The 143,306-nt window shown below is 46.8% G+C and overlaps 1 protein-coding gene and 1 pseudogene across 7 annotated transcripts; one reads left to right on the plus strand and one right to left on the minus strand.

Annotated features, from left to right (window-relative positions):
• The first annotated feature begins 17,777 nt into the window (after positions 1-17,777).
• TET3 (tet methylcytosine dioxygenase 3) lies at positions 17,778-120,408 on the plus strand. 7 transcript variants are annotated; one of them, XM_047853428.1, is made up of 12 exons: positions 17,778-17,889; positions 19,952-20,684; positions 34,759-34,815; positions 71,510-73,643; positions 92,711-92,801; positions 99,040-99,133; positions 105,482-105,690; positions 107,468-107,618; positions 110,305-110,394; positions 110,906-111,043; positions 115,700-116,036; positions 116,620-120,408. In XM_047853428.1, exons 2-12 carry the CDS (start codon positions 20,382-20,384, stop codon positions 118,395-118,397), a joined length of 5,382 nt encoding a protein of 1,793 aa, XP_047709384.1. In that variant the 5' UTR covers positions 17,778-17,889; positions 19,952-20,381; the 3' UTR covers positions 118,398-120,408. The 7 variants fall into 7 exon arrangements, with proteins under 7 accessions (XP_047709384.1, XP_047709383.1, XP_047709382.1 ...); XM_047853427.1 differs by lacking the exon at positions 17,778-17,889 and adding an exon at positions 18,176-18,333; XM_047853426.1 differs by lacking the exon at positions 17,778-17,889 and adding an exon at positions 18,944-19,109.
• LOC125163131 (uncharacterized) lies at positions 60,115-60,213 on the minus strand (annotated as a pseudogene).
• Positions 120,409-143,306: the final 22,898 nt, after the last annotated feature.

A 143,306-nucleotide genomic window follows, 5' to 3' on the forward strand; every position in this document is an offset into this window, starting at 1 on the left:
TGTGTTCAGAAGCCCCTTATCTGAAGCTCCAAACCTGAATTGCAAATCAAGACCGTTTCTCTGTGTCAAAGTGACTTAGATCCTCCCAGCAACAGGAGGGTGTTTCATTTTTACTGATAAAATTTCAAACGGCAAACTTTCTGACGGTCCATCATTTCAGAGAACAAGGTGAGCTCAGTGACTCAGAAAGCAGTAGCCACGCAAAGAAGGGGGTGGTAATGACACTTTAGCAGCAGCGTGCCCTTGGGAGGAGTAGTGTTTCATGGCAGCTTTGTAGCTGGCCTTACCTGTGCCGTCTTCCCCGCCTGAGATGGTAGCACGGCTTTTGTTTTCTTAGTCTGAGCTAATTTTTACTTTCTCACCCACTTCAGTTATTTATTCAGGGCCAGTTTTGTGTCACCTGTAGCCAACCCACCACTCAAGATTGTTTTGAAGCAAACCCCTGACTCAAGGGTGACGTTTAAAGCTAGATCCGTGTGGACTTCTGGGTGTCATTACCTGGATCTCCCTTCTGCTCAGTGTGTGCAAAACAGAGTTCTCACCCCACCCTGCCCCTTCCCCCTCCCCCGGGACAACAAAGCCTGTTTCTTCACGAGGTTGACCACATTAGAAGCCTTGGAGTCATCCTTGCCCTCCAACTCTCTTCCAACCCCTTTCTCACCAAATTCTGAAATCTCTCAATCTCTGAAATCTCTCAAGTCTTCCTGCACCTCATTGTCTGCTCTCTAGTTGAAGGTGTAGTGGGCATTGCAGTTGACTCCCCCAAATGCATTCACCCCGCCTCCTTTTTCCTAGCGGTCACATGGCTCCCTTCCTCGCATGGCCATGCCAGGAGTGGCTACGATGCTCACTCCTTACCCTGCCCGCCCATTGCTACTACCAGCGACCATCTGTTCCCCAGGCCACCTCACCTTATTCCCGGCCCTTATCTGCAGTTTCACTTCCCGCAGCTTGGTTACCAGCAGTCAGCCATTGTTCTGGAAGCAGATGATCCTCCTGACGTCTTGAGGGAAAGTCCGTAGTAGCCTATTGCTGTGTCATAATGCCTGTCATTCACCTCACTTCGTCTCATCACGTGGGCATTCTATCATCTCACAGCATCACAAGAAGAAGCGTAGAGTACGGCACAATAAGATATTTTGAGAGAGAAGGGGCATTCACAAAACTCCTATTACAGTATGTTGTTCTAATTGTTCTAATTTGTTAATTATTATTGTCGATGTCTTACTGTGCTACTTTATAAATCGAGCTTTATCACAGGTATGTATATGTGTAGGAATAAATAGAGTATGTTTAGAGTTTAGTACTATCTGTGGTTTCAGGCTTCCCCTGGGCATCTCGGAACGTGTCCCTCTCAGATAAGGGGGAGACTACCGTACAGAAAACCTGTAGCTGCTGTGTAAAAGCATAGCTTCAAGTCAGGTCTTCTGCCAGCCCCTGCCACCAGACAGCCCCCCCCCCCGCCCCAGCCCTTCCTGTGTGGAAGTATTAGAGCTGCCATGTTTTTGTAACTTTACCTCCCACCACTCATACCGTAAACCCCACAGGACTACCCGTGGGTCCAGACGACATCTCGTGTTTCCCACATAACGCAATGCTTCTCTCTCATCTTCTGCTCTTTTTTACCAAAAGGGATACTGATTCTGCCAGTCCCAAGTCTACTCCTGTCTCTGTGAGGCTCTTCCCTCGCACCACCCAGAAGGAACCGGTGGTATTTGTGCTCTTGGACACACTGCTGATTCAACTATGTCCAACCGTGTGCCAGACCTGAATGAAAGTTGTCTGGAGACCAATGGGCTTTGCCATTTTTGACACAGACCATGTCTTGGTCACTTAGCACAGTGCCTGGCATTTCTCTATTTACTGCTATTTGGTGATACAGACTTGCCTGATACAGACTCACTAAATAAGTGAATGATGTAAGTGGAGACATGTTGTGCCCTTTCTGGGGCCATTGGATTTGTGAGCTCCATAGTATGGTCACCAAATTATGAAGTGCCTTCTGTGTGCTAAGCACTACAAGGATATGCAAAAAAAATTCTGAGCCCAGATCCCATCCTCAAGTTGTCAAGGGAGCTGATGATTGCTGAATGCCTACTGTGTGCCAGATGCCCTAGTGAACCCTTCTTAAATGTTGTATCATCCTCTCATTAATCTTATGAGGGAGGCTTAAGATCCCAGTTTTTACCAGTAAGGAAACTGAAGCTCAGGGAAGTTCAGGAACTCACCCAGAGTCCCGCTGTAAGTGGTGAAGCCAGGACTCAAACCCAGGTCCTTCCTGACTCCGGAGTCTGTTCTGTTTTCACAACAGACTGCTGGTTAAGGGAGACAAGACGAGACTTGCATGCATTTCCTTGGCTGCCTTTTCAGATGTACCAGTCCACTTTTGTTGCCCAGGCAGGAAGAACTGCTAGCTTGCTAACACTGCTGGGTGGAGGCCCCCAGGTGCATCCTAAATATGCCTTTGGCCCCGTGGGTCCTGAGCAGGCAGACGTGCTTCCAGTGGCCCAGATCTCCTCTTCCTGGCAACTGCACCTTCAAGGTGGTGAGCCCCTTCAGGCACCAGGCACTGAGATGCATTTGGAAATTTGGTGAAGGTTCTGGAATGCCTTTACAAATGCCTTTCTACCCTACATCCTGTTCCAACCTGGATGTTCCATCAGACGATTCTCCTAAAACAGCTTTAATCATATTTAATATTCTCCTGTAAAAAGATTGGCGTCTAAATGCAAAGCGTATCCTGGATTGGATCCTGGGATAGAAGAAGGACATTAGCGGAAAAAGCCATGGAATCCAAATCAAGCCTGGAGTTTAGTAAATAATAATATACCAGTATCAGCTTCTTAGTTTTGACAAATGTAGCATACAATGCAAGATGTTATTAGCATCAGGGGAGATAGGAAACTTTCTGTACTATCTTTGCAAGTTTCCTGTAAATCTAAAATTATTCCTGGGCCCCTGGCTGGCTCAATCAGTAGAGCCTGTGGCTCTCGATCTTGGGGTGGTGAGTTCCAGCCCCACACTGGGCGTGAAGCTTACTTAAAAAAAATAAATAAAAATAAATATATATATATATATATATATATATATATATAAAATTACTCTAAAGTTGGGGCACATGACTGGCTCAGTCAGTACAGCATGACTCTTGATCTCTGGGTTATGAGTTCAAGCGCCACATTGGGCGTTTAGCTTACTTAATAATTATTCCAAGGGGCGCCTGTGGCTCAGTCGGTTAAGCATCCGACTTTGGTCACTTTTGAGGTCATGATCTCATGATTCGTGGGTTCAAGCCCTGCATCAGGCTCTGCACTGGATCCTTGTGGAGCCTGCTTGGATTCTCCGTCTGTCTCTCTCTCTGCCCTTCCCCTGCTCGTACTCTCCCTCTCTCTCTCAAAAGTAAATAAACATTTAAAAATAAATAAATAATAAATAATTGTTCCAAAATAAAAGTTCATTTAAAAAATGTTGGTGTCTCTTACAAGGTGATGACCAGGCTACTTGATTGGGTTTTGGGGGTTCTCCAACCTTATCTTCCCCTTCTTTCACCCTGTGAAAGAATCCTCTGTTTGGCTGAATGGTTTTACTCACTGTCCTCCAGACAAAGTCTGTGCTCCCCTCTCCCCTGCGTTTGCCCTAACCATGTACCCTGCTGGACTGATCACCTGCCAAGGAATTGTCGCGGTCCTTAACTGCAAACAGAAGCAAGCTAGTGTGAACCTACTGAAGCTCAAGCTTCAGGCCTGTCATTTGCAAGGTCCCAGAGTGTGCACCATGGCTGTTAGGAGAAAGTGATCCCCCTGTAACCGCCTCTGCCACACAAAGATCCTCACAGCCCTGAGGCTCTGGGAGGTATATCTTAGTTGTAGTCTCGGCCATGTGTCCTTGACATGCCAGGTAGCTGCAAGGGAGTCAGATAGTATCTGACTTTTCATCTTCACTGTGTGAGGCCATCTCTACCTCCAACCACAGTGGGAAAGTCCCCAAACACAGGAAGGGGATCCATTCACTGGTTCTCCACAAAGTGGCAGATGTTCACTACAGGTGGTTTTTTAGAGCCAAAGCTTCCATGAGGCACAGCAGGCTCAGGTGACACTTGGGAAATCAGCTTGGTTTGGTCTGGAGGCTGCCTGGTACAGACTGTGCTCCTGCATCTGACTCACTAGACCAGGGTCGAGGGGACTTCATCTCCCGAGGGCACTTGACCTAAAACCTTTACAATAAAAAGGGCCCATGTACATGTCTTTAGCAATGGAAAAGGGTCGTACAGGGGAGCTGACAGCCACCTGAAGCTGGGGGTGTTCCCCAAGGCAAGAGAGCACTGTCATGGGAGAAGGTCTGTGTGCTCTGTACCCACGGTGGCACCATCACTCCTCCGGCCACTGCAGCTAGAAAACTGGGAGCGTCTGACTCCTCCCTCTGACTCATCCCCAACATCCAGGCAATCATCTGGGGCTAGCTACTGCCCCCTAATATTTCCCAGGTCTGTCTCATCAGCAAGCACCTTCTTCAGGAAGCCCTTGCTGACCTCCTACCTGGCTGGGAGGGGGAAGGTCAGGGGTCCGGCCTTTGTGCTCCTGTTGAGCACAAAGCTCATTAACTTTGCGTGTATCTTATGGTTGCCTTGCCACATAGCATTAAAATGGTCTATTTCCTCATCTCTTTGTTCAAGCACAGAATGCGCCTATCCCTCTTTGTACCTCCAGTGCCTGGCACACAGGAATGCACAGCTCGATAAACATTAGACAGATGGAAAGAAGGAAGAAGGGGAGAAGACAAGAAGTAGGCTGAGCTTGAGAAGGGCCCCTTGGACTAAGCAATGAAATGTCCCCCACACTCTTACCCCTTAATGCTGCCTGCAGCATGCTTGCCCCAGCCAGACTCAGAACTGCCTCTCCGGTGTGAAGGGTACAAGTAGAAGACAGGCAGTGAGCCCTCTGAGCTTGCTTTCAGACTCCCCTGTGCCAGGTGATCCTGGGGACACTGGGGACCATGCAGGGCCTCATTAGGAGGGACCTGTGGAAGACAAAAGAGGCCTCAGGCCCTGGGTGGGTTAATCAGCAGCATTAGCCCCATACTGCCCTCCTCAGACATCTACATGAGAAAGGTATAAACCTAAGTCACTGCTGTTTGGGGTTTTATCATTGTATACAGCTGAACTAATAATCCCGTGGCTCTAAGCTTGCTGGAACATTCTCTCTTGCCTCTTTCGGGGCCCTGCTTGCAAGACAGGTGTGTGTCAGGAGGCTTGCAATTGGAAGCCCCAGAGAATGTTACCTGGCACTGGTGGCCCCCTGCAGTGGATAGATGGTTCCTGGGTCCCCAGTGCCAGCACATGCAAGGAATTAGGAAATGGGGTGGGCAAGTCGTCCGGCCTCTCTACTCCTTGGGTTCCTTGCTCTGAAAACAAGAAAGGTGATCTTCAAGGTTCGTATAGCCTCAAGTTCAAAATATTTGTCTTATGAATGAAAAAGTAGCACGGAAGAGATGGGGGGTTTAGGTGTAGGCATTATACCTGGGCTCCAATCCTGGCTCGGCCACTAAACAGCCGTGTATCTTGGGCAAGTTCCTGCACCTCTCTAAGCCTCTGTTTTCCTGAAGTCTGAAAGTGTAACTATCTTTGCGCCTGCTTTGCAGGGGTGTTTCAGGATTGGAAATACTGTAGACAAACGTCTGGGCACAGAGCGGCCACTCAGTAAGTGGGGCTGCTAGGTCTTTGTGCGTGGAAAGTCCTTCAGAGAGTCCAGCTGAGCTGAGCCCTGGGTGGTGAGGTGAGGAACATGATGGCAGGCAGGTAAGCAGCATGGGCAAAGGAAGGGATAGGCATAATGTGATGATGAAGAGTGGGTACAGTGTGGTCCCAAACGGGGAGAGACGACGCTTCCTTTCAAGTGTGACGCAAGACAGTCTACAACAGGTGCCACTTCCAGCAAAGGGAACTGCATGGGTCACATGGCTTATGAGCTGGGCACTACACGAAAGCAGGATTTGTAGAGCAGAAGCTGGAAGACAGTGGAGTTAACACCATGGACCAAGGCAGAGAGCTGCGAGCGTGTCCTGTGTGTCCTGGGGGCGGGGAGGGCAACAGTGGATGAGGAATGCTCAAATGCTTTAAACGGAGCACTTGGGCCCCTCTTCTCTGCAGGACAATGACAAGACAGGCCAGCGAGCCTCCACTGCTCACGCTGTCTCCTACCTGCTTCCTCTCAGCACCTCTGCGTAGGCTGTGTCTGTGAGGCCGGAGCCAGAAGGCCTGGGTCTGGAAGGAGCCTCTGCGGTCCCCTGGGAGACCTGCAAAGGGGCTGGTACAGCACTTGTGTTCAGAAGGTGAAAGACTTGGAGAGCAGGCAAGCAGGCATTCACTGCAGCTTCCTTCCCGCCTGGCGGCTGGCTGCGTGCCCTGAACTTGACCTCAGATGACCTGTGTGTTCCCTTCCTGGAAACGGTTCCATTGCCAGAAGCAGTTGAGCTTTGGCTTTGGCTTTCTTTCTCCTTCAGAGCAGGGACTCTGGCTTAGCTGAGATTGGCTCGGCTACTGTAAAAGTCTCCCCATTAGCTGAGCAGGACCTTGCTTTCTTGTCCATCACCTACCACGGGGGTGGCTGCTGCTCTCCACCTGTCCTCTTACCCCTTGTCAGCCTTCAGGGTTCTCAGTTTAGCTTTGGCGACTTTTAAGAGTGGAGACAACTGCATAGATAAGGTGACTTTAAGAGTGCAAGATCACTGCAAAGATAAGGACATAAAGACCAAGTGGGGGAAGTGTGAAATGTTCTCCCCAGGCTGCTCAGCTAGTTAGCTGCGGAGCTGGGACAGCCCAGGAGTTCAAACTCTCAGACGATGCTCTCTTTCTGGGCTATGAGTTGCCTAACTCCACACTCCTCAAATTCATTAAGGCCGGAGGTGTGGACCTTCGCTAATGTGCAAGTCTGGATTAATGTCAGTGTCTTGAAATCCTCGTGTGAAAACGTGAATTTTGTTTCAGGCATTGTCCTTGCTAACTAGCCAATACCATGCTTGGTTGTTTTGTGGATTGGGCTGGCATGAAAAATAATTCCAAAAATGCTTGAATTTGCCCAGTGTCGCTGATTAGTGTTGCTTTAGGAAAGGAAATCCAGTATTAGCTCCAGTAAGGGGAAGAAACTGCAACACTTTCTCTCTAGTCAAATGCATAAGGTATATACGTAGCATACTTACCAAAGAAAGGGACTAATTTCCAATCAGCATACAAGCTAGAATGTTATTAATCCCATATAGGTTGCTTTGGTCCAAAGCCTTCACACTTACCTTTGGAGCCAGTTTATGGGTGTCCGTAGAGAGCCAGGCTCTGTTTACCGTTCAACAGCAATATGTTGAACATCTGGGTCCCAGGCACTGGGCAGGGTGCTGGGAATACACTGGGTAGCAAATAGGCACACGTGTACTTTAAGAGTGACCTCTTCACTTAAAGAAATGTCTTCTCTAGGTTTGAATGCCATCTTAATCATCAGGTTTGGTTCTGAAAGATATTTTTGACTGCTTTCTAAAATTAAGCTCCTCTCCAAAGGATAGAGAATGAATTCACTGATTGAAACTACCCAGAAAAAAAATGTAGCTTAGACAAAGGCAATCTCAAAAGAGGAATTCCCAAGACATTTTAAGCAATGGCCACGCAACCTCCCAAGGAGACAGTTAAATAAGAAACATGTATTGGGAAGCGGCATTTATTTAAAATGCAAAGGCACATTTTCATGAGAACAAGGTTTTGACTTCTGGAAGCCAGCCACCTCTCAAAGCAAGATGACCAAACGGTCTGAACCAACTCAGATCTATTGGTTGCTGTCTACTGGCCATGAGCCCTTAGGCTAAGACTGTCCCCAGCATCCACATCTGACAGCACCTGCCTGCGGAATCTCCAAATCAAGGCAAATTACGAGACTGACAGAGCTTAGAAACAAACCCGCTTATTTACACGGGTTCCCCTGTTGCCAAGGATATTTCATTGATCAAAGATAAGTGTTATCATTTGAGTTTCCAGGTTCTCACAAAGAGCTCATTCTATATGTTTTCTATTTTATACAGACCTTTCTCATTTACCCTCTCCCTCGAGGCCATACCCCGACTCTTGTGGTAGGCATTAAAAATTCCCATTGTATGGGCAGACAAACTAAGGTTGGGTTAAATGGCTTGCCAAAAGCATACAGCTACAGCGGGCCACTGATGGGGCTTGAGACCAGGTCTTGCAGTTCCTCCTCCATCAGACACAGAGGCCTAAACTCCTGCAGAAACGTGTGATGGCTTGTGCAAGCAGTGGGTCCCAGCCTGGCCAAACATTAGACCTCACCCGGGTGTGGCTAGATGTTGCCAAGGACATGAGGCTTGGAGTCCCCACCCAGGTCCATTCAAGGAGAATCTCTGGGTGTGGGGCCTGGGCACCAGTATTCCTGGAGTTCTCCAGGTGGCTGCAATGGGCAAAACTGAAATCATTCTGTTAGTAATCCGGATCTGCTTCCTTCTTTCTCAAGGACCTGCTTTCCAGTTGTCTTTTTTTCAATAATAATGTTCTATTTCTCAAGTATAGGAATAATACTTATTTGTAGAAATTTTAGAAGAAAGGTAGGACGAAGAAAAAAATCGCCAAGAGATCCATTGTTAATATTTTGATGTATTCTCCTCTAATCTTTGTACATATCTACTTACAAATTTTGGTAATATATACTAATATTTTCTTTTGATTTCATATGGTAAATAGTTTCCAATGTTGCCAAATAGTTTTCAAAAACACTATTTTAATGTGAAAGCAGACAAGATTTTTAAATATACTGTCCCCAACATTAATAGTGATTAACATTGGACTAAATAAATAAACACTTAAGAAAATAAAATAAAATTAGTAAAATCATTATAATGGCTGCATAATAATTTAATGGGCTCACCTCCTATAAATCAATCAATCTTTAATATAGGACACTTAGATTGTTTCCAGTTTTCTGTCGTTATAAGTAAGTCTTCTATGAAGATCCTTGTACCTACGTTTCTGTGCACCACTTTCTTAGAAGTGAAATTAATGAGCTGGAGGGTATAAACCTTATGAAGTTTGTTGATAAACATTGCTGAATTGCTTCCCAAAAGGGTACATGAATTGCTGGTCCCCTCGGTGTAAAGAGAATTGGGAAAGAGAATTGTTACAGTCTTTGCAAAATTATTTTCATTCTGTGATCCGTCAGTTTGCTATGATTATTAATGAGGCTGGACTTTTTATATCTTTATTGGTCATTTGTATTTCTTCTTTTGTGAATGTTCGTGTCCTTTGCCTTCCCCTGCCTTTTGGGTGTTTATCTTTTTTCTTACATATGAAGCATACTAAGTATATAACACTTTTCCATTCATTTGTTTTGTAAATGTTTTCCCTAAATTTATCATTTAACTTGGGTTGTTGACATACACAAGAGCTTATTGATTTTATGCTCAGAAATACCTTTAGACTGTTTGATCAGGTAAATAGTTACCAACAGTTTCTTCTACAAGTCTCAATGAATAAAAGCCTGCTTACATAGGAGCAGTTTTTCTGGTTAAGCAGGATTTTATTGGTCTGGACTAAGAAAACCAGTCCATCTCCTACAGGAACCTGACTTGAAATTATCAAAACTATAATACTTTTTAGTTTACATTCTTTGAACTACCCCACTGGATACATGATAATGTAAAAAACATGTTGGTTGTTCCCATCTTTGTAGGGCAAAACATTTAAATTTTTTTAATGTTTATTTATTTGAGAGAGAGAGAGCCAGAGACAGAGCACAAGCAGGGGAGGGGTAGAGAGAAAGGGAGACACAGAATCTGAAGCAGGCTCCAGGCTCTGAGCTGTTGGCACAGAGCCGGACGTGGGGGTCGAACCCGCAAACTGCGAGATCATGACCTGTAGTTGGAAGTTTAACCTACTGAGCCACCCAGGTGCCTCAGTAGGTCAAAATATTTAAAAGCAAACAGTATGCATAGCCTCTCGCAAAAGACTGCCCCACCCACAAATTAACAAAGTCCGCTTTCTCTCTGATTTCAGAAATAGGGTAGGTTTTAGGAGGGTACCCCTGGGCCCTAGGTGGAGACTTTCTTTCAACCCAAGCCTCTCCTAGTCTCACGCCTTGGGGACAGACAGACTCTAAACCTGAGCAGGGTTGCTCTGGAATGTAATATCTGGTAGATACTTACACTAAAAAATTTTATGTTGCTTCTCTGACCTTCAAATTTAACTTGGATGCCCTGTATTTTTGTTTGCTAAATCTGACATCCCTGATCCTGAGGTTTCCTTTCAGTGGTGATGTTGGGGTCTGCGTCCCAGGCGTGCCTACAGGAAGCGGTACACAGACGTCGCACAACTGGTAGATCACATAAAGGTGTTTACCTGCCTCCCTCCAAAGAGGCTCTCATGGCCAAGGGGCAGCCTCTTCCCTGGGCCCCAGGGATACTTTCTAAGAAACCCACTGCGTTGACTTTTCTATACCAATCAGCATGTACTTAGAAACCTAAGCTCTTCACCCAGGCCTGGTGGGCTGCTCCCAGGCTTGCTGCACGTCATGGTTCCTCTTCCTCCTTTTTCTAGCAGCTGTGAGGTTCTTCTTGGGCTGGTGGATCCAGGCAGGCTCAGGTAAGTGCCCATCATTGCCTCACTCAGGTGTCCTTAGCCCACTACACGTTTTTGTTTGAGTGGCCAATCTGTTCCCTGTGGCCTCTTTCTGCCTTGACACCTATTTTCTGTCTTACGGACTCTTACTTCACTATAAATAATTAGATTGCTTTCCAAAAGTTGGATGCTCAAATTCATGTTTTATTGTGGTTTGAAGTGGCCAAATGACAGGTGGATGTGGGTCATGGCCTAGTCATGCCTCCATTAGGACAACCCTAAAGAATGGCAAGAAGAGGGAGGCATCGGCTCATACCCCCTCCCTGGCTTAGCAGATAAATAGTACAGTGTTGGCAATCCAGACTACTTCCCCAGGAACAGTGCCAGAGTGACCTCGAGTGACTCAGTCCGTTAGTGCAGGTGTTCCCAAGATCGCCTCTCCCGCTCCATGGGGCACGGCTGCGTCCTTTTTACCTCTGGCCCATTTATCTCCAAAGGCTTCTAACGCAGAGCTCCTCAATTTTGAGGGTGCCTAGGAATCACCTGGAAGTCTTGTTAGAATGCAGACACTGAATGAGCAACTCTGGGGCCTACTGAGAGTCTGCCCTCTTGACAAACTCATCGCACCGCTGCTGTAGGTCCACGGATCACACTTTGAGTGGCAAGCGTCTGAAGCTTTTCCTGATTGGCTGCAGGATGGCCCAGGTGCCTGGTCTTTTCAATTCCAGGGCTTTGGCGAAACCTCCAGGCCCAGGAGGTCGGAATCCAAGGCAATGTGATCCACGTCTGTGAGAAAGGCAACCGCAGGGAGAGGGCAAGGAGGTAAGCGGGAGTGAGAGCCGGGGAGCCGCGGGAAGCCTGAGAGAGGGGACAAGTTCTGGACAGTTTAGAGTGGAGGTGGCAGGCCCTAGGGCTGCTTGAATATGTAGGGAAGGAGGTGTTTGGAGAGCTGTCCTCTCCAGCTGGGGAGGCTGAGGAAGGTCTCCTGCTCCGTGCCAAGCCGGGTGCCTGGGCACCTACACATCATTGCCTCCATTCTCTTAGGTAATACATAATATCCTTACTGATTATTGTATAAATTTTAACTTTGGTTGCCATGGCTATTTATAGTTAAAATATTGTAAGACCCTTTCCCTGTGAAGGGGGCACAGAAATCAGGGGATGGGATGGCTTAGAAGGAGGAGACCATCTGAGCGTCTGCTACATACAAGGTCCGAGATAGGACATTGCCACAGTGTGGCTCATTTGATGCTCTGCAAAGGAACCTGCAAAGGAGCTAGCGTAAGTCCCATTTTTACAGATGAGAAGGAGGCTGGGTGAGGGAAATCACCTTGCCCACAGTCACAAAACCAGAACCTAGAGGAGTGGAAATGGAGCCCAGGCACCCGGAGGGAGCATCTCAGTGTTTGGGGAAAGGGAAGGTATTGTGTGTGTGTGTGTGGGGGGGTGCACAATGGCCAAGTGGAATGATGGGGGCTCTGAGGATTGGTCCCCTTGCACTGCACAGTTCCCGCAAACGGGGCTTGACCCTCACCCACAAAGGATATGGGGAAGGGGGAGCCTCGAGAATGAAAGGGATGATCTCCAGTTCAGGTCTCAGATAGGACAGCGAGCAGGCTCCTGTCCAGCAGAGATGGAATGGGAACAACATATGGAAACAAGATAATGGGACAAACAGGGTGATGATGAAGAAGCCTTTTAGGGATGCTCAGCTCTTTTTAGGAAGCCTTTGCATCACTCTGGCTGGATTCTTAAGATTTGTAGCTCAGGAATTTCATGATTTTTATACTGCACATATTTTCTGTGGTCTCATCTCCCCAACTCTACATGGTTTTGTTTGTTTGTTTTTGTTTTTTAGTAAGTCCTTTTAAAAAGGCTGACCTTGTTGGAGGATTTGATGTTTAAGTTTAACCAGGAGGTAGATAGTAAGATCTTGGTCCAGCCAATTTCCCCCACCCCTGAACCTCAAGTCCCCATATATGCTGCTTCTTGGGTCTCTGGGCATGTCCCACATGTGCCTCAAATGGACATGTCCTTGCTGACTTCATTCAGCCACCTGCTCTTCCTCTGGGCCCCTTGGTGCTACCATCCACCCTGTTGCTCTTCCAGAAACCTCCTCTGTGTGCCCTCATATAATTGATCCCCATCCTGTTGACGTGAGTCACTAAATCTGTCTCCAGTATATCTCTGCATCCCCAGCCCACAACCCTAATGGAGACCACCATGATTTTTTTTCTCACCTGGGTTTCTGCAACAGCCTTCCAGCTGGTTTCTCTGCCTCCATGCTGGGACTCTAATACATCCCCCATACCGCAGCCAGCACTGAGCAAGATGTGGTCCCTGTCCACAGCACAGTAGATGGGACAAATCTACTAAATCTACTAATGATGTGATTGGCAGGTTCAGTCTCGAGAGACCATCAAAGGCTTCCTGGGGTGTCACCCGAGTTTAGCCAGGAAGGATGAGTGGGAGTGAAATGGCAAGAAGGCAGGAAATGCTTCTGCCGAAGCTGTGCTGTTTCAGAACTTTCCTTTAGCTGTCAGGCCCCTGGTGACACATATACCCCAAGTCCTTTCCTCTGCTGGATTCTGTCTCAATTTACAAATTAATGTCTACTGAGTTTGCCCCACTGCCACTCATCCCTTCCACCAGGCTTCCCTCGGGTCAGATTTCTTCCACCCTGATCTAAATTTCTGAATCTAGTTCTCTAGTGGGAGGAATGACAACCAATCGACTGGGAATTTCAAGTATATGTCCCCAGGAGGCAGAAGCCTCCATGCCTGCCCTCATGAAATGGGCAGAACTGATCGCATTTACACCTACCTTAGAGACCCCACATCCCCGTCACATGCACACACTATTCCCTGTGTGTTAGTTATGAGTGCTGCTAACCAAATACTTTTGCTTCTGCTTCCAGGCACATGGCAGCATTGTACCTACTGCACTTCCCCAACCCCTCATGACTTGCTTTGGCCCGTGAAATGAGAGCAGAAGTGACTTGTATTACTTCCGGGTGAAGACTTGGAGAATTAGTGCTTGATTTGCCCCGTCCTCGCTTCCTGCCTTCAGGGTCGAGGAGGCAGCATGTCCAGTTCCAGCTGCCTGCGTCCCTGGGTGGCTGTGGGAAACAGAGCTCCTCTTGACCCACAGTGGACACATTTCATGATCGAGGAATAAACTTTTATGTCAAACCACTGTGACCTGGGGATTATTTGTTATTACATCAAAGCCAAACTGACCCTGACTGATACATCCCATCAAATCAAGGTCTGGGTCGGGGAGCACCGAGGTCTTTATCCCTGTTGGGTATTCAACAACCTGAGTCTCAGAGCCAAAGTTCCCACCCTTCTGCCCAGCCCCCTTAAGTTGGAAGATTTCCAGGTTATTTCATCTCTTTCCCATCATGATGAGGATCCATGCATTCTCCTTGTGAGTTATTTAGTCTATTTGATTCCACCTAAATTCAAAATGAAGTCACAGAAATAAAATGTGAAAGCATTTGCTGAGCTACTCAAAAACCTAGTCTAGATATCCTACACATGTCACACTGACCCATGCATGTCCAAAGCAATCCAGTAATGCATCTCCCTTTCCCCAAGAGCAAAATGCCAGCGTCTGCCCCATATCAGCCCTGGCACCGGTAGGCTAATTTCAGAGGCCCTCGATCGTAGGCCCAGTTCTGCCACTTAGTAGTGAATGACCTTGGACAAATTACCTCTCTGAGTCCCAGTTCCCTTATCTGTAAAATGGTGATAATAATAATAAAAGCTGTGTCACAGAAAGAAAAGGAAAGTAACATTTGCATTTGGCGTGTTAGCCACTCTGCAGACAGAACCATAATGTACGTGAAAGTGCTTTGAAAAGGGAAAGCTCTATGCAAACATTAGCTGATAATATTTTCAACCAATACATGACCAAAAAAGAAACACATCCCAAAGCAAATAAACTTCCTTTAATCTTCAAAACCGAGCCCAGGCGTGGATGGACGTGGCTGTGTATTTACAGTTCTGCAAAAGGTTCCGCAGTACGAAGCTGCTTCTTCAAGTAGGGCAAATTGCTTATTAGCTAAAGAGAAGGAGCAGGATCAAACATCTCAGAGGAGGTTAGTCACATGCGATCATTTACAGGTTCGGCAAACGACCAACAAGCAGCGTTGATTCCACCAAGTGACTTCCAGAAGAACTACGCGGGCACTTCCAACTCAACTTCCTGTGCTCGTTGCCCGCCCGCTCGTGCTGAATCGACCGCAGTTCCTCAGTGGAGCTGGAAGTCCTTATTTCCCAGCCCCACCTCCATCCCCAAAGGGAAACGCCCCCTGCCAACCTCGCAGTGCTGGCCGTCCACTGGGCTTGTTTCCTTCGCGACGGGATTTCCCTTTCTAACCCTTGGGGCAGCTGCAGCAGCCAGGTCCTGACCTCACCGGAGCAGTGGCCTAAAAAGGCTCAGTCTTCGGTCGCTGGGGGTGGGGCCCGCCACGCTGCTTAATAAAAAGAAGCCTCTCTCGCTTTACCTCCTCTAAGCGCCCCGGGCCTGATCCTGGCCGCCGCCTGGGCGCTGAACTTGCTTCTCAACCGCTTCTACTAGTCCAGTGCTTCCCAAACTTGAGCGTGCATCACCCCAAGGGCTTGTTACAACAGAGCGCCGGCCCCACCTCCAGAGTTTCTGCTAGAGTAGGTTTGGGGTGGGGCCCCAGAGCTTGCATTTCTAACAAGTTCCCAGGTGTTGGTGATACTGCATCTGGGGACCACAGTTAGCCAACCACTGCCTCTAGCTCAATGCTTCTGCCAGAGAGAGAGAGGCCCGCTGGGCACCTCCGCCACCGTCCCAGCTGCTCTCCCGCCCTGCGTGCTGTGTGAGGAAGGAACAACCCGGGCAGCACAGGGGGCTGCAGACCCAACACGGCAGTCTGGAAAAAACCAAACAAAACAAAAACCCTGGAAGCCTGTGGGTCTTCGGTGTCACCGGGATGTCATTGATCAGGTTCTACTGACCTCATTTCTTCATTCAGCACATATTGATTGAATGCTAAGTCTAGGGTTACGAAGGTGAAAAGACAAGGTCCCAGCCCTCCAGGAGCTCATAGTAACAGGGAGGGAAATGTGCAAACAATTACAATGCTGATAAGATAACTGTTGTAAGGGGGGGGGGCATCAAACTTCTGTGGGGAGTAGGTGGAGCTCTGGAATCTGAGGAGCTGGGAAAAGTTTCATGGAAGAAATGGCATTTATGCCCAGACCTGCAGGATGGGTGGGAATTTGGCAGGTAGAAGGAGTAGCTGGAACCCCAGGGGTGGGGGTGGGGGGAGTGGGAAGGGGTTTCCCCAGGCACAGGGAATGAGCAAACAGAGACTGTCCAAGTGCAGGGTTCCAGAGGGAGAAGCAGTCCGGAAAATGACTGGCAGGTGTTGGGCTGGGCCTGGTTTCCCTCCCACCTCTCTGGCTGCTCCTTCTCAGTCTCTTTTGCTGATCCCCTGTCAACTGCTCTTCCTCATGAGCTGGTGTTCCCTGGGGCTCTGTCCTGGCTGCCTTTTCCTCCCACTTTCCCTGTCCACTACCGATGAGCTCCTCCACACCTGAGGCCTCACTTACAATCTACTCAGCAATGGGGTTCACGTGTGTGTGTGTTTCCAGCCCAGGCCTCACCCCCTCAGCTCCACATGGATGGCTCCAGGTATCTTTCCTCCCATACTCTGTATTGGTGAATGGCGCCAGCATTCATCCAGTTAACTAAGCCAGAGGACTTTGTGAAACAGCCCTCTCAGGTAGCTGGTGAAGAGTTATTTGGCACAGTAAATTGCTCAGAATACAGAAAGATGCCAGGCTCAAATTCTGAGTCTGCCATTTTTTTTAAAGTTTATTTATTTATTTTAAGAGAAAGAGAGAGAGGGAGAGAGGGAGGGGCAGAGAGAGAGGGGAGAGAGAATCCCAAGCAGGCTCCGTGCTGTCAGCGCAGGTCCCAACTCGGGGCTCGATCTGGGGAGCCGTGAGACAAAATCAAGAGTCGGATGCCCAACCAACTGAGCCACCCAGACACCCCCGGAATCTACCATTTACTAGCTGAGTGACCTTGGGCAAGTTACTTAATCTCTGTTTCTTTATCTGTAAAATGAGTTTAATGATAATACCTAGTTCACAAGGTTGTTCTATGGATGAAACAATAACAGTTGTCATTTATTATTCCCTACGAAGAAACAAAAAAACTAACTGATCACAAGTAGTGCTGTCCAGAAAGCCCTAGGCCAAGTACTTTATTTACTTGGATTGTCTCAGAAATGGTGAGTACCTTGTCCAAGGTCACTCTGCTAGCAAATGGCACAGCCAGGTCTGGAACCCAGAATTCTCTGTCCCTAAGCCACCTTCTTCAACCCAATTGTCACACGGTCTGTCTGGAGATTGTATAACAAATGGGGAAATGCTCATGTTATAACGTTAGTGAAAAGAGGGCAGAAAATTGTGTAATCAGTGTGCATACAACTGTTATAAAATTTAAAAAAGGAAACTGATCTACAAATAGAAAAGGCTAGAAAGAATTATAGAGAATGGTTAAATGTGGTTGTATTTTGGTGATGTCTGTCTTCTAATTCTCTGTATTTTCTACATTTTCTTTAATATATATAATTTTATTAAAACAAAATTACTTAAAACATTAAACATTCATTACAGTGACAATTGCAAGTCCACAACCTGTTCTCATGTTTGATTGAAAATTACACTAAGTATCTCTTCTCAGTTCTAGACTTACTTCCCTGAACAGAAACTCTTTAGTCCTCTGTAACACGGGAGTAGGAAGTAGGTATTGCAGCCATATTCCCCACCCACCCACAACTGACAACCTGGCCACTGGAGCAGACTGTCAAAATAAGGCCTGGGAGGAGGAGGGAAGTTCCAGGCAGAACCCCGGCTTCTCCTACCGCCTAGGGCTTTCTGGACAGCGCTACTTGAGATCAGTTACTTTTTTTGTTTCTTCTAAATAGCCGGCCGAATGCTCTTTTTCCAGTTCTGGCTGAGTTGTTAGCTTCAGCCGGGCAGGGATGCCTGCCAGGTACCTGGCTCTGTGAGCACCGCCCAAACTGGTCAGGCCAGTCCGCCCCATGGCTGTTTCTGCCAGAACTTGCCCGCGCGCGCGAGTGTGTGTGTGTGTGTGTGTGTGTGTGTGTGTATGTTAGAGACCCACCCTTCTCTCCAGCAACCCAGGTAGGTGGAAGGCAGCTGCGGGCACCAGCCTGGCAGTCAGGCCAGATGGGTGGAGCTGAATTAATCTAACCTGGAATTTCAACTTGGCCTGCACAACAGGTGAGGGGAAAAAAAAAAAAAAAAAAAAGCAGCAGAGTGAACGGGCAGTTTGGCAACTTGGAAATATTCTTGTGCCTTGTCCCTTGTCCCCTGCCTGGAAAATAGCCCGGGGTGACTTCTCAAAGTGTCAGCACCGGGTAATGGGGCTTGGTTGCACCACGGCCCCCTTCATAGGTTCTCCGAGCCCCTCCTGAACGCTGTCCTCCTCCGTTACCCTCCGCGACGCGCCCGTTCCCCCTCCTCTGGGAGGCAGGGCGGGGGTATCGGATTAGTCTTTGTTTTCGACGCGAAAGAGCCGAGCGCGGCGCGGGGGAGGCTCGCGATGGCAGGGCCCTGGGGTCCGCCTGAGTACGGCGCTCGGCCGTGACCCCTGCGAGGGTGTCCCGTAGCCGGCCCGCAGCCTCTGCCCCCAGGTACCCTTTCCTTGCCGGCCAGGCTGACTCGGTACGCAAACGCGCGACGTCCCCCATTGTCCTGCCTCGGAATGAGCGAGCGGCAGCAGGGAGAGGGGGGTCAGTCAGGCCCGGAGCTCAGGGCCCCCGGGGGCTCCGGGGCCGTCCCAGACCTCTCGGGCCCGCAGGGAGCGGCAGGAAGTGGGGACACCGGGGCCGGCTCGGCCGAGGGCCTAGGCTAGGAGGTCCGCGTGCCCCACCCCGCGCGGCCCGCCTGGGCTGCAGAAGCGCGGGAGGGCGGGGGCCACTAGCCTGAAGGGGGCGGAAGGGTCCTGGGAGGGCCGACGCGGGGGTGGGGAGGTACTGCAGGTGCAAAGGCGCGGCGGCCGAGCCGGGCCCGGCCGCCACCCGCTTGCAGGCTGCTCGCTCCGTCCCCTCCCCCTTCGCGGGAACTCCCCCCTCGCGCAGCCCCCGGCCCGGTGGAGGGGGCGGCGGGGCCGGCGGGGCTCGGCGGGGCCGCACGTGCGCGCCCTCCCGGGCGGGGGAGTCCCCGGGCGAGCACGTGCCGCGGCGCGCGGGGGGCGGGGAGTCCCGCGGACGCCTTCATTGCTGCTGCTGCCGCCGCGGCCGCCGCTGCCTCTTCCTTCCTCCTGAGCCGTCCCCTCCTCGGCCCGGGCGGGGGGCTCCGCGCGCCCAGCTCGGCCCGGCCAGGCGCTCCGTGAGGCGGGCGCCCCAGGCGGCGGCGGCGGCCGCGACGGTGGTGGCGGCGGCAGCGCGGGCCGGGAAACTTTGCCCCTTTGTGCGCTCCGCCCCGGAGGCGGCGGGCAGGTCGGTGCAGTCGGTGCCTTTCCGGCTCCGGGGTGGGGGAGGGGAGGCGTGGGGGGCCCTGCCCGGAGGGGGGGGTGTGGGGGAATGGGGGAGGGGACGGCCCGGGGGCCGGCCGGGGGGGCCGCTACTTTGTTGCGGGGGACGGGGCGGGGGTGCTACGGGTCACAGTGTAGCGGAGCCGGGCGGGGGTGGCGGGGCGGGGCGGGGGCTGCGGAGCCGCCAGAGCCGAGCGGCCGAGGCCCCAGAACAAAGGAGCCCGAGCGGCGGCGCGCGCGCGGCCCGGCCCGAGCTGGAGCGCGCCCCCCTCCCCTCGCCCCCTCGTCGGAGCGGGCCGCCCTCCCCAGTCTGGCCGACGGGCGGGGGGCGCGGCGGGGCGGCCGGCGCGGGCTACCCCGGGCGCGCCCCTGTCCAGGCCGCTTCCGTGCCGGGGGCGCTCGGGCAGCCCCGCCGACTGAAGCTCTCAGCAAACTTTATTTTGAAAGCTCTGCTCCCTTGGGGAGGCCCTAGCGACCTCCAGTGAGGGGTGTGTGTGGGAATTTTGGTGAAACTCTCCCAAGCCCGTGGGGGTGGGGCAGAGGACAACTTTATTAGACATCTCACCTTGACCACCCCTTTAAATTCGTTGAGCAGGTTCCCTCAGCACCCCATAAGGCGCTAGGCCTCCTCCCCCAGGCAGGGAGCGGGTGCTGGTGCGCCCTGCCAGAGGTTCTGGGGAGGACTTCATTTGAGCAAGCCCTTTCTCTTCCCCCATTTTCTCTCCTTCCAGAAGCAGGAAGAGGTAACATGTGAAAGTTGTCCCTGAGCCTCAAGTGATGCGCTTCCTCTTTCTGTCTCTCTTTTAGGCAGCACTGCCTTCTCCATCATCCTGACCCCAGAGGACAATTACCAGGAGGAGAAACTCCTCACCCTGCCCAGCCCCCACCACACACTCACCTGCTCACCTCATGCCTGGGTCCAGGGTGGGTGAGGGTGAAGAACCCACCCAGTCAAGATGATCCCTTCTCTGGGGACCGCTGCTGGTGTCCTGCCCCAGATCCTGGGCCCCAGCAGTTGGGAGAGTGGCCCCCAGCTGAGCCCTATCAGACTGCTGCAGAGGAGGTGAAGAGGGGTTGAGAAGAGGCGCCCATCCTGGAGTCTGGAGCTGCTTGCCTTCACCCGCGTACACTCTTGACTGTTTTAGGAAAGAAGGACCTGGTGGTGGCCTTTGCAGGCAGGCAAGAAGCTGGACCGTGGCTTTATTCTGGCACCTATGCCCCTACCTCTGGCAGCGTCATGAGCCAGTTTCAGGTGCCCCTGGCAGTCCAACCGGACCTGCCAGGTCTTTATGACTTCCCTCAGGGCCAGGTGATGGTAGGGGGTTTCCAGGGACCTGGGCTCCCCATGGCCGGGAGTGAACCCCAACTCCGAGGGGGTGGAGATGGGCGAAAGAAACGAAAACGGTGTGGTACTTGTGAGCCGTGCCGGCGGCTGGAAAACTGCGGGGCTTGCACCAGCTGCACCAACCGCCGCACGCACCAGATCTGCAAACTGCGCAAGTGTGAGGTGCTGAAGAAAAAAGTGGGGCTTCTCAAGGAGGTAAGCTGGCCCTTGTTTGGCTACCCTGCCCTTGCCGTGAGGGTGCTGTCCTCACAGGGTCTTGCTGAAGACGGTTAAGCCCAGTCTACCATTCTGATCCTTTTGGTCTAACTTTCACTGGGGCCATGTGTGGGAGCTGTCTTACTGACAGTTTGTAAGAGAGTAACCACGGAGTGGGGGGTCTCCAGCTAGCACGCTCCTCTCTGATGTTTGCATTTGATGGAGGACATACCCAGCCTTATTTCTAGAAGGTGTGTGTGTGTGTGTGTGTGTGTGTGTGTGTGTGTCCTACTTGAAGCCTCAGATGTATTTCAAGGTCACACCAATGCTTGGGTGGCATGGGAGTGATGGTGTCAGGTAAGGGGTGGATTTGGAAAGAAAGATTTGGAGTGACAGGGTGCTTTTGTGCTGCCCTGATGAATGGGATGTTTTGTTTTTCCTAAACCTTTTCTCGAGTACCACCGTTTTTCTCAGAAAGCAGGAGAGCCTATTGGAACTGGAGATTTAATGACAACCCATGATTTGGGTTTCTCTACTGGACTGAGGACTTCTTGGGGTCCAAGACTTTTCTTTATCTCTGTGTTCTCAGGACCTGGCTCAGTTCCTTGATGTGTAGTCGGCACTCAGATACTAATTGAATGAATGAATGATGTGCTTTTGAGACACTGTCCAGCCCAGGGAAGAGTACCGCCTTCATTTGGAATAGGGGGATGGAGGGAGGAAAGGAGGAGTGGGGACGAAATGAAAGGGGGAAGCGGAGAGGTAGTGACCCTGCACTGGCCATCGTTCCCTTCTATTCTGGTGGCTGGCTGCCAGCACGAGGTTGGTGGCAGCCTCCATAGCTCAGAGTTGGCAGAAGTAGGGCCGAGCGAAGTTGAGCAGCTCGGGAGAGCGGTGTAGCGGCTTGAGGTCGCTCCAGGCAGCGGAACTGGCGCTGGACAGAGCCGGAGGCCTGCGCTGTCTGTGGGGCTCCTGTGCTCCGCCACTGATTTGTCCAAGGGCTCAGACAACTCAGGCCCCCTCTCCGGGGTTGTCTTCTCCCCTGGGAAATGGAGGGGTTGTGCTTGATGGCCTTTGAAGCCCTTTCCAGCTGGGCTGGGAGCCGCCGCGCTTCTGAGGGCTAGGGCACCTGTGGCTTCGATGGGCTGGCGGCTGGCGCTCGGGATTTCCCTGTCCGCTGAGCGCCCAGCTGTGCCTTGAGCTTGGTGGGGCTGTGGTCCCGTGGCTGGGAAGAGAGCTCCAAGTGTTGGGGGCAGGGAAGTGGGTGTTGCTGGGATGTCTTCTGCCCCTTTTCACTTTCTCTTGTCCACTCCTGTGGAAGCTGCATATAGCGGCCCAGGACCACAGACTTTGTGCTCTGTTTCCCTGGTCTCTGATGAAAGCAGACATCTGGATCACATGTGCAGCTCCCCCTCACCCACCCCCCCAGCTGGGAAGCAGTGTCCGGTCCCTGTATGTTGCTGGTGTTGTGAGGAGTTGGCATCCTGCTGGCCCAGGGCCCTGTGGGTCACTTCTGAAAGGGAGCAGGGGAAGAGCAGGGGTAGACTTCACTCCTGGGCATGAGATCTAGTGTTTTGGAGTAAGGAAGAGTTGTTCGGTCTACTTTTAAAGCTTGGTTCCTCTGCTTGCTTCCTTGAGGCATCCATCCCATCTTGCCACCCTCTTTGTTTCACTCCACTCTTCCTGTGATCAAACCCGAGGAGTAGGGGGGCTGAGCTTTCTGAACTGGGTGTTCCTGGAAGTAGAGGACATGGTGAACTGTGTTTAAGCTTTTCTTATGGCACTGATGCGCACATCTGAGTGAAAGGGGCAAGGAGTGAGGCCAGTGTCCTGACATCCTCCTGCATAAGCTGCTGACCTGGGCTGCTTGGTGATCATGGTTAAGATACAGGGATCTGGGTTGGCTGAGGCTTAGACACAGCCCTGCTGAGAGATCTGTATCCATGTAGAGCTCATCGGTGATGGCTGCCCATCTCAGCCACCAGGGTCTGTGGCTGGTGGCCTGTGGTGTCCCAAGACAGAAGGACTACACACTGGTGTATAGACCAGCGCTGGCCCGCAACAAAGTTCTTTGGTTTCTGGAGAAACCGTGGAAAGGGGACAATGAAGTGACCTTTTTTCTTAAAACTATTTTTGACTTGTTTTAAGGATAGGGCCTTTGTAATTGATGCTCAAAATGCAGTATCTTTTACAATTCGAAGGTGTTGGTAGAAAGTAAATCTATTTTTTTTTTTTAATCTTTACTTGGTAAAATATAAAATGGTAACTAGTGTCTACATCCACAACTTTTTTTATTGGTCCGTGAAAGCCGAAAGCAGGGGAACCACTGTCCAGGCTACACTGCATTTAATGAATGTATCTCTGGCGTAGTCAGGGAGCCAAGAAACGCCCCGAGAGGCTCTGCCTGAGTGAGTCCAAGAGAACCAGCCCCGGGGGGACTTCTGGGACCTTAACCATTAGATCGGAGCAGCCATGTCGCCATGTCACAGGAGAGTCCCAGGATTGGGGAGGTTGGGAAAGGGGGAGACATGTTACTGGCATCAGAGTGGTTTTTTTTTTTTTTCCCGGCTCAGGTATAGGACTTTAGAATTTGGCCCTGATTCTTCAGGTGGGACAAGACACAGCATCCAGGAGTCTCCTGGGAACCAGTCCATCTCCTTGCATCCCTGCTCCCTGGCATTTCCTCTTCTACGCACCTTTTCCTTCCAGCCTGTCTCCACCTCCCCCTGCTTCTTTGAGCTGTCTGACAACTGCTTTGTGTCATTCTGTAAGGGGGAACGTTATCTTGGGTTTCTCTGCTCCTCACTCTTTTTTGCAGTGTGTGTGTGTGAAGGGGGAGGTGCTGTGGAGCCCCTTCACTCAGAAAAGAAGTTCAGCATTTTAAGACTAGAAACAGTTCCCAGGGAAGGGCCCTCCCACCAGAACCAGGTGACTGCTTCTCTGGGACCAAAAGTGAGGTAAACACCTTCAAGTGGTTTATTCCTGTACCGTGATTTTCCTTTCTAGTGGCAGGAAGAATTTAGATCCTAGGCTGATGTCCGAGACTGTTAGACTTCACATTCTTTTCACCTGAGTTGTGGCTTGTAGCACAAAGAAGATGTCTAACTAGAAGATAGGACGTGGTGGGTATGGAGACAAAGTAGGCCTCAGACCCCAAAGTAAGCCCTGTGCTGCTTACTGTCTTGAGCGTTGGTTTCTCATTTGTCAGATGGGGTAACTTTTCTCTGCAGGGTTGTTGTGAGGATTAATGGAGATTAAAATATGCATAGTGTCTGGCACATAGTAGGTAATCAAAAGGCAGTGACAACACATTCCTAGAACATCTAGGGAAGATGGCTGGGAATTAGCCTCAACTCTGCGGGGGTGGAGATGGGTGAAGAAACGGAAACAGTGTGGTACCTTCACGCATAAATGATTGTGCATTCATCTCTAAGTCGTAATTGTAAAGATATAATACAAATTAGGTGTTTATCTCAAGACATCTACTAGCTTGCTTATAAAAGAACCATGGAGCCAGGCAGAAGGAGGGAAGAATTTGCCAGCCTCTCTGCTGAGGAAGGAGGTTAGACACCCAGGAGCAAGGAGCTGCTGTGGTCTTGGGCCTTCTTGGGCCTTCTTGGGCCTGACTGAGAAATTGCTCGTGGGTGAGCACCTGATAGGAAGGGTAGGAGAATAACTATGGAAAAAGCAAACAAACCCTGTTTGGAAAAACATGTGTGGAAGGTTGGAAGCATGATTGAGAACATTGTGGGTGAAAAATGAAGAGAGATGGGAATATATATAGTGTGAAAACACCATCTAGCTCTCAGCCAAGTGGATTTAGTGGCTGAAACAGCTCTCTATTGCCGTTTTGAGACAAGATACCTCAAAATAGGGGATCTCTCAACAATACGAGAGTATCTACCGATTCTTGCCTTTCCTGTCGGTAGTCCAATGTTCCTGAAGACAGAGGCTGTGGGGAGGGATGCTTTCAGGCTGGCACCAGTTCCCACCAGCAAAAGGGAGAAGTAGTTGGTAAGACAGAAGTGATGAAATTCTTTAGAGAAAGGAACCCCGTCTTCCCCCTTTGTGAAGCCAGAGTGAAGACTGGGCAAGGAGCGGCATTTACCACAGACTTCAGAAATCATCTTTCAAATGCAAAGAGTTTTTAACCCCAGGCCCACAGACTAAAAGGGAAGTTAGCTGGAAGGATGGGATTGCTCTTTAAAAAGGAAATGCTGACAGAACAGTCCTGAATGGTGCCCCAAGGAGGAAGGTGATGGGACTCTGGGAGAACTGAGCCATCTGTGTGGCTACATGGGCTGCTGTCGTGTGAGCGCAGATGGTGGAAGACCATGCTCCTTATGTGGAAAGGGGGTGTGTGTCACGGAAGGCAGATTGAGGAGTGGCCTGACCCCTTAAGAGGAGTGTCAGGAAGTACAGTGGCCAGAATGTGCTGAGGCTGGTGGAAAACACTCAAGACAATAAACGTCTTTTATATATTCCCGGCGAGAATGAGAAGGAAGTGTAGGCTTACAACTTCGGGTACATAGCTGGTGACAGAGAGCAGCCACTGGGCCCCTGTCGTGTTGGGAGGAGTGAGCTGGGGAAAGACCGCAGCGTGTGTGGTTAGGAAAGGAGGGCCAGCCAGCTGCCTTAACCTGAGTCTGAGCCATTCACTCCCTGCCGAACACCTTCACATATGCTCACAGAATGCCAATTTTTATGCAATTATGATGGTTGAAAGAGGACTAAAAGATCAGAGACAGGCAAAAAGTCCAATTCTTCAAAGAGATTTTGGAAACGATAAACGCATAAGCTTGACGTTGATTTTGGACAGCTCTAGAGCAGATTGTTAGAAAGATGGTTTGGGAGACTAGAAAGGCAAGTGATGAGCCTTGGGAGGTGGGGGTGTCCCTTTGGCTTTCTATAAAGCAGTTCAGCCAAATTAATAAATCTGGATTTCTGCAAATAAATGATGGTATCTCCTGCAGCTTCTTGGACAGATCAGAGGGTCGGTTTTTGATTTAAAGTCATCCTGAAGAGAGGGCACTGGCGTAACTGCCCTTTCAATCTTTTTATCAACCACGTGGATCAGGGATTCCACATTGTGATCCCCTGGGTCCCACTCCCAGGGATTCTGATTTAACTGGTCTGTGGTGAACCCAGTTGGGCTGGGGCACCCCAGGTGTATCTGGTGTTTAGTTAGAGTGGAAATTCTCTGATGCAGTTGTGAGACTGAGGTTATGGGCACCGACCTGGGCTCTTCTGCAGAGTGCTTGCCTGAGTCTTAGAGTATGTGAAGGACCATACATCCTCCTTTGCTGATCAGTGGACCAGCAGCATGGACATTGCCTGGGAGCTTGTTAGAAATGCAGAGTCTTGGGCCCTATCTAGGACCTCCTGAATCAGAATCTGTACTTTTACCAGATTCCCACGTGATTTTTATGTCCATGAGAGTTTGAGGAGCTGATCTGCAGCGCCTCTGTGACTGGGAGAAGGGGATGGAGTTGGAGAAGGGGGCAGAAGTCAATCTTGATGAACAGGTAGAGAACTCCAGTTGCCAAGAAGAATAAGGAAGATGACTAATCCATTTCTTTACCTGCAGGCCAGGGAGACAAGATCCTCTTGAGATTTACTTCAGGTTTATTCTTGTTCTTCTGGTGCCCATTATTTTGTAGTCTAGTGAGTTATCAATAAAACCCTTTAAGTTTGTGTGTGTGTGTGTGTGTGTGTGTGTGTGTGTGTGTGTGTGTGTTTAGAATAGTCAGGAAAGGGCTCTCAGAAGAGGTCTGCTGCTAAGCAGCCTGACTCAGAATCTTGGAGTCCATGAGAGAGTAGTAGTTTGTGGTGGTTGTGAAGAGGAGATGTGCGTTTATAGAACCTTGGGTCTTATGGGAGGGTCTGGAGACTTATGGAGGAGAAAGCATGTGTACCGTCTTCAGAAGATGTAGGTAGGGAGTAGTAGGTGTGTCAGATAGATAGGTGGGTGGGGTGGCGTGCTGATGGTGGCAGTGCAGGTATTAAGTTGAATGGTAGAACGAGGGGTTAAGGAGATTGGGGCAGTCTAGAGCAATGGGCTCCAACCAAACTTGACGGAATGTAATCAGGGTAAATCTAGGGTATTGTGCTTGTTTAAAAAGAGAAAATGCACAAGCAAGGAACCCTGGTTTCCTAGCAAGGAAGAAGAGCTGAAACTCTAAAAGAGATGTTGACAGCCTATCTCGATTTGTCAGAGTGGCCACATGCAGGATGACTGAAGGAAATGGCTCTGCCGCTTGGAAATGAGGAATGCTAAGGTAAGTCTTATGTGAAAGAGGGAGTCAATTTCTATGTGTAGAGGGGTGTGCAGAACTTTTGGAAGTGCGTGGAAGTTATAAGCAGGGAGATTGAACCTATGTTAGAAAAAAAATCGTCTAGGGGCGCCTTGCTGGCTCAGTCGTTGGAACATATGACTCTTGATCACGGGGTCATGAGTTCAAGCCCTACTTTGGGCATAGAACTTACTTGAAAAAAAAAAAAAGAGAGATAAAAGACAAAACAATCATGTGACATTTACAGCTATTCCAGAAGTGGAGAGCCAGGCCTGAGAGAGGAGTGCATTTCCTGTACCTGTACCTGTACAAGTCTGGGTAGAGGCTGGGTATTGACTAGCAGGGGTTTTATGAGGACTTTCTGTATCAGGTGGGACTTCTATGTTTGGTGTCTCTTGCTAAGACCGTAGAGTATAACATCAGGTCTGTTTTTGTATTCCTCAGACAAGTACATTGCAGAAGAAACACCTCTCTTAGGCCGTAAAAGTTTTTGGTCAAGATCTAGACAATCGCAGACCTAATCGCAGACCTAGGTTGGAATAGAGTGTGAACTTTCTGAAACTTTCTGCCAATTGGTATGTGACTGTAGAGGGGTGTGTTTCTTCAGGGGAGAGGGTCAGTGATTTTGTGCAGATTCTCAGTAGTATTCATGGCCTCCCCAAATTTAAGAAATATGCCCTACCTGAGCTGTCCAGTATAGTATTCATTAGCCATGTGTGGCTGTTTAAATTTTAATTAAAATGAAATAACATTAAATTCAGTAACTCAGTTGCACTAGCTACTTTTCAGTGGCTAGTGTCTTGGGTATGGGACAGCACAAGATATATTTCCATTATTATGAGAAGTTCTATTGAACATGGAGTTTCCCTGTGATCTCTGAGCCCTCACTGAAATCTGTCTCTGGGTTGGGGAAATCGTGGTTTCTGTTATCTGCTCTCAGAAGGATATTTTGGATTGGGATCCCTGTCCCCACCCTAAGGTAGGTGGTGGAGGATGTGGAAATGAATAATGCTTTTCCTGGGTTCTAACACATGCTGAAGCTCATTGCTTCTCCTTGAGGGCATGGGCCATGTTTTATTTACCTGCCATGGGGAAAGAATAACAATAGAAATGTGGTGGGGCTCCCCCATCAAAGGCTGTCTCTGAAGCTCCCTAGGGAGAAGTGGTCTCTAACGCCCACAGTCTTGACCAGCGGCCTTGGTGGACCTTGTCCATGTTTACATCTAGCCCTAAGCCTGTTGTCTCCTCTCAGCGTTGAGCCTCTCATTCTGGAGAAGGCAGTGTGGGGAGCAGGCGAGTTGGAAGGCCACATCAGGGGCCTCAGGAGTTGTCACTACTTCCACGCCCTCCTTCCCATCACTTCCTTGCAGCTCCCTTGTGGGTTGAGGGCAGATGCTCAGGAAGAGAGGTGTTAGAAAGGAAAGGCACCCCTTCATCTTCCTTGAGCTGTGCTGCAGCTCAGCTGGCTGTTCCAGGGAGAGGCATTCAGGGCTGCTGCGTGGGCCTCTACCTGAGTGTGGCCGTGCAGGGCGGAGGCTGCTGGCACACCTGGAGTGGACACACCCCTCTGTGGCCTTGTCTCCTGTCATTTGCATAAGAAATCTGATAACCTAAGTTTTTATTGGTCTTTGAGGGAGGGAGAAAAGAAAGCGGGCAGGCAGCTCATTGTAGGGTGACTGGCTGGCCTTCCGGTGACCCCAGGTCTGGGGGTTGCCTGCTTGCTTCAGGTTGCACAAGATCTTCCTGCACTGCTGGCTCTGACCTGTACAAGAGCCAAGTGCAGTATGCCCTACCTCCCCACATCTGTCAGGGAGTCCGTGGACAGAGTAGTGTACCTATCACTGCTGGTCGGGCAGCAATTCTGGATTTTCTACATGGAAGGGAAATTCTAGTGGGCAGAGTCATTTGGGGGTATGTGCCAGACTGCACTGTGCCCCATAGGCCCCCACCCCTCCTCATTACTGCCAGAGGAAGCCTCAGGAAGGGTGTGGAGGTGCCGGGTCAAAAACGAATACTGAGGCACTGGACTAGATTCTGTTCCACTTCTGAGCCATTCGTGCGGGAAGGACCCTGAGCGGCTTGCTCTTGACTTTTCTCTTTTTATTGATTGCTCTGCTCTTCAAGGGTAAGGATTCATGCCCCAGTAAGGAGTGGGGTGTTGGGAAGAGCTAAGTGCTAGGACAAGGAGGAGAGGCACCTTCCCAGAATGTTTCCTTGGTCCCGGGCCTCACAGCGTCCCCAGTGCGGGGGGGGGGGGGGGGGGGGGGGGGCAATTCCTCTCTCTGGCATCGGCCACAGTTTTCAGTGGTGGGGGGATGGGCAGGACGTCCTCTGCTTTGACTTGTAGACCTGCGAGTTGCCTTCCCAGCCTGATTCAGAGAATTGCCTGGGACGGGCTGTGCGCAAGGCACGCGCGCGCTTGGAGCCTCAGCTGCGGGTAAAGAGAAGGCAGCGCTTACTCCGTCCTTAATGAGCTCACAGTCTGGGGAGGGAGACAAGCATGGAAACAAATAATTACAGTACGGTGTGTCAGGGCTATAGGAGAGGGACGCCTCCAAGGCAGAGATGAGCCTTACTTACCTTTGGGCTCAGTGGGGAGGGGAAGGGACAGATTCTGAGTTTCAGTGTAGCGATATGTGAAGGACAAGGGGGCTTCCAGGAGGAAGGGAGCATTGTCCCTGAGCTTGAGGTGTGTAGAGATGCTTCTTGAATGCTCATGGCTGGTGGCAGGGTGTGGAAGGCTGCGGACAGACAGCAACGGGCCACCTGAGGGTGTTCCCAGGTCCTCAGGGTGAAAGGTAAGACGCGCTTTGTGTTAATTCCTCTTGGAAGTCTCCACGGGCGCTGTCCACAGGTTTCTAAGCCACTCAGCATTCCTGTCCCACCTCTCAACCACCTCTTAAGGTCCGTGCTGTTTGCCTGGATCCTGGAACATTTGGTGGCCCAAGGCTGTTGTATTTGGGGTGGGGAAACCGAGATGCGGCTCGTAGACTGCAAGACTTTCTCACAAGCATCTAGGAGGGCGGGCAGGGTGTGGGCAGAGCTATAGCTGCTACCTGTTAGCTGGGGTGGGGGAGGGGGCAGGTGCATTCTGTTTGTTAGTATGGAAACTTGTGGTGGGGTTGTTGGCTGGTTCTGATAGTATTCCCTCGGACATTGCTGGGTGCATGGGTTCAGTTTGTTTCCGCTGCATCTCCAGAAGCACCTTTTCTCCTCCTCTCCTTCTCCTCCGCACACTGCACACTCCATCTCCTCCTCCTCTTCCTTGTGATTGCTGTTGACACAGACTTCCGCTGCCAAAGCTAATTGTGAGGCCTGATCAGTGAATGAAGGCAAAGGCAGTTCCCATGACAACCGCAAAGAGTTTCAAATATAGGGGATGATGTGTGTGATGGGCTGCAATTACTTGGGTGGAAATTGATGCGTGGACACCGGGGACTTCAAACATAGGCTCTGAAGGTGGAGGGGGTATTGGGTTTCTTTGGCAGGATCCTTTGTGTGATGGAGAGGGAAGGAAACGAGGGTGTGACTCCCCCACAGTTGACTCCAGGTGCCTTCAGTGTGCGCAAAACCCCTCAGGGGCTTGGGGAAGTCACGACTCCAACCATTCTGGTTGAGGAGGCAGGACACCCAGAGGGACAAATATCGGTAGCAAGTGTCAAATGAGAAACATTAGAAGTGCTGTCAGCTGGCAGAGGACTGGGGTAACCCTAGAAGGCTTCCTGGAGGAAGTGGGTCTTGAACTGAGCTTTAAAGGAAAGCTTTGTGGGGAATGACCTCATTCAGGACACAGCTATGCCAGAGAAGTCTGTCTACCTCCTGCCAACTCTAGAAGAGGTAAGTTGATATGAAAATCATAGAACTACACACAGCAGCCCCAACTGTATCACTGCAAGTTAAGGGGTGGCAAGAGCCCTGCTCAGTCATTCTCTCACTGTGTGACCTTAGGCAAGGTGCTTGGCCATCCTGTAAACTGATTTTTCTTATCTTTAGAATGGGCATGAATAACTCCTGTTTCCCTGGTTTGTTTTGAGGATTAAGTAAGAGATGATACATCATGTTCCAAGTATGGGGCCCTACAATGAGGTTGATGTTTGTTTGACGTTCCTGTACAGGCTCCTGAATCTATGTCTGGATGTGTCCCCATTCCCTAGTCTTTGTATATCAGTGTGGTTTCCGGCCTGTGGGTATCCGTGTTCCTGAGGTTCTCAGTATTGGGTAATTTGTGTGTTCTGAGAGTGAGTGAATCCATCTGCCTCTCCCCAGTGGGGAGGGCTGTAGCCCCATTCCTCTTGCTGGGAGTATAGTGGGACTGGGGTCATGATAGAAAGTGGGGAGGAACCCTCAGTCCCCAGGGGTCCCAAGTACCTCTGGGTTAGTCCCTGAGAAGACCAAAATGTAGAAAGGCCAATAGAGATGGGAGATAGTTGATTGTATTGTGGGGGTATGGCGCATGTCTCTGCTGGGAGCATGCACCTTTGTGACTCCTTAGAGCCCTGGCATTCCAGTGTGGGACAGAGATGGGATGGGAGCAGGTGGACTGCCTCTGGGACCCTGGGCTATTCTAGAGTATCTGCAGGCTGCTGGGGGGTGGGCCAGGACCTATGGGTGGGGTAGGACTGAGTTAGCAGTGGGGTGGGAGTGGGGGTCAAGCAGCCCAAATGGCTCTTGCAGGCTGGTGAGGAAGATATGTGCTGGCTGAGACTCAGCTGTAGTTTAGTTCTAGCAGGTCCTACCCTCCCATGAGAGCAGGTGTCCCTCTGATCCTTGGGGACCTCAAAGGGAAGGTCAACCAGGAGAGTGGCGTCTCCATTTCAGTGCCCAACCCCCTGTCTCTCCTCCCTCCTTGCCTAGAAAGTCAGCTCAGCACATTCCAGCTCTGTGCAGAGCCTAGTAAAGTGGGGAAGACAGGGCCCCCGCCCACGTGGGGAAGACCGCCGTGTAAATAAATAACTGCACTTGGTTGTGACTGGTGCTGGAGGAAAGGCTGTGCACTGCGCTGTGAGGCCCCTGGAGGAATGGGGCATACTCACAAAAGCTAGATGAACTGGGAAAGCCTCAGAGGGAGGTGACAGTTGGATGAAGCCTTGCACCAGGCCAGGGGGTGGGGGGGGGTGGGGGGGTGTGGAGAAGGGGAGGGGAACTGAGTCAAGGAGCAGCTTCAAGAAGTCTCTGAGGCATGAAAAACATTACTATTCTCGGATCCATAGTTTGAAGGGAAGTGGTTAGGTTCAAATGACCCTATCCCTTTTTGCGTTTCCCCAGGATTGGCAGAGAGAGGGATTAAAGAACTGGAATGAGAAAAGCATAGATTGGAATTCTAGCTCATTGCCCACCAGCTGTGTGTTGATGGGCAAGTAACTTAACATCTCTAAGTCTGCTTCTCCGTTAAAGACGAGGTTGTGTGTGGAATAAGTCCAACGAGATGCTCCTACAGCGTAATTGGCACAGGGCCTGGGACGTAGCAGGGGCTTGATAAACTGTGGCAGCCGCAGCAGCAACAGTATTAATTGTTACTGTCCAAGCAGTGTTAGTCACTCTTATCCAGCAGCAGACTGTGTGTGGTGTGGGTGGGTGGGCCAGGGGTTCTGGGGACCAGAATAAAGGAAGAACTTCACTTGGCTTGGCCAAGGTAAGAGCTAGGGGGTGCAGAAGCCGTTTTCCATCTTGAGCCATGGCTCAGGACACTGCTCCTTGCCTTTACCTTGTTACCTGCCCTGGGGAGGAGCCCATGAGGGCTGCCCTTTATCCCCAGGGGTGAGGCCCCAGTGCAGTGCCTCTTGGAGTCTCCTCACCAGAGGCCAGCTTTGCTGTCTCTCCCAAGGCAGCTCATCCCATTCTGAGTATCTCCTTGGGGCCCCGTGGAGGGCGCAGCAGTTGGGCATCTATGGTGGAGCGGATAGCAGAACACATCACTGAAACAGGGGCTTTCACAGATCCTAACTAGTCCTACCAGTCACTTCTCCTCTGTGACCTCAGCTTCTTCATCTGTAAGATTCTCAAGAAGTAGCAGCTGCATTTCTTCATAGAATCCTCCTGGCTGCGCATGAGTTAGCTACTGTTTGTAGTTCCATTTTACAGAAGAGCAAAGTGAGGCTAAGACAGGTAAAGTAACACCACCAAGGTGCTGCAGCTAGGTCGTGATGGAGCTGGGAACCGAACCAGATGTGTGAGCACCAGAGTCTGTGGCAGTCCCCTTCCCAGGAGGTGGAAACTTTGGGGTGTTCAGCTACAGGGAGGAGATAGGGTGAAGCAGGGTGTGCTCAGGGATACCCAGGAAATTAAATCCAGGAGTGGTTTGTAAGACTTTGCTCTCCCCATTCTGTTCTCCTGCTGCCCTTTTAGTCTCCAGGGTGTTGTAGGCTTCAAAGGCTCAGAGTCCAGGAACTGGAGGCCAGAGTTTTTTGGGTCTGGGTCACCTCCCCTTCTCAGCCTTTTCTGGGGATAGAAAGTCCTGAGGTCTGGGGAGGCTCTGGGGCCTGGAGGGCCACCTTCATCCATGACCTTTCTGAGGGAGGAGGAAACATCCTACTGGTGGTAGTGGTGGAGGAGGCTGTCTGGATGGGGTGGGGTATGTTCAGGCATGAGGGATGAGTGATCTAGGGTGAGCTGTGGGTGTTGGTGTGTATGGGGAGGGCAAGGCTGACTCCATGAGTCTGAGCCACAGGCAGTGTGGGTGGGCTTCAAGAAGTCTATTTTCTGAGGTGGGCGCTAGAGGGAGGGAGGAGCAGGACTGTTTTTAAGGGTTAAGAATCTGGTCTTTAGAGCCAGATGAACCTGGCTTGGAGTCCCAACCCTGCTGTGTTCTAGCTATTGTCACCTTGGGTAAGTTCCTTTACTTGCCTTGCCTTGTTTCCTCATCTGCAAAAATGGGGTAAAGGTTCATAGTGCCAAGGCTTTCTTCTTCTTCTTGGAAGATTGCAGAGGCTGTCACTCCTCCGGCTCTCTTCTCCTAGCACCTGGCACCGGCCTGGCTGCCGCCCGGATGAGGCAGTGTGCTAGTGTTCCTGGGCTTAGAGAGTGGCTGGAGGGGGAATCCCACCAGTCCGCCCCAGCTCGACCTCAGGCGCAGTCTGTTATCTCTGACCCCGGAGATGCAGGAGACGCCCTGGGTATTACCTTCAGGGTCCCCTACTCGGGAGGAAGTGGGGTGCCCCGGGATCCCCGGCAGGCCTGGGAGCGGCGGCGGCAGGCCTGGGCAGCAGCCAGCGCAGCTCCGCGGCACCCTTGGCGGCGCCCCCGCCTCCCGGCTGGGCAGGTCCAGCCCCCGGCGGCCCTGCCCCCGCCCGGCGGGCCACGGGGATTGGCTGGCGAGCGCGCCGCCCCCTCCACACAAGCCTCGCCGGCGGCGGGGAGGGGAGCCAAGCCGGCAGCTGGCCGCCGCCTCCTCTGCAGTGCCTCCCTCCGTGTGCTCCGGCGGGGATAATGGGAGGCCCGCCGGCCGATGCACCAGAGGAGGCCGGCCGAGGTAGAGCGGGCAGGGCGGGGAGGGACGAGGCCAGACAGGACGCAGGAGGAGGGGCAGTGCCCTCCTGGATCTCTGGAGGGTGGAAAGAGGAGAAATGAAAACAAAAACACAGGAAGGCGAATGAGCAGATCCACCGAGAGTCTGGGCGGCAGCTGGAGGCAGGAAGATGGTCCCTGCTATCCTTTCTTTCCGAGGCCCCCTCCCTCCCATTCTCCTCCTTCCCCTGCAGTGGTGCTGGGGGTGTGCAGCAGAAGGACTTTGCTTCTTTGCTGGTGTCAGCCGGGCTCATCAGTCTCTCTGGCTTCTTTTGCAGGTGGAAATAAAGGCTGGTGAAGGAGCCGGGCCGTGGGGACAAGGGGCTGCTGTCAAGGTACCTTGTGTGTGTGCGTGCGCGCGTGCGCGCGCACGCGTGCGTGTGTGTGTGTGTGTGTGTGTGTGTGTGTGTGTGTGTGGTGGGGGTGAAGTGTTTGACTGGATTGGATAAAAATAAAGGGTCTCCTCTGGTGATCCCTTAATCTCCCACTGTGTGTGTAGCAGCAGCTGAGGGGGAGGGGTGGCGGGGGTGTGGGCGACCAATGAATTCTCAGGCCTGTGTGGGTTTTGTTTGGATTCTTTTTGCTTTCTCAGCTGGATGGTTTGGGTGCAGTTGGGATTGGGTTTGTTGAACTGTTTTTTTTTTTTTTTTTAAGACATGCAACCCACTCCCCACCCTGGCCTCTGGAAATCTCTGGAGAATGTCCCTGGCGCTGCTGGGTTGGTTAGCATCCAACCTGCAGAAATCCCGGGGGGGGGGGGGGGGGAGTTCAGGGGGAGGGGGGATTGTGCTTCTGTGTCTGAAGCTGATAGGGTGTCATTAGTCATGCTGCTGTCACCATGGAGATGGCTGGAGATGAGAGGAGGTGGTGGGGGTGAGGATATTTTGGGTAGGGTGGGGGCTGATGCAATATCATGACTGGGAATCCGGCGGGCGGCTGTTACTCTGTGCAGATTGGTGTCTGGGGGACTGGGAAGGGAATGTTACCAGGTGCGTGGGAAGCAGAGAAGGGGGCATTGAGCTTCTCCATGTGATCGCCTGAGGGCCAGGACTCGGGTATTTGGGGCAGGGCAGAATCTGGTGGGGGTATCAGCCATTACTAGGGAATACAGATGTTCCTCTCAGATTGGCAAGGACCAGGATCAGTAGGTTTCCCTGGGCTTTGCCCCTCTTTTCAGGGCCAGGGACCCGCTGAGTGTTTGGGATTACTCAGCAGTATCCTCTGCTGGCCCAGGGTGGAGAAAACTGAGCAGGAGGCAGTTTCATGTGGCTGCGTCTCAAGTCCAAGCAGAGAGGCTGGGGAAGGAGTGCTGGGCAGGGGCAGTACGGAGGGGACTTCTCCTGGGAGGGAGGGAGCCTGTCCCTGCCCCTGGCTCAGCTCTTCTTTCCCCTTTGGCCCATGGAGCCTATGGGGAGCTGGGGGAATCAGGTTGCTTGGGTAGCAGGTAGGCGAGCTGCTGTAGTCCCTGGACGCTTTTAGACTTTGGTCCCTGGAAATCCTCCTCCCACTTCCTGGGAAAGCTGTGGGAAGCTCTGTGGAGGTGCTGGAAGTGGCACCCTGCCGCCTCACTGCCTGGGTGGGGACGCTGGCAGGGAGGGGCTCTGCTTCCCCACGTGGGATGGGGGCTCCTGGGTGAGGCTGCCGGGTGGATCAGGAGCCAGGGTGGTTCCCTGGACTCCTCCCAAGGAACTTGAGGCAAGGAAGTGCTTAGGGGAGGGCATAAATTTTGCTTCTGAAACCTGTTCTGGGGGAAGAAGAAGAGCCAGGTGGCATTAGCTCCCCTGGGGAGCTGGGCACGTCTTGGTGAGGCTGGGAGTAGTGGGCGGCCCCTGAGGCAAGCAGAGGGTGGTTGATACTGGCGGTGCTGTGGGTGGGGAGGAGAGAGCTGTGAGCTCACTCGCTCTCTTCTCCGGAGCAGAACCCCCGGTTCCACCTCCGCTTCCTTCCCTGGCCTCCCACTGCTGACTGGGGGAGCTGTAATCACCGTGTGTCCTATTGAGGGCTGTGGGCACAGAGATCATGGAGTGCACCTGTTCTTCCCCCCACCCTGGGGAAAACAGGACAAGGGGATGAGGACAGATGGGCTCAGGGCAGGGGGCAGCTCCCTCCTTCCTCTGTGTCTCCGGCCTTGTCAGCCAGAGCTTCCCTCTCTGCTGGGAGGAAGGACTGCTGGCAGGTTTGTTTACTCCCCAAAGCACCCCCCTCCTGCCTAGCGATGGCTTCTCTTCAGCTCTTTCCAAGTGTGTTCTCCGTTTCTCCCTGCCTGCATTCTGCTGGCCCTGCAGTGCTGCTGGAAGCTCCCAGCCTAATACCTCAACCTTTGGTGTTGTGGGCATGCGGCAGAGGCTACTTGCAAAAGTAGAGGAAGCCTTTCAAACACGTCTTCCTCCTTCCCTCTTCTCAGAGCAGGGCCTGAGCTGGCTTGGTTTTTAAAGTTCTGAGATTGTGTCTGTGCTTGTTTTTATTGTTGAGTCGTCTGTCTGAGAATCCTAGCCTCCTCTTGGCTCGGCTTGGGCATTGCCAGAAAGCACTCAGATCTGACCACCCCCCTGCCAGCCCCTTTCCTGGTGCTGCCTTTCCCCCACATGGAGTTTTCTTAGGTGGCGAGTTGGGTGAGGTCCCACATACCCAGATGAGGCAGTCTTATCAGATCCTCTTCCCTCAGCAGGTCGTGGTGTAGGAAGATGTGTCTGGTGTGTGAGCTCATTCTGAGTTCAGGCCAAGACTCTGGGACATGGAACGAGGGGGTGTCACATGTCAGAGTCTGTGCTCCCATAGTATGGGTGTGAGATAGGTAAACTTCATGGGTGAATGGTATGCAGCAGGAGGTGGGAATGTGGTCGTCTGCTGTGTGTTCAGTCCCGCCAGAGTTTCAGGAATATCCATGATGTAGGGTGTGCGTAAGTGATGCCTCGCACAGGCATAGAGTTGAGCTTGATAAACGCAGTTTGTCATTTAACTGGCTAGTGTGTTATGTGTGTGCCCATGATATCCCGAGGAACATGCCACAGCACACACTGTTGCCACCACCTCCTTCTTGGCAGCCTGGACAGGAGTGAGTGCCCAGTGCCGAGAGCTCCAGGCCACCCTGCTTTTGGGCTCCCACGCTGCTCCCACGCTCTGCCCCATGGGAATCCTCAACTGGCTGAGGATGTCTGGAAACTATTTTGGGACTATGCCCGGGATCTCTGCCTTCTGTCTCTCCTTTGGACCACTGCAGAAATCCCCCTTTGTTGAGGATTTGTGATCCACACACCGTGGGTGATTCGTACTAGATCTTTCTTGCCTGCTCTTCCTATTCTCCAGCCACTTGTGAGCGTCTAGTGGAAACTCCCCCCCCCCCCCCACCGCCCCCCCCCCCCGTAAGTTTACAAGCAGCAGTGAACTTGGGGAGATACAGAAGTAGGCGAGTGCAGGAAGCGAATGGAGCACAGAGGACTTCAGAGTGGAGTTTGAGAATGGAGAGAGTGAGGGCTTCCCCCGCCCCACGTGATAAGGACTGCAGTTAGAGTCTCAGAGCCCCACCTCCTTAGTGACCCCAACCACTTTTGAATGTCCTGGGAAGGGAGAGGACATTGCAGGATAGATGTGTGAGTGAGCCAGAGGGAGAGCCTTCCTGCCTGCCAGGGCACAGGGATCACAGTGAGGGCTCTGGTGGCCCTCTTGCTGGGCTTGCTGAGGAGGGGCCTGGGCTCTGGGTTCCCTCCAGCTGCTAGAAATGGTCTTTGTGGTCCTGCCAAATCCCCTCCCACCCCTCCCAATCCCCTCCCTAGCAAGGGGTTTGGCTGGCTGGAGGTGGGGGGCAGGGAGCATGGGGAGGGGCTTTGGTTTGGCTGAGCTTCCGGGTCTCCCAGTTCTCTTTTTCCCACCCTGACCTCTTGGGCTTTTGGCCTCATTTCCTCTCACACTCTCGCATCTGGCAGTCAGCTGAGGACTCCCCCTTGTTCCCAGCATGTGTGCAGCTTCTGAGAAGGAGGTGACTTCCTTGGGGGTTAGTTTAAGAAGCCTTTGGGCAAATAGGGGACAGGAATGGCTCAGAGGGTGAGAATCTATTGATTATCATGCTATCCAGGAAGGACTGTGACCCCACTCACTCTATCTCCCTTTTTTCTTCCCTTTGTCTTTCAGTGTTTATGAGCATTTACCATGTTCTAGGTGCAATACTAGATCCTGAAAAAAAAAAAAGAGAGAAATCATTATTTGATCTTCACCATATCATTGGAAGCAAGAGACATTGACTAAATCACCAACACTCATAACTCTGAGGGGGAAAACCAGCATTGGCAAGTTTTGTTTTTTATGTAGTAAAGGCTTTTGATCTTTGTGTTTGGGGCTGTGAACTTGCACGTGGCTGACCAACCCCTTCACCCCGAGCTGTGCCTAGCTCCTAGCTCTGTATGTTTGCTTTCATACTGGTTCGGTGGACCTCAAGGGACTGTGCAGGAAGAATCCACACACCAGCCTTGTTTTCAGTAAGTTAGTGTTTCTGGGATCTGGTGCTTACAGATTATCAGGGTAGTGGGGTCAGGAATTGAACAGCTGGGAAGAAAGCTTAGTTTTGAAAGGAAAGCGTTGGGTATGGATGTGTTGGGTTTGAGATTCAGGTAAAGCAGAATCGAAATACTGTGTCTGCACATTCTGCCTTGAACCCTGAATTGCCCCCTACTCAGTGGGAGTATGTGGGTCCTGCAGCCCTTCCTGCATTGGGGTTCCCATGGAGACCACTGGCTGCGAAGAGGAAGCTGAGAAGTGCAGTTGTCTGGTTTCTTCTCCTCTCTGTTCCCAACGCTGCTCTGGTGTCTGGGTGCTGTAATTTAGCTTGGGGGTACTTAGTGTCCTTGGACTTCCATTTTCTTTGTGAAATGAAGGGGTTACCCAAAGTTAGTTTTTCTCAAACTCAGTGTGGCACAAAGTGCCAGTTTTCTTTTTTTCTTAACACCCAAAATGTTGCAAATGGAAACATGGTCCTACTTTGTACAAGGAGTTTGCAGCTTGTGCCAGGCATGGCTCACCTTGGGAGTTCACCATTCAGATTGGTCTGTGAGCCACTGGATGGGGTGTGTCCAGTGGACATGCTCTTGCATGTTGCGGCAGGTTCATATCGCTATGATGGCTGTAGGAGTTGTGGACTAGTGATAAACAGTTTATGGGCCATGCCCTGAACTGCATTACTTCTCAACTTTGCTTCTGAGAGAGCAGAGGGTCTCTGTTTTGACCCTCTCCCCCCACTCCTTTCTGGACATGACTTCCCCTCTTTTCAGTACTGTTCATCTGGAGGATTCTTGGAAAAATAAAGATCTTGCTATCCCAGAGATTCTTCCTGAGTACCTTGAAAGATTTACTTGCCTCTCCAGCTTCTGTAGATAAGGATGCTTCCTGTTTGCCCTTTCTTCTCTGCACGTCTCAGATTCTGATGGAGAAGTGTCAGAACCTGTGGAGCCCCCTGAAGGGGCAAGAGTGTGCGCGTGCATGTGTGCCTGTACTCCATGCCTTGAAGGAAGAGAATGGTTAAGGGGAGGCCAGGTTTCCTGTAGATGCCAGAGCTGACTCGTGCCCTGCGAGACACTAAAGGTCCATCGCTTCAGGCAAGGCACCTTGCCTTTTGAGCTTTTTCCATGTGGTGGCTCCCAGTCATCCAGAAGTGGAGCCCTTTTCATCTGAGGGCTGATCACAAATTCTGCCCTGATTTCCTGTAAGGACAGACATCCCAGCATTTTTGATTGCATGAGTTTGGGTCTCTCCCTCCTAGTTTATCCCATCTCCCCCCTGCATGCTCTGCAAAGTTTGTTTTACTTCTCTGCTGAGGATGTTTGGCCTCTCCATTTAGGATGCTGAAGGCTAGACAAAAAAATTTTTTTAATTGATTTCCTACTACCCTGGCTGCCTCATCCTAGAGGAGAGCAGGGGCAGGGGCTAAGGTATAGGGAACACTGTCTTGCCACAGAAATATTCCTTAAGAGGCAAACATCCTAAGGACAGTAAGATTAGGGTCTGAGCAAATCCTGGTTACCTCTGTGGCCTGGAACTCTTATGCCCTTGGTGCTTAAGTAATTGGATTTCTCAACCCCGCCTCCAAGCATTTTTCACATGTAATCCTAACCTCATGGGCTTTGCCAGGGGAACAAAGACATTGAAAGGGTTTGCAACTTGTCCCTGACAGTGAGCTCCTAAACTCTCTGCCGTGTTGACTGAGTTTTCCTGCTTTGCATCTTCTTCAGCATGCACCCATGTCTCCTTCCCAACATTCTTCTCTGCTCTTTTAGCCTGTGGGCCTTGGTTCCCAGCCCTGCTAGACAGAAGGAGCTGTTTCTGCCCATCCACTGTCCTATACCTTAGGAAGTTTCCATCCCTGATTCCTGCTGGCTTCTCTGCCTAAGGTGGAAGAACTAGGGCGGGGGGTGGGGTGGGGTGGGGGGAAGGTTAGTAACTCTGCCAGAGGCAGAGACCCTGGAATGGTGCTGGGCTGAGAGTCTTCTCTGCATCCCCAGACAGACTCTCTGCTCTACCTTCGTCCTTGAATGTGGGACAAGGCCCAGGTCTCCTGAGCCAAATCATTTCTCTGCTGACTTGAACAAGTTCAGGCTGGGTACAGGGAGCTCCCTCTGACCACCAGGCTCTGCTGGATCCAGAGAGGAGAGACTCCCTTCCCAAGTGGAATCTTTGTTGCCCTACACCCTGAGGTCTCATGGGCACACAGAGATGGATTTTCAGTGGAGTGGGGGAGGCTGTGCCCTAGAGATGCCCATTCTGTTCTTCTTGGTGCAACACATCCCTTTCTCTTCCCCTGCTGTGTTCTCCATCCTAGAACACTGTTCATGGCTTCAGCCCACCCCCAGTCTCACTCTTTGTGGTTTGAGCTCATCCCTAAGTTCTAGACTGAGAAGAGAGGTCCTTTGAGGGGGCTGCTTAGTGTGGTATGGGCCAGGGACTCCTTACATCCTGGTTTTATCTAGGAACTTATAAAATGCTGTGGGTCTGCTGGGCTAAGATAGCTGTCTGCTAGGGTCAGACATGTGTGTTCCTCTCACACATTTAGGTAGGGTGCTTGCAACATGAGGGTGATATGGGGGCCCCAGAGGTTAGTGTTGGAAACTCTGGGCAGGTTGGCCCTGGGGCATCCCCTCCTCATTGGCCCTGCCACTTGTCCCAGAGCCAGGTCCTATGTGATGGTTGAGCTATATGCTGACCTCTGCCCTGTGGCCTTTCTTCTAATTGTTATTTTTCCTCGGTTTCCTGTTTTCCAGCTGTGGGTTCCCAGTGGTGTCATTTGGACCCTGGGTAGTAGTTAGGGCTTAGCTCTGGGGTTGTGTGGTTGCAGTGGTACATGTCTTGGGGCTGTACTGGCAAGTGGTCTAGGGCCCTCTGAACACTCGGCTGGGGGCCAGAACCCAGGGTTCTGTGTCCAACCGTCCAACCCTTGGGAAGCTCCTCCCCCACTCTTCAGCGGCTGCCTCCTTCACATGGGGGCATTGTTCCCCACTGGTCTCTGTCTGAGGTCTGGGGGAACTGGGATGTGGAGGAGGACCTGGGAGGGTGCCAGGGCACTTCAGCCCCTAAACACTTGCTCCCACTCCCCTCATAGCCTCCACCAGGACAAACAGGGACCACGCTTAAACTTGCTGAGAGAGTGTCCAGTCCCTCTGCTTCAGCTAGTTTAGTGTTTCTCAGCACTACTGAGTATTAGAATCATCAGGGGAACTTTAAAAAAAAGGAAATATCAATGCCTGGACCCCAGCCCCTGAGAGTCTGATGTGATTAGTGTGGAGTAGAGCCCAGGCACCAGCATCTTTCAGGACTCCTCAGGTGATTCAAATGTGTGTCCAGGGTGAAAGTCACTGCCCTCATCCTGTTTGGCTTTTCTTGTGTCTCCCATACTGCCCCAGAATTTTTTTCTTGCTCATTGCTAATTTTAGTAGTAATCAATAGAGTCTGGAAAGATTAAGACGAGACATGTCAGACAAAATACTGGATTAAATGTTCTGTTCCATGAAACTGATCCATGAGTTCATATTTATTAAAACCAGAATTTAAGAGGGAGACTCTATGGCAGATGATAGAAACAGAGTATTCTCCTCTCAGTTTTTAATGAAAAAATTTATTGAAGTATAGCACACACATGAAAGGGTACACGCTGTATGCAGTTTGGTGAATTTTCACAAGGTAAACACACCTGTAAAACCAGCATCTGGCTTAAGAAATGAGTACTTTCACTCCATTCCCACCACCCAGAATTTCTGTGTTGTTGCGCAAAGTCAGGTCAGGATATGCATGGTACAGCACGGTGTGCTGGCCTTGGGCCTGGAGGGCTTCAGCTTGTCCTCTGCCAGGAGCATCGTTCCATGCCTGTGTGGGTGCTCCTGAAACCGAGCGGGTTTCCTGATGATAGGACCCAGGGCAGAGGAAGCCTGCCAGCCCCTCCCCTGTGTTACTCCCTTATCACCTTTAGTTCCTTTTCCACCTTAGCCTTTAGGCTTGCCAGTCCTTAATCTTGGCTAAATCCAAAAATCTGTTATCGTTGTTTGGCTTTTTGTTCTCTCTTTTTTGTTTTACAGATAATACATGTTCTTTGGAGAAATTAGAAAATAGAAATAGGCATGGGGCACCTGGGTGGTTCAATTGATTAAGCGATCCTTGATTTTGGCCCAGGTCATAATCTCATGGGACATGGGATCAAGCCCTGCCTCAGGCTCTGCACTGAACGTGGAGCCTGCTTGGAATTCTCTCCCTCTCTTTCTCTGCTTCTCCCCAACTCATGGGCATGTGTGCGCACGTGTGCTCTCTTTCAAAATAAATAAGTAAACATCAAAAATTAAAAAAAAAAAGAAAGAAAATAGACAGGAGGGGAATTTGCCCATAATCTCACAACCCAGTTAACCACTGTTAACTAGTGTTCCTCCAGACTTTGTGCACATACTTGACCCTTGAACAAGATGGGTTTGAACTGTGTGGGTCCACTTATATGTGGACTTACATGTTTTTTTCCCCAGTAAATACAGCATGGTACTGTAAATGTGTTTTCCTTATGATTTTCTTTTTTTTAATGTTTATTTTTGAGAGGGAGCACATGAGCGGGGGGAGGGGCAGCAAGAGGGGGACAGAGGATCCTCTGTGCTGTCAGCACAGAGCCCAATGTGAGGCTCAGACTCATGAACCATGAGATCATGACCTGAGCTGAATTCGGATGCTTAACTGACTGAGCCACCCGGGGCCCCTCCTTATGATTTTCGTAATAATGTTTTCTCCAGCTTTGTTATAAGTGCATGGTATGTCATATATATAACATATAAACTACGTGGTAATCAAGTGTTTATGTTATCAGTAAGGCTTCCTGTCCACAGTAGGCTATTAGTAGTTCACTTTTTGGGGAGTCAGAAGTCATATGCAGATTTTCAGCTGCATGGGGGTCAGTGCCCCTAACCTCAAGTTGTTCAAGAGTGAACTACTTGTTTTGTGTTGTTTATGAAAATGGAGTCCTACTGCATTATTGCCCACTTTATGTTAATAACTAGCTGTAATGCTGTCTGTTGAGTGCTTATCATGTGTGTGGTGCATGGGGCAAAGTTTTCACAGTTTTGTGGACAACTCCGAGGCAGGTGGTAGTAGCTCCAACTTTCAGATAAGAAAACTGAGATTCAGGCCAGTAGTGTGACCGAGGACTGAGGTTTCCCGAGGGGGTAGAGCTGAAATTGAGGCCAGAGATGTCTGACTTCAGAGCTGATCCCATTGTCAGTAGACTACTGCCTCTTTCCTAAGACTGTCCTTCCATGTTAAATTCATTTGGCAAATATTTAGTGAGCAGAGGCCATTGTGATCCTTAGTGATTTTTTTTTTCCCTTTTCACTCTAATGTGAATGTCTGTAGTGTGTTACCCATAAAGCGTGGTATTGCTGATTGTTTGAGGTCTTTGTGTCAACTCCTCTCTCATTCCATTTTAAGAAGTTTTCCCCTATTAGTAGTGGATGTTTCGTTTTGTCAAATATATTGAACATGGTTTGAAGGTGAAATATTTCTCCTTTGCCTGTTAATAGGATGAATTGTGTTAACGCATTTCTTAATATTGCACAATTTTTACATTCCTTGAATAATCCATACTTGGTAATGGGGTATTTATTTTAGCATGCTGTTTGATTTGATTTATCAGTGTGGGAGTTTTGCATTTGTTTTTGTGAATGAGATTGACCTATAATTTACCTTTTGTGTTTTCATTGTCAGATGGTGGTATTAGAGTAATAGCAACTTCATATAATGGATTGTGAAACTTTCTCTTTGTGCTCTAGAACCATTTAAATAATACAGTTTAAATAGTAATTTCATTCCTTAAGGATTTGATGAAACCATCTGAGCCTGGTACCTTTTTTGAAGGGTGGGTCTTTGCATCTTTGTGACCCCCACCCCTTGCCATGGCTGTTGGTATAAAACACTCACTTTGTGTTTTCCATGAAAGTGAAATATTTTTTGGGGCGCCTGGGTGGCGCAGTCGGTTGAGCGTCCGACTTCAGCCAGGTCACGATCTCGCGGCCCGTGAGTTCGAGCCCCGCGTCAGGCTCTGGGCTGATGGCTCGGAGCCTGGAGGCTGCTTCCGATTCTGTGTCTCCCTCTCTCTCTGCCCCTCCCCCGTTCATGCTTTGTCTCTCTCTGTCCCAAAAATGAATAAACATTGAAAAAAAAATTTAAAAAAAAAAAAAGAAAGTGAAATATTTTCAAATTTAATAGCATAATGTGTATGCAATTGTTGCTTTTCAGTTCCCTCAGTGTGATTTTTTTTTTTGCTTTCTTAATTTCTAACATTGTATATTTTCTCTTTTCTTTCTTAGCTTTGTAAGTGTTGTATGTAATTTAAAAGCACATAGATCTGTCACTTATGCTTTCTGGTTTTCTAAAGGATGACTTTCTGCTTTGGTCTTTGTTGTCTTCTTTTCCTTAGGTTTATTTGGTATGTGCTTTTTTAGGCTCTCCGCTGGATCTGTAAGACGCTCTATTTTTTCTACTTTTTTTTTTTTAAATCACAGACACATTTAAAAATATGACTTTTTCCTCTAAGTTCTACTGGCCTTTTCTGCAGGTTTTTATATTTCATGTGTGCTAGTGCTCTTGGGGAGATGCTGATGGCACACCCAGTGTGAGAAGACCAAGTCCTGATGCAGCCTGGCTCCCTTTCCTTCCAACAAGGGAGCATCACTGTACATGGAACAATGGCAGGGCCAGACAATGCACTTGATTACTTTAAGGGGCTTTGTGTCCATTACTGGGCACCTAGTAATAATAGTTTACCAGCTTAGCAGCCAGACCTGTAGGAAAAAAAATTTTTTTAACCTAAGCAAAGCCAATTTGAACTTACTGCCTGGGATCAGAGCATATCCTGGGCCCGTATAGAAGTTTTAGTAGTATTTAGAAAAGCCTCTTGCATTAGCATCGGAGAAGATGAAGCTAGAAGCTAAGGACAGTGAAGTGTTCGGGGAGGAAGATAGAACTTTGACCCAAACTCCTGGCCTAGCTGAGCTGGCCTAGGCTGCAGGTTCAAGTCTTGCTCTGTCCCTCTTTCATGCACTTCTGGAAGATATGGCCCAGTTGATGTCCTGAGGCTATGAAAACTGCACTAGGATGGAGAGGATAGTAGGGTAAAAGAGGGATTCATAGTGCTAGGAAAAACAGCGTGGGCATCTCTTGAGGACACTCTCCAGTGCTCCACTGAAACTCCATTTCTGTATTCCCCCCAAGAGCTCAGGGTGTAGGGCAACAGTGATCCCAACTCGGAAGGCATACCTCCCCTCTCCACGTCCAACTGGGTCTGGTGTGGTGGGGAGCCCTCTGTACCTCAGCCTGAACTTGTTGAAGCCAGCAGAAAAATGATTTGGCCCAGGGGTTACACTCAAGGGAGACTGTGCAACACCTTGGGGGATAGATTTTCTTACCCTTTATCTTGACTCCATGGAGAACAGTAAAGGCCTGGGAATAGAAAAGGAATGGAGTTCGACCTAGAAACCAGTAGTAATATTACTCCTTTTTTTTCCCAAATGGAAAATAAACTTTTGGACTTTAGGTAAAAGTAATATATGCCCATTTAATGAACTCAAATAATATAAAAGTATATAAATTAGAAACTGAAGATTGCTATTTCTCCTCCATCCTATTGCAATCTCTATTAATAATTCATACATATCTTTCTAGACTTTAGAATGAGTATCTGAGCTTACTACTTTACCATGGAAGGATGTCCTTCCATGGCAGTATGTCTCTTTTAGCCTTTTAAGAGGCTGTGGAATCTTTCATTTTACAGGTTTGTTGTAATTAAATTGACTCCTATTGATGGACATGTACAGTTCCATTTTTTTGCAATTATAAATGATGTGGTAATTTACCTATTGGTACATATGTTTTTTTGGTCACTTGTTCAAGATTAATTTTTGTATATGATTTAAGATAGGGATTGAATTTTTTCTCAGAAAGCCTATTATCTCTAGTTTATTCATTGAATATTTACAGTTTCCCAAATGGTTTATAATTCTACCTTACACACTCAAGGGCCTCTCTTCAGTTCCAATTGAAGTATTTGGCTGATTCTATGTCAGTATTTTATTGTCTTAATTACTGCAGTTTTTATATAACAGTTGGGTTAAAAAAAACCAAAACTCATTTTTTCCACTTTTTTTTGGCTTTTCTTTTGTATTTCCTTTTCCAAGTAAGTTTATAAACAACTTGTCAAGTTCTGTGAAAAATGTGATTTTTCTGTTGGAATTACATGGAATTTATAGGTTATTTGGGGGAGACTGGAGAGCTTTACAACGAGTCTTTGTATCCAGGAAATGGGAAGTATATCTTTCCATCTATTCTAGTCTTTTTTGTGTGTCAACCCGAGTTTTAAAGTTTTGGCTCTTACACACTTCTCATTAGGTTCATTTCTAGGATGTTGTAGGTCTTGTTATTGCTGTACTGAATGAGACTTTTTCTATTACACTCTTAAAAATGTTTTTTATTTAGTTAAGTAATCTCTACTCCCAGCATGGGGCTTGAACTCACATTCCTGAAATCAAGAGTCGCATGCTCCTCCGACTGAGCCAGCCAGGTGCCCCTGTGTTACACATTACATAGTGGAAATGTTCTGGTTTTTGTCCCCTGCTCTGTGATACGGTCCCTAACACTCCCACTCCCTGGGCGCCAGCAGCCCCTCATTCCCTCATTACCCCATTCCCCATGCACGAAGTTGGTACCTCTGCAACAGTACTTTAGGGCCTCGTATGAGTTTCTGTGGTGAGGTGCTCTTCTTACTCAATTTCGTTTCCCAGTACCTGGCACAAAGCCTAGCATGCAGTAAATCCTTTTAATGAAGGCTGTAGAACCAAATTGATGAGAGAGGCAATGAGCTTCACCTCCTCAAAGTGTGACAACCTGGGCCAGTCTGAGGAGCAGAATCTAAAGCAGCCCTGGCTGCAAGCCTGGAGGCTGTGAGCTGGATAACAGAGATGGGGCACCTGCCTGATCCCCACGGCAAAAAGAAGGTCCTGGGCTGTTTTCCCACAGGCAGACATTAGGGAGGAGTCCTGTGAACCCACACCTTATAATTACCCTGACACCAACAGCCCACTTGTCATTAACTCTCATTAGTACTAACTAGTAGGGAGACTTGCCTCCTCGGTTCCCAGACACCTGAAGGTAGCATAAAACACAGACTTACCTGCGGCTGCTCTTTGGGGATGGAGATTCATGGAGGCTGAAAGTGGAGCTTAGAAAGACCACTTGTGAAATTGGCTCCACTTCTGTGTCCCTGGTCTCCTTTCTTGAGGAAGCTGGCATCTTTCTTCTTTGCCCTACTGTTCTCCAGAGTCTAAGACTTCCACCACATATCTTCTAGGTAAAACCTATCAATGTGCTAACCCTTCCCATCACATTTGCATTTTAAGCTTCTACTTGTAACTGGGGAATGAGTGGCGCTAGGTTTTTTTTTAATGTTTATTTATTTTTGAGAGAGAGCACACACGTGTGCATGCGAGTACACTCGAGTGGAGGAGGTGCAGAGAGAGAGGGAGCGACAGAATCTCAAGCAGGCTCTGCGCTGTCAGTGCAGATCCCCTGTGGGGCTCGATCGCACAAAGTGTGAGATCATGACCTGAGCCAAAATCAAGACTCGGACACTTAGCTGACTGAGCCACTCAGGTGCCCCTAGAGAGGCACTAGCTCTTGATGGAGCTGGCCAGCGCAAGCCCCTCTGTCTTGACCCCATGGCACTTGTGCCATAGGAGCTGGTCCCTGGTCTCTGCTGCCCCAAGAACGAGGATGGAGTTGGAGCTGCCTGCCTGCCTAGGAAGGGCTGTGTCCACCGGGACCTGCGAACCTCCTTCCCCGGGGCATCAGGCTGCAGACTGGGAGGCGTGGGAATCCCTGCTGCTGTCAGATTCCTGCCTCTGGCCCTGCCTAAAAAGAAGGTGGGGGAGGGCTCAACTCGGCTTGTGTATGTAAAAGAAACGCCAGTTAGAGGTGGGCTGTGAGTTTTCCAATCTCAGTAACAGCCGTGGTGCATCTGGTTCAGTGTGTCACCAGGTTGTGTTTGCAGCAGCGGTGAACGGTTCGCATTTAGCCAGTGGTCTGTGCTCATTCTCCTCTCTCATGTTCAGGCGGCATAGCTGAGAGCAGCGCTTTCTCTGGCTCTTCTGCCAGAGTCCCCTGGGAAACAGTGGAACCAAGGGATGCCCAAGAGGTCCAGGAGGGAGGGGATGTACTTCCCTGGGCCTCCACCCCACCCGTGCCTTACTCCCTCTCCTACTGCCTACCTAGGGCAAGGGAGCAGCCCCAGGGCTGCAGGAGGTCATCACGGGCCCCGCCAGTGCCATGCCAGGTCCCAGGGTCCCTCGTGGCAGCCAGGTTGCATCTTTGCCAGCTCTGGAGGAGCCGCCTTCTCAGGGTGCCGAGCAGAAACTCTGACAGATGGACCTCCGTGAACCCGTGGAGCCGTTCCAAATGCCTTCTCCCGGAGCAGAGCGCATTCTGGCAGGGAGGCTGCGACGCAGGGCTCCTCAGGGCTTCAGCTCACCTGTTGGAGAAGCTTTTCCTACCCCTGCCCACTTGTTGCCCTCTTTAAAGAGCAGAAGCACTGACCGTTGACTGGTCAAGCCTGTGTGCGCACACGGCAGGGGGAGGGGTGGAAAGAGAACCCTGTTGCCTGACAACCTGTAAGACCCTCGGTTCACCCAATTTCTAAACCAGTTGAGACTTTCCCCTTTTTTGCACTTACCCTCCCATAGGGTTGTTGGCAGGCTGGGGGGCTTCTCAGAAGGTAGTTGGGGTACCACCTGTGTCCATATCCCCTCTGTGGACACACAGGGTTGATCTCTAAGGGTAGGACCTGGGGGTCTGCATCTGTAGCCGGCTTCCTACAGGCGATTCCCGTGCCCACTGGGGTTGGAGTATTGCCAGGGTGCAGAGTAATGTAAAAAGGCTCTGTTTATTTGGGGTTCCAGCACTTGATGATTGAGAGGACATGCCTGTAAGACTGATTTGTGAAAAGGCCAAATATTGTTCAAAGGCTCGTGAAAAGCCAAGAGACTACGTGTAAAAGCTGTTAAATTTCAGAATAAGGTCAGGCTCTAGGAAATAGGTAAAACGTTTTTGTTGTTGTCTGCTACAAAGAATACAGATTCATTGCAGAAAAGCTAGGAAGTTCAGATAAACAAATGGAGAAAATGAAACATCTATAATTTTACCACTTAGAATTCCTGTTAATATTTTGGTGTTTCTAGAACAATCATATATATGTTTTTAATTTTAATTGATTTTCCCCCTGATTATCAACAAAATAATACGTTTGTTTTAAAACCTTTATTTTTTTTTTTTTTTTTTTTTTTTTTTTTTCCAACGCTTATTTATTTTTGGGACAGAGAGAGACAGAGCATGAACGGGGGAGGGGCAGAGAGAGAGGGAGACACAGAATCAGGAAGCAGGCTCCAGGCTCTGAGCCATCAGCCCAGAGCCCGACGCGGGGCTCGAACTCACGGACCGCGAGATCGTGACCTGGCTGAAGTCGGACGCTTAACCGACTACGCCACCCAGGCGCCCCAAAAACCTTTATTTTTTAATTGGTATAAAAATTGGCATAACATTTGAAATCTCTTATTGCTGTGTTTAGTTGGATTGGCACTTCTATGTGAATATATTTTTATTTCTTTTGCCCATTTTTTGGTGTGTTGTTATGGGTTAGTAAGAGTTTCATATATTAGTGGCATTAAGTCTTTATCAGACCTTGATAAATGTTAGACATTTCTTTTAATTTTTTAATGTTTTATTTGTCACACTTTTTTTGTACATGGTTATACGACCAAATCTAGTTCCGGTTGTTTGTCAGTTGACTTATTGACTGATATTTTTGGTTGTGCTACACAGAACAGGCACTGTTTTTGCAGATTTTAAAAGGAATTGAAGGAGATTGGGCAGGTGGATATAGGACAGACCAGTGCTTCTCACATTTTAATGTTCATCCAGATCACCTGGGAATCTCTTTACAATGCATTTTCCAATGCAGCAGGTCTGGGGTGGGGCCTGAGATTCTGCATTTCTTTCTTTTTTCTTTTCTTTCCTTTCCTTTCCTTTCCCCTTCCTTCCTTCCTTCCTTCCTTCCTTCCTTCCTTCCTTCCTTCCTTTTTCTTTCTTTCTCTTTCTTTCTGAGTGGGGGAGGGAGGGGCCAGAGAGAGAGGAGATTCTGCATTTCTAACAAGCTTTCAGGTGGGGTTGATGCTGCTATTTGTTGGACCACACTCGAAGTAGCAAGGGCCCAGAAGTTTCTAACCCTGGCTGATCACAGAGGTGCTTGAGCATTTTGGAACACAGAATTTTCTGGGCTTTACCCCAGAAATGTCAGGCTGTGGGACTGAGTCCCAGGTTAGCCACATGTGGCTCAGTGACTTAGAGACAATGCTTTAGCCTCTCTGAGCCCTTGGATTCCTTTTCTGTGAAACAGAGAGATAGTGCTTACCTCATAGGGATCTGGGAGAATTAAATGAAAGAATAAAAGAGATCACCATTTTTATGAGCTAGAAAAATAATGTAATAACTACTGGGCGTGGCGCCCTTTTGGGGGGAGGTAGTTCTCTGATACATTTCTACTTGTCTGGTGATTGATACTTTCAATATTTCTACCTCTTCTTTGAAAATTGTCCTTTCATTAATATTTTCAAAGCTTTTAGTAATGCATTTCATGTCTTATTTACTGATAATAGTTATATTCCTTTTCACATTTCCAACATTGTTTATATATATATTTTAAAAATGTTTTTTAATGTTTATTTTGGAGAGAGAGAGAGAGACAGAGAAAGAGAGAGAGAGCGCACGCGCATGAGCTAGGGGAGGGGCAGAGAGAGAAGGAGGCACAGAATCTGAAGCAGGCTCCAGGCTTTGAGCTGTCAGCATGGAGCCCAACGTGGGGCTTGTGAGATGATAACCTGAGCCAAAGTCCAACGCTTAACCGACTGAGTCAACCAGGCACCCCTATATATATTAAAAAAAATTTTTTTTGATGTTATTTATTTTTGAGAGAGAAAGAGAGCACACGCAGCAGAGGGTCAGAGAGAGAGAGACACACACACACACACACACACACACACACACACACACACACACACACAGAATCCCAAGCAGGCTTCAGGCTCTGAGATGTCAGCACAGAGCCCAGTGTGGGGCTTGAACCCACGGACCGTGAGATCATGAACTGAGCCAAAGTCAGACGCTTAACCGACTGAGCCACCCAAGCAACTCAGCCCTGTTTATTTATATTTTTTTTTTCAAATGATCGCTTTGCCAGAAGTTTGTTTATTTTAATGGCCTTTTGGAGAGCCATCTCTTAGATTCCATTTATAAATACTACTACATTTTGTTTTCTAATCAACTATTTCTGTCTACTGATTCCTTTTTCCTACATTTTTATTTATTTTTATTTTTTTAAAGTTTTATTTAAGTAATCTCTACATCCCACATGGGGCTCAAACTCACGACCCTGAGATCAAAAGCAGCATGTTCCTCCGACTGAGCCAGCCAGGTGCTCCTTTCCTACATTTTTAAAGTTTTTATTTTCTAACTTCTTGGATTGAGCCTTAACTTATTTCCTTCATATTTACCAAAAGTTATTTATAGAAGCAGTTTTAGAAGGATATAGAATTTTTCCCTGTTAATAGTTGTTTTCATTGACATTAATCTTCACATCTGCAGTTGTGACTTTTTTCCACAGAAACCACTCTATTTTTATACCCATATCAGTTTATATACTAATGATAGTTAATGTACATACTTACCATGACCCATACAGGTAGCATAAATAGTAAATCAGTGTAATTGTGATTTTTATTTATTTTTTCCCCCTTGACCCTAGATTTATTTAGGAGACTGACAGGATTTCCAGATGTTGTGTTATTTCCGTCAGAGGGGCTGAGGGCTGCCCTGCTTGCCTGTCCAGGCTGTGTTCTGGTGGACTTTGTGCACTCGTGTTGCTGAAGCCTCTGGTTAGCCTGTGGGGTGTGCATGAGAGGAACTGTGCCCTGTGCATGTGGAGGGCGGGGATCTTGGGAGGAGAGCAAAGTGGTCTGTTTTCCGAAGCTTTCTGCTTCTCTTGACAGCCTCCCGGACATTGTCCAGGTGGCCCCTTTCTTAATTGCCTTATGCTCTGAGGTTCTTGTCCAGTATCTGAGGTGGTGTCTGGGGCTCATTGTCCTTTGCTGGTAGGAAGATCTGGGGGTTGGGTGGAGGGAGGACTTGAGTCAGAGACCCTAGTTGTAGAGCCCTCCTGCTGCTGAGGAGCTGACCTCTTCCTGTTTCCTGTTCCTTGTCTGTAAAATGTGGAGAATGTTACCTTTTTACAGAAACTAGAAGAGTCTTAGCAATCATCTAGTAACATAATTCTTTTAAAAACTATTTTAATTTTGGCATACTTTCAGAGTTTCAGAAGAGTTGCAAGGATCGTACAAAGAATTCTCTTCACTCAGATTTCCAAATGTTAACATTTTACTACATTTGCTCTGTTTTCTTTTTCTCCGTAATTTTTATTTGAACCATTTGAAAGTAAGTAGCAGACATGATGCCTTTCACTTCTAACTACTTGAGTGTGGATTTTCTTTTTTAATGTTTATTTATTTATTTTTGAGAGCTAGAGCATGCATGCAGGCCGGGGAGGGGCAGAGACAGAGGGAGACCGAGAATCCCAAGAATCCCAAGCAGGCTCCTTGCCCTCAGTGCAGAGCCCAGTGTGGGGCTTGAACTCACAAACCATTAGATAATGACCTGAGCTGAAATCAAGAATCTGATTCTTAACCAACTAAGCCACCCGGGTGCCCCTTCTTCTTCTTTTTTTTTTTTTTTTTTTTTTTTTTTTTTTTTAGATTTTATTTTTTAAGTAATCTCCACACCCAACACGGGGCTTGAATTTGCAACCTCAAGGTCAACAGTCACATGTTCTACCAAATGATCCAGCCAGGTGTCCAGAATGTGAATTTTCTAAAATCACATAAAAAACTGCAGTGCCATGATCAAACTCAGGAAATTAACATAGATACGCTACTGCTACAGACCTGATCTACAGACTTTACGAACACTAACATTAACATTAATAAACTAATCTATAGGCTTTTTTCAAATTTTCCCCATTGTCACAACCTTTTGTAGGAAAAAAAAAACAAACCCAGGTCACACATATTCTGTGTGCTCAGGTTTCTTTGTCTCCTTCAATCTAGAGCAGATCCTCAGATTTTCCTGACATTTATAAAGAATTTTTTAAAAGCAGATGAGGAATTTGAGGCCTAGAGATAAAATGACTTATCCAGGGCTATGTAAGACAATCTTAGAAAAGCGGGGCTGGTCAGCTGGTATCTCTGCTGAAGTGCTGTCCTGCTCACATGCCCCCCAGCTCCAGGTGAATACCTTGCTGCTAGGTCTTTATCATCAGCCACCTGCCGCCTTCTGCCTTTGGCTTTGCCCCTCTGTCTTTGTAGTGCCAGGCCACAGCGCCCCACCCCCACCCCTTTCCTAGCTGATTCTGTGTTGGCCAGAGATCAAGGCCATAGCTGGGGAGACAGAGGGACTTTAAAACTGGTCCAGCCTTTCCCTTGAGAACAAGCTGAGGAGCAAGGATTGTGGCCTTGGGTGGGGCACGGCAGCTGCTTTCTGAGGAGTGACACCCTCGGGTTGGGGATGTGATTTTTAATCTCCCTCCCCTGGAAGTTTTGGGGTTGGTGGCTAGGACTTGTTCATCTCCAGCCGAAGTGGGAGCTCGGGATATGTCTTGAAGCTGGGCCCGAGGATGTAAGTCACCTGCTCACCTGCCCTAGCTCCTCCCGGGGAGGTTCTAGAGCAGTTATTCACATGACAGGGGGAACACTTAGCAGGTAGTTGACTGCAAGGTTATCTGGCAGTAGCAGTACCCTCTTATATTGTGGATATTAAAAACATGATTCATTTTTTCAACAAAATGGTTTGCATTACGCTTTTTAAGGGCATGCTGATTGCTTAATATATATTCTCTGTCTTATTTCCTTTAATTTTACTCAACCTCTTGCAGATACCCTTTCCCAATTTTTCTTCTTCTTCTCATTCTTGTTTTCCTCCTTCTTCAGTAAGGACCTTTTGAACCAACCTATATGTCATGACTGTTGCCTAAGACTGCTCAGCTGATCAGTGGAGTTTATGTCAGTGATTCTTGGTTTTGGGGGCCCTTCCTATGCATCTTCAGTGGCCATCTCTTTCTTTGTCAGCACACAGCTCGTGGCCACACCAGCCTGCTTTCTGCGCCTCATAGGAGGTACCATGCCCCTGCTGTGCTGAAGAGCTTTTCCTTTCTAAGTGTGGTGGTGGAGTGGAAGGTGGTCTCCCCCTCCTGGCCACCAGCACTCACCCCGAGTTAAGACCTCCCTTGTTTTCACTTTCACTGTGACCCAATGGGGAAATAAAGGAAGTGTCAGATCCTTGTGAAAGAGTTACAAAGAAGAGTTTCCATTAAGGTTCCTGACATTCCTCTGTCCCTTACCCTTCACCTTTGCAGTGGGCTCACCAGCTCAGCCATCCTCTCTTGAGCACATGTTGTTTCTGCTTTTGTCCTGAAGCTTCTTACAGAAATGGAGATGTAGGTTTTCTTGAAAAGATTTTTTTTTTAATTACAGTTTTATTGCGATTTAATTCACATACCATGTAAGGTGTAAAATTCAGTGGTTTTGAGTATATTGAGAGTTGTGCAACCATCACTTCTCTTTCAGAACATTTCCATCACCTCAAAAAGAAACTACTCAATAGCATTTACCTCATCCTTGTTCTCCGGCAACCACTAGTCTTTTTGTCTCTATGGATTTGCCTAATCTGGACGTTTCATGTAAATGCAGTCATACAGTATGTGGCCTTTCGTGTCTGACTTCTTTCACTTAATGTGATATTTTCAAGGTTCATCTATGTTGTACCATGTACCAGGACATCATTCCTTTTTATGGCTGTGTAATATTCCTCCCCAAAGGCAGATCAGAGACATAACTAGTGAACTGTCACTGAAATGAGATGAAATGCTTGTACTAACGTGAGTTAAATCCTACTTGTTGTCAGGGTTGTTACCTACAGCCTTTGACGCTGGTAGCGTCTACCCGTTCAGCTGACCAGAGCCCTGACTTGTGCCAACTGTCCATTCCTGTCCTCAGAGGAATCACAACCCCAAACAGAGGCAGGAGGATAAAGAAAGAAACTACCCCCGTAGTCAGTCTGTGCCATGGGAATGCAACAAAAACACAAGGGAGCCTCGGCATTCACTTGAGGGGCTATATGTATGTCCTGCGTGTGTTCCATATACGTATACCATGTGTGTGTGTACCCCACAAACGTGCCAGGGAAGGCAGTGCAGCTGTCCGCAGTGAAACTCTTGAAGAAGAGTTGACACTATGAAAATACCTATGATACAGTAAGGGAAGAAACCCCAAATTTATTTAAAACCGAAATTAAAACATTTAAAAACCCCGAATATATTCAGTGATCCCAATTTTATTTTTTTAATTTTTATTTTTTAATTTTTTTTAACATTTATTTATTTTTGAGATAGAGACAGACCATGAATGGGGGAGGGTCAGAGAGAGGGAGACACAGAATCTGAAACAGGCTCCAGGCTCTGAGCAGTCAGCACAGAGCCCGACATGGGGCTCGAACTCACGGACCACGAGATCATGACCTGAGCCGAAGTCGGCCGCTTAACCAACTGAGCCACCCAGGCGCCCCCAGTGATCCCAATTTTATAAACGAAGTACATGTTGCATAGGAAAAAAAGGCACCAGATGTAAACTGTAGTTGTCTCTGGGAAATGGGAGTTCCTAGTTTTTACTTACTTTCCACTTTTCAGGGACAGAAACTCCTGTTCTTCCACCTCCCTCGGCGTCTTCTGTTGAACCTCTTCTTTACCTTTCTTATCATTCTATTTTTAGGACCTCTCTTTATTCTTTTGGGTCATCCACCAGAGTTTTCCTTGGCTCTGTAATGAGTTTTAGAGTGGCTGTGATATTCTAACAGTAACCGCACAAAGGGCAGCTTCATTCAGAGATAAACTCGTAATTAGTATCAGTTTTCAATGCTTTCATCACCTATTCAAAGCCACAGAGTGCATACCATAGATTAATGCTGCCATACACATTTTAGAGATAGTGGTACGGGTCTGTCCTAAAGGAACTTTCCTTTGAGATCTAAGACAAATCCAAACAATCTAAAAAGTCTCTGTTCATGAGGCAGAGACTGCTCATTCACTGCTGCGTCCCCAGTGCCTAAAAGTAGCATTCATGTTGTAAGTACTCAACACACGTTTGTTGGAAGGATACGTGAATTAATACATATATATGTATGCATGTATGACAGCTGTGATTGTTATGATGTGCTGATGGCATCAGTAGGTGAAATTTTATTCTATGGGGCCACTCTAGCTGTTTTCTGCTTTTTAAAAAGACTGTCTTCCCTCTTTTGTCATTTTTCTGCATGGTTTTACATAGTTGTAGTAATAACCTTCATATAGTGTGGTATTCTATTTTTACTGTCCATTTTAGCATTTCCTTGGTGTTCATACTTTATGGTTTTTGGTGACTGTATAATATTCCATTGAATTGTGTTATGTACCAAACTGTTCCCCTCATCCAGAGTTTTCAGTTTTCACTAATGTGTAGAGAACATTTTTTGAAGTGCAAATTTATAAACCTGAATTCCTAGGAGCGAGATGGCAGGATCTTTATTGCCTTGTATACATGTATCTGCCTACTTACCTATCTACCTATTTGCTTATTTTTACCATTGAAACCAAAAAGAAGTAGTATAAATGAGACTTTATACTGAGATATGTTGAGTGATTTTTTTCCCCCAGGGGTTTAGGATAAATAGAATTTAGCTGCATTCCCTAATTTCCCATCACCAGGCTTTTCTAAGTGGCGGTGCCACCCCCACCCCTTTCCATTTCCTAGCCAACCATGGGAAGTCAGTCTTATGACTGATGGCTGGAGGCCCCTCTGCCAAAATCTACTTTTCCTCCAGATGTTTGGGTGGTGGCTTAAAGTTTTTGTTGTTGTTGAATGAAAAAATGTAAGGCCTCTTGAGTCCTTGAGAAAGGAATGACTGGGGGCAAACTCACTTGACAGGGGTCCGAGGGAGGCTGAAATCCATGGATTGTGAGACTCTCCTGCACATAAGGGAGATGGTTCGCTAATAGATGAGAAGCTTGGCCAGGGGCATGCACACTTCCCTCCGCTGTTAGATTGGGCTTTCCTCTCACCAGCGTTGAGCCTTGGAGTATGTTCTTTAACTGTGCCTTATTTATTTGCTTATCCACTAAAATGGATGTTGGGTTGTTGGAAGACTTGAAAAGGTTACATTTGTACATGACAGTACTTGCTTAATCCACGGTTTCGCACGAGGCATTCAAAACTGTTAGCTGCTGTCATCATCAGCCTTGTCCTTTGGTACACCTGAAGGGCCAGTAGGTTTTGTACGCTTTGGGGTACCTTTAGGGAAAGTGCATGGGGCTTTTGGTCAGGGTTGGTGCTCAGCAGACTGTGGCAATGTTGGGTTTGCTTTCTCATTTCCTCCACGTTTAGACTTGGGGGTGGGAGGTGGGTGGTGAGTACCAGGTATGGGCAGTCGGGTGGGTGGAGCTGTGGGAGTGCCCAGCCTCGCTGGGGGTTGATGGGGGCTTGTCTGGACGTGCACTGCGTGGCTTGGCCGATGGCCCCAGCGGCTGCTGGAGGGGCGCGTGCGTGCGTGTGCGTGTATGCGTGCGTGTGTGTGTGTTTATGTGTGTGTGTGTTTTGCTGTCTGGCCAAGGAGCCGCCTCTTCGTCCTGCCCTGGTTCTCGTGCGCTGGCGGCTTCGGAGGCAGCTGCTGCGCCTTTCGCCAGGCCTCAGATGTGGTCGGCTCGATTTCCTCCCCGCTGGCCCCTGGCCGGGCCGCCACCGGCTGCTCGAGGCAGGGGCTTCCGTCGGGAGAGCTGGCCGCGTTGGCCACAGATCAGGGGGCGGCGCCTGGACTGGGCTCCCCGCCCCCACCCAGCACGCACCCCGCCAGCTGCCGGGTCGCTCCGGCGGAGGATGGCGCTGCTGGGGGAGGAGGCTTCCGTGCGGGCGCTGCGTGGTGGGGCTTTACCTTGGACCTGGTGGGAGCACAGCGAGCTACAGAGAACTTTTGATGGGCGGGGAACTTCAGGCTCCTCACCCCACCTCACCCACACCCAGTTTTCCCCTTCAGAGTGCGCTCATCTTGTAGGATTTTTCCTACTTTCTCCCTCCCCTCCCCTCCCCTCCTCCCTCTGTGTGTGTGTGTGTGTGTGTGTGTGTGTGTGTGTGTGTGTGTGCGCGCGCGTGCGCGCGCGCGTGTTGGGGAGATGGGTAATACAAACAACTCCGTAGCAACAGAAATAGCAAGAAGAAACTTCATCCACAAATTCCTCTCCCTGAAGCCCCCTTCCAGTCTTTGTTCAAGCGTAGTGTGTGTGAGGTTTCAGGTGTGTTGTACCTACTCTATTCTAACACTTTCCCCTTAAATAAAAATCTGATACTTCAAATGAATTATGGGGACTATGAACAGGAAAATATTCCCATTCTATACTACCATGTGATGAGCATTGTTAACATTTCTGCGTATTTTCCCTTGGTGTTTTGTGTGTGTGCACAAGCGTGCATCGTGGACAGAACTGAATTCTTAAATTGGACAATATTTTGAATCTTGTTTCGTTTTTCCACTTCAAATAGTGTATAAACACTTCCCCGTCATAAAAACCCTCAGGAAGCATCTATTTATGAGTACAAGTACATTCTTGAGTTTCTTTTTTCATTTCAGACATTTCCCTGTGTTTTTATAAAAATGTTCTTTTTTTTTTTTAACGTTTGCTTATTTATTTTGAGAGAAAGAGCATGCAAGCGTGAGCTGGGCAGGAGCAGAGAGAGAGAGGGAGAAAGAGAATCCCAAGCAGGCTCTGCACTTGTAGCATAGCCCCAAGCAAACGCTAGGCTGTTTGGACATCCTGGCCCTGGATCTTAGGAACTCTGAGATCATAACCTGAGCTGAAAGCGAGAACCGGTCCCTTAACCGACTGAGCCACCCAGGCACCCCAAAACGTTCTTTTTTTTATCGTTTTAAGCAGTTATACGTGTACTGATGAAGTAGTATGTATTATAATTGTTCTTACGTATTATTTGGGTGTCATCCTTGGGTAGGGACCATGTTCATCTTCTCTGTATCCAATTTTAGTATGTGCTACCAAAGCGAGCACTCTTACATATTATTTGAAACATACTTGACCTAGTGTTTTACGTACGTTAAACAGATAAAGCATGATAATGCACACATGTGAAGTACCTACCCAAGATAAAAACTAGAACATTGCCAACATCACTGAAACCACCTGGGTGTTTCCCCTAGCCCTGTACCCCTTCTTTACCGAGGTTACCAATCCCTTGAATTTTGTGTTTATCATTCCCTTGCTTTAAAAACAAGTTTTAATTACATACATTTTATTAAATCTTATACATTTAATTTTATTTTTTTGTTTGAGCTTTGTAGAATTGGTAGTCTATATATAGTCTTCCGAGGCTTACTTTTTTTTTTTTTTTTTTTAACTCAGTGTAGTTTCTGAGATTTGTTTGTGTTCCTGTGGTTCATTTGTTTGCACTGCTGTATAATATTCTTTTGTCCCTCTGGTTGGTGGGCACTTAAAAGTATTTCCACAATTTGGTTTTTATGAGTAATGCTGCGATGAACCCTTGAGTACACATCTCCTGATGCATGTGTGCAGAGTTTCTCTGGGAGTGGAATTGCAAGATGATGGGGTATGGGTATGTTTAACATTAAAAGAAACACCACAAACCTTTCCAAAATGGTTCTTCTGTTTTGCCCTCTACTAGTGGTGTGTGAGAAAAAAAATTCCTGCTAAACCCCACCAGCACTTCGTGTGAAACAAAAGTACCCTTTCATGGGACTTATTAGGTACCTGGTACTATTGTAAGTGTTCTTCACGTGTTAGTTTGTTTAATCATGACAACCTTGTGAGGTTAGGTACTGTTATTAGCCCCTGATATACAGATGAGGAAACAAAGGCACAGAGAGGTTAACTTTTAACCCCAGATTTACAGATAAAGGAATGAGACACAGGTTAACTAACTTGTGGAAGTTCACACAGCTAGTAACTGGTGAGGGCAAAATATGAATTAAACAGTCTTTTTTTCCTTCATTTTGAGATCTTGTTCATTTTATTAAAATAAAGTTATTAAAATAAGAGTAAGCTAGATTCCAATTAACCAAGATTGTACTTCAAGTGATATCTTAGCATCCTGTCCTACCCTAAGTAAACTAAAGAGGCATGCTAATACATGTACAGAATAACAATTAGGATGAAAGAATGAATATTTATGTACTTTATTTTCCAAAGAAAGGTTGCCATGTGGAAGAAAAGGCCTAAGACAAGTATTCATAAAAGAAATAACAGCATATTCTATGGACATTGTACCAGTACTTATTTCAGAAATAGACAGTGAAGGGCACCTGGGTGGCTCCGTCGGTTAAACATTTGTCCCGCTTCGGCTCAGGTCATGATCTTGCGGTTCATGAGTTCGAGCCCTGCGTCAGGCTCTGTGCTGACAGCTCAAAAGCCTGGAGCCTGCTTTCGGATTCTGTGTCTCCCTCTCTCTCTGCCCTACCCCACTCGCTCACTCTCTCACTCGCTGTCTCAAAAATAAACACTAAAAAAACACTACTTAAAAGACAAAATATTAAAAAAAAAAAGCCGGTGAGACTAAGAACAATTGGACATTGATGATTTTTCTCTAGTGTATACCAGCAGAATTAAGCTAAAACTAAATGCTATATAGAGAATATAAAATGGAGTCTCACAGCGGTCTTATTTTGTATTTCTCTGATTACTAATGGAGTCGAGTATTTTTTTTTCATATGTTTATTCCCCATTTTCTTTTTGTGAAGAAGAACTAACAAAGCACTTTAAAACCAATCCCCTATTGTTGGGACACTTAAGGTATTTGTAATTTTTTACCGTTAATGCTTCAGGGGAAATCTTTGGCACATGTAACTTTTTTGTTTCTTTAATTGTCTTATTTTGTTTACATTTCCTGAAGTGAGATTAGGAATACTTAATGGTTAAAAATCGCTGTGCTCTTCTGGATTGCTTTGTGATCTTGCGAAAGTTACTTAGCCTCTCTGTGTTCAGGGTCCTCATCTGTGGAGGTACATCTCTATCTTGTAGAAGTTTATGATGATTGGAGGAAATAAGTGAGGGGGCAGTGATTAGCATGATGCTCAGCCCGTCTAAAAGTGTTCCATCAGAGTCCTTAGACTTTTCCTAGTTTCTCTTCCTTTCTTCCCTGAAACCACATTGATTACTGTTGGGGCAGAGGGCATGAACAGTGACAGCCTGTGCTTCTGCCAGATATGGTGAGCTCAGGGAATTAGGTCTGAGGTCATCAAGTCTAATTCAGCTTTTTCCCAAGCATCATCCCAGCCATTGAGAGATCTGCTGCATCTGTATCCAATTTGTAGTAGGAAAAAAAAATTAGATTTTAAAGTGTTTTATTGATATGTACATACTAACCACAAGAGCCACTGCCTCCCCCCACCTCATACAGGAACACCCTTTGCCAATACGTGACAGTCTCCAGAAGTTAGACATAACCCCCGAGATTTGCTGTTTGCAGAGAGCTTGGTGTGGAGAGTGCAGACATGGGACCGGGCTAGCCAGTGTATACACACACACACACACGCACGCACGCACGCACGCACATCCCCTGAAAGGGCTCCCCTGAAAGTCTCCTTTCCCACTCACAGATTTGTTTCATCAGTAAATCCCAGGAGGGGAGAATCCTCTTAAGAGATGAATAATTGATCACCTCTAGACGGAGCGTGCCATAAATACAGCCCCTGTGCAATGAGACATTGGGGGAGGGGAGGAAGGGCTTGGCTGCCGACCTCTAGGACTAGGGGAAAGGGCGGAGCTGGGAAGTCCAACCCCCTGAACAGCTGCTGGAGGGCAGAGTAGCTGAGCTGCTGGCAGAGGCAGGAAAGTGCTGGGTGGGGTCTACTGGCCAGCTGGGTGGGGAGTGGCCACCACTGTTTTGGAATCCCACGAGAATTCGTTCTTGGAGATGCCACCGTAGAGGATGCACCCTAGACCGGCCCTACCTCCCAGCCACTGGCCTTTATTGACTGCAGACATTTTCATCCTGGCTGGATACACCTTCCCAGACAGGTTTCTTCTAACATGGTGTGTAAGTGCTGACGGCCAGCAGAAAACCCTCTGGACTCTGTGCCTCTTATGACTCCTCCTTTCCTAGAGGCCCTGAGATGGTATGGTCAACGAGGACTTTGATCTCTCAAGATGGTAGTCTTTATCTTCCTTCCTTCCTTCTGTTTCCTTTGATAGGGGATTGCTGATTTGGTTTCAGTGTATTGATAGTCTGAGAGTCAGAAAAGACTTGGAAAAATGTAGTATTTTTCTGCCGCTCTCCCTGTGTTCTAGACAAAATGAGATGTTTGGGGATGTGGTTTCATACTTCTCTGGAGCCCCTCAGGTGGGGAGGGTGGGCTGTTGTTGAATACCTGCAGATGTCTGGGGGACCAGCTATGGAGAATTGGGAGCAGAAGGAGTTGGCTGTAAAGGGGGAGGTGGGAGGAACCTTGGGAATCCCGACTAGGCAGGATACAGGGACCAATCCCAATAGAGGTTCCTAGACCACTGGAGGGAGACCTGGGAGCCCTCAGGGTTAGAATCATGAGGATGGGCTGGCAATGCTGGATGCATTTGGCAAGTCTTCATGAAGTGGGGTGAGGGATTAAGACTCTTCTTGGATCTGAGAAGGGGATTTAGTCTGTCTTGTAGTAACAAGCCCCTGTTGTCCCCCCATTGAGGGGCACCCCCAGCTTGGACAAGGCTGAGCTTGGGATGGGTCAGAGCCTTGCTAGTCACACTGTGAGTCAGGGAACGGACTGGGTAAGGTAGGGTATGTGGATCCCTACCTCCACATAAGGTAGGTATGTGGAGGCCAAGGCGAGGTTTTATACCTGGAAAGAGGCCATAAGAAGGGGCCCACTTTTGGTGGGCCTTTCTATGGAGGGCAGAGTTGGGGCAGGCTGTTCCAAGGTGAGTTGTCAGGTTCCTAAGTCACTTATGACAAAGGTATTCCTGACGGCACTGGTAGCTTCACGGGCGTCTATAGTGTGAACGTTGTTGCCAGGTGCCCAGTAGAGGAGCCACCGCCGGCTTTGCCCAGAGCTTCACAGACCCTCTTTTCAAGGCTGCTAGCTGCCGGCTCCTGGGAGGAAGAAGCAGCAGATCTTTCTTAACATCTACTGAGTACTCTGCCAGGTTCTGAAGGTGTGATGGAAGCTTTAGTGCAGGAGCTTGCAGTGTACTTGGTCATACTCCCAGGAAGAGATCCCCCAACAGAAGGTGGCTGTGCATGGTGACTGTGGGGTCTGGTTCATACCCTGTGGCGGGCAGGACTGGTGAAGAAGGACTTCATCAGGGGCGCTTGGTTCCGTTTCTTGCCCCTACATTTAATCATTTCTTCCCATCACTGTCGTTCATCTTCATCTCCCTGCTGCTGCCTTACTCAGTTCAGGCCCTTACCCTGGTGTCGTCTCCTAACTGGTCTTTAGGCCGCCGGCCTTGTAGCCTACAGTCTGAGTTCCCCGGGGACATTTGGTTGCCCCTCCTAAAAGGTAAATCAGTTCTGCAGTGAGCCACAGGCCTGTCCTCACCACACTTCGTGCTCAAGCAGTGCTCCCCAGCTTAACCTTTCCCTGGGCCTGCAGGCCTTCTCAGGAATCTGTGCTTTTGCATATGCTTCTCCCTCCTCCAGGAATTCCTTCTCCTCCCCCTCCTCCAAAATACCTGCCTATCCCCAAGGTTACTTTGAGTTGAGATCTTTTTTTTTTTTTTTTTTAAGTAATCTCTATGCCCAACTTGGGGCTCAAAACTCATGACCTCGAGATCAAGGACCACAGGGCTGGGAGAGATGGTGATGAGCATACAATTAATTCTCCCAACAGGTGTCTGAATCCTCCACAGCCTGTCTGCCATGGCTTCCCACTTGAACACCTCCAAGGAGGAAGCGTGGAGACAGGTGGATCTGATTCTAAATTCTGGCTTTATTTCCTATTACCTGTGTATCATGGACAAGTTCCTTAAACTCTCTGAGCCTCAGTTTCTTCATCTGTAAATTTGGGACAGGAATAGCTTTGCAGAGTAGTTTTGCCAGCCAGGTGCCCTCAAAGTGAGACTTTTCCTGACTCCCCTGTTCACCCGCCCAGATAGAAGTGACCCCCCACCCTGGGTTCCACACTGTTTTCACAGCACTCATGTGCTTTGGGGCATTTGTTTATAGTCTGTCTTTTTTCACTTATAAACGTCTTAATGTTCCTGAAATACAGTCTGGTTTTTAATGCCACCCCAAAATTTAGTGGCATAAAGCAATCATTTTATTATGCTCATGGAGCCCTTGGATTCAGAAGTCAGGGAGGATATGGCATGGGAAGCTTGGCTCTGGCCCTTGATGTTTTTAGGGCCTCAGCTGGGGAGGCTCAAAACTTGGAGGTAACTTGACCCCTGGGCTCAAATCCTTGAAGGATTCCTTTACTCACACATTTGGCAGGTGATGCAGCTATTGGCTGGGACTTCTCAGAATGTCAGCTCAGACACCTGCAGGTAGCCTTTGCATGTGGCCTGGGCTACCTCACAGCATAGTGGCTGGGCCTGAGAGTGTGCTTGGAGTCTTGAGGGAAGGTGAGACATCATCAGCAACAGAGATAGTGGCTGAGGTGGGGGCTGGGGGCACATAGAGTTGCTTAAAGGGGACACTGGCAGGTTGACAATTAGGAAGTGTGCACACACACCAAGGCTCAAATTGGGGCAGGAATGGGGAGGGAGGAGATAGAACAGAGAGGTGTTCTCACTTAGAATTGTTTGGGTCTGGTGACCAGGCACACTGGAAGAACACGGGTGACGTTGGGGTTGGGAACATTGGCGAGCGTAAGCATGCCGGCAAGAATAGGAAATTGGAAAAGGGGCTGTTGTAGGTGGGGAGAGGAGTTCAGTTCTGTTTGAGACAAGCTGGCACTCTCTCAGCTTGTAACACGTCTCAGAGGTTGGAGCCAGCTGGAGGTTGGTTGAGAGGTCCAGATAAAAAGCAGACACTGAGGAACATCCTTGGAGTGGCACTTGCTGGAGCCCAGAGGGGAGCAAGGATTGAGAGAGAGAGCTTGGAAGGGTTTAGAGCTGGGGTATTTCTGAACTGAGATTTTGGAAGGGCCTCAACTAGCATCCACCCTCCAGCATTGTCCTGCCTCTCTGCCAGTAATCGCCTGATAACTGTCTTGTTCCTTTTTCAAGTCTCCATTGATAAGGACTTGCTGCCTCCTGGTTGTTAGGGGGGACAAGATTCAGTGCATTAGCATCTCTAAGTTTTAAAAGTCTTCCCTAGGGGCACCTGGGTGGCTCAGTTGTTTAAGCCTCAGACTTCAGCTCAGGTCATGATCTCCCAGCTGGTGGATTTGATCCCAGTGTTGGGCTCTGTGCTGACAGTTCAGAGCCTAGAGCCTGCTTCAGATTCTGTGTCTCTGCTCCCTTCCCTGCTTGCGTTCTCTCTCTCTCTCTCTCTCTCTCTCTCTCTCTCTCTCTCTCTCTCGCTCTCTCTCAAAAATATATAAATGTTAAAAAAAAATTTTAAGTCTTGCCTAAGTTGAGCCTAAGTTCACTTCTCTAAAGCTTAAAGTCACTCGAAACAGTGTACTGACAGACTTCAGATGTTTAAAGACTTTCATGAATTTATCTTCGTTAGAACCCAAAGGGTTCCTCTATGGTTTTGAACTGCCTGGCTTGCTCTGCTCTGTGCCCCCTCAGGGGTAGCCCCAAGGGAAATCCTAGGTCAGGAAGGGACTGGGTGGGCAGAGTGGGGCTGTCAGTACCTGTGCTGTGGGTCCTGCTCCAGTCAGGTCATGGCTGTGTATGTGTCCAGCTATGGCTTGCAACCCACTAGTGGACTATAAAATCAATTTACAAGGTTGCAACCTGCCAGAAAGAGAGAGGGAGGGAGGCATTTGTGTGTCTAGTAAGGGGAAATATCTGTCCAACTTGTCATATATGTAAGTGCATAATGGGTCATGTTGTAAGGTGCATTTCTTACTGTGGATTGTAGTAAAGAAGTTGGAAAAAATCCCGAGTTATAAGACCTTTTGAAACCGCCAAGTCATGGGGCGCCTGGGTGGCTCAGTCGGTTAAGTGTCTGACTTTGGTTCAGGTCATGGTCTTGCAGTTCATGAGTTCAGGCCCCATGTTTGGCTCTGTGCTGACAGCTCAAGAGCCTGGAACCTGTTTTGGATTCTGTGTGTGTGTGTGTGTCTGTGTGTCTGTCTCCCCCTGCCCCCACTTGTGCTGTCTCACTCTCTCCCTCAAAAATAGACGTTAAAAAAAAATTGAAGTTGCCAAATGATCACTCTGCGTGTATCATCAGCTAGTCTTTCACCTCTCCTGATTCCGAAGACATTTTTTTTAAACACCATTTATTAATGTTTATTTACTTTTTGAGGCAGGGAGAGAGCCTGAGGGGGGAAGGGACAGAGAGAGAGGGTGATACAGAATCTGAAGCAGGCTCCAGGCTCTGAGCCGACAGCGCAGAGCCCGATGTGGGGCTCGAACTCACAAACCATGAGATCATGACCTGAGCCGAAGTCAGCCGTTTAACCGACTGAGACACCCAGGTGCCCCGTCCGAAGACATTTTTATGTGCAGTGCTGCCATCTTTGATTTGCACATACATGATTTGGGGCCTAAGTATAAGACCCTGTTTACCCTGTTAGATTTTTTTTCTCTCTCTCCAGCCTGTTGACCTTTTGGCATCGGGTCCTGTCAGTCAACCTGTCTCTATCCGTCTTATTTTCAACATTTGACTGTTTAATAAGTGTGCCTTCTCTATTATTCTTGATAAATATGTTGAACAGGACAGTTCTGAGGACAGAGGCCTGTGGCAGACCACTAAAGACCTTCCCCCTCCAGTTGATACACCACTTGAGCGTAGTCATCCTGCCAGTGGTGAGCCAGCCCGTCTGGCCCTGTAATTAATTCTCTGGCCCACGAAGGGATCATGGCAGATCTTAGGAAACTTCAACATCTGTAGCCCAAGTTACAAGTGCAAATGCCTGCACGGGCTTGGCAAGTAACACAAACGAATGAAGTGATCATGAATTCAGGCAATTAATAAGTAACCTCTGACCCCTGGCCTTGGTTTCAAGAAAGCAGTGTCAGATGGCGAGTGTGGGCGTGACCTGGAGTGGTAGCTGTTGCTCTTCTGCCGGGTCAAGTGTGGACCTTTGAGATAATCTGGGTTTCGTGTAAAATTTGATTATTATTTTTTTAGTGTTGGAAAGACAAATAAAAATACTGTGTAGGCCAAACAAAACAGATCTGTGGCTCATTTGGCCTGCAGCCCTTGAACTGCCTTGCTTGCTTGAGTTTGTGACCTGTGAGGCAGGATGTCTCCCCATCCCCTGGTCCGATGACCATAGGACACAAAAGCAGATTAGTTGGATGTTGATGGCCTTTGGTGAACCTGGCTCTTTGTGGTTCGTTTCCTCAGTCACCCATTCAGAAATCTTACTGGGGCAGACCTCGCTCAGTGGACTAAAGTCGGGAATGATCCCTGCCCTTTTCCCGCCTGAAGACACCTTCTCCTGGCAGCATATTTCTTCCGGGATCACCAGCAGGTGTTGAGGAATGGATCAGTGGGATCCCCTGGCCGAGAAACTGCAGTTTAGAGTTTCTTAAAATCTCCCCACCCATCCTGGCTTTACTTTCCTTCCTTTTTGTGTCCACTCTGCCCTTCTCTTTTTGGTCTGAAGAGCATTTTCTTTCCCAGGAAATTCAGAGGCACAAGCGCCAGCCTAGCCCTTCCTTGTTCTTATTCACAAACCAAAAATAACTTTTTAAATCCTTTTAGTTGTCTTGACCATTTTGGGGAAGCCTCAGCTCACACAGCATTAGTCTTCCTGACACTGTTTTTGTAAATCCATGCTACTCCCTCATGTTTCTTCTGGGTTATGCGTGCTCCTTCTGTCTTTTACACAGAAGTGTGTAAAATTTGGCCACTTCAGACTTTGTAGCCTTTGCTGTCGTGGTAGTTAAGGTTTTGAGAAGGAGGGAAGGCACTACTGGGTGATCAACCACATTCCTAAGGGAAAGGTTTCTTTCCTAGTTCCGCGTTTGGAGAGATAGTCAGGGAAAGGCAGCTTAGTCTGTGGCCAGTGGAGGATGGGAAGCCTTTCCCTGGGCTGCGAGGGCGTTATTGCAGCAGCTGTGGGCAGGAGGTGCAGAAGTGGTTAAGATTTGGACTTTGTCTTGAAGGAGCTAGCATCTGGTGGGAGAGGCAGCTGCTTGAATAATAGTAGGAGCATGTGAAAAGTGCTAATAGAGGCATCTACAAGGTGCTATGGGAGGCTGGGGGAAGGAGCCACAGGTATGTCTGCCAACCAGGTCGGGGAGGAGGTGACATTGAGCTGGTGTTTGAGGATAAGCTAGAGTGGCCCCACAGAGGCTGGGCAGGGCATTCCCAGCAATGAGAACTACACGTGCAAATCTCAGAAAAGTCTGTTGGAAAAGCATGTGAGTCCTTAGTCACCAGAGTTGGAGCAATGACGAGGATGGGGTGGGAACCGTAGGCTGGGCCTCTGCTCACCTCCCGTAGGGCTGGTCCCAAATCCCACCTTCCCACCACTGCTTTGGAGCCCAGGATGGCCATGTCTGACAGTCCGGGGACTAGTATCGTTTTAACCCTCTGTTTAATACACTTTATTTTAGTGTTTATAGAAAGGTTGCAAGAAAAGTACCTGGGACTCCCACATACTAAAATGGTTCACATTTCGCTTTGTCATTTTCTTTATATGTGTATATTTTTTATATGCATATAATACTTTTCTGAACCACTTGAGATTGTTAGAGATACTCTGTTCCTTTACCCTGAATACTTCAGTGTGTGTTGTCCGTGTCCTAAGGACAAAGACATCCTTTTACATAATCAGAGTAAAATAATCCCAAGTCAAGAAGACCGAGATTGACACAGTGTGATCTTATCCACATCCATATTCAAATTGCATCACATGTCCCAATGGTGTACGTTTAAGCTGTTTTCCCCAGTCCAAGATCTAACCCATGAGCATGCATTTCACCATCCTGTGTCTTCAGTAAGCTGAAGATGTTTGCAGAGATGTTTGTCTTTCTTGTCTTTGAAATTTTTGAAGAAAACAACCCAGGTGCTATCTCGAATGCCCTCCAATTCGGATTTATTTGATGTTTCCTCATAATTAGATTCAGGTTGTACATTTTGGCTGGAGTTCTGTGTGAGTGATGTTATAACCTTCTCAGTGTATCATATCAAGAATCTCATGATGTTGGTTGCAATATTGGCGATGATAACTTTGATCATTCGGTTAAGGCGATGTCTGCCAGATTTCTCTTTACTATTATAACTCAGTGATTTTTGAGGAAATACTTTGAGACCATGTATATATCCTGTGCCCCATCAAGCTTTCACCTGCTAATTGTAGCATCCACTGAGGACTTCCCAAATCCATCATCCCTCCTACATTTTTTTGTTGGCATTCTGTTGTAAGGAAGAACTTTCCTTTCTGGAGGGATGAATTCTGCAAACTGAATTTCACATTTTTGTATCAGCTTTTAAGTTGCTGGGCTGGGCCACCTGGCTCCTTCCTTTTTATGCCCTCCCCCTTCTGTGTGCTTTGCTGGGTACCAGGTGTATAGGGGTGGTTTTGGGCTTGGGAAGAGGCCTGGATCTTCATCCAAATAGCAACTTGCTTGTTACTGGCATGACTGGCTCGGCAAGAGGTGCTAAGCACACGCAGTGTCCAATCATCAGTGTTTCCCTTGGGCCTGGCTGGGACTGGGAGTGGGAATGTCATCTTGTTGCCAGCTCTCAGAGCTCAGCCAGGGCTTAAGTGAGGACAGTAACAGGCAGAGAAAAAATACTGTGGGTTCCTTCCCACTGAAAAGCTGTGGCTGACCCCTTGTCCGGGCTGCATTTGTCCATAAAGGCTGCTCGCTCCCTTCCCTGTACACACACACACTGCACACTTACGGCATATTGCTAGTTGGTGTGCTTGGTTAGCTTTCTCTTGACAAAAACCAAAATCAATGTAGTCCTGGTGTCACTTTGGTTATTGAGAGTTAACGATCTTTTTGGGAACTCCTTAATAAATGCTTGGTTTCTGGGGAGCCTTGTCAGTGTGATTGATCTTAGGCTCTAAAAGGATGTGAGCGACAGAATTCAGAATTCTGGATTAGGACCTTTTAAAGACCTACCTTTCATTTTTGTTGGTGCAGCTAGCTGGGAAAGGAGACATGAAGATGAGTTCAGGTTCAAGCTGTATCAGAGACAGAGTTTGCAAGAAAAGCAGGGTTTAGGTGTGCATCTGAATGGTGTGAAGCAGGACAGTGCATTTCTAATATTATGGCTCATCTTTTTCCTCTTTTTCTCTCTCTCTTTCTTTCTTCAGACAGGCTCAGAGCTCAGCCCAGTTGATGGACCTGTTCCAGGTCAGATGGACTCAGGGCCAGTGTACCATGGGGACTCACGGCAGCTAAGCGCCTCAGGGGTGCCGGTCAATGGTGCTAGAGAACCCGCTGGACCCAGTCTGCTGGGGACTGGGGGTCCTTGGCGAGTAGACCAGAAGCCCGACTGGGACGCTGCCCCAGGCCCAGCTCACACTGCTCGCCTGGAAGATGCCCACGATCTGGTGGCCTTTTCGGCTGTGGCCGAAGCTGTGTCCTCTTACGGGGCCCTTAGCACCCGGCTTTATGAAACCTTCAACCGTGAGATGAGTCGCGAGGCTGGGAACAACAGCAGGGGACCCCGGTCAGGGCCCGAGGGCTGCTCTGCTGGCAGCGAAGACCTGGACACACTGCAGACGGCCCTGGCCCTCGCTCGGCATGGCATGAAACCGCCCAACTGCAACTGCGATGGCCCAGAATGCCCTGACTACCTCGAGTGGCTGGAGGGGAAGATCAAGTCTGTGGTCGTGGAGGGAGGGGAAGAGCGGCCCAGGCTCCCAGGGACTCTACCTTCTGGTGAGGCTGGCCTCCCAGCACCCAGCACCAGGCCACTCCTCAGCTCTGAGGTTCCCCAAATACCTCCCCCAGAGGGCCTGCCCCTGTCCCAGAGTGCCCTGAGCATCGCCAAGGAAAAGAACATCAGCCTGCAGACAGCCATCGCCATTGAGGCCCTCACACAGCTCTCCTCTGCCCTCCCTCAGCCTTCCCACTCCTCCTCCCAGGCTTCTTGCCCCCTCCCTGAGGCCTTGTCCCCTCCTGCCCCTTTCCGATCTCCCCAGTCCTACCTCCGGGCCCCCTCGTGGCCTGTGGTCCCCGCTGAAGAGCACGCGTCCTTTGCTCCTGATAGCCCTGCCTTCCCTCCAGCAACTCCTAGGACAGAGTTTCCTGAAGCCTGGGGCACTGATACCCCACCAGCAACTCCACGGAGCTCTTGGCCCATGCCCCGCCCAAGCCCTGACCCCATGGCTGAACTGGAGCAGTTGTTGGGCAGCGCCAGTGATTACATCCAGTCAGTATTCAAGCGGCCTGAGGCCCTGCCCACCAAGCCCAAGGTCAAGGTGGAGGTGCCCTCTTCCTCCCCAGCCCCTTCCCCATCCCCCATGCTCCAGAGGGAGGCTCCTGCCGCACCCGCAGAGCCCGACACCCACCAGAAGGCCCAGACCGCCCTGCAGCAGCACCTTCACCATAAGCGCACTCTTTTCCTGGACCAGGCCCACGATGGCTCCTTCCCCCCTCCCACGGAGCCTCCTGCTCCGGGCTGGTGGGCCCCACCAAGTTCACCTGCCCCACGGCCTCCAGAGAGACCACCCAAGGAGAAGAAGAAGAAGCCCCTGGCACCAGCTGGAGGTCTCGTGGGAACCGAGAAAGCCGCCCTTGGAATCAAGCCCAGTGTCCGGAAGCCCATTCAGATCAAGAAGTCCAGGCCACGGGAAGCACAGCCTCTCTTCCCGCCTCTGCGGCAAATTGTCCTGGAAGGGCTGAGGTCCCCAGCCTCTGAGGATGCGCAGGCACATCCACCTGCCCCTGTCCCAGCTTCACAGGGCTCTGCTGTCCCCTTGCCCCCAGAACCTTCTCTTGCGCTATTTGCACCTAGTCCCTCCGGGGACAGCCTGCTGCCCCCTACTCAGGAAATGAGGTCCCCTAGCCCCATGGCGACCCTGCAGCCGGGCTCTGCCGGCCCTCTTCCCCCTGCCGATGACAAGCTGGAAGAGCTCATCCGGCAGTTTGAAGCTGAATTCGGGGATAGCTTTGGGCTTCCCGGCCCCCCATCTGTGCCCATTCAGGACCCCGAGAACCAGCCAACATGTCTCCCAGCCCCCGAGAGTCCTTTTTCTACCCGTTCCCCCAAGCAAATCAAGATCGAGTCTTCAGGGGCTGTGACTGTGCTCTCAACCACCTGCTTCCATTCAGAGGAGGGAGGCCAGGAGGCCACACCCACCAAGGCCGAGAACCCACTCACACCCACCCTCAGTGGCTTCCTGGAGTCCCCTCTTAAGTACCTGGACACACCCACCAAGAGTCTGCTGGACACACCTGCAAAGAGAGCCCAGGCTGAGTTCCCCACCTGCGATTGTGTCGGTAAGTCCACCTGGGTGTCAGGGAAAGGCGAAGCCTGGTGGGCTCATTCTGTTGTTTGGCAAACGTTTACTGTGTGCGAGTCGTTCTCTTGAGGGCTGGGGACACAGAAAAGAGCTCACACGCTAATGGAAAAGACATTGAAAGAAACAGACAGTGATGGGGCATGTCAGTGGAGGTGGGCATGGGCGCTTTGTCGCCCAGATGGAGGCAAAGGCATCGTAGAGGAGGTGGTGGTCCTTGTGTGTTGAGGCCTGAGCCTAGTGGCTGTGAGGGGGTGGGGCTTATTTGGACTGCTCTTGGTCTAGGGGGAGCAAAAGGAGAGGAGTACATGTGGGTAGGAACAAAAGGTGGCCTGAGATGCAGCCAGGGGCCAGGTCTTGCACAGCATAATGAGCTGAGGTCAGGAGTCTGACTTGATCTTACAGGTAATAGTGACCTCCTGAGGGTTTTAAAGCAAGTAATGATCTGTCACTTTGTGCTTCTGAAAGACTTTTCTAGCTTGTGGTGAAGAGGAAAGCCTGCCTGGTGGGGAACCTATAAGAAAGGTGTCACGAGCCGAACAAGAAATAACAATGGCCTGACTGAGAGAGCGGGTGGGTGGAGGGCCTCTCAGGAGGAGGACGTATGGGGTTAGGACAGCCCAGGTCTCTACCTTGGTGGTGCTGGTCCCCAAAAACATATTTGGAGGAGGGATGAGTTTGGGTAGGCTGAAAGCCTAGAGCTCTGAGCTGTGGGTTTGGACATAGCATCAGGTGGTGGCTGAAGCCTAATGGGTAAGAGCACTGAGGAATTGGTCCATTTCTGAGCCTTGCCTTCCAGTGAAAACACAGCGAAGGCTACGAGGACCGCTCCTGGGAGCTTCTGTCTCGGGAGGTCAGTGATGTTATCAGGAAGCCTCAGGTCTATGCTAGGCTGTGACTCTGCTATTTATGAAGCGTTCTGTAAAAGATGTGTTTCAGGTGTTGCTCAAAACATGGATGCTGGTGAGGAGCATGTTGAAATTCTTGTGATTTTATGATACACAAAACAAGTCTTACAAAAAGTCTGTGTTCTCTGCGTATTAAAATAAATTAATATTAGGTCAATTGTGTGACTAGTTGGGATGCTGTGTCCTTGTCAGGAAGGAGGAGCTGGGCTGTCCTGCCCACTCCAGCTACCCCAGACTCCTGTAGTCCAGATAAGGAATCACTTGGGGAACAAGGGCAAGTTGGCCCCCATATTTCTGTCTGAGAGTGCACAGAAGTGGAGGGTCCTGCCAAATGCTCACAGACATGTTTTGGGATTGTGGCCCCGTCGATGGCTAACCCTGTTCATTCTTGGATCTTAATTATGAGATGCCTTTGGGAGCCTCCTTATTTCTCAACATTTTGGAGAGGCTTGTTCTGATCATAGGAATTGGGCCCTTCCCTTTGCCCTTTTCTTTCTTTGCCTTGGTGTGTATCTGTCCCATCTGCCTGATACTTAGTACATTGTTAGGTATTTCTTCCTCTGCAGAGTAGGACATAACCTTACATAATGCTTAGGCCATAGTTGGTCCTTACTAAACATATTAAGGGGCATCTGGGTGGCTCAGTTGGTTAAGTGTCTGTCTTCGGCCTATGTCATGACCTCGCCGTTCCCGAGTTCGAGCCCCGCATTGGGCTCTGTGCTGACAGCTCAGAGCCTGGAGCCTGCTTCAGATTCTGTGTCTCCCTCGCTCTCTGCCCCTCCCCCACTCATGCTTGCTCGCACGTTCTCTCTCTCTCTCTCTCTCTCTCTCTCTCTCTCTCTCTCAAAAATAAACATTAAAAAAATATATATATATATATTAATTGGTAATATATATGTGTATATTGTTGGGGCATCTAGGTGGCTCAGTTGGTTAAGTGTCTGACTTTGGCTCACGTCATGATCTCATGGTTAGTGCGTTCAAGCCCCACGTCAGGCTCTGAGCCTGATTCGGATTCTGTGTTTCCCCTCTCTCTCTTTGCCCCTCCCCAGCTTCTTTGGGTGCTCGCTCTCTCCCTCTCTCTCTCTCTTTCAAAAATAAATTATTTTAAAAAGAAATATTTTGTTGAATTCAATTATATGGATGTGATATTTGATCGAACTAGTTTTTGGGGGGTTTTTTTTGGTTTGTTTTTTTGAGAGAGGATGCAAGTGAACAAAGGGCAGAGAGAGAGAGGGGGAGAGAGAGAGAGAATGCTACGAGGGGCAGGGAGGGAGAGAGAGAGACGTGGGGCTCATCTGAAGCAGGGCTGAAACTCACCCGATGTGGGACTTGAACTTACTGACCATGAGATCATTACCTGAGCTGGTCAGATGCCTAACCGAGTGAGCCACCCAGGTGCCCTTGATCAAACTAGTTTTTTAAATTTGAATTCTGGGGCGCCTGGGTGGCTCAGTCGGTTAAGCGTCCGACTTTGGCTCAGGTCATGATCTCACGGCTCGTGAGTTCGAGCCCTGCATTGGGCTCTGTGCTGACAGCTCAGAGCCTGGAGCCTGTTTCAGATTCTGTGTCTCCCTTTCTCTCTGACCCTCCCCTGTTCATGCTCTGTCTCTGTCTCAAAAATAAATACACATTAAAAAAATTTTTTAAAAAAATAAAGAAATTTGAATTCTAACTCCATCACTTCCTCGTGCACAAAATAAAAAGATAATAGTATCCCCTCACCAGGGCTGTTGGAAGGTTTAAATTAGTTGAAATGTATAAAGCACTTAGAATTGTGTCTGGCACATTGTAAACACTATAAGAGTGTTAGCTGTCACCGAGCCTGTTGAGTGCAGTAAGGCAAGAGAAAGAAGTAAAAATATACGTGTTACAAAGGAAGAAAAGTATTGGCCATTACTTTATTCATCAGTCATTTGTTGATTACTAGTTCTGTACTAACTACCGTTAAGGATAAAAATTAGGAGACATGGTTCCTCTCTGAAGGACTCTGTGGTCTGCTTGAAGAGACAACAGAAACAATAAGATATTCAGTCACCCATTCAACAGCTGTTGGCCCAGTGCCTGTGCAGTCATAATGGATGTGGCTAAACGGTAAGAGCCAAGAGCCCTCCGAAACCCCGGGCTTGGTTGTTGTTAGGGAGGGTCATGTTTTCTTTTGGAAACTCTTGTTCCAGGCTGGGTTTTGAAACATGTAGTGAACACCGATGGGGAGAGGGGAGACAGTGGCCACTGAAGTCCCAGGCGTGTGTGAGCACCGTGTTCGGGGCAACAGAGCAGGCTGGCAGGCAAGCCGGCAGGCCGGTAGCACAGGGGTGGACCCGAACCCTCAGGGCTCCACATTCCATCAGAGAGGACAAGTCTCAGCTTGAAGCTGGAGAGCAGAGGAGCAGGGAGGAGAGTGTCGGCATCACAGACACCAGGCAGTAGCAATGCCAGCAGCTGTTGCCTCTCAGCCCGGAAGGCAGGGCAGTGGGCGAGAGATAAGGGGAGTGGAGAGTCCTACCACCAGTCATTTATTGTTCTGGTTCATGTTTTATCTGCATCTCATCCTAAACAGAGAATTAGAACCAAACCTACCTCGTGGTGTTAAATGTTAAATTATGGGGTAATGCTTAGTTGGAAACAATGTACACACCTAAACGGTACATAAATGATCATCTCACCTACATAAAAAAAAAAAAAGGTGGGGGGCACCTGGGTGGCTTAGTCAAGCGACCGACTTTAGCTCAGGTCATGATCTCATGGTTCATGGGTTTGAGCCCCGCGTTGGGCTCTGCACTGACAGCTCGGAGTCTGGAGCTTGCTTTGGATTCTGTGTCTCCCAGTCTCTCTGCCCTTCCCCTACTCACTGTGTTCACGCGCACACGCGTGCGCACTCTCTCTCAAATAAAAACATTTGAAGAAAAAAATGGAAAAAGAAAAAGAATGGAAGGAAATACATCACTAGTGGTTGTCTCTGTGGTCAGACAGTGGCTGACTTTTCCCTTATATGTTTTCTGAACTTTCTATAATAAAATATGCATTTTATAATCAAGAAATGTTTTGACAGCATATCCTGGAAGTAGCTTGGAAGATAGATTGGTGAAGGGTAATAGCCTGTGGCAGAAAACTGGTTAGGAAGCTATTGAGAATAATAATAATAATAATAATAGTAGTAGTAGTAGTAGTAGTAATAGTAATAGTAATAATAATATTTATGAAACACTTGCTCTATTCCAGGCACCGTGCCAAGTACTTTACAGTTAGTCATTTCATCCTAATAGTATCTATATGAAGGGGGTACTGTCAGTAGTTCCATCTTAATGACGAAGGAAACAAACTCAGATTCAGCAATTTACGCAGGTCCACATCTAGCACATGGTAAAAGTGAGATTTGAACCTAGGCAGTTGGACTCTTAAATTGTTTAATTGAGAAATGAGTCCTAAGTAAAATAGTGGTATTAGGTGTGAAGAAGGGCAAAGAAGAAGGAATTCACTTAGAAACAGTTTCTTGGTGCTGGGGGTTCATGCTAGGGAAAGCCATCCTGTTTTCCAGAAGTATCTGGAGACCCCATTTCTGGACTGTTGCTTCCATCAGCCAGTATGGCAGAATTTGTCTCTGTGAACTCGGGCTCAGGACAAGGGTTAGGAATAAAGGCTGCTCACTCTGGGATTGATGTCAGATGGGAACCATCTCATATTCCAGAAACTCATCCCCTCAACTGTGGTAGGTAGGTGCAGAGCAGGTCAGTATAAGGAAGAATTTTCCATGGAAGTGACGGTGAAGTTTGGAGATGCCATTATGCACTAATAACAAACAACTTTATAAAAGCATAGAAAGGTTTTATAGCATAGCAAAAGAAACTTAATATTCAATGTGGTGATGTATGCCAAATCGGCAGTTTTGGCCAATATAGGCTTTACTGGATAACCAAAAACCCAAACACCAAGAGCACTGTTTTTCCCTTGTATACAGACTATGAGTTTCTGAAGGTATGGATGGCCTTCGTATGGACTTATTCTCCAAATCTTGAAATACTAGAATTAAAGGCACCCCTTGAAGCTTCAAAGAAATAAATTTAGAATATGTGAAAGGAAATGCCTTCCTCCAGAAGGTAGTGTGGTATGTAAAGGTTTGGGGAATCTTAGCACAAGTTGAAGTTCTGTGTTGAATTATTGGAGGAAGAGAGTATTTCATACATTTCTAATATCTTGAGACACACATTGGCGATCCCCTTAACCATCCTGTAATACCACTGTCACAAGCTAGTGAGCTGCAATAACTAGGCTCTATGTATTTTATCTATCCCTAGAAATGGGGAAATTCACAAGAGCCAGTTTAGGACAGGGAATGAGTTCAGGTGACTTTTTAGTGGGAATGCATCCTTGGAGATCACCTGCTCATCATTTCATGGTTAAGGAAACTGGTTTGTGTTAACTTTTTTTTTTTAAGTTTTTTTTAACGTTTATTTACTTTTGAGACAGAGAGAGACAGAGCATGAATGGGGGAGGGTCAGAGAGAGAGAGGGAGACACAGAATCTGAAACAGGCTCCAGGCTCTGAGCTGTCAGCACAGAGCCCGACGCGGGGCTCGAACTCACGAGCCGTGAGATCATGACCTGAGCCGAAGTCGGACGCTTAACTGACTGAGCCACCCAGGCGCCCCTTGTGTTAACTTTTGAACCTTGTCCTGATTTCTCTGAGGAGCATCCTACAGACAGCTAGAGACATCAAACTGTAGGAGAAGCAGATTAGGAGTTAGATGGTAGGAGTCGCCTTCACAGAAATGCTGTATTTTTATCCAGTTGATCATCCTGCCCTAAAGGAGTAGCCAAAGGCCAATACAAGAAAAAAACCTCTCCTTTTGCCTAGAGCATGGTGAGAGTCTGGGTGAGCGGGGGGAGTGTTGTCCAGAAAATGTGGTTGGTAGCAGTGTCCACTGGGTGCTTCAATACAGACCATAGTTCTGAATGGGGGACACAGAGACTTACCTCTGTTTGCAGTAATGGAAAGTCTATTTCCTATAGTTTTTATGAGAAAGTATCTCCCTCTTCCCCCCCCCCCACTCAGTTGGAGATAAAGAGGAATTTTATGTGTTTTAAGTATTTTTTTAGACAGCGCAATATTTGGATCCCAGCATAAAGGTGGAGAATATGACTTTGGGTAGGTGAGTATCAGAAAGAAGTTCCTGGAGGAGGTGATGTTTGATCTGAGTTTTAAAGGATAAGTGGAAGTTTAATGGATTAATAGGAAGAAGGTAGAGTGTTCCAGGCAAAGGGACATGAAGATTATGGAGATGAAAAATACATGAAAAACCACATGAAGATGTAGAGATGAGAAGACATGAGGAAATACAAGTAGTTGGTATATTGGATGAAAGATTGGGAGTGGCCAGAGAGGGGGAGTTCAGGGGAAGAAGAGACGATACCAAAAGTAGAGAAACCAGTTTGCAAGCTCAGGTGTGGTTCAGGCAAGAAATAATCAGTGCCTGAGCTCAGAGAATGACATTGAGTAGGAGGGAGGAGAGGAGTGGGTGGATAAGAGTAAGATTAGGAAAAAGAACTAATGGTTGGCTGTAAGTAAGGAAGAAGAGGGGCTCCTGGGTTGCTCAGTCAGTTGAGTGTCCAACTCTTGGTTTCAGCTCAGGTCGTAATCACACAGTTTGTGGGTACAAGCCCCGCATCAGGCCGTGGGTTGATAACATGGAGCCTGCTTGGGAATTCTGTCTCTCCCTCTCTCTCTGCCCCTCCCCTGCTCATGCTCTCCTTCTCTCTCAAAATAAACAAACATTAAAAAAAGAAATAGTACCTGTTTAAAACAAAACAAAAAAAGAGTAAGGAAGAAAAAACAGCCACAGGTGATTCCTGAAGTTGCTGAGTAGATGGTGGTGCCATTCACCAAGAATCAAAATACTGGGAAGGAAGCACGTTTGGACACCCAGCCTTTGAGATGTCTATGGGGTCTGAAGGTGTGCATCCATGTGGGTCTGTGAGTTGGAGGTTCTAGAGCAAACTGATGGCAGTTGAAGTTTCAATTATGATCATTTCACCAGGTTAAATGTATAGATTGAGAAGAGGCGTTCGAAGGGAGAATACTAGCGTTTAGAGGGTCTCAAATAGGAGACTGTGAAGGAGGTGTGAAGGAGAGGTGGGAGGAAATTGAGGAAAGGGAAGCTTAAAGGACCAGCATATAGTTTGGGAGGTTGGGAGGGCTAAGAACCCAGGATTTAATGCTGAATTCCTCTTTGTCTTCCATGATGTGTTTTTTTTTTTTAATATTTATTTATTTTTGGGAGACAGAGTGCAAGCAGGGGAGGGGCAGAGAGAGAGGGAGACAGAGAATCTGAAGCAGGCTCCGAGCTGTCAGCACAGAGCCTGACACGGGGCTCAAACCCACAAAACGCAGGATCATGACCTAGGCCGAAGTCGGACACTCAACCGACTGAGCTACCCAGGCGCCCCCATGATGTGTTATTATATGTGCACTAGTCTCATCAGTTAAATCCTAGGTTCCTTAGGATCAGGGACTGAATGTTGTATTTCTTTTTTTTAATTTTTTTAACGTTTATTTATTTTTGAGACAGAGACAGAGCATGAACAGGGGAGGGGCAGAGAGAGAGGGAGACACAGAATCTGAAGCAGGCTCCAGGCTCTGAGCTGTCAGCACAGAGCCTGACACGGGGCTCGAACTCACGGACCGTGAAATCATGACCTGAGCCGAAGTCGGACGGTCAACCAACTGAGCCACCCAGGCGCCCCTGAATGTTCTATTTCTAAAACATTCAGACTAGTGCTGAGCACTGTGGTAAGTGCTCTTCATATTTTTTGGTTAACTGGTCAACCTTATTCTATTTCCATATTTAAACTCTACAAAGATGTCAGATGGGTTTAGGCACGATCTCCTTCCTTTTAATCTTTGTCATCAGTGAGTGTATCCATGTTATAAAGGTATTTGTGTCTATAACCAGCAGGCCTTGGCATGCTGCCTGCAGGCAGCCTGACCTGTGATTTTAGTTTAGAAACAAAACAAAACAAAACAAAACAAAACAAAAAATTCATCTAGCACACCTAATCCAGGGTAGGGCCCAACCATCTGCCTGCCCACTGTGTGGATTTATGGCTGCCAGGAAGCAATGAGCTAGCAGTTGGTTATTGACTGTCATGGAAATAGAATCTAATTCGTTCTATAAGCTTAATCTGGTCAGCTTGAAGTACACTGAAATTGATACAGGAAACTGAGGCATTTATATAGGATTGTTTGGAAAAAGAAGACCAGTACATAAAACTTTTGTGTGATCTTGACACCTATGCATTAATTATACCAGTTATCGTCTCTATCAATGGCATAAAGAGAAGAAATGCCTTGACCCAGGAAGATGGGAGGTTCATTTAGAAATTAAGGATCCTTCTTTCTGTTAGGCAGTCATGAGTAGTTTCTTGTGTTTAGTATCTCTTGCAGATAGCAGAAAGGATACATTTCATTTTTTCCCTAGCCTAGTACACAAGTGGAACAGAGCATATTTTTCTATCTTAATGAGCATAAAATTAAGTGCATAGGGCAGAGAAAAGCACCTGGAGCCACATAACCAACATTTTCTCAAAAATTGGATTTTTCTCTCCTGAGCTCCTACCATGTATTTTAGGGAAAAAATTCACTTCTTTCTGCTCCAACTGCTCAAAATGAGACCTAAAACAGATTTCTCTTTAAGGAGAGTTGAGCTATTTCCCTGCTCTACCTCTGTAGAGGAGGAAGACCCTACTACGGTGTTGGAGACTAAAAGGAGAATTAATGACTTAAAGCAAGGTAGCAAAATAACCCTTTCCTGAAACCTGGTGAAAGGAACAACAAAAACAGAAGGGAAAATTCGTCAACTGAAGTTTGGAAATAGCCCCAATCTTAAACCATGAATTCCAGGGGCTGTCTGCTAGCTTAAGATCAGTTGAATTTAAGGGGGCTCCTGGGTGGCTCAGTCAGTTAAGCATCTGACTTCGGCTCAGGTCATGATCTCATGGTTTGTGGATTCAAAGCCCCGCATCGGGTTCTGTGCTGACAGCTCAGAGCCTGGAGCCTGCATCAGATTCTGTGTCTCTCTCTCTGCCCCTCCCCCCTCATGCTATGTCCCTCTCTGTCTCTCAACAATAAATAAATGCTAAAAATGAAAGAAAGAAAGAAAGAAAGAGAGAAAGAAAGAAAGATCAGTTGAATTAAAATAAAGGATGATATGATGTATACGACCCCCACTGTTGGGAGAAACACTGGAGGAGTCTCAGAGGGACCCTGAAGCTTGGAGAGATGGGCTGGAAACCATCCATCTAGAAGACATTCTGGAAAGTGGGGGATGCAAACCAGCCCCTTTTCCCTGCCTATTCCAGCTTCTGATGGGGATGAGGTATGGGGTGAGGACAGTTGGCCAGAGAGACTGGAAGCCATATCCTAGGAGCCAGCTTTGTAGCCGAGGGCCAGCAGCACCAAACAAAGGCCATTGTGCACAGAGAAATATTTGCTGAACCACCAAACAAAAATCCTGCAATCTGTGGGGCTTTATTTTAACTTGATGTCTTATCAGAGTGACCAGCTTACTCCCATATGAGGAAAAGAACCAAAATCCTAGCATCAAGACAGAGCATGACCCAGCCCTCAACACACAAAATAGGTGTATATTTAGAGGCGTTGGTCCCAACAACCAAGTGCCTAGAGATGAAATTTCCCAGTTGCGACAGTCAACAGCCAGCCCCAATTCTTCCCATCCCCCTTCAGGCTGTTGAACTTTTGAACTAATAATTGAAACCTCTACAGCATCCAGTTCTCTAGCTTAAAGTGTAAGGAAGAATTTGAGCAGTGTCCAATAAGGAGATTCTCCTCATTCTCTTTTGGGGCAAATGAGTAGACCAGTGGCTTTCAACGAGGGGCTGTTTTGCCCCTCTTCTCCCCAGGGGACATTTGGCAATGCACGGACAGTTTCTGCTGTCACAGTCGGTGTGGTGCTACTGGCATCTAGTGGGTAGAGGCCAGGGATGCTGCTGAATATTCTACAATGATATGCAGGGCATTACAGCACAGGGCTATCTAGTCCAAACTATAGTGCCGAAGGGGAGAAACCCTGGAGATGAACTTTTTCCACGGAAAGATGAATTAATAAGCAACCAACACGCAACCCGTGCAGATTCTATGGGAAAAGGGGAGGGATTATTATAACATTTAGAATGAAAACTTACATTAGAAAAAACAGAAACTTGAAGAACTGATATATACTCTCAAGGAAGTTGAAAAAGATGTTCTCTCTGAAACAGGAGGTGAAAGGTGAGGTGCTAGAATAGAGTTACAAAGAAGCCACAAGAGGTATGGATTAAATTCCAGAAGTGTGCTGTTGCATAAAGCCCGCACAGCTGCACTAGAGGCTGGAAAAAGCGGAATCAGAGTTACAGGAAGGGCAAATCAGTGAGGAAGAGGGACTTGGAGGTCACTCCAAAACAGGAAAAGAAAACAGGAATGATCGTAGAGTGGGGAGATAAGGGGTACGGAAGAGAGGCAGGGGGAGGGATTCTATACACAGATTCATTCTGTCAGAAATACTGGCAGTCACTGGTGAAGAGCCTAGAACAAACTGAACAAAGGCAAGAGTCGAAGAATAGAAAACTTTTCTGAAATGAAAGAAAACGAATAAAAATCAACAAATAACCATCCTGAGGAACTTCCCGAATTTCAAGAATGAATAGTCTACCAATAAATTAACTGAAAAATTAAGTTAGTCACACATGTTCAGTTTTTTTTTAACTTAAAAGAAATACTTTTAAAAAACATTCTTTTGATTGAAACACATATAGGAAAGTACATAAACCTTAAGTGTACAACTCAGTGTTATGAAAGGCACGTACTTGTGTAACCACATCTAGGTCAAGAAAGAGTTTTTCCAGCCCTTCAGCAGCCCCACACCCAGTCACCTGCACCCGACTCTCGAAAGCACACTAGGTCTGCAGACCATATCTGGCTCTTCTCTGTGAGCTAAAAATGATGTTTATGTTTTTAAATGGCCTAAAAAATATGTCAAAAGAAGAATATTTCATGACTGACAAATTATACGAAGCCCAAATTTCAGTGTCCGTAAGCTTTAATGGAACATAGCCATGCTCATTTGTTTATGTATTATCTACGGCTGCTGCCTTTTCACTCCATCAGCAAAGATGAGCTCTTACCACAGAGACTACGTGCTCCGCAGAGCCTTAAATGTTTGCTATCTGGCCCTTAACATAAAAACTTTGCCAACCCCTGTCCTAAGGTGGTAACTACTTTTCTAACTTTTAAAACCACATTGATCAGTTTGCCTGTTCTTGAATTTCATAGGTATCTACCATAAATACGTGTGCATGTATTCCTTTATGTTACGACTTTTTTGTTCAGTGCCGTGCTTATAAGGTTTATGTATGTGTGTGTAGAGGTACCTATGATCTGTTCATGCTCATTGCTGCGTACTACTCAGTTTTATGAATAGGCTACAGTTATCCATTTGACCACTGATGATCATTCGGATTGTTTCCAATTTGGGGGTTATTATGAATCATGACGATATAAGATATTCTTCTGTATGTCTCTCGGAACATACACGTACACATTTAAATATTTCTGTTGGGGGGGCGTCTGGGTGGCTCGGTTGGTTAAGCGTCCGACTTCGGTTCAGGTCATGATCTCGCGGTCCGTGAGTTCGAGCCCCGTGTCAGGCTCTGTGCTGACAGCTCAGAGCCTGGAGCCTGCTTCAGATTCTGTGTCTCCCTCTCTCTCTGCCCCTCCCCTGTTCATGCTCTGTCTCTCTCTGTCTCAAAAATAAATAAACGTTAAAAAAAATTTTTTTTTAAAAATTAAATATTTCTGTTGGGTATATACCTAATGACACTGAAATTGTGTATGTTCAGCTCTAGTTGGTACTATTTGTTTTCCAAAGTGGTTGTGACAGTGTAAACTCCTACTGCTGGTGCTCCACATCCTCACCAGCAAACAGTATTAAGTCTTCCTGCCGTTGTGGTAGGTGTATCTCGTTGTGGCTTTAATGTGCATTTCCCTGATGACTAATGAGTTTAAGCACCTTTTCATACCTGTTCATACCTGTTCAAGCCATTTGCCTGTTTCTCTGTTGTTTCTCTTTTTCTTATTGATTGTTGGGGGTTCTTTATTTATGCTGGATATCATTTTTTGTTGGATATGCGCATTGCAGTTCTCGGAATATTAAGATAAATGTTTGACCCAGGAATTCTATACCCAGTTAAGTTGCCATTCACACATAAAAGCTTCATTGAAACATTTCCGAATATGCAAGAACTCACATTTTCTAGAGATGAGTCTGATGAGTAACAGATTGGGGAAGTTCTGTGTTATGAAGGGGCGGGTAGTGAACACTAAATGTATTCAAATGTGACGTCTAAATTTAAAGAAGTGTGATAATTTTTTCCTAAAACGAAGGTGATATACTTACTTATACTTTAAATTATTTCATATTAAATATCTCTTTTATAATAGAGAGGAAGAAATATGTTCACAAGGACACCAACAAAAAGCAGGAGATGAAATGAAGGAGGAGATGGGAAAAATTGTAAGCGTGCTAACTTCTTTCTCTGCAAAAGCACATTTAGCATCACTAAAGACATACTGTAGATTTTTCCAAATTACCAGGGGTATGGGGTGGGGAGTAATAGAAAATACAAAACATATAACAAAATATAGGAAAGAAAAAAACCAAGGATACAAGCAAGGAAAACAAAATGACAGAAGACCATACATAGGTTATAACTAAAATAGGGTAAACTCACGTATTAAATTTAAGATTATAGCATTAAACACAACCAAAAGGTTAATAAATCTTATTTTGCCATGAAAAAACAGAAGCACATATTGGTCACTGATTCACAGTATATACTGCATTCTGCAGAACATTCCCCCAACCTGACAAAGTATTGTCACTTGCCCACCACCATAACTGAGGATAAGCCCATTGCTACACAGAAGATATGTAGAGATTTATCTATTTATCTATATGTGTATATAATGAGATGTATTTTCTCATATTTATGTAAATATATATAATGAGATATATAGCCTTATGGATATATAAACATGTAAGGATAATTAAGTTTGTAAATGTATACTAGTTTTATAGCTAAGCATACTTAATTTTTTTTAAATTTTTTTTTTCAACGTTTATTTATTTTTGGGACAGAGACAGAGCATGAACAGGGGAGGGGCAGAGAGAGAAGGAGACACAGAATCGGAAACAGGCTCCAGGCTCTGAGCCATCAGCCCAGAACCTGACGCGGGGCTCGAACTCCCGGACCGCGAGATCGTGACCTGGCTGAAGTCGGACGCCCAACCGACTGCACCACCCAGGCGCCCCAACCATACTTAATTTTAAGTTTAGTTTTTTTCCATAGAATATCTTCTCCCTGATATAGACATATAATCCAGGAAAGGGATCTGTTTGTCTCTATAATTTAAAGTCTATCTGTACATATATCTTACGTGTTTTTTATATATGTAAAACAGGAAAAAGGATATAATTAAAAGAAAATGCTTCTGAAGGGCTCCTTGGGCTGCCTTATGAACCTCTAAAAGGGAAAGAATAATTTTGCTTTTTGTTTAGTACTTGGAGCTATGTCTACCCTTGGTGTTCTAAGGGCCTTCCCAGAGAAACCTGACCGACCATCCAGTTTCTAGGTTGGCTCGGTTTTGGATCTTTATCTTTTTTCATAGCTGCTAGGGTGGAGTTGCCAAGACTTAGTTTGCATCTTCTCCTTGAAAATCTTTCTCTGCCTTTAACTGTGTAAGTTTTGAGCTTTTCTGATTTGGGGCAGAAGGTAGTCACTAAAAGCTACATTATGTTCTAGTTCCAGTGGAAGATCCTGCAGTCAGTCCATTACTTTGACTTTTTTCCAGATAATAGAAACTGGAATAGGGCCCAGAAGTTCTGGCATATTCTTAGGTTCTACTTTTTATATACCATGTAGTCTCCTAGTGCCTATAAAGAGCTTTCAGACCACTACCTCCAGCACCCACATTCTTACATTTTCTTTCCCTCCCCTCCCCTGGTATCCCCCCACCCCCACACTCCATATGTTCCCTTCTGTAATGCTCTCTGTTTTATGGTTCAAAATAGTGTATATTTGGAGCAAGTCATTTTTAATCCTTTACTTGAAAATATTCATTCATTCATGAAACATTTAAGCATTGATCGGTTGAGAACAGTACTAGGTGACTACATCTCATCTAATCTTTAACAACTCCGTAATGTAGGAACATTATTTTAACTGCTTTTAAGGCTCATAAGGGTTGTGTAATTTGGCCATGGTCGCACAATTTGTTTGGCAGAGTCTGGACAGCAGCTGCCTATTGAATTCATATTATGCGCCAAATACTGCACGGAGCCCTCTGTGTAGTTGAAGGCATGAGTATTAGAGGCCGGGAAGGTAACTCGTCACATTTGCCCAGGCCGGTCTGCAAAATCCATGTCCATTCTGCTGTGCCATGCTAATGATAAAAATGTGCTGTGATACATGCCTGGATATTTCCGTTGTATGCAAGGTGTTCTGGGAATCCAGAGGCAAAGCAGACCTGAGAAGTGCACTGGAGTTTCACAGAAGAGGTGGCATTTAGACCTTGAGAGTTCTTCCAAAGAGAGAAATAAAGGAAGGCACCGTTGTCAGTGAGAAAGCACGTTAAAGACACGGAGGGGCGGCACAGTTGTGTGCCAGGAACGCTGCATGCTGTAGCGCTGTGCACGGGCAGCTCCAGAGGGGCCTTGTGGATGCTGCTCTGGAATTTGGGTTCTTTCTTTTGTCTCACGCCAAGTCATCAGTGGGAAGTGGTGTGGTCAGACTTTTGTTTTGGGTGTATTAACTGGTGGGATTGGGTAGGATAATTTAGACAAGAGCCTGACCCAGGACATGAAGGGGATGAAGAGACTCCACGAGTGGCAGCCACAAGAGGTAGGCGTGTCCCATCAGTTCATCCGCAGGGACTGCACACACCATTGCAAACCTTTTTTGTGGGGACGGGAGGGAGGGAATCAAACTGTTTTATTGAGGGGCTTCAGGGAAAGGTTCAGTGAGATCTGACATCCTCAGTCTGGCCAAAATCTCCCCAGCTTCATAATCGCCGGAAAGCCTTCCACACCCTTTGTTGTTAAAGACAGGAACACACCTGAACTCATTTTCACAGACTTGCTCTTACACTTAGTGTGGATAGTAACCCAAACACTGTTTTTACTTGGATGTGGTGCGTATATACTAACGTATGTGTGACTGTATATACTAACTATGGTATGTTATACATGCAATATTGAAATTTGCTTTCTTTTTTCCCGCCTAAAATATCTGGGAGGTCATTTTTTTGTCAGTAAATCTGGAGCTGCCTGGTTTCTTTTGATAGTGCTCAGTAGTTCATTATATGGATATGCCATAATATGTTTAGAATACATAATGTATCACGAGGAACATTTTGTCATTGCACAGATTTTGTCATTACAAAAGATGCAGTGAGTATTCATATGTATGTATTCATATATATGAATATATTCATATATACGAATATACATATAATTGTGTACATATCCACATTTCCAGAAACAAATTCTTAGAAGACTTGAGATTCTTTGGAATTGCTGAGTCAAATGGATTCATGTGCAGTTGTTATTTTAATATTTTGCTAAATTACTCTCCATAACTGCCTGTTTTCCTATACCCTCATCAGCACAAGACACTGATGGTAACTCATCTGAAGGGAAGGGTAAAACGGGTATCTTATTGTAGCTTTACATGTGTTTGAGCCATTTGCATTTCCCTTTTTATCCTTTTTAAATTTTTTTCTTGAATTACTGACCTTATTCAGCTACAGGCGTTCTTGATATATTAAGGAAATTAGCCTTTTATCTGGTATGAATTCCAGATATTTCTCCTCAGTGTGTTGTTTCTCTTTCAGCTTGACTTTTGTTAGTTATTATTATAATTTTTTTTTAAGTTAAATTTATCAGGGTTTGGGCGGGGAGCTTTAGAATTTCTTGTTATACTTTGAGAAGACTTCCCATTTCCATGATTATTTTTAAAGACTCTCCCATTGGGGTGCCTGGGTGGCACAGTCACTTGGGCATCCGACTCTTGACCTTGGCTCAGGTTATGATCTCACGGGTTCGTGAGTTTGAGCCCCACGTCGGGCTTTTCGCTGATGGCGCAGAGCCTGCTTGGAATCCTGGCTCTCCTTCTCTCTGCCCCTCCCCCGCTTGTTCTCTCTCTCTCTCTCTCTCTCTCTCTCTCTCTCTCTCTCGAATAAAAACTTACAGGAAAAAAAACACAAAAAACCTCCCATTGTTTTCCTTTCAGAACTTGCATCGTCTAAATTTTTTTTGTATTTAAATCCTCCAACTAGGGGCGCCTGGGTGGCTCAGTCAGTTGAGCATCCGACTTCAGCTCTGGTCAAGATCTCGCTGCTTGTGGGTCCGGCCCCGCATCAGGCTCTAGGCTGACAGCTCGGAGCCTGGCACCTGCTTCAGATTCTGTCTCCAACCTCTCTGCCCCTCCCCCACTCATGCACTGTCTTTCTCAAATGTAAATAAATACTTTTAAAAAAAAATTAAAAAATCCTCCAACTATTTGGAATGTATTTTGGGGTAAGGTATTAAGTGTGGATCAGACTTTTTGTCAGTATCATGGACTGAAAAATTCATCTTTCCCCATTAATTTGAAATGCCATTAGGTAGCTTCTTCTGTGTGGATCTTATCTATCCAGGTAGATCATAAACTCTTGAAAGGCAGCCATCACCTATTATCCCATCTTGAATTCCCCTTAAAGTTGAGCATAATGTTCTGCATAAAATAGGTGTGACAGGTTTTTTTTTTTTGCATTAAAAAAATCGTGAATGATAGTGGAAAGTATGCAGAACATTCATATACAACTCAATGAAAATGTATAAAGTGAATACCGGTGTAATCACAACCTTGATCCCTGTACACCGGCCCTGTTCACATTCCTCTTCCACCCTCCAGAGGCAACAACTCTCTCAACTTGTGACAATGATTTTCTTGTGTTTCTTTATACAACCATATAAAATCACCATTGTTTGTAGATAAAAAACCGTTGAATGTCTGCAAGCTCATATTTCAACCTGGTAATTTTACCACCTCTGTGTGGGCCTTTAAATAGTATAGTTTAGTTGAGGCTGTTTTTGTATATTATTTAAATGTAATCTTACTGCTTTTGTTTTTTGTTATGTGTCTTTCACTTGCCGTGATGTTGTGGTATTCAACCATGTTGTGGAAGGTTGTGGATTCTCAGTGCTAGATAGAACCCATTGCACGACTGTGCTACATTGTATTTATTCACTGTTGCTGGATTATAGGTTTCCAGTTTTGACTATTGCAAACAGTGTTGCTCTGAAAATCTTTGTACCTGTGTTTTGATGCATGTAACTAAGATTTCTTCTAGGACAGAATCAGTAACGTGGGGTGCGCTGCCTAGTTTTTTTATTTTTTGAAAGCTTTTAATTTTGAGATAATTTTACATTTATAGAAGAGTTGCAGAATTGGTACAGAGAGTTCCTGTATACCCTTTATCCAGCTGCCCCTAATGTCTTACATGATCACGGTGCATTTAAAAATAAGACATTCCTGTTGGTACAATATCCATTAACTGCAGACTTTGGATTTTGTCAGTGTTTCCACTGATGTCCTTTTCCTATTCGAGGACCAATGTGGGATACCACGTTGCATTTAGTTGTTGTATTTTCTTTAGACATAAAACAAACTTACCAACTATAGTACAGTATTTGTGGAAAGTTCTTTTTGTTTTTAGTCTTGTAGTAGCCCCTCAAAACTGCTTTCCACAGCTACTATTACATAGTCATTTGGGTCGCGTTTCTTTCACTGCGAAAAATTCATTTAAAATTCATCCATGTTGTGTGCAGCGATAATTTGTTCTTTTTAAAAATAATTGTAGTGAGCGTCATATAAAATGAACTATTTTAAAGTAAGCAGTTGCGTGGCATTTAGTATAGTTACAGTGGACAACCACCACCTCCTCTGTCTAGTTCCAAAACACGTTCGTCACCCCAAAACCAAACCCCGTACTCACTTAGCAGTTACTCACACGTTCTTTCCCTCCTCCCAGCCTCCGGCAGCTGTCAATCTGCTTTCTATTTCTGTGGCTTCACCCATTCTGGAGGTTTCATATGCATGGGATCATACAGTATGTGATGCTTCTTTCACTGAGCATAATGTTTTTGAGGTTTATCTACATTGTAGCATGTGTCAGTCCTTCATTCCTTTCTTTTTTTAAATTGTGGTAAAATGTACGTAACATAAAATTTGCCATTTTTGTACACTGTTTTTAAGTGTACGGTTTAGTGGCATTAACTACACTCACAATATTGTACAACCGTCACCACTACCCATTTCCAAAACTGTTTCATCCCCCTAAATAGAAACTCGGTACCCACGAGGCAATAAGTCCTCCTTCTCCACCCCTCCCAGCCCCTGGTGACCTCTAATTTTTACCTCTATGAACTTGCCTATTCTGGATATCTAATCTAAATGGAATTATGCAATAGTTGTCCTTTTGTGTCTGGCTTATTTCACCGTAATGCTTTCCAGGCTCATCCATGGTGTGGCATGTATCAGAACTTCATTCCTTTTTCTGGTTGGGTAATATTCCATTGTGTAGATACCCCGAATTTTGTCTGTCTATCGATGGGCTTTTGTGTTGTTTTCACCTTTTGGCTCTTGTGAATAATGCTGCTGTGAAATTGGCATCCAAGTATCTGTTGGAGTCATTATTTTTTATTCTTTTGTGTATATCCCTTGTAGTAGAGTGGCTTGCCTACCCCAGTCTAAACACACAGAGTAGTAAACTGAATTGCAGAGTGGTTACACCACAATCTTGACGACACTTGATTTTACCAGATTCTTCAGTTTTTGCCAATATGCCCTGTGTGTTATGGTGTTTCACTGTGATTTTAATTTGTATTAATGATTCCTAATGGAGTTGAACACATTTTCACATATTTATAAGCCACTCAAATTTCCTGCTTTGTAACGTGCCCATTAGTTTTCCTGTTGGTGGTTTGACTTGCTAAATTAATGTTGATGAGTTGATGCCTCCAAATAATGTTTACTCTGTGTTTCTGCAGAACAAATAGTGGAGAAAGATGAAGGTCCATATTATACTCACCTGGGATCTGGCCCCACGGTAGCCTCTATCCGGGAACTCATGGAGGAGCGGTGAGTGACGCACAAATGTCCAAGGAGAGCTGGGCAAGTTGTTGGTAGAGCATGGAATTGAAGCACCTCTCGTTTTCATTTCCTTGACCAGACCACACACAGAAAGGAAGCCAGGATATCCGGACTGTGGAGGGTTGAATATGGGATTCTCACCCACAGTGCTTCTGGATTTCTCTGTCTGTTGGTCTGCCCTCTAGATCTTCCCCTCCCCGGCTTTTCTCTCTCTCTTGAAATATTTTCTTACTGATGAGGTCTGGTTAAATGACTCTGTGTCCCATAGTGTTTCCTGAGGTCTGAATTTTGCTGCTGGCTTTTCTTTGCTATTGTCATGTTCTTCTGCCCTCTCTGTGGCCTATAAGTTCACAGAGCTAAAGACTTCATGGAAATCACATCATTTTTTCTTTCTTTCTTGTTTTTCAAAACTACTTTATAAGTGCTATTTTGTACCTCCACTAGGAAGAATATAATGTCTCCTCTTTGGCCAGTAGGTGCCTATTCAGTGTGTCCTGAGTCGTTCTGATACCATCCCAGGAGTCTCTCATAGCTTTCTCGATTCCTTGTACGACTCTATGATCTGGGCTCGCATTCTGTGTCTATCCACAAAGTCCTGCTCCTTTTAATTGGGGGAAAAAGTTTTCAGAAAACAAACTCTGGTACGAGGTGTGCTCATCATTTCTAGGCCATTTCAGTAGAAAGAGCTAAGATGTATGTGTAGATTTTTTATTTTTGTTCTTGATTGTGATTAAATACATCATGAGTTTACATTGACACTAGAATTCAAACTCAAGACTACACGGTTTTTACATAACAGCCCAGTTTTGTTTTTCTAAGCAGCTCGTGTAGCTAGAGACTTTAAATTTTATGGGTGGGTCCACAGCAGATATTAAATGCTATGAGTTCCAATGTACAGAAAGGTAAAATAGCTTGGTGATTGAGAGCATGTGAACGCTGAAACTAGACGTAAGGTCTAATCCTGGCCCTGCCACTTCCTGCTGAGTCCTTGGGTAAGTTGCTCTACTGCTCTGTGACTCAGTTTTCTTATCTGCAAAATGGAGATAATGTAAAAGTACATACACATTGTAGGAGAATTATGAAGATAAACTGAATTGATGTCTGGAAAGCACTTAGTGCTTATAGGGAAGTACGACACATAGGGTATCTTGTCTCATACAACATCTACTGATTGAGATCTTATAATAAGCATTAGTATAGCAAAGGCAAAGACTATGTAGACATAAACATGTTTGCTCATACGTATACATCATATACACACAGATGTGTGGAAGGCAGAGTGGCCTAGAGTTTCCTCAGATCTGGGTACCATATTTTGTCTGAGCAGGGGAGCCACGTGAATCCTGTCATCAGTCTAGCAGGGAACATGAATTTGAACTGAAAAACTGTATTGGCATCCTTGAGTCAATAAATGGTAAGATGGATAGAAGACTGTGATCTCCCGTAAGGACTCTTAGTAAGGACTCTTAATTGTCCTGTACCATCTGGCAACATTTGTATTCAAAGTAGCCCATCAGAAAAGCATTCAAAGACTCAATCTGTAAATTCAAGCCTGCTTGAAAGTGGACCTCTGAGGCCGTGAGAACGAAACATTTAAAACAAGGTGTGTGTTGCATGTGTGTGCCTTCGTGTACCAACGTGCGTGTGCATTGCGGTGCCAGGGTTGGGGCAGGCAGCATTTTGGCCAGTGACTTTTTGGTAAGAAATAGCGACGCTCTTATTTGCAGGTTGAGGGCTGCAGGGGAGTCACATGTACAAGTTGACCTGGGACAGTTTTTGTGTTTGTTTCTTGGAAACAGTTCTACAAAATTTCTAGACAGCTCTCTAAATAACTTTTAGTTATGGAAGAGTATGTTTTGAAACAAGGATTAAGAGATAGTGATAAAGTTGAGATTTGTCCTCCCCCCCCCCCCCATTGCTTTAAAAATAACAGCCAACTGTAGAATCTTCAGAAACTGATCCAAGGGAGGAATTCCTGTCGAGACCAGGAATACTTGTGTTTTTCCTCAGCAGCTGGTTTATTTTTATCTTAAGGACCTTGTAAATTATGTAACAGATTGTATTTCCATCTTTGTTGGCTGCTGGGTAAGCTTAGAGCCAGATTTGTGTACCCCCTATTGGGAGGAATGTAATTTCTCATCTTTGGCCCATGAGAACCTATTCAGGTTCACTCCTGAGTCCTTTTCACATAATCCTAAGGAACCTTCATTAGCTTCCTGATTTCTCATATGATGAAATTTTCTAGGCTCGTCTCTCAAAAACACACACAAGACCGTACTGCTTGCATTCTGTGTACCAACGTTATGTTCATCTTCCTCCCCCCTTTACTCTGATTTCATCACCTGTTTTTATCTTAATAGACATCTTTTTTTTTTTTTTAAGTTTTCTTGTGGGACAAGGAGAGGAATGAATAACCAGTGAACATCACCAGGCTGGGGGTCTAGTTTGTGAATGGTCCAGGCTGTCTCCCCCACCCTCTCTCTACAGGACCACTCTACCGCCAGAAGTGGGCCAAAGTCAGGAAGGGGAAACGAGCTGAAATCAAGGAGACGTTGGTGCTTTTAGCTTCTCTGGTAAAGATTTGGAAAAAGGAGGGGCGGTCAAACGCAAATCCTAAAATATTATCCCAATTTATTTATGGGTTCCACACATGGGAATCCAGGTCCCCATTGATGTACATTCTTGTGGTCAGTTGTACAAACCCGTATCTCAGAATGGTGTGCTGCACAGAGCCCCATGTCGTCTATCTGGGAAGGGGATTCTCTGCAGCCTAGGAGCTCATTAAATGTTTATTCTAAAAACAGAGAATCACCACTGTGCTAGCAGATCCTCTGAGTTTAGGGAACTAGTCTCATTACTGGGTGATAAAGGTAACCCCAAAGAAGTACAATTTTAGATCAGTGGTTATCAAACTTGAGCGTGCTTCAGGGTCTCCTGGAGTGCTTGTGAAAGCACAGATCCTTGGCCCTACCCCAGAATTCCTGACCCAGCAGGGCTGGGATGAGACCTGAGAGTCTGTATTCCTCCCAAATTCCCAAGTGATGCTGATCTCAGCACCATCCTTTGAGAACCACTTGCTAAAATGATCAGGTTATCTTTCAAGATAAGATTTCAGCCTATTCTTTTCAGACTTAGCTTAGGGTCTAGGAGTTCATCTGTATGCAGGAATGAACATTATTCAGATGTTCTAGAATATCATTTTAATGCTAGGCCAGAGAGTAAGACATTTAAGAAAAAAGAGCTAAATCCGGAGTTGATTGGTTGTCAGTAAGCACAGAGAAATTTCTCGTTTGAAGGGAAAAAAAAGAAAAAGAAAAGGTCTAGCTGATCAGAGTGCTTGGCCCTTTTATTTGCTCTTGAATACGAAGTTCAGTGCAGAAAGTGTTCCTCTGATGGGTGGGATGGGGGGAAGGTACTGGTCAGAGAGCTCGCGTCAGTGTCCTCTGCTCACCCTCCTGAGGGGAACACAATATCCTGTTTCGATGAGAGCAGCGTGGACGCCTCGGGCTGTTCATCCCACAGGGACCCCAGGACACACCAAGCACCCAGGCTTTGCACTTGGGGGCCACTTCCTGATAAATGTTTGTGAAATTGAAAGTTTTCCAGGAACCAAACAAAAGCGGCACTATCTGGTCTTTTCCTCTTGAGACAGGCCACACTATATAAACTCCCCCAGAGTCCTGTCTCCAAACACATTCTATAAGGGACTAACATAGCCTTAGAATTTTAATGTGCTAATTATCAGAAACACTTTTCACCTCGACAGTGTGCTCTGTTTCACTCAAGAAACCAAAGAAACCGTACATCAATACTTTAAAAAAATGTATTCTCTTTCCCAATTACCAAAATAAAACCTGTCTATACAAGTCTTTTTTAAAAAAAGTTTAGAATAAAGCCTTCCAGTAATTATCCAGAAGAAACCTTTTTTAAAAAGTTTGATGTCTACTCTTTAGTTTTTTGTCAGCATTTATAGATGCGCATATATAGAGAGAGATTTTAAACCAAATGGGATCAGTCATAATGTACCCACTATTTGTAGCCGCTACCCCTCCAGCCCCCGGCTTAATTTCTTCCATGTTAGTACATAGAATTCTGTCGAATCCCTTTTAATGGCTACATGGTTTTCCAACATACGGAAGTTTATTGTATTTATTATAGTTTAGCCAATTCTGTACTAGATATTTCAGTTCCTAATTTTTCAGTTGTTGGCACAAGGAACACCTTGTGCCTAAGTCTTGGTGTATCTGTACAGTTATTTCAGAGGTGTGGAGATTCCTGGAAGTGGAGTGGATGAGATAAAGGAATACAGATCTCCCTCGCTACCCAAAAGTAGAGCATCCCTTTGAAAACTTTCCTAAACTGAAAATGGCAATGAAGCGAAGAAGCAGTTACCATTAATGTATATGGGAAAATGTCTGAGTGTTCCTGGACCCCCAAAAATAATCTCTTTTAGGCTTTTCTGATACCTTAAGATAAATCAAGATAAAGCACAGATGCTCACAGACACAGTTCCGCTGTCTGGTGGCTGGAATGCTGAGTGCAGTTCCTGGGCCAGGAGCTTGGTGGCGCCACTCTCGCGGCACCACTTGGGGTGTGCATTGCCTCTGTAATGGCTCGTTGCCAAACGAACGCTGAACGCTATTTTCACTCTTTGCCTTTTTTCGTAAAAGCAAAAATTCTCTTTGGATATCTTCTGGTTACCAAAAAAACAGGTACTGATGTAGGTCTTTCGTAAAAGCAAAGTGGCATAACATGAGCTTCTGAAAGGTGAGGGATACCTGTATGTGTAATTGTCTATGTGTGTTTGTAGAGGCTATGTTAACTGTAGTGTATATGATGAGATATCTCTCTATTAAAGTAGTATATTAAAAAGGGCCATGACCAGAGTGGATTCGTTATAGAAATATAAGGATAGTTTGATTTAGATACTCTGTTAAAATAGCACATTCATATTAATTGATCAAAGGAAAAAAAAAAAAAAACAACAGTCATCTGTGTCCTTTGTTGCTAAAAGTGCTTTTGATAAAAATAACCCATTCTTGATTAAAAACCAAGGCTTGAAGATGCCTTCAAACTAAGTCAGTCTCTCTTTCCCAAACTCAGCTAGCTTCCTTCTCAGTGATGAATAGTTGGCAACATTTTACAGTCAAGCGAGGAAATAAGCAGAGATGCCCACTGGCACTTCAGAAGCCTTGGCTGGTACAGTGAGGCAAGAGAGTGAAAGAAGGGCATGAAGAGTGAACAGGAGGAGGTGACAAATCACCCTGTTTGTCGATGATATGATTTTGTGCCTGAAGCTAAAAAGCTATTAAAAATAAGATGGTTCAGTAAGATGGCTACTTAAACGTTGTTAAGAATTAATATTTAGCAGGCTCTCTAACCCTCATGCAGAAGCTTCAAAACACTTAAAACAGTGCATCCCTATGGATTATGTAATTTGTTCTCCTTCCAAGCCTGGGAAGAATGGGCCCTTTCTATCTTCATGTTAGATTAGGAAACTCAGGCCTTGAGAACTTCAGTCATTTGACTACAGTGCTGCAGCCAGAAAGTGGCTGGGAGAGCATTCAAGCCACCGATGCCTGTGGCACCATAGTTGTGTGGCCTTGGGCAGGTCAGTTCAGCTCTGGGGCCATAGTTTGATCACTTCTGAATTAGACGGTCTCGGAATCCCCGAGTGTGTGTGGGCCAGGGCATGAGTGTGTGCAGTGTGTGTTTACTGCCAGGGCAGTCTCGGAGCCAGATGGTGCTTGGTAGGGTCACTTCCCCTAGCCTCAGCTCTCTGTCCTCATCATGTTGAAATGTCAGCTGGGGATTGTTGAAAGAAAACAGTAAGATTTTCCCCCATTTATTTTCTTCTGTTTATTGACTGTATAAATAACAGGGTGACTCCACTAACAAGGCTGGATACAAATGCCCATGTTTAGCCTTTGGTTTGAGTACCTTCCCTGGAGGTTCAGAATAATAATCAGGGACACTGTGTTTGATGACCCCCTCTACCCTGAGACAGAGCTGGGCAAGATGGACCGGAGGCCCTGTGGACCTGTACGTGGCTGCTGTGTCTCCAGAGGCTCTAAGCACAGAACAAACATTTAAATCCTTCTCCTTCTCTGTTGACCCCACAGTAACTAAACCCATGCTGAAGCACACTGAGGCTTGCCTTCTTACCATAAGCTGCTCTCTTCTGGGGCTTCACTGTGCTGATGGTGGCTTCTGTCTCCCTCACCAGGTATGGAGAGAAGGGGAAAGCCATCCGGATCGAGAAGGTCATCTACACTGGGAAGGAGGGGAAGAGCTCACGCGGCTGCCCCATTGCAAAGTGGGTGAGTATCAACCCTGTGGCCGGGGCTGCTGCCTCACTTCCCTCACCGCAGGCCAGGCCAGAGGTGTGTGTGTGGAAACAGACATGTTTATTGTTCAGGGGAACGTGGGAGCTTGCATCTGTGCTTGGTTAGGGTCATTTTCCCCCAGCCTGAGCTAGCCTCGTTTTATCTAAACACCAGCCCCTGGCACCCTGGGCTGGCCTCAGAAAAGCTCTAGTCATTATGCTTGGTTCATACTCTCCCTGTGGATCAGGGATGTGGTTGAGGGGAGGCTGAAAGATGTCATCTTACTCAAAGCTGGGCCCCACTGTGCACCATTTGACCCCTCTGCCCCTTCAGATGCCGGTGGGGTTCCTATCTCTGGTCCAGAAGAACTAGCTAGGCCTCTAGGCAGGGAAGGGGACAATCTTGCATCTACTTTACTTCTGAGCCACTGTTCCCTATAAGGCAGCCTGAGTGTCCCAGCGAGGGGAGCGTCAGTGACTGTGACCCTCGTTTCACCCCCACACAGTTTTCTGACCTTACTCTTCCAGTCCTCGAGGAGATATTTAGCATCACTGCAGAAGCTCAAGAGCAGCAGCAAGTCATCAGGTGTGAGCTCAGTACTGTGCTGGGTGCTCGGTACGGGGATATGCCTCGAAAATGAAAAGGTCTGTCCCTGTGCTCAAGCTGCTTATGGTGTAGAGACACATGAGATAAGATCACGGAGACTTGAGTGATCAAGGTCCAATTATGAGAGGCGAACTCAGTGCGGTAGAGTTCAGGGTCAAGGGATGTGAATGGTGGGAGGAATGTGAGGCTTTGTTTCTCAAAGGAGGGTGACGTGCATGGGATCACAAATACAGGGCCACATTAAATGGGCTGATGAGGGGCGCCTGGGTGGCTCAGTCGGTTAAGCGTCCGACTTTGGCTCAGGTCATGATCTCATGGTTCGTGGGTTCGAGCCCTGTGTCGGGCTCTGTGCTGACAGCTCAGAGCCTGGAGCCTGTTTGGGATTCTGTGTCTCCTCTCTCTCTCTGCCCCCCCTTCCCTCTTGAAAATAAATAAACATTAAAAAGTTCTTTTAAAAAATAAATAAATGGGCTGATGGGAGAGCAGAAGCATTTCTGGCAAGGAGAGTCATGTGAGCAAAGGTAACAGGCTTTGTGAATATACAGCTCACTGAGTGAGGGAAGGTGGGAAGAAGACCTTTGTCAGCCTGTGTCCATGTGCACATGGCTGTTTTTGTCTCGTATACACCATACCTTTGCACCTTTGTTTTTAATGAATATGAAAGGTGTCTGTACCTGAACTATCACATACCTTTTTTTTTTTAGCAATTTTCGGTCAGTATTGCAGAATTATATATAATAAAAGAATCTGGAGCTACATAGAGCCTTCACAGGTATGAAGAAATATAGCGTCCCCACCCTCCTGAAAGATAGGTATTACAGTGGGAGGGGGACTGTATCCGTCTGTGGCTGATCAGGGTGCAGTGTTATCCCTCAGAGATCCCATCAGCGACATGGCATCTGCCCTTATTTCTGCTAATCCATGTAGTCATTGGAGAATTCCACAGTCCTGGATGGGAAACTGAAGATCCTCACACAGGTGGAGCCTGGGGACTTTTCCATCTTCAGAAACAGTTGGATCAAGGGAAGAAAACAACTGGCTATGTAGGTGGTGTCGAAGAAGAGAATATGCATTTCTGGCCCCAGAGCTCTGGGGAGCAGCGCCTGTGCGTCTCTGCTAGGGCTGAGGAAGGAGGTGCCCAGGTGAAGCAGTGAGCTTAGTTCCTGGGGGCAGGAAGAGGGAAGCAGAATGATGGAGGGGGAGGAACTTGGTCTTCACACGTTGGTCCTCCAGGGTCTGTGCGCAGATGCCCAGAGCGGAGCACACGTGGCACCTGATGTTTTGTCCAAAAGATGAAACAGCTCGTGGGTATCACCAAACCCCAGTGGGTGATGCCAGCTTTGAAAGAAAAGCCCAGATAGAAGGGAATGCATAGTGACCACATTCCCAGAGGTGGGGAAATTCTTGTATCTGATGAGGGAAGATAAAAGGAGAGAGGAAAGAAATGGTGTTTTATAGGAAGGGCAAATGGTGGTAGGTCATAGACTATCATAGTGGTAAGAAAATGGTGGTGCGGAGTTGTGTTTTTCTTTTCTAGCTATCTCCCTTAGTGCAGTGGACTTCTCTTGGTTTTTGCCTACACAGCCACCAAATACCCTATCTATTTTGGTGGTAGAGCTCATCTAAAGAGTTCTACCTCCTTGGAAGTTAGAGAAGGGCAGGTGTTCCCTTCCCGTGCTTCCCCCCCCCCCCCTTATCCACACACACACACACACTGGGAAGTGACCCATAAGTGCCAAGAGGGGCAGATTGTCCTTAGTGTCAGCGTGGCGTCAAGAACCCAGGCAGTAGTCTGTGGCTACGGGCGAGCGGCAGCATCCAGCTGCCTGTGGTGGACAGTGCTTCCTGTGGTTCTTCCTGCCCACCCCCTGTTCTGGTCTCCCATCTAGAGCCTGGGTTTTCATCTGAACCAGGTTCATGTCTTTGTCTACAGTCTGAACCCCCAACCAGTAGGTTCATCTAAAAGCAGTGTGTCTGACAAATTCTAGACTTGCCTGGCCAGGCTCTTGGGGGACAAAGTTGAGGCGCATCATGGGTACCCAGCAAATGTGTGTTGAGAGAAGGATCTAAGAAAGCAGTGAGATAGCCCAGGGAGCCCACTGATAATCTGCAGTTTTGAGGTGGCTTGTACGGCGTATGGAAGTCGGCAAGCATGGGAGTAAGGGAGTGACCAGGTAGCATTCCAAAGGCTCAGAATAAATGGAGACATGCCAGAAGCAAACACCACAGACAGCAAAAATGCGCTTTGGATACAAGAACCTTGGAGATGCTGCTTGGGCCAGTCTGTAAAGATAACAGGGGTCAGAAAGCAGATATTTGAAGGCCCCTTGAGGGCAGGGTTGGAACAGACCTCCTGGGGAACCCCAAGGGTTGGAACTAAGTACCGGGAGTAGGAAGACAGATGTGGGCTTCCTTTGGTGCTGTGCTATTCTTGTTCAGTGCACGGGGGACTCCTGCCCAGCTGGGGGGGGGGGGGGGGTGCTGTCTGTGTCTGTGGTGGGATATGAACCATCCGTATGGCCACACTCAGGTACTGGTGTCTTCCTGCCTTCCCTTGGCCTTTTGATTTTTGCGCTTGGTGCATTCAGTCCTGCTGGCTTCCTTCCTTCATAGTGTGGGTAGGGAGCTCCACTTTATTGTTTTCTTATAGTTTTTTTGAGTGTACCCATCGGCCTGTGAGGGTGTGGCCACAGAGAGCTGTCTGCTTGTGCTTATCACGTTTATGTGTTTGCCACTTGGGAAACCAAAGAGACGTGGCCTCAACCTCAGCTTTGGTAGGTCAGGTGTTTCCCTGTGTGCTCTGAACACATGTTGCACGTGAGGGCGATTAATTAGCCAGTGCCCTACCCTGGGCACTGAGCAGAGATTGACAGTAGTGCCTCAGAAACCCTGGTGGCAGGGACTGCTGTCTTATCAGTACCTGTGATGTGTGATCGTGAACCTGTGTTCACGATGTGCCCGGCTCAGTCTGTGGAGGCCAGGCAATCACACAGGGAGCTCTAATACTGCATGACTTAATGACATGTTCGTGTGTTACTGATCCCAAAAAGTTTTAAAAATAATGATATAACCGATGCTTCTGTGGGTTGGCTCAGAGCAGGAACTCATGGGCCAGGGATATGTTTTGTTTAACGTGTCCCTGAAAATTTTGAAGGAAATCCTGACCTCTGCTACAACCTGGATGAACCTTGAGGCTGTTATGCCAGGGACCAATTCTGTATGACTCCACATGTATGAAGCACTGCCAGTAATCAAACTATTCAGAGAGTCAGAAAGCAGAATGGTTGTTACCATGGAGTAGGGGCCAGAGAGAAGGGAGAGTGAGTGGTAAGTGGGTACAGAGTTTCTGTTTGGGAAGATAGAACGTTGTAGAGGTGGACAGAGGTCTGGTGACGGCTGCAGAACAGCGTGAAGGTACTTTTGCGACTGAGCCATACAGTTAACATGGCTGCAGTGGTAAATTTTACGTCATGTGTATTTTACCGTGATTTTAAAAATTGAATTAGGTGCTCACATCTTTAAAAGGAGAGATTTCATGTAAAAATCTAGGTTTCTGTTTTCTTCTTGTTAAAATTGGAAGAGGTAGCTGCACTAGGCTGGGATTCCCATCAGGCAGTGGTTGATGGAGAGAAGGCCTGGCTTACCCATTTTGAAGGGGCGTGTGCTTTTTCACTTGGCCATGGTCCACACCACCCCCAGTTGTCCATCTGGCCCACTTTCCTTATTTATACTGCCTGCCTGGCTGCCTCTTTGGACAGCTCCCTGCACTGCTGTACTCATGACCAAGTGCGTCTCCAGCCCAGGCCTCTCCTGACCTCCAGACCCAGTGTATTGGGGTCTTACTAGAAATAGCCACTCAGACGTTCCCAAGTACCTCAGCCCCAGCGTGTTCCCAGTTAACTCATCAGTAAACAACCCCCACCCCACCCACTGTCCTGTGCCACAAAAGTGGAAGTCCGTTTAAGACTTTGCCCTGTCCCTCAGCCCCTAGAGTCAGATGGTCCCAAGGTCACCTTTCTCCTCAATGAGTCTGAATGCATTCCTTTTCCTGTTTCATTCCCCGCTGTCCTACTTCAGCACTTTATCCACTTTTGTTTGTGTTTTGTTTGTTAGTGGTCTCCCTGTCACTCTCCGCCTCCACCCTGCCATCTGCCTGCTCCTCTTCTAGAGCGGGAAGCTACTTATGAAAGCCCCTTGTACAGACTTCTTTGTGGAACCCCTGCCTTGAGTTCTTTTCCCCTGAAAGCCCTTCCCTCATCCCTCCCCTCTTCACAGGCCCTCATCTTGTCAGGTCACAGAATTAGTTTGGGCTCTTATGGGAGATCAGCCACCTCGTCCCCCAGCTCCCGGGTCCTTTGCCATGCCGTATCTTTTTGAACAGAGTTCTGGGTGTGAGAGTTAGGTGAGAACGTGGCTGGGCAGCAGTGCAGAGCCCAAGGCCCTTGCTTTTTGTTTTCTTTAAGAGCCTTATTGAGATATAATTCACACACCATACAGTGTATCCATTCAAAGTATATAGTTCACTGGTTTGGGGTATATTATTAATTTTTTAAAGTTGTGTTAGAGTATATACATAACATAAAATTGGCCATTTTAACCATTTTTAAGTGTGCTGTTCAGTGGTATCCACTACATTCACATTCTTGTTTTGTTTTGTTTTTGAGAGAGCGAGGGAGGGGCAGAGGGAGGGAGAGAGAGGATCTTAAGCAGGCTCCACGCGGTCTGTGCAGAGCCCGACACAGGGCTTGATCCCACGACCCTGGGTTCATGACCTGAGCTGAAATCAAGATTCAGACGCTCCACTGACTGAGCCACCCAGGCACCCCAACATTCACATTGTTTTGCAACCATCACTACTCTATATTTTCAAAACTTCACCATCCCATACAGAAACTCTATACCCGTTAAGTAATAATTCCCCACTCTCTCCGCCCCAACTCTGGCAGCCACTGTTCTACTTTCTGTCTCTACGAATTTGACTATTCTAGGTACCCTCTGTAAGTGGAATCACACAGTGTGGATCCTTTAATGTGTGGCTTCTTTCGCTTAACATGATGCTATCCAGGTTCATCCATGTTGTTGCATGAGTCAGATTTTTCTTCCTTTTTAAGATTGAGGACTATTCCGTTGTTTGGAGGGGCCACATTTTGTTTATCCATGCATCCACTGATGGACACTTGTGTTGTGCCCGCTGTTTGGCTGTTATGAATAGTACCTGACCCAGTCCCTGCTCTTGGTCACCTTGGGTATATTCCTAGGAATGGCATTGCTCGGTCATATGGTAATTACATATTTAGCTTTTGGAGAAACTACCCAAAATTGTTTTCCACAGCACCAAGGCCCTTATTTTTTAATTAAAAATATACAGATATGCAGCATTTTCTCTGTAAATATTTTAAGATACATAAAAATCTGAATATATTTTGGCTTACCAATTTATCTGTGTGTTTTTAGTCCTAAGTCTGTGTGATTCATCAGTAACTTCCATTTTGTAGTAAATATTTTTTATTTTGCTCTTAAAAAATAACTTTTGTATTTATCATTCCTTAATTGTAACGGTCTCTTAGCCGGTATGGTTGCCATTACCAGGTTGTGGTATCCTGTGGACACTGCCCTAAAGACCTGAGTCCCCAGGTCTGGTCAGCAGAGGTGGGGGGTGTATGGCATCCATGCAGAGGAGTGTGGGGGCATGGCTCCCACAGTTAGCAGTGCCCTCCCCACCCCACCCCCCTGCAGGTGATCCGCAGGCACACGCTGGAGGAGAAGCTACTGTGCCTGGTGCGGCACCGGGCAGGCCACCACTGCCAGAACGCGGTGATCGTCATCCTCATCCTGGCCTGGGAGGGCATCCCCCGCAGCCTCGGAGACACCCTCTACCAAGAGCTCACTGACACCCTCCGGAAGTACGGGAACCCAACCAGCCGGAGATGTGGCCTCAACGATGAGTATGTGGGTGGGATCTTGGCGTGCAAGGGTTGGGGTGGCTGGGCCAAGTGTCCATTGGCAGGGCCTTGGGGGGCAGATGCAGGGGGAGATTCTGGGCCCCCCTGAGGGCGGCGCTGGCCCCTCCCAGGGCCCTGTCTGTCCTGCAGTCGGGACTGTGGTGAAAGAAGTTCTCCCACAATCCTGACCTGGGTTCTTCTGGTCCCGGCAAGAGAAGGGTCCCTTGGCTTGGCTCTGCTGGTGAACCTCAGAGGGACTCTGAGGTTCTAATGGTGGAACAGCTATGAGTGCATGAGTGTCCCACAAATCTAAGGCATCAGTGGTATTCATAAAACCTGCCCCTCTAAGGGTCTTTTAAAATTAAGGCGTTTAAATTAAATGCCACTTTTTAAATTAAGGTGTTTTTCTTTTTTTTTAATTTTTAACGTTAATTTTTGAGAGAGTGCGCGTGAGCAGGGGAGGGGCAGAGAAAGAGGGAGACAGACTCTGAAGCAGACTCCAGGCTCTGAGCTGTCATCACAGAGCCCAACACAGGCTCAAAACCACAGACTGCAAGATCATGACCTGAGCCCAAGTCGGACGCTTCACCGACTGAGCCCCTGAGTCCCCCACCCCCACTTCTTAAATTAAGGTATTTTTACTTAGATATACAGTTTGAAGAGGTTTCTTTTTAAGTATTTAAATTCCAGTTAGGTAGCATACAACATAGTATCGGTTTCAGGCGTCCAAGTTTGAAGAGTTTTGACAAATGTTTACAGTCACGTAGCCACCGCGAAGATGTATAACCATTCCATCATCCCCTCCAGTTCCCCTGTGCCTGCTTTGTAAGCAAGTTTCCTTCTGCCAGTGGCAACCACCACTCTTGCTTCTCATCCCAATGAGTTTGCCTTTGCAAGAATGTTGTAGAGACGGAACCATACGGGGTGTAGCCTCCTGAGTCTGGCTTCTTTTTCCCCTGAGCATAGCGTTTCTGGGCTTCAGCTGTGGAGGTGTGTAGCTCATTCTTTCCGATTGCTGAGTAGTTTGCCACTGCTGGACGCCTCACAGTTCATTTACCCACTCCCCAGTTGAGGGGTATCTGGAGCATTTCCAGGTTTGATTAGTTGTTGGATTATAATGTCAGTGTTTATTTATTTAAAGGCCTGTCAGCACCTGAGCCTGAAGGAAGCAGGCGTGTTCAAACTCTGTAGCCCATGTCACTTCCCTGATTGTGTCGTCTATGTTGGAACCCGTCATGATATTAGTGTTAAGGCAAAGTATAAACCTTACTGGGGTTTTGACTAGATTTTTCCCACTTGCCTCAAAACACCCAGGGGTTTCTCCCAGCAACAGATTCCACAAAAAATCTTTTTAATGTTTGTTTATTTTTGAGAGAGACAGAGTGCGAGCTGGGGAGGGGCAAAGCGAAGGAGACACAGAATCCCAAGCAGGCTTCAGGCTCTGAGCTGTCAGCACAGGGCCCGACATGGGGTTCGACCTCACGAACCGTGAGATCATGACCTGAGCCGAATTCTGACGCTTAACCCGACTGAGCCACCCAGGCTCCCCTCCCAAAGACAGATTCTTAGACCTTCAGGCTCAGGGGTGGGAGCAGAAAGGGCTGCTCAGAGCTCTCTATGCGAGGAAATTTGGGGAAGGAGTTAAAGGCGGGAGGGATGTGGTCCCAGTCACTGGGAGACCATGGGTGCCAGGCCTCAGCAGGACCTCCCCCTGATGTAGGAGGACGATTTCCGAACAAAAAAATGTGTCTGTATGCCTAACGTGTGATGCGTATTGCAGCCGGACCTGCGCTTGTCAAGGCAAAGACCCCAACACCTGCGGTGCCTCCTTCTCCTTTGGTTGTTCCTGGAGCATGTACTTCAACGGCTGCAAATACGCTCGGAGCAAGACGCCTCGCAAGTTCCGCCTCGTGGGGGACAACCCCAAGGAGGTAAGCAGAGTTCCGCGGAGCAGTGGGGCCCTCCGGCTCGTCCTACCCTGCCTCCCGTCTCTGGTAGTGTGGTGGGGGGTGGGTTAGCACACCCTGAGTCACATGTGCAGATAATGCAACTGGCTTTATTTTTTTAACTGACCTTATCTTGCCGGGAAGTAAGGTATGTGGGGTGTGGTGTGGAGGGGTGTGATGAGTGAAAAATTAAACCTAACCAATTATGGGCATTTCAGACTCTCCCAGCTTAAAACAGTCTCTTTGAGGTAAATGGTCAAATTCCTCACCAGAATTTGATCTTCTTCAAGAGTCATTTCTTTTCTTCATTCTTTCTAAGGTGTGTTTGTAGGGGTGGGAGGTATGGCAGGAAGAGGCCTCTAGGCCTCGGCCGCTTTCTGGGGCCAGTGCTGGGCTTCCCGAAGTGCCCCTCATTCTACCTGGCAGCCAGGCACGTGTCTCTGTGCGGTTGTCCACATTTCCAGGCCCTTGCTGTCTTCTTGCTGGGAGCCTAGCCTGTCTCTTAGGCACCGGACTAGGGTCCACAATGGCCTCCTGTCTGCAGCCTCCCGGTCAGGTCAGGCTGCCTTCCTCCCTGCCCCTTCCCCTCTGTTGCTGTGCTTGTGAAGGCCATCCCAGGAGGTGGTCTCCACGCAGAGTTCCAAATGCAGAGAAGGTACGGGTCTGTCTGGGTTCCCTGCCATCTGTCCCCGACCCTACCCCCTCCCCACTACCTGAGCTCTTGTGAGGTAGGGTACTGGGTCCCTTTGTGGGTATCTAGGCAACATCTTGATCCCCAGTTCTACCTTCCACATCTCCCCGAGCTCCTTGTACAAGAAGGGTTTCCTCCTTTTCCATGGGCGTGGGGACTCCCCTGGGGCACACGTTTTTCTACCCTATGTGTAATAAACTTCTATGCTCTGGGTATCCAGTCGTGCTTTTCAGAAGTAAAAGGAAGCATTTTCAAGTGCAGAACTTTATTTGCCTCAAAGCCTGGCTTTTAGACTATTGCACAAGCTAGTTTGATGGTCTGATTTGACACTGGACTTTTCTCTATGGTGGCATCCGCCCTCCCCTGGAAGCAAGTTGTTTCAATGCACTTGTTTCAATGAAGAGAGGAGCCCCAGGGCCACAGGAACTAGGAATGACCAGGAGTGAAAAGGCATTGCTTTCATTTCTCACACGTACTTCCCCTGTTCTATCAGCTGCCATTTCTGTGCACTTACTTAGTGCCGAGTATTCTGGCCAGCACCTCACAGATGTGCATCGCCGTTAACCTCAAGACACCCCAGATGTAGGCCCTGTTGCTACTCACCTTACAGATGAGGCAAATGGCTTGCCCAGGGCCGTGTGGCAGTAATGGTGAAGTCAGGTCTGGGTCTTCCTAGAACTCACGGGCCTCAGCCCTGTGCTGTGCTGGCCGTGGGCTTACCGTGTTGGTGGCAGCCTCTGGGCTGCAGCCAGAGACAGGCAGCTGGCAGTGGCTGGCAGCTCTAGCCACCCTACTGGACAGACCGCTGAGCCATTGGTCTTGCTCTTCCATCTCTACTTCTATGAACTTGGTTCTTTTTCTCTCTTCTTCCTCTTTCTTCTCTGCAAACTCTTCATGCCTATCTGTGCTCAAGGCCTTGTAGAAACAGCCCCTCACCCCAGCTCTACCTGCCACCCTCAGAGGGCCAGGGAGAGGCTGTGGATACCTGAAACCCTTGGCCAAATGTAGCTGGGGTGCGGCTGCTTTGTCTGGGGCAGCACTATCCAGTGGAACTCCTTCTGTGATGATGGAAACGTTCTCTGTAAAAAACGTGTAGCACAGGAGCCACATATAACCACTGAGCACTTGAAATGTGGCTCGTAAAACGGGAACTGGGTTTTTAATTTTATTTAACTTTCTTTAGATGTTTACTTATTACGAGAGAGAAAGAGAGTGAGTGGGGGAAGGGCGGGGAGAGAGAGAGAGAGAGAGAGAGAGAAAGAAAGAGAATGAATCCCAAGCAGGCTCCATGCTGTCAGCACAGAGCCCCACATGGGGCTCAATCTCACAAAGGGTGAGATAGGGCCTGAACCAGATGAAGAGTCAGACACTTAACCAACAGAGCCACGCAAGCTCAGAGCTGACTCTCTGTGCCCCAATTTTATCTAATTTTAATTAAATTTAATATACATTTCAGAAGCAGCACAGAGTTCATGACTAACACATGCAATGGTGCAGGTCTAGAGAATAGAGTGTCCCTGGCTCATGACAGGCTCTGGGCCTGGCTGGCTGTGGAATTCCTGGCCTAGACTTTGACCCGCCCCTCTCTGCCTTCATTTGCCTGTCTGCAACACCAGAAGAAAAAGCCACACCTTTTGATCCTGCTTTTACCTGCCTACTTCATCGAACTTCTGACCTAGGGTGTTGAGCACTCAAAACCAACAACCTGTTTTATGTGTTCTGAGCGGCACTGAGCTAGTAGCTTAGCAGTCAGGATGGCTGGACCTTCAGGCCACAGCTTTTCCTGAGCTTCTGTGTCTCCAACATTAAAACAGACATGGTACCCTATGCCTCCCAGACGGAACCTGTAAAAACACCTGATGGCACTTCCTACCTTTCCAGCAACCCAGCAGTGGTTCTAGAATGGAGGTTAATTTCCAGTGTGTAGAGTTTGCCAGGTGGGGCTGCTTTGGATACGTGTGACTGCTGTTCTGTCCACAGGAAGAAGTGCTCCGGAAGAGTTTCCAGGACCTGGCTACTGAAGTTGCTCCCCTGTACAAGAGGCTAGCCCCCCAGGCCTATCAGAACCAGGTACTGGGTCTTGGGCTTTTCTCTGCCCACGTGTCATCTGCATCTCTGTCCGTGTGCCCTGAAGTCAGGAAATGGGAGAGTGGGCTCATTTGTGCTCCTTATGGGAAAAGCTCAGCTAGAGATAGAGCAGTGATGTAGGTCTTTGATGAGATCCTTTCTTGACAACGAGCTAACTGCGTCCCAGACCATCTTTCCCCTATCCTTTGCTTTCATGCCTCCCCCCATAGTAATCTTTCACCTCTCCTGGTCTGGCTTCTCCTGGGGAGGCTCAAGTTTCTCTCTCCTGTCACCTGTGCATCTCCCAGATGAGGTGAGGAGGACTTGAGTTAACTGAGAAGGAAGTAATCTCTACGGAGGCTTCATCCGGAAAGCCTACCTCCTGCAGCCCCTCTGCAAGGCCTCCATGGTCCTTAACCTCCTTCCCTCCAAGACCTAGCTTTGCCTCCTCAGCACAGAATCTAGGCCACTGACCTCAGGTCACACGAGCAGTTCTCCTTGGCTGTCCACACAGGTGACCAATGAGGAAATAGCGATTGACTGCCGCCTGGGGCTGAAGGAAGGGCGGCCCTTCTCGGGGGTCACAGCCTGCATGGATTTCTGCGCCCATGCCCACAAGGACCAGCATAACCTGTACAACGGCTGCACAGTGGTAAGGAACTCTGGACCTGTCACAGTTCCCCCTGCGGGATGGTCCTGGGAGGGGGACTGGTTTAAGCAGACAGGAGGGCTCAGAGTAGGGAGGGACCTGGAGACAAGAGTCTCAGATCTCTGGGAGGTGCCCTGCCATACTGGCTGCCCCTGCCCACTTCTCTGAGAAATGCATGGACCGGAATGCTTGGACAAGGCTGGTCTCATCTCCATGTCTTAGGTGGATGCTGTAGAACACAGTCTGTTGGGCACCTGGAGTCCTTACCTAAAGACTGTTCCAGGTCTCTGAACACTGGATTTAAATCCAAACCACTCTTGATTCATCCACCGAGCAAATGTTTATTGTGCCCCAGATGCTGCTGTAGATATTGGAGAATAAAATGGACCAAGCCCTGCCCAAGTATGTGATACAGTTAATGTCTGGTAGTGTTGAAGGCTGTGAGGAAGATATGAAATAGGGTAAGGGGTAGAGTGATAGCAGATGCCATTTGGGATGCCATGGGCAGAGAGGTCCCTCTGAGGAGGGGTACCTGAGCTGAGACATGAATGAAGCAAGAGGGTAAGGGACCCAAATGTCTGGGGATGGAGTGCTCCAGGCAGAAGTACCAGCATACACAGAGATTCAGGGGCAGGCAGGGACCAGGTCACAGTGAGCCCAGAAGATGGGCAGGGCTGTGGGTTGTGCTCCGAGTGTGAGGGGAAGCTGGGAGTGGTAGGGTCTCCTTGATAAAGTGCTCTTTTGCTCCTGCAGATAGAACAGAAGTATGTGGAGATGGGGTGAGTGGGAGAGAATCAAAGGAGAAAGCCAATTAGGCTGGGACAGTGTCTAGGCTAGAGGTGACAGGGCTTGGACAGGAGCGAGGGTAGGGAGGGGGGTGGTTGGACAGACTTTGGGTGATCTCGAAGATACAGCCAGCCAAGCGGGGGTTGCTGATGGACAGATGTAGGATATGACAGGGAAGGACTAGAGAGCCACCCAAGGCTTTTTGCTTGAGCACCTGGTCAAGTGTTGGTGCGACACGCTGAGATGTAGAATCACAGGAGAAGCCCAGTTTGATGGCAAAAATGAAGAGTTCTGTTTTGAGATGCCTGGCAGATGTCCAGGTGGACACGTGGAGCAGGCAGGGGAGCGGGCTGTCTGGAGGACATGTAGTTCACAGTTTCAGGCACGAGGCTAGATGCCGTCACTAGGGGAGTGAGTGCAGATGGAGAAGAGGGGAGGTTTGGACTTGAGTGGGGACCCCCTCAAAGGGATGATGCCAGCTCTTTTCTTTGCTCTTTAACTAGGTCCTGGGCAGGCAGGGCTCCCCGGGGAACTGTGGAAGAGGCAGACGTAATGGCAATTCACCTGAAAGGGGGCTCCCAGAGTCTGGGTATAACTGGGGTGTAACACAGGGATTGATGGCCCAGCACGAGATTTTATTTCTCTACCTTGTCCTCCTTCCCTTATGTGCAAGGCTAGAAGCAAGATGAGGCAGGCCCCTGTCCACACTGTATTGTGAGGGTTTCGAGCTGACACACAGAGAAAGGGAGGGACCTCCAGGATTAGAAGAGGGGCAGGGAAGGGAGGAGGAGACATCAGGAGATAGGAGCACAGTGAGGTTATTTTGATCCCAGAGCTTTGTAGCATTTGGAGTGGAAAAAAGTAAACCTCTTCCAAAATGAACAGTGTTTTTTTTTTAATTAAACTATTTATTGTCTAAAAAAGTAAACAGTATAAGAAAGCATAAAGTAAAAATTGCCTGAAATCTTAGAGACCTAACTAGTGTTAGCATTGTGATGACCATCCGTTCAGGCACCTGAATATATGCATGTGCGTGTGTGCACAGCTGTGTCAGTTTTACACAGATGTGATCACAGTATATGTATGTGCTGTTCCATGACCCGCTTTTTGTAAGAATGCATGATGGACAGCTCTCTGTGTCACTGGATGTAGACTCACTTCAACGTGTTGTAAGGCAGTATGTATGGCTCTGCCATCATTTATTTGACCACTTCCCCTGTGGATGGACAGTGAGTGTTTCCAGACTCCCCCTCTGTAAACCAGAGTGGGGGGTCCATCCTTACCACATCTTGGTACGGTGGTGGAATAATCCCCTTGACGTCCCAGAGTAAGGACATTTATAGGTTTAGAGTGCTGCTTCTCTGGCTTACTTGGCAACACAGGGTTTTCACAATTTCTTTAGTCTTTGCCCACCTGAGTGGCAAATGTATGAGCTCACTGTAATTTGTGTTTCTTTTATGACTAGAGAGGGTGAACATCTTTTTCTCTTTTTTTTTTTTGCCCATTTAAATTTTATCTTTGTGACTACCCGTATGTCCTTTTTTTTTTTTTTTTAAAACAAGGATAGCTATCTGTCGACATTGATAAGGTATCTATTTTAGGGAGAGAAACGCAGTTTCTATCATATCTCATCCTTTGCTTTTTACTTTTGCTGTGTTGTTTATCACATTGGGTTTTAGGGAATGATGGGAAGCAGGGCCGGTGGTCAGTCAAACCCAGAAAGCCTGTGGGGTCTGCTCAGAGCAGGTCAAGTCTGAAGAGACATACATATGCTGGGAAGAAACACACTTGGTAGAGCATCACACCAAAGGGGAAACTTCAGATGGAAGCATGAACATGGTTGACTTCATAAAAATGTACAGTTTCTGTTCAATAATAAAACACCGTGATCAAAATTGAAAGGCCTGTACAAACTGGAAAACAGCATTTGTAACAAGTGACAAAGTGAATGATAACTTTCATAGACAAAGATTACTTTACATGAATGATAAAAAAAAATGAATAGTCCAGTATAAAAATGGGCAAGAGGCATAAAACTCACCAAAAAAAGAAGAGAGTTGTATTAAAATATACCCAAGGTTTGTTTTAATGAAGTATGATAAGAGAGGAAGACACAGGATTGTCAGGAGGGCCGAACTTTATACTCACAGAGCCCAAGAAGCATGTGCCCACCAGGCCACACAGGGAAGCACCAGGATTGGTCAGGAGGCAGACGAGTGAGTGGTGAGAGTGTGGCCCAGCGCAGTTGTTGGAGATTTGGTGGGAACGAGTGGGCAAGGCAGAGTTAAGTAAGCTGAGAACTGGAGAGTTTGAATAGTTTGTGAGCTCTGGGCCATAGGGGTGGTCCCCAGGTGTCCTCCCTGGTCCTGGGTGATGGAGGGCAGGGGGAATATTTGCTTGGTGTGTGAGAGTTTGATAAAAAGAGAGAGTTAGGGGTGTGGGCCCCGGATCAGTCAGTTTGTATATCAGAGTGCACCTGAAGGGGGGTCATTTGCTATCTCTAGGAATTAGCTAGTCTTCGGGGAAGGACGTCCCTCCAGGGTCAAGGCCCCAACTGCCAGAACATCAAGAACACAGAAAATAAAATGTAATCAACCCAAGTTAAACTTGACAGGAAAAAAAAAAAAAAAAGATTAAGCCTTATTAGTAATCAGAGAAATGCAGACCAACGAGATACATTTTGATAATGAGCAAAATGTTTTTCAGAAGTTAGTGGCAAAATTATAAGCAAAAGTATAGGAAAATGGAAGTTCAGCTTCAGCCAGTGTGAGTGAAAAATGTGATAATCATTTTGGAGGGCAGCAACGTATGGCTGTTTACTTCACAGCGTTTATTCTAAGGAATTACGTGTTTTAGAAGATTTAGCTTAAAAGTACTGTTTATGATAGGAAAAATTAGAAACAAGTTTTAATAGTAATGAGGGATTAGTTAAATGAATACATTGATACAATAGCATAATATTATGCAAGTTCTTAAATCATACTGAAGGAGAATATTTAATGCATAAGAAAATATACTATCTTTCAAAAATGAAGTTACTATAAAACTGTACGGTAATAGGATCACATTATACAAACACTGTGTGTATGTGTATATATGCATATATGATCAAACTGTTTATAGTGATTATTTCTGGGTGGTGGGATTATGGAGATAATTATTATTTCCTTTTTGGTGGCCTAAATTTTCTACAACCAGCACATAATAGTTTTTAATAAAAGGTGGGGCACCTGGGTGGCGCAGTCGGTTAAGCGTCCGACTTCAGCCAGGTCACGATCTCGTGGTCCGTGAGTTCGAGCCCCGCGTCAGGCTCTGGGCTGATGGCTCAGAGCCTGGAGCCTGTTTCCGATTCTGTGTCTCCCTCTCTCTCTGCCCCTCCCCTGTTCATGCTCTGTCTCTCTGTGTCCCAAAAAAAAAAAAAAAAAAAAAAAAAGTATTTTAAGAGCAAAAGGAGGCTGAGTGTTCAGGGCAAGGAGCGTAATGGTAGAAGGTCTGAGGCTCAGCAAGGTGATAAAGCACAGTGACAATACTATTCCACTGGCGGGCAGAGCATGGCCACTAGGCCTGACCCGGCCCCTTTCCAGCCATGCGACCTTGGGCCGGTCATCTCTTCTCCTCAGCCACATGAGGGTCCCAGGAGGCAAAGTGAATGGATGTCCTTTGAAGGTGTAGAGGAGATTCTGAGTGCTGGGGATACTGTTACTGCATGAACCAGGACAGCTGTGCTTTTAGACATTCTAGAAACCGTGGATGGCTGGTGTTGGGACTGTGTGGGGAAGGGTGGGCGGGTCATGCATGCAGATGCTCAGCCTCTTTCTCTGAGCGCCGGGCCCCCCCAACCCCATGTACCCTCCCTCTCTCTGCCCGGGGCAGGTCTGCACCCTGACCAAGGAAGACAATCGCTGCGTGGGCAAGATTCCTGAGGACGAGCAGCTGCACGTGCTCCCCCTGTACAAGATGTCCAACACAGACGAGTTTGGCAGTGAGGAGAACCAGAATGCCAAGGTGGGCAGCGGGGCCATCCAGGTGCTCACCGCCTTCCCCCGTGAGGTCCGGCGCCTGCCCGAGCCTGCCAAGTCCTGCCGCCAGCGGCAGCTGGAAGCCAGAAAGGCGGCAGCCGAGAAGAAGAAGGTTCAGAAAGAGAAGCTGAGTACTCCCGAGAAGATCAAACAGGAGGCCCTGGAGCTGGCCGGCATCTCCACTGACCCAGGTGTGTAGGGAGAGGGTGCCCACCAGAGGTGGCACGGGCGGGGCGGGGAGGGTTGTGGCCCTGGACAGCTCCTTCGCTGCCCCCCTTCCTGCTTCAAGATTGCACTCCAGACTCAAGTCCTCGGCCTCTCTCCGCCCCGTGGACCACACCTTACCTTAACTTTCAGCCGGCGCAGTATCCACGGCAGCCTCAGGACGCCTGAGTACCTGGGGGCGGGGGTGGGTGGCACCTGCGGAGCCAGCAGAAGAGGAGCTGGGCTTCTCCTCCAGCCTGCCTGAGCGTCTGCAGAGAATCCCACGGCCTCAGGCACGTGGTCTGCAGTGGGGGCAGCTCTCATTTCCCCTGACCCTTGTCCTGCAGAGGCCAGCATGAGGGGGGTGGGCTTCCGCGAGGACTTGTGGGGGTGTGCCAGGGAGGAGGAGGAGTGCTGGGTGGGCTCTGCCCCTGCTTTTCCCAGTGCTTCAGTGGGGCCGGGAAACCCCTAAGGGAACAGGGAGGTTGCACCCCTGGCCCCCTCGCCCAGGGCCTTTGCGGGCCGGGGTTCCCTCTGCTCCTTCTCCGTGTTGATTCCTGTGTTCCCCAGGCCTGGCTCTGAAGGGTGGACTTTCCCAGCAAGGCCTGAAGCCCTCCCTCAAAGTGGAGCCGCAGAACCACTTCAGCTCCTTCAAGTACAGCGGCAACGCAGTCGTGGAGAGCTACTCGGTGCTGGGCAACTGCCGGCCTTCCGACCCGTACAGCATGAACAGCGTGTACTCCTACCACTCCTACTATGCACAGCCCAGCCTGACCTCTGTCAACGGCTTCCACTCCAAGTATGCTCTTCCGTCATTCGGCTACTACGGCTTTCCATCCAGCAACCCCGTCTTCCCCTCGCAGTTCCTGGGTCCTAGCACCTGGGGACACAGTGGCAGCAGCAGCAGTTTTGAAAAGAAGCCAGACCTCCACGCTCTGCACAGCAGCCTGAGCCCGGCCTACGGTGGTGCTGAGTTTGCCGAGCTGCCTGGCCAGGCTGTTCCCACGGACACCCACCACCCCACTCCTCACCACCAGCAGCCTGCTTATCCAGGCCCCAAGGAGTATCTGCTTCCCAAGGCTCCCCAGATCCACCCAGCATCCAGGGACCCCTCTCCCTTTGCACAGAGTTCCAACTGCTACAACAGATCCATCAAGCAAGAGCCAGTAGACCCACTGGTCCAGGCCGAATCTATACCCAGAGACCCTGGTAAGATGAACAAAACACCTTTGCCCGAGGCTTCTCAGAACGGGGGACCCAACCACCTATGGGGACAGTACTCAGGAGGCCCAAGCATGTCCCCTAAGAGGACTAACAGTGTGGGTGGCAGCTGGGGTGTGTTCCATCCTGGGGAGAGCCCTGCGATCATCCCCGACAAGCTCAGCTCTTTTGGGGCTGGCTGCCTGACCCCTTCCCACTTCCCAGATGGCCAGTGGGGGTTGTTCCCTGGGGAGGGGCAGCAGCCAGCCCCCCAGCCTGGAGGACGGCTCCGAGGCAAACCGTGGAGCCCCTGCAAGTTTGGGAACAACACCTCGGCCTTGGCCGGGCCCGGCCTGACTGAGAAGCCTTGGGGGGTTGGGGCCGGGGATTTCAGCTCTGCCCTGAAAGGTGGTCCTGGCTTCCAAGACAAGTTGTGGAGCCCCTTGAAGGGAGAGGAGGGAAGGATTCCAACCCCGGGGGCGAGCCAGCTGGACAAAGCCTGGCAGTCCTTCGGCCTGCCCCTGGGCTCCACTGAGAAGCTGTTTGGGGCCCTGAAGTCGGAGGAGAAGCTGTGGGATCCCTTCAGCCTGGAGGAGGGCGCTGCTGAGGACCCCCCTAACAAGGGGGCGGTGAAGGAGGAGAAGAACGGTGGGGCCGAGGAGGAGGAGGAGCTGTGGTCTGACAGCGAACACAACTTCCTGGACGAGAACATCGGCGGCGTGGCCGTGGCCCCTGCTCACGGCTCAATCCTCATCGAGTGTGCCCGGCGGGAGCTGCATGCCACCACGCCCCTCAAGAAACCCAACCGCTGCCACCCCACCCGCATCTCGCTGGTCTTCTACCAGCATAAGAACCTCAACCAGCCCAATCATGGGCTGGCCCTCTGGGAGGCCAAGATGAAGCAGCTGGCGGAGAGGGCCCGGGCGCGGCAGGAGGAGGCCGCCCGGCTGGGCCTGGGCCAGCAGGAGGCCAAGCTCTACGGGAAGAAGCGCAAATGGGGGGGCGCCATGGTTGCTGAGCCTCAGCATAAGGAGAAGAAGGGGACTGTCCCCACCCGGCAGGCACTGGCCGTGCCCACAGACTCAGCAGTCACCGTGTCCTCCTACGCCTACACGAAGGTCACTGGGCCCTACAGCCGCTGGATCTAGGTGCCAGGGTGCCAGGGAGCCAGCGTACCTCAGCGTCGGGCCCCGCCCGAGCTGCCTCTGTGGTGCTTTTGCCCTCACACCTGGGGGCGGGTTGGGGGTGCAGAAGTCTTTTTATCTATATATACATATATAGATATGCATATATATGTATTTATGGTCCAAACCTCAGAACTGACCCGCCCCTCCCTTTCCCCCACTTCCCCAGCACTTTGAAGAAGAAACTACGGCTGTCGGGTGATTTTTTTCGTGATCTTAATATTTATATCTCCACGTTGGTTTTTTTTTTCCCCCCCTTGTTTGGGGGGGGTGGCTTTTATTTCCTCTTGTTTTTAAAACTTTATCCTTGTATATCACAATAATGGAAAGAAAGTTTATAGTGTCCTTTCACAAAGGAGTAGTTTTAAATTCCATTTAAAATGTGTATTTATTGGATTTTTTAAAAAGCGACAATAGTAATGGTAAAGGATCGGCAGGAAAGGCCAAAAGCGCTCCTTCCTGCCCAGTCTTGCTGGGCCCAGTGAGCCTGGCCCTCTTGGGAGCTGACAAGGTTCTCTCAGCCATCTGCCCCTCATGAGCCAAGTGCAGATTTGTAGCCACCCGGTCCATCCCTCCTGACAGATGCGCCTTCCCTTCAGGGGAGGGATCCCTCAGGACAGCTTCTGTCCTCTCCAGTAGGATGGGAGAATCTGTAGAAAAACAGCTGGAGTCCCTTTTCCAGTCACCGGCTTGGCATCGGGGACGGGGCGGGGGGCAGGTGCACCCCAGGCCAGGCACCTGAGATGCTGGTGTAGATTTCCCCAGAAACTAGGTTGGTAGTAGACAGCTTCAAGCTTGCTAGTCTCCACACTGAATCCTCTCTGTCCGTTATTTATCAAGTCACATGATGTCATGGTTCCCTAGGCAGCACCTCCTGATGGAGCTGGAGTTGAGAGGCTCTTAGGAGCCGTTTCCACCAGGGTTGACAAGCCAATGAATACTGGGCTGAAGGAATTTGTCTTAGTGGCAGTCTTTCCTAAAATGCCCGAGAGTCTATGCTGATCCTGAAAAAGGGCTACTGTATCTCTAAAAACAAGAAGTTGAACCCAAGCTGTGAAAAGCCAGCATTGTGCCGTCCCTCCGTGCACAGTGCTGTGCAGAGCCTGGTGCTGTAGTATTGTGCTGGGACTTGCTTGACTCTTGGGCAGGTCACATCCTGCGGGAGCTCAGCACACCAGTGTAACGGCAGTTAACGCATCTCTCTCTATTCCTGGATTTCCATGTTGGACAATGGTGCAGGCCTCACGCCCAAGCCGGCCCCCGCCATGCTACCATTGGTGGGGGTGGGCTTACACTTATCAATTTTAAAATGCAGGAGTCAAACATTTTCAGCAGGTAGCTATGATTGTCCTCCCTAATTGGTGCCATTTCTCTATTTGATCATTTTCTCCTTTCCTTCCTTCCCTCTCCACCCACTTGAACTCGCCCGTTCTAAAATTCTGGTGCATTTGTTCAGTTCTTTGAAATGAGAATGTGGTGCTTAATTTTTGCAACTTCTTTGAGAGAGGCTGGGCCTAACTGGTGGAAGCAACATTTGTCGACAGCAAGTCAGACTTCCTGGAGTGTTTGTTTTTCCTGTGGTATTAGCAAAGTTCCTATGAAGCTACCCATGTAGATGTGTGTGGTGAACGGGAGGTTTCATCAGGACACACAGAGGGGATCATGGCCACACAGTGAAATGACAACCAAGCCCTGAGATAAATGTCAGATATTTATTGAGCAGTTTTTTTTTTTTTCAGATGTGGGTCTTTGTAAAACGAGTTTAACAATCAGATGACGATGCTAAAGGCAAGTCCCTGAGCTTCCAGGTGCCTTGTGTAAGAGCTGAGAACCGACCCGCTGGCTGTTCGCTGTAACTGTTCAGAAGCACTGGCGGAGAGTCGCTGTAAGATGTCCTGAGCATTTATGTGGTCTGGTTTTAATTGTAAATAGTGAAAGATTTTTTTAAGCACTTTTGCCTAGATTTAAACAGCAACTTGAAAAAAAAAAAAAGTATGTTTTAACATGTAATTGTGGGAGAAATTGTAAATAGTAGCTGAATATTTAACGTGCTTTGTCTATCCTTCACTTTTACCATATTCTGTAAAGTTGCATTTATTTTACAGGACAAAAATGAAATATTATTGCTTTTGAAATAAATACCCAAGAGCTTATCAGGATTTAGAATTATTCAGAACTCAGATTTATAGGAAAACCTCTGACCTTCAGTGTGACAAGCTAAAGGAAGCAGAGTCTTTAATAAGCATGCTAATTTTCTAGTTTTGAGGAAAAGTTGGGTCCTTTAAATGCTATTTTGCTTATCGCATCCGTACTTTTATGCAGGTCTCATTTGACTCCGTGCTTAGGTAGATGCGGGGGTGCCTTGAAAACTTCATTTTAAATGATCTTAAGCAAGAAATACAATATTTTACGAAACATTTGGAGAATGTGACCGTCTGTATGACCCGGGAAAGCCCCAGGTTGGCTGTTGGTTTGGAAGGTCCCGAGTGTAACCCAGGTGATTCTGATCCTTGGCATGTGTGAATCTTCCTGATGTATGTTAAATATACTCTTCCCCTCGTCACCCTTTGATAGCAAAGCCATTAGATGAAAGGAGAAACCAATACAAGCTAAAAGCATGTGATGTCTGTCCCCGCAGCCCCAACAGCCTTTGGTTCATAAATTCCTAGACTAGCAAATAGGCTGCTGAGAGGTGAGTCAAGAGGCAGTCTCCATTGGATGTTCCCATTCCCCTCAGAATGGTGTTTCAGAAATTAGGTGGTGCTGTTGCTATGCTCGAGCCCATGCTGATTTTTACACACTACATGTATAACCTACCTCAAATCTCAGTCATTAAAATTAGCATGCTTTAGACGTATATTTAAAAAGTAACTATGCACAGCTCTTTATCCCCTCCTTGCTGCTGAAGGTTTCTTAAAGAGAAAAATCAAATTTTTATTTTTTACTGGCACTATCATTTTTTAAGTCCTAAAGATGATTAACAGACGTTTTTATCATGAGAAGAAAAATAAAGCCATTGCAACTAAAGAACCTAACAGCATGACCAAGTTTTAGAGTTAATATTATAGCAATGAGAAATGATGGAGTCCTCATCTCCCCAGTGTGCCCTGTCCACAGATGCCATCCACATGCAGTGCGAATATTTGGTTCCTCTTTCGTTTTGTTTCCCCCTGCCTTTTGCATGCAAGGGAAGTGCTTGCAAAGTTCTGTGCTAAGAGATTTTTAAAATAAAAATCGCTTTGCGGCAGGTTCTCACAAAATAACTGGTGCTAGCTCAAGAAACCGTTATCTAACCATCAGAGATCTTGACTAAAGTTGTTTCATGGATTTTTGAGGTTTTGTTGTTTTTGCTGTCATTGTAGTTTGTTTCTTGGCAGGGCCTGAGTTTCCCACACACTGGCTTCGTGGGTCCGGCTTTCCCTCTCACCGAGGTGACCGTGGTGTGCATGGAAAGAGATCATACCCTGCCCCCTCTTGGTCCTTCCACCAGACTCTTTTGGAAACAGGAGTTTGCAGAGCAAGGGATTTTTAAAGTGCTAAAGCAAGGACAGAAGTAGCAGAGCCTAAGTGCTCTGCACCGAACAGCAGTAGAGGCGTGAGGATGGTTGATGATCAGTAGGATGGTAACCTGATTTCATGGAGAGAAATCCAGCCAGACTTTGTAACGTTTAACCACCGCCAGATCTCAAACCAAGGCAATGCTGGTGGAAAATTTAAGTGATGTCCCTGACGTGCCTCAACCAATCTCTTTCCTTTTGTTACTGAAGTGTGTTTTATGGACTAGGAAGCATTTTTATGAATTGACATAGTCTAAATAAAATGGTGCTATGGTGTTTTAATGTGACTGTCCCTGATCCTGTCCTGCTGAGGTGCTATCAAGGTTCTGAAACCACAACCAACCAAAAACAAGGTGGGCTCCAGTCTCTCTTGGCTTCCCCCCTCCCCCCCCCTTTGGTGCTGTCTCCTTAGACCTCTGTTTATCGTGCTAAAACCTGCTCTGAGCAGTTTTTCTGTTTTGTTTTAGTACTCTTCCCTTGGTGGCCAAAACCTGAAAGGCAAGTTCCGAAGACAGCCAGCTCCCTAACTGTACTGGGAGTGGGCCTTCCTGGCTTGGCAGGTGCTCTGGTTACACATCTGTCCCCTCAGGCCTAATGAGAAAGGAAAGGTGAAGGGCTTTTTTTTTTTTTTCTTCTTCCATTTTTGAGGAAGGGGAGTCTGGGACTCCTGCCTCTTCTGAAATGGCAGGCATTCTCATTGCCAAGGACACACATTTTCCACCTGCAGGGTGCCAAGCAGACACCTTTGAGGACCTCCAAGGTACTCGTACACCGAGGCGTTCCGAGCAGGCCTCCTTCCTCCCCTGGCACTGGCCCCGCCGTGGTGGGCAGTGGGCTTGTTGCTTTGCTCTTCACGGCCCCTGCCCCAGCATTGCTTCTGCCTGTCACTGGTAACCCCTCACGTTCGAACTAAAGGAAGGAGATTTCTTTGCTCACTTGACGCCACTGAGGCTGCTTTTTAGTTGGTGCTACTCTAAATTTCCTCTCGGGTCCACAAAAGTTGATGTTTTGAAAACCGGAAGCTCCCTTTTATGTCATCCACTGTCACAATTTTTTTAAATACCTCAAAAACAGGACATTATGACAACTTCAGTAGATTCCTTGAAGGTCTGATACCTGCAGGTTGTCCATCTGATGACTTGACCTTGAAGAATCTGGGGTCATCTTATTTTTCATTCTTCAGCAGTTGAAATGGCAGAATATCTAAAGGAAGGAGTGGGGTTGACTTATTTCATTCTCTTTGTAAGTTTTGCTTTTGAACAAAATGTGAATCTCGTATGCCCATCTCATTGAGCTTTTTCAGGCATTGTTGTCATTTGAAATCACTTCCTCAAAACTTACTTTATTAGCCAGCTGCATCTGTTGTAGTACATGGCCAACTTCGACATACCCTGGACCAAAATTGTTTTTGAGGTGCATATCCCAGCATAGGTTATACGGCCCCACACCCACACGTGCTCAGAGTGTTTCCATGTTGAGACCCTGTCCTGGCATTCCTAGCCCTTCCTCCCGCAGAGCTGCGGACAAGAGCAGAGCAATAGGCTTCTCCCCTGAGCAGAGGCTGCGGCACAGAAATGCAAGGTCTAAAGTTGCTTTTTGCCTAAGAATCTGAGTGATTTGGCCTACTTCCTCATTCGCTTCTATTCTGATATCAGGGATGCTTTTTGTAGTGGTATCATTTGCGCTCTTTTCTCATTTTGACTACCCGTCGTCATTCAGGGATAACTCATCACTATTCACATGGGGATTTAAAAAATACTATTTGGCTCCTTTGAACATCCAAATTTTCTTGATTCCAGTGCTTTTTGTTGGTTTTTTTGAGGGGAAAAAGGAGGAGAAAAACAGGAGTGGTGTCATTTCTTTTTCGCATATTCTAATTATAAAAACAAATAAGGGCAGGTCATAATTGTGGCATATTAATGCATTAGACTTAACCTAGAATCCCTGTAGCTTTTTGATGTGTTTTATTTCTTCTCTCTTTGAATTCCTGTTTGGTTACTTGGCTTCCAATGGAGGTGAACTTAACAACCATACTTGAATATTCCGTCTTGACTTTGTAACTGTGGCTACTTGAAATGAAGTTTATCTGGGGTTGATGGATGAATGGTAGATTTTTGCAATGTCTCAAGGCAATAGGATGTGTATTATTAAACTGTAGATATTCTTAGTACAGTAAATTTATGCTGATAATTTTATTTTGTATAATTTTTACCTTTCTGTTAATATTTTTTCCTCCCACTTTATTGGTTTGCCTCCTGAGCTACCCCTCCTTACCTTCCCTTCTCCCCCAGTGTTTCAGTAAATTTAATTTAGGGTGCCTAGAAATTGCAAGTATGTATCCTTTTTTGATTTGTATTTTATTATAATTTACACAAACAACTGGGTTTGTGAACTGTATTACTCCTGGTATCTTTAAAATATTGTGGGTGTTTTAATAAATTTTATATTTATTTTTTGCACTCAAATTCAGAGTGGGTCCTTTTTTCCCCTCACCTCAAACCAGGCCCAGATTGTGGTATCTGAGATACCCTATAATCCCACCCTCCCACTGTAGGTTGTAGATGCACCAACGAAGCCCTAACAGCAGCAGTAGGGCCTGTCCTTGTCACCACCGGCATAATGTTCAAAGGCCATGAGCTTTTAGAGCTGCATAGAAAGGGACAAGATAGAGATGGCCTTTTTCTCATCTGTGTTTCTGTTTTTCCTCCTTTTATTCAACTTGGAGACTCCCCCCACACTGATTAAAATTGTTCACTTCTGATGTAATATTTGCTAAAGGATGGCTGATTACTGCTTCATTCTGATGGTCCTGAGCACTAGCTCTAGTAGGGAGGGCCAAATATGGCTGTCCTTGGGGAGAGGAGCATTCCCATAAGGTCCCATGCCTGGGGCTACCTCTTTTAATTCAGATTGCCAATCTGCTGCTACAAAAGTGGTTCTAAGAGTAAATGGTAAATTGATGGCAATATAGGCCTACCTCAAGAAGCAAGAAAAATCTCAAACAACCTAACCTTATATCTAAAGGAGCTAGAAAAAGAAAACTGAAGACCAACAGAAGGAAGGAAATAAAGATTAGGGCAGAAAGAAATCATATAGAAACTAAAAAAAAAAACCAAAAACAATGGAACAGATTATTGAAACCAGGTTCTCTGAAAAGATGAACAAAATTGATAAACCTCTAGCCAGATTCATCAAACAAATAATAAAATCGCTAATGAAAGTGGAAAAATACCACCACAGAAATACAAACAATTGTAACAGAATATTATGAAAATCTATATACAATTTGGACAACTTCAAAGAACTGCATAAATTCCTAGAAACATGTAACCTACCAAAAATAGAAAAGCAGAAAATTTGAACAGAGCAATTACCAGCAATGAAATTGAATCAATAAAAAAAACTCCGAACACACAAAAGTCCAGGGCCAGATGGTTTCATGGGAGAAGTTTACCAAACATTTAAAGAGTTAATATCATTTCTTCTCAAACTATTCCAAAAATAAGAATAAATAGAAAATTCATTCTGTGAGGCCAGTGTCATCTTGATACCAACACCAGAAGACCCCACCCAAAAAAAGAGAACAGGCCAATATCTCATGAACACAGATGTAAAAATCCTCACCAAATATTAGCAAACAAACCCAACAATGCATTTAAAAAACTGTACACCACAATCGAGTGGGATTTATTCCCAGGATGCCAGGGCAGTTCAACATTTGCAAAACAATGTGCTATATCAGCAAGAGAAAGGATGAAAACCCTATGATCATTTCAGTTGATGGAGAAAAAGCATTTGACAGTGTACATCATCCGTTCATCCAAACCCTCTGCAAAGTAGGTCTAGAGGGAACACACAGGCCATATATGAAGAACCCACAGCAAACAACATACTCAGTGGTGAAAAACGGAGCTTTTCCCCCCTAAGGTCAGGAACAACACACTCTCACCACTTTTATTCAACATAGTACTAGAAGTCCTAACCACAATGATTAGACAACATTAAGAAAGAAAAGGCATCCAAATTGGTAAGGAAGAGGCAAAATTCTTACTGTTTGCAAATGGCATGATCCAGTGTATAAAAAACCCTAAAGATTCCACCAAAAAAACTACTAGAACTGATCGGTGAATTCAGTAAGGTCACAGGATACAAAATCAATATACAGAAATCCATTGCATTTCAATACACTAATAATGAAGCAGCAGAAAGAGAAATGAAGAAACAATCCCATTTACAATTGCACCAAAAAATAATAAAATAGAAATAAACTTAATCAGAGAATTAAACACTAATGAAAGAAATTCAGGAGGATTGGAAGAAATGGAAAGCCATTCCATGCTCGTCGGTTGGAAGAACAAATACTGTTAAAATGTCTATACTACCTAAGTAATTTTCAGGTTTAATGCAATCCCTATCAAAATACCAACAGCATTTTTCACAGAACTAGAACAGAAAATCTTAAAATTTATATGGAACTACAAAAGATTTTGAACAGCCAAAGCAATCTTGAAAAAGAGAAACAAAACTGGATGTATCACAATCCCAGATTTCAAGTTATATCACAAAGCTGAAGTAATCAAAACAGTATGGTACTGGCATCAAAATAGACACACAGATCAATGGAATACAATAGAAAACCTAGATATAAACCTACAATTATACAGCCAATTAATCTTCAACAAAAGGCAAAATATGCAATGGGAAGAAGTTTCTTCAACAAATGGTATTGGGAAAACTGGATAGCTACATGCAAAAGAATGAAACTGGACTACTTTCTTACACCATACACAAAAAATAAACTCAAAATGGATTAAGGACCTAAATGTGAGATCTGAAACAAACAAAAATCCTAGAAGAGAGCACAGGTCGTAATTTCTTGATATCAGCTGTAGCAACATTTCCCTAGATAGGTCTCTTGAGGCGAGGGAAACAAAAACAAAAATAAACTACTGGGATTACATCAAAATAAAATGCTTCTGCACAGTAAAGGAAGCAATCAACAAAACTAAAAGGCAACCGATGGAATGGGAGAAGATATTTGCAAATGACGTATCCTATAAGGGATTAGTATCCAAACTATATAAATAACTGATACAACTCAACACCAAAAAGCAGTCCAATTAAAAATTGGTCAGAAGACATAAATAGACATTTCTCCAAAGAAGACATACAGATGGCCAACAGACACCATGAAAGGATGCTCAACATCACTCTTAATCAGAGAAATGCAAATCAAAACCTCAATGAGATGTCACCTCACACCTGTCAGAATGGCTAAAATCAAGAAGACAAGAAACAATAAGTGTTTGCAAGGATGTGGATAGAAAGGAGCCTTTGTACACTGTCAGTGGAAATGCAAACTGGTACAGCCTCTGTGGAAAACAGTATGGGGCTTCCTCAAAAATTAAAAATAGAATTACCATATGATCCAACAATTCCACTACTCAGTATTTACCCAAAGAATACAAAAAAAAAAAAAAAAACCACCACAAAACAGTCATTTGAAAGGATATATGCACTCTGTTTATTGCAGTATTTTTAAACAATAGCCAAATTATGGAAGTAGCCCAAGTGCCCATCAACTGATGAATGGATAAAGAAGAGGTGGTGTGGTATACACACACACACACACACACACACACACACACACACAGGAATATTAGCCGTAGAAAAGAATGAAATCTTGCCATTTGCAACAACAAGGATGGAGCTAGAAAGTAGAATGCTAAGTGAAATAAGTCAGAGAAAGACAAATACGATATGATTTCACTTGTGGAATTTAAGAAAAAAAACAGCAAAGAAAAAAAATGAGACAAATCAAGAAACACTCTTAATTTTAGAGAACAGATTGATGGTTACTAGAAGGCATTTATCATGATGACAAAAGGATAGATGGATGGATGGGTCGGTTGGTGGATAGGTAGGTAGGTAGATGATAGTTAGATAGATACATAGATAGCCAGCCAGCTAGCCAGCCAATCCTGGTGGTGGCTGATCCGTGAAAAAAGGTGAAACTGTGAATTGGGGAAAGGAAAAGAGAGAAGGGTAAATGGAAGAGAATCCCCTTCTGCTTGAAACATGTAACTGAAATTCAGAGTCTCAGACTGACAATGAAGCCAGCAGTCCATAAAGACCTGAGCATTCTTTCTAGTGGATGCTAACATCCTGTTAGGTCACCAGATAGGAAAGCTGCTCTCCAAGGGCATCTGGATGAAAGCCCATAATCATAACAGGCTGCCAGAAGATAGGCTCATATGGTTTTCCTCTCCATTTTCTTTCACTTGCAAATGAACCCTCTGGAAATGCCTGAGCACACAAGGCCCTCTGGGGATCCTCATACACATTTGCATGTTTTACAAAAGCAAGATCACCCTGTGTTTGGTAACCTGCTTCTTTCCACTTGACAGTTTGGGTTTGAAAGAGACCTAGTCCTGTCCCGTCCCCAGCCATTGTCATATTGGCTGCACTTGTAGGGCCTGAGGAGAGGGCTGGGAGATTCCTGCCTTAGCAGGGTCTGGCTGACTCCAGGGTAAGTATAATTATGCTTTCATCTCTTCTTATACAATTAGAAGACAGAAATTTTTAAAAATTACCTGAAATCCCACTGTAAGAGAACCACACATTGGTTGCAAACATCTGAGTATGTAAATACACATATATATACATATATTTTGAAAGAATAATGCAATAATACTGTTGTAATCTTTTTTCACTTAATATATCTTTAAGCATCAGTACTGCAGAAACACATCATTTAGAGTTGCTGACAGAAGGTGGAGGAGGGTCAGTAAACTATCCTCCAGACTAAGAAAGCACTCAAAAAACAAAGCAAGCCCCTCCATACCATTTACACAGAGTTTATTCAGGGTAACTTACTGACAGTGGGGATTGGGCAGATGGACAGTCCACACACTACACAGCTATTCTGTGCCCTATCTGGACCTTAACACACAGCTTGTATAAAACAAGGGGATCACTGTGGTGAGGTCAAAGGGTAATTACCTAAAGTAGATACTCCAGAAGGAAAGCTTCCAAATTCATTCTTTGAGGCCAGTATTACCCTGATACCAAAACCAAAGAAAGACACTACAAAAACAACAAAAACACAGGCCAATATTTCTGATGAACATGGATGCAAAAATCCTTAACAAAATATTAGCAAGCTAAAACCAACAATACATTAAAAAAATTGTACACCACGATCAAGTGGGATTTATTCCCAGGATGCAAGGGTGGTGATTCAACATTTGCAAAACAATGAATGTGATATATGTCAACAAGAGAAGAAATAAAAACCATATGATCGTTTCAATTGATGCAGAAAAGCATTCAACAGGGGCACCTGAGTGGCTCAGTTGGTTGAGTGTCCGACTTCAGCTTAGGTCATGATCTTATGGTTTGTGAGTTCAAGTCCCACAGCACTGAACCAGCTTTGGATCCTCTGTCCCCCTCTCTCTGCCCCTTCCCTGCTGGCTCTCTCTCAAAAATAAACATTTTGTTAAAAAAAAAAAACACAAGATTTATGTGTGTCAAGCATTGACACAGGGATATTTTTTTAAAAAAAGGAAGAAAAAGCATTCAACAGTATACAACATCCATTCATGATAAAAAAAAAAAAAACGCTCTGCAAAGTAGGTCTAGAGGGAACTTACCTCAACATAATAAAGGCCATATGCAAACATCATTCTCAATGGTGAAAATCTGAGAGCTTTTCCCCCTAAGGTCAGGAACAAGACAAGGTGTCCACTCTCACCACTTTTATTCAACATAGTACTAGAAGTCCTAACCACAATGATTAGACAACATTAAGAAAGAAAAGGCATCCAAATTGGTAAGGAAGAAGTAAATCTCTCACTGTTGCAGATGGCATGAGCCTATGTATAGAAAACCCTAATGACTCCACCAAAAACTACTAGAACTGATCGGTGAATTCAGTACGGTCACAGGATACAAAATCCATATACAGAAATCCATTGCATTTCAATACACTAATAATGAAGCAGCAGAAAGACAAATGAAGAAAATCCCATTTACAATTGTACCAAAAAACAATAAAATATCTAGGAATAAACTTAACCAAGGAGGTGAAAGACCTGTACTCTGAAAATTATAAAACATTGATGAAAGAAACTGAAGATGATGCCAACAAATGGAAAGGCATTCCATATTCATGGATTGGGAGAACATATATTGTTAAAATGTCCATACTACCCAAAGTAATTTTCAGATTTAATGCAATCTTTATCAAAATACCAACAGCATTTTTCACAAAATTAGAACAAATAATCCTAAAATTTGTATGGAACCACAAAATACCCCAAATAGCCAAAGCAATCTTGAAAAAGAAAAACAAAATGAGGTATCACAATCCTGATTTCAAACTATATCACAAAGCTGAAATAATCAAAACAGTATGGTACTGGTGTAAAAATAGACACATAGATCAATGGAATACAATAGAAAATCCATATATAAACCTAAGATTATATGGCCAATTAATCTTTGACAAAGCAGGAATGAATATACAATGGGAAAAAGTATCTTCAACAAATGATGTTGGGAAAACTGGACAGCTACATGCAGAAGAATGAAACTGGACCACTTTCTTACACCATACACAACAAATAAACTCAAGATGGATTAAGGATCTAAATGTGAGATCTGAAACCATGAAAGGCCTAGAAGAGAGTACAGGTAGTAACTTATCTGACACTGGTCATAGCAGCATTTTTCTAGATAGGTCTCCTAAGGCAAGGGAAATAAAAGCAAAAATAGATTATTGGCACTACATGAAAATAAAAAGCTTCTGCACAGTGAAGAATCACAAGAAGCTGCACAATAAACAAAACTAAAAAGCAACCTACTGAATGAGACAAGATATTTGCAAATGATATATCCCATAAGGAGTTAGTATCCAAAATATATAAAGAACTGATACAGCTCAATACCAAAAAAACCAATAATCCAATTTAAAAATGGGCAGAAGAGGTGTTTGGGTGGCTCAGTCAGTTAAGCATCTGACTCTTGATCTCAGCATGGTGAGTTCAAGCCCTGTACTGGGCCCCATGCTGGGTGTGAAGCCTACTTAAAAAAAAAAAAAAAAATGAGCAAAAGACATAACAGACAATTGTCCAAAGAAGACATCCAGATGGCCAACAGACACATGAAAAGATGTTCAACATCACTCATCATCAGGGATATGAAAATCAAAACCACAATGAGCTATCACTTCACATCTATCAGAATGGATAAAATAAAAAACACAAGAAACAACAGGCATTGGTGAGGATGTGGAGAAAAAGGAACCCTCATGCACTGTTGGTGGGAATGAAAACTGGTGCAGGCACTCTGGAAAACAGTTTGGAGGTTCCTCAAGAGATTAAAAATAAAGCTATCATATGATCCAGTGATCACACTACTAAATACAAAAATACTAATCTGAAAGGATATATATGCACCCCTATGTTTATTGCAGCATAATTTACAATAGCCAAATTACAGAAGTAGATTGTGTCCATCAACAGAAGAATGGATTAAAAAGATGTGATATATATCTGTGTGTGTGCATACATATCACATCTTTATACACACACAGAGAGGAATATTATTAAGCCATAAAAAAGGATGAAATCTTGCCATTTGCAACAACAGGGATAGATCTACAGAGTATAATACTAAGTGAATTAATGCAGAAGAAGGTAAATACCACATGATTTCACTCATAAATGGAATTTAAGAAATAAAGCGAGCAAAGGAATATAAAAGAGAAAAACAAACAAACAAAATGGCTCTTAGCCATAGAGAACAAAGAGATGTTTACCAGAGGGGAGGTGGGTGGGAATGGGAATGGTTGAAATAGATGAAGGGGATTAAGAGCACCTTATCTTGGGGCGCCTGGGTGGCTCGGTCGGTTAAGCGTCCGACTTCGGTTCAGGTCATGATCTCACGGTCTGTGAGTTCGAGCCCCGCGTCGGGCTCTGTGCTGACAGCTCAGAGCCTGGAGCCTGTTTCAGATTCTGTGTCTCCCTCTCTCTCTCTGCCCCTCCCCTATTCATGCTCTGTCTCTCTCGGTCTCAAAAATAAAAATAACGTTAAAAAAAAAAAAAAAAGAGTACCTTATCTTGATGAGTAATGAGTAACAGAATTGCTGAATCACTACACTGTACACCTGAAACCAATTTAACACTGTATGCTTATTGCAATTAAAATAAAATAAAATAAAACAAAACAATATAAGATAAATAGAGACACTCCCAAGAGGATCATCTCAGTCCTTCCTATGGCCTATAGGCTTTCCTTCTGAGCCCTCACAAAGCCGCCAGGCCTCAACTATGACACCAATCTGATGATTTCCAAAACCGTGTCTAGCTCTGACCTCCCTCATGAGTTCAGGCTGTTGGGTAGCTTTGGGTAGCTGTTTTGCAGGGCCAATGCCTTAACACACCAAAAACTGAGTCTCAACTCTCTGCCATATTTTCCTTTGGCTGTTGATGGTCCCATCATTCTCCTGGTCATATCCTGACACCTACCAAGTCTGGATTTTACCTCCTCAGTATCCTCAATCCTGCTCCTCCGTACCAATATTATTAGCAGCTCACACGTGGCAGTTGCACAGGGTGTGCCCTGCACAAGTCTGGGAGGCACCATTCATATGGACTACCACCTGGGCCTTTGATCATTGGCATAGACTCCTCTCCACCACGGGCAAGGGCATGCTGGAAAAGGACCACAGCAGGGCCTTCTAAAGCTGGTGACCCAGGGCAGAGGGCCTCATAACTTGGTCTAAAAATGAGACCTTTCAGATGATTAAGTGTCTTGCCCAAGACCATCCAGCTAGGAAGTAGCAAAACCCAGACTCAAACCCAGGTGTGTCTGACACCAAAGCCTGTGCCCCATCCAACCATACCCCTGCTTCTTCTGCACCTTAGGAGCCATGTACCCAACGGATACACAGTGTTCTCATTGACAGGGACCCGCCCCTGAGCAGAATTTAAGGCATGGCCAGCAGCCTGGGGGTCTGCGGGCACAAGAGGCACAGCTTGCAACAAGGTGGCTCTATGGGAAGATTTGTGCTCTCACGCTTTTTAACAAGTGTTGATCTTTGAAAGCCTGCTGTCTAGCCTCCATTTCATCTCTCTGCCCACCTCACCAAACCCAATCTTACCCAGATAATCTTCCTAAAAACCAAATCAGATGATACTATCTCCCTGTAATACTCCTCAATGCTCCCCATTTGGTACAGCTCTCAGGATAAAGTGCAGCATCCTGACCTTGTCACAGAGTGCCGTGGAATCGGGCTCAGCTCACATCTCTGGGCCACTGTAGTCCACGTGGGGCCTTTCATTACCTCATGATCTCCTCAGTGCCTCCCAGGGGCTCCTTAAATATGAAGGGGCTTTCAGACTAATGGTAGTCCAAGTAATACCACCGAGAGCTCATTCCTTTTAAAATCTATTAAAATATTTACGTAAACTATAAAATTACTCCAAATAAATTATCAATAAGAACAAAAAGATCAGCAAAATTTTACTCAAAAAGTACGAATGAACAGTGAGGCAAGTTATCTGAAACCAAAGAAAAACTTTTACTGCACAAAGAACAACAAACCTTAAGAATTCAGGCTAGTGATGAGTCGTTTGCAAGCAACATAAAAGGGTAGACAGTGATTGCAGTCTATTTTCAAAAAAGATTAAAAAGAATATCCCAGCTACTCAACAAAATCAAGATTACTAGATAATGAACCAAATAGCATCTAGGCTGAAAGCATAACTGGCGTGCAGAGAACAGAATAACCACAGTAGATCCACGAACGGCTATTTAAGGTGAAGGAATACACAGGAAGAGGCATGAGGCCATACAAGACCATGAGAATATGGCACGGAAGTGCCTCCTGGGAATACTGCGAGTTCCCAGTTAAAGGACACAGAATAACTGGTTCTGAATCAGCAATCAAAGGTCTCCGGGAACAGAAATATTCTGAACGAGGTCAGAGGAGAGCTGATACCTCCAAGGCTCATTCCACCAAGAAGGGAGAGTCCTGGAAATTAACTTTCTCCTAATCACCTGGAGACATATTTCTGCTAAGACGTTTCGACTCTTCAGCATGTTCGCATTTGGAACCCAGAGAGAAAGCTGCTGCCCCACATCTCAGAGCCGCTCACTCCACAGCTGGCACTCGGCAGCTTGCCCTTGGCAGCTGCTGTGCCAGGTGCTGTGCACCTGTGACCAGGTCCACACAGCCAGGCAGTTATATTTTGAGTATATTTGAATAGTAATATTTAATATTAATATTAATATTTTAACATCTAGTTGCTAGTCAACAGCTAGTGTACCCTCATTGCTCTTCTTTTCGGGAGTTTCCTAGCTGTTCTTGCATGTTTATTGTTCTACATGAACTTTGGAATGAACTCGCCTAGTGCCAGGAAACAAAAATACTTGTTGATACTTGTATTTGACTCACATTAAATTTATAAGTTACTTAGAACTATTTTTGGGGTTCTGGGTTTTGGGTTTTTTGGGTTTTGGGGACGCCTGGGTGGCTCAGTTGGTTAAGCGACCGACTCTTGATTTTGGCTCAGGTCATGATCTCACAGTTCATTAGATTGAGCCCTGCTCTGGGCTCTGCACTGAAAAGTTCTGAGAACTGCTTTGGATTCTGTCTCTCTCTCTCTCTCTCTCTCTCTCTCTCTCTCTCTCCCCCCCCCCTTTCTCTGCGCCTCCCCCACCCACCCGTGCTTTCTTACTCTCAAAACAAGTAAATAAAAAAAAAAAACTGACATGTTTATACAGTTGAGTCCTTCTGTTCAAGAACAAGGTTACATTTTCCATTTGTCCAAGTCTGCTTCCTGGTCATTTACAAATTAAAGCACACAAGGTGCAGGGCTGGTGTGCAGGTAAGGAGTGAGGGGGCAGGGGGCTGAGGATACCCGGAAGGGAGCAGCTACATGATGAATGACGAGGGGGTGGGATGGGTGTGGCCAGGGAGGGACCCACTGTAGCTGTCCCCCCGGGAGTACCCCTTCTCACCCCCTGCACCTGGAGAGGGGGACCGAGGGATCAGCTTGACTCAGAAAACCACACACAGTGGGAAACTGGTATTCTTGAGAAATACATCACATTTGTCAGGGAAGGGACAGAGATTAAACTCAGCTATACAGAGCAACTCAGGATCTTTTGAACAAATACCAACCCAAAAAGAAGTCGAAGGAGGAAGAAGAATGCAGGCATACATCATGTTTACACCCTGTGAGCATACTGAGTGGTCACGCCGGGCAGCATTAACCCAACTGCCAGAACTTGATCTCACAGATCACTGTAGAGGTAGCAGGCTATGTTCAAGACCTGCACGGGCGTGGAAACTGCACTTCCACGATGCACAGAAGACACATACTTGCTGGAAGAAACCTAAGTCAAGTAAAAGATGATTTGAGCAAGACCGTAAAAGGACTGGCAGAGCACAGCAATGTTTTGAGAAAACGACGCCAACAGGAATGTTTTTCAAAGTAGATGGAGAAAAGGCACACCAACAAGCTCAAAAGCGTCGCCAACGGCAAGGACAAAGAAGAATACTCATCAATTCTGAGAAATTCTACCATGAACTGCGTGAATATTACCATCCTCGTATTTTCAACATCTTGCAGAAAATACAAGAGATGGATGCAAGAAGGATGGTGAGAACTGGAGAATCACTGAAGACGTGCAGAGATTGATTAACGAGCAATAAGCAGTCAATGGAAAGTTCTCAGAGAGAATCATAAAGTTGAATGAAGTTGAATCAGTGATCGGGAAAATGTCACAGCTGCTAATAGAAACTGTCAGGTCATGGGGCGCCTGGGTGGCGCAGTCGGTTAAGCGGTCCGACTTCAGCCAGGTCACGATCTCGCGGTCCGTGAGTTCGAGCCCCGCGTCGGGCTCTGGGCTGATGGCTCGGAGCCTGGAGCCTGTTTCCGATTCTGTGTCTCCCTCTCTCTCTGCCCCTCCCCTGTTCATGCTCTGTCTCTCTCTGTCCCAAAAATAAATAAACGTTGAAAAAAAAAAAAAAAAGAAACTGTCAGGTCAGGGTTTGAGCCTCCAGGAGACATCTGAGGACAACCCTCAGCCAAAGAAGTGTACTGTGTCTGATAACAATCTTTCCCATTCCAGAGAAGGCAAACCAGAGGTCAAATCCGTTAGCAAATCCAAAAGAAGTTATGGCGGTTCCCAAGAATAAATAAGCCTCCCGAAGGGAAAAAGGAGCTCGTTGCTTCGGTGAATTCATGATATTCAAACCCCAAAGTCGCGGCTTCAAAAGCCGAAAGTTCAGGGGGTGCAACACCAGACGATTTCAGTAATCTTCCACCTCAACAAAGAAGGAAGAAACAATAAAAGAAAGTCAATGAATTCAATAAAGAAATCCGGATGGAGATGTATCAAAGAGGAGGCATAACAAGGATAGAGAATGACTCTAAAGAAGCCTCAGACAGAAGACCTGGCCAGTTTGGGTCACAAATTAACAGACGTCGGCCAAAAATATAGAAAAACTGTGACTAAGCCCGGCTGGCTGAGGCTGAAGGCGGGCTCCCAGCTCCAGGCAAACAGGCCTGACACCAGAGTAAAATGTACCAAACCCCCAAGCCCCAAACAATGGTGCGCGAGCCCAGGGGGACACAGGCAGCAGTTACACAGAGGAGCCGAATCAGGAAAGGCAGGGGTAGGTTCTGGGCACGGACCTTAACCATGAGTTTGATGATGAGGAACCCCCTCCCACCGCAGGGACTTATAAAGCTCTCCCTGTGAGGGGAAGAATGAAGGAATCCTTCTGCAGCTGAAGCAGAAACACCATTTGTCACAGAGGAAACTAAAGATGAATCTGCACTGGGAGAAAGAAAGTGAAAAGGGTTACAGTCCCACTTTCTCTATCAAAGTCTGTTTGGACAAAAATGCCAAAGGCGTTAAGATGGATATTTACTACCACTTTTAAAACTTTGTAAAAAAAAAAAAAACCACACAAAAAAACAAAACTGGAATTATTTCTCCCCACAACTGTGATGGTTACAGGCAGCTCTCTCTTCAGGAGACAGGATGGGGGGACAGTGCCACAGTATATATTTTTATGGCCTCACATAGTAGGCTTTTCTGTATCACCCTTTCTCAGCTACTTTGTTTTTCTAGTTACACAATGATTTTATTGCTTGAACACACAGACACATTTATGCAACAAGAACAGAGGCTGTGGACGACTGGGGCTTCCAAATGGGGGGGGGGGGAGGGGGAGGACTTCATAATATCGAGCCAACTGGTGATTCTCTGTGAGAATCAGTAAGAATTTGGCATCCTTACCCTTTCTGTTCCTCTCAAGATGCTTTCAAATGGCAAGAGCTTTTCTTCATCAAATGGTAGAGGTCCTCAGAAGGACAAGGAGCAAGGCCTTAAGAACTCTCGAGACTTTATTGCCTGTCACAAAATGCGCTTATGCAACACCTTGTGAGTGCGTCTGGGTCACACGATTTGAGAGGGAGTCAGGCCCTTCCCGGGAGCATACACGCGACAGACAGTAGAAAAAAAACGTCGCTACTTTGGACTCTAATCGAGCTTCTCTTGCTAAGATGAGGTTTTACACTGAACGCCTGCCAGCCGCCAATTTACAACGGTGTCAGCTGAAATCTGAGAAACCTTTTTTCTTTTGGCAGCATCCGTATAGGACAAAAAAGTTGGACTCTACCTTTTAAGCGTTATTTCTAAACCAAAAAGGATAGCATCATGGGGGTGCAGAAGACTTCGGCTCTCTTATTTAGATACAGTGTCTACCGGAAATTAGACCACGTCAGAATGTTACATTGTGTATCATTGACCTATGCTAGTTTGTTCAATCTTACCATCATCCACTTAGGGGAAATCATGAACAAGATAAAATGCCGCCCTTCTTGAGCAAAGGAGTAAATGAGAAAATCCTTATACCGGTACCAAACATTTGTATGTTTCCTTAAACGCAGTCAAGATCCCAGTGGGTTCACCATGATTATTCTAGCATGTCGATTTGATCCCAAATAACCAACTGGAATCCGGAAACGTTTGGACAATCAACCTGTTGATTTTTACTAAAATCTGACATCAGTTGACCTTTTCTCTCCACCAAACTGACACAATAGATCAGATGTTCACTTGCTGTATAGACACATTTATATGCAAACAGTCCTTGTCTACTTCTCAACCACCCTGATTCTGTTTCATCTGGAGGCTTTGTGGCAAGAGTAGCAGTATTCAGCTCACACTTCCTTAGGCTGGCCAATAACTAGGATACAGTGTGGCAGTAACTATCACACAGGGACACTCAGCATATTGCTTTTCAAAGGGCAGATTTTTTAACTGCAAGCATCTTTAACATTTTTTTTTTTTAGTTTGCTTATTTATTTTTGAGAGAGAAAGAGAACAGGGGAGGGGAAGAGAGAGAAGGAGAGAGCGAATCCTGTAGTGCAGAGCACAACGCAGGCCTCGATCTCATAAACCAGGAGATCATGACTTGAGCTGAATTCAAGAGTCCAACGCTTAACCAGCTGAGCCACCCACATGTCCCCAAATCATTGGCATCTTTAAAACTTCACTTTCGAGTTGACTGGGATTTTTAAATAGCAATACACGTGGAGGCTCACTTTAGAAAATAATATGATTAACTTTAGCCAGAATAATATAAAATTTTCTCACCGACTTTAAAAACCTGCCCACATAGGACTTGCATTCTTAAACTGACAGTGAAGCACGAGGATGGACAATGAAACTAGTCATGTTTAAAGCCCAGTGTTTAATCATGTTCCGTAATGAGATCTACCCCAAGATCACAGAGAACCAGCTATTAAATGGGTCAGAAGAAAGGTGTCAGGTTGAAATGGTCTTTTTTTTCCTTTGAGAAATATTTAGTCATTTCCTTCCTGCTTTTAGACAAGAAAATTAGCTTCTTGTGTCTACATTATGGGCTCATTTCAGAGGCTCAAATCAGAGGATCAGACAGGGGCAGGAAGAGAGTCCTGCTTGCTGAATGGCTCATGTTTCAAGATCCTAGCACAGTGAGTTAGGTTACTTTTTAAAAAATTGTTTAATGTTTGTTTATTTTTGAGAGAGAGAGACAGACAGAATACCAGCAGGGGAAAAGCAGAGAGAGAAGGAGACACAGAATCCGAAGCAGGCTCCAGGCTCCACACTGTCAGCACAGAGCCCAACATGGGGCTTGAACCCACGAACTGTGAGATCATGACCTGAGCCAAAGTTGGACACTTAACCAACCGAACCACCCAGGTGCCCCAGCTTACATTTACAAGGGCTATCAAAGTGAAATGTAGTGGATTTAACTTAATGACAACCTGATTTACAACTACACAACTTTTTAAATTTTGCAATTAAAATTGAGTTATGTCTTTACTGACACGATATTGATAAAGCCACCCATCTTGATCTAGACTTCTTCAGGGGAATTCAGTTCTCTTTTTCACGTATTATAGCAAGAAAATCAGCTGATCCTCAAACCATGAGGATATATATTTTTTTAAGTTTATTCATTTATTTTTGAAAGAGAGAGAGCACAAGAGCCAGGGAGGGGCAGAGACAGAATCCCAAATAGAGTCTCTGCTGTCAGCAGAGCCTGATGTGGGCCTCAAACCCACGAACCATGAGATCATGACTTGAGCTGATATCAAGAGTCAGGCGTTCAAATGACTGAGCCACCCAGGCGCCCCACCACGAGGATTTACTTTAATGAGCCAGAAATGTTTCTCCCCTCTGCAGCAACAATAGATTACCAGCTTCAGGCATTTAACCAAAGGAAGGGGAGACTGAAGATGTAAAAGTCTGACCTTCCTATACCAGATGATGAGCTCATGGCCAAACTGTTAGCTACCAGAGAAAGCAAAATAAACACTGAAAAAGCCTAAAACAGGGCAAAGTCAACATTAGCTCCTAAAAAGCCTGCCATGAAAAACATCCTGTTCTTTGAAGTTTTTTCTTCAGAGTTGTGCAAATTTGATTCAGAAAATAGCTCAGTTGGTTTGTACAGGGTGGGGCAGGCGGCTTGTGCATAAATGTATGATCATTAGTTTGCGTTGTTTGTATGCTTCAGCTCTGAGAACAGGGGAAGATGTGGGACGCAGACTGAACAGTTTAAGGTATTTTGTATTTTCAGTTCCTCTAGTCAATGCCTGAAGTATTAGAAAAAGTACTAAAACAATTTCAAGGCATCAGAACTTTCCACTTCCACCCAAAGTATTTTTCTTCTTCCAGCAGTTATCTGTTAAATAAAAGGAGGACAATAGCTTGTTTATAAAGTTTTCTTCCTTTGTTTCACGAGTTAATATTAACATGCTTACAGGTTAATGATGTGTGTGGAGAAGCCTTTCCTACCTAACCTTGTTTATAAATCTACCAAACCAGGGGTGCCTGGGTGGCTCAGTCGGTTGAGCTTCTGACTTCAACGCAGGTCATGATCTCACGGTTCGTGAGTTTGAGCCCCTACATCAGCTCGCTGCAGTCAGCCTGTCAGCACAGAGCCCGCTTCGGATCCTCTGTCCCTTTCTCTCTGCCCCTCCCCTGCTTGCGCTCTCCCTAAAATAAATGAATGAATGAATGAATGAATGAATGAGTAATAAATAAGTAAATAAATCTACCAAACCTTACTCTAGACAACGTCCTCCTTTAAACTCCTGTCCTGGTGAAGCTGCTACTTTCTGATGCCTCTAACTCAGGGCACTTGTTTTATTTTTAATAATGCCAGAGCACTGTTTTTGGTGTGGTGTCTAAGATGTGACTATTTAGTATTTACCAAAATGTTTGGGATAGAGTAACTTTCAGTTGGCCAAGTGGATTGTGACTTTTGTAGTTTTGTTTTTGTTATAAAAATTGCTTTCTGTAGCAAAAACCAGTGATAGATATGCAAACAATTAAGATAAAGGAATCCGAGAATATTACTAACTGTGAGAGAAGGGCAAGAGAAGACGGGAACAGAGAAGAACTACAAAAACAACCATTAAACAAGAAACAAAATGGCAGGGTGCCTGGGTGGCCCATTGGGTAAGCATCCGACTTCAGCTCAGGTTATGATCTCACAGTTCATGAGCTCCAGCCCCGCATCAGGCTCTGTGCTGATAGCCTGCAGACTGCTTGGGATTCTCGCTCTCTGTCTCTCTGTCTCTCTGTGTCTGCTCCTCCCCCACTCTCTCACTCTCAAAATAAATAAACTTAAAAGAATAAATAAAATGGCAATAAATACATTCTTATCAATAATTACTTCAAATGTAAATGGACTAAACACTCCAGTCAAAAGACATAGGATGACAGAGTGGATAAAAAGCAAGACACACCTATATGCTGGCTGCCTACCTGAGACTCATTTCAGACTGAAAGACACATACTGATTAAAAGTGAAGTAGTGGGGAGCACCTGGTCGGCTCAGTCGGTCAAGCACCCAACTTCGGCTCAAGTCATGATGTCATGTCTTGGTTCACAAAGTTGAGCCCCACATGGAGCTCCCTGCTGTCAGTGCAGAGCCCATTTAGAATCCTGTCTTCCCTGCTCATGTGGGTGCATGTACACTTTCTCTCTCTCCCAAAAATAAACATTTTTTTAAATGAAAGGATAGAAAAGCATTTATCATGCAAATGGAAGTGAAAAGAAAACCTGGATAGCAATACTTATGTTGGACAAAGTAGACTTTAAAACAAAGACTGTAATAAGGGATAAAGGAACACACTCCATAATCATAAAGGGAACAATCCAATGAGAAGATATAACAATTGTAAATATTTATGCACCCAATATGAAAGCACACAAATACATAAAGCAGTTAAAGACAAACATAAAGGAAGTAATCTATAGTAATATAATAATAGTAGGGAGACTTTAACACCCCACATACATCAGTGGATAGATCATCTAAACAGAAAATCAACAAGGAAACATTGTCTCTGAATGACACATTGGACCAGAAGGATTTAACAGACGTTCAAAACATTCTGATTACACATTATTTTCACATGTATATGGAATATCCTCCCAAACAGATTGCATGTTAGGCCATAAAACAAGTCTCAACAAATTCAAAAAGACTGAGGTTGTACCATGCATCTTTTCTGACCACACACTATGAAACTAGAAGTCAACCACAAGAAAAAAATCTGGAAAGAGCAAAAATAAATTGGAGGTTAAACAAAATGCTACTAGGGGTGCCTGTACCCTCCCCCGCTCTCTCGCTCTCCTATTGGTTAAGCGTCCAACTTCGGCTCAGGTCATGATTGCACAGTTCATGAGTTTGAGCCTCGCACTGGGCTCTGTGCTGACAGCTTAGAGCCTGGAGCCTGCTTCAGATTCTGTGTCTCTCTCTCTCCCTGCCCCTCACCACTTATGCTCTCTCTCTCTCTCTCTCAAAAATAAACATTAAAAAAATAAAAAATAAATAAAATGCTACTAAACAATGAATGAGTTAACCAAAATATTAAAGAGGAAATAAAAAAAATACATGGAGACAAATGAAAATTAAAACAATGATCCAAAATCTTTGGGATGCAGCAAAAGCTGTTCTAAGAGGGAAGTTTATAGCAATACAGGCCTATACCTCAAGAAGCAAGAAAAATCTCAAACAACTTAACCTTACACCTAAAGGATGCAGAAAAAGAATACACAAAACCCAAAAATAGTAAAAGGAAGGAATAATACAGATTAGGACAGAAATAAACAAAATAAAAACTAAAAAACAATAGAACAGATCAATGAAACTAGGAGCTGGTTCTTTAAAAAGATCAACACAATTGATAAACCTTTAACTAGACTCATTGGAGGTGGGGGGCAGACTCAAACAAAATCAGAATGAAAGAGGAGAAATAATAATTGACACCACAGAAATACAAAGAATTATAAGAGAATATTGTGAAGAATTATATGCCAACAAATTGTACAATCTAGAAGAAATGGATAAATTCCTAGAAACATACAATCTTCCAAAACTCAATCAGGAAGAAATAGAAAATCTGAACAAATTACTAGTACAAAATTGGATTGGTAATCAAGAAACTACCAGAGGAGGGGCCAACATGGTGGAGAAGTAGGGGGATCCAATGTTCCCTCATCTCTCAAACAAAGCAGTGTTGAAGCTAAAGGACTTTGAACTCTGAGAGTCTGGGAAGCAAAGAGACAGTTGCTTCCAGGGACCCACTGGGACAACCTGACGGGCCATAGGTGCATGACTGAGAACTAGGAGAGATAAAACGAACAGAGGGGAGGAATCCCCTTCTGCAGAGAGACAAAAGGAAAAGAAAAAGAGGCTGGGGAAGCATAGGACTGTATCTGGACAAGAGAAAAA

This window comes from Prionailurus viverrinus, chromosome A3, assembly GCF_022837055.1.
Source record: "Prionailurus viverrinus isolate Anna chromosome A3, UM_Priviv_1.0, whole genome shotgun sequence".
NCBI lineage: Eukaryota > Metazoa > Chordata > Mammalia > Carnivora > Felidae > Prionailurus > Prionailurus viverrinus.

Coding starts and splice junctions, on each gene's coding strand:
- TET3 (XM_047853428.1), top strand. CDS start 20,382: ATGAGCCAGTTTCAGGTGCCCCTGGCAGTCCAACCGGACCTGCCAGGT. Junction 20,685..34,758: donor AAGTGGGGCTTCTCAAGGAG/GTAAGCTGGCCC, acceptor CTTCTTTTGCAG/GTGGAAATAAAGGCTGGTGA. Junction 107,619..110,304: donor TGGGGGACAACCCCAAGGAG/GTAAGCAGAGTT, acceptor TTCTGTCCACAG/GAAGAAGTGCTCCGGAAGAG.